Source organism: Pantherophis guttatus, chromosome 1, assembly GCF_059756535.1.
Source record: "Pantherophis guttatus breed Tessera chromosome 1, ASM5975653v1, whole genome shotgun sequence".
Taxonomy (NCBI): Eukaryota; Metazoa; Chordata; class Lepidosauria; order Squamata; family Colubridae; genus Pantherophis; species Pantherophis guttatus.
This window is the reverse complement of record NC_142063.1, coordinates 131,916,453-132,058,992: the sequence shown is the minus strand read 5'-3', so window position 1 is coordinate 132,058,992 and position 142,540 is coordinate 131,916,453. Positions and strand designations below refer to the sequence as shown.

The 142,540-nt window shown below is 37.2% G+C and overlaps 2 protein-coding genes and 1 long non-coding RNA gene across 14 annotated transcripts; 2 read left to right on the top strand and 1 right to left on the bottom strand.

Annotated features, from left to right (window-relative positions):
• Positions 1–19,649: 19,649 nt before the first annotated feature.
• Positions 19,650–60,427, bottom strand: SLC35F5 (solute carrier family 35 member F5). Of its 12 annotated transcripts, XM_087884145.1 has the most exons (19): positions 60,307–60,427; positions 58,777–58,819; positions 50,432–50,504; positions 49,328–49,399; positions 47,378–47,447; positions 45,364–45,630; positions 42,301–42,444; positions 40,293–40,355; positions 39,068–39,149; positions 37,512–37,702; positions 31,759–31,840; positions 30,739–30,826; positions 26,422–26,486; positions 25,933–26,037; positions 25,634–25,793; positions 23,509–23,599; positions 21,361–21,515; positions 20,774–20,865; positions 19,650–20,294 (listed from the first exon to the last, which is right to left on the bottom strand). In XM_087884145.1, the coding sequence occupies exons 6-18, from the start codon at positions 45,586–45,588 to the stop codon at positions 20,781–20,783; spliced, it is 1,536 nt and encodes a 511-aa protein (XP_087740271.1). In that variant the 5' UTR covers positions 45,589–45,630; positions 47,378–47,447; positions 49,328–49,399; positions 50,432–50,504; positions 58,777–58,819; positions 60,307–60,427; the 3' UTR covers positions 19,650–20,294; positions 20,774–20,780. The 12 variants fall into 12 exon arrangements, with proteins under 12 accessions (XP_087740271.1, XP_087740286.1, XP_034279668.1 ...); XM_087884160.1 differs by lacking the exon at positions 40,293–40,355 and having other exon boundaries at positions 47,366–47,447; XM_034423777.3 differs by lacking the exons at positions 58,777–58,819; positions 60,307–60,427 and adding an exon at positions 56,436–56,949 and having other exon boundaries at positions 47,366–47,447.
• A 12,747-nt stretch (positions 60,428–73,174) lies between these two features.
• On the top strand, positions 73,175–74,366 carry LOC132710633 (uncharacterized). Its single transcript, XR_009621313.2, has 3 exons — positions 73,175–73,218; positions 73,609–73,724; positions 74,189–74,366. It is a non-coding gene; the product is annotated as an uncharacterized LOC132710633 (long non-coding RNA).
• An 8,979-nt stretch (positions 74,367–83,345) lies between these two features.
• ACTR3 (actin related protein 3) lies at positions 83,346–120,562 on the top strand. Its single transcript, XM_034423770.3, has 12 exons — positions 83,346–83,711; positions 101,656–101,711; positions 106,548–106,672; positions 107,068–107,178; positions 109,875–109,970; positions 111,428–111,535; positions 112,331–112,474; positions 114,192–114,365; positions 116,083–116,175; positions 117,074–117,199; positions 118,648–118,731; positions 119,411–120,562. Exons 1-12 carry the CDS (start codon positions 83,668–83,670, stop codon positions 119,504–119,506), a joined length of 1,257 nt encoding a protein of 418 aa, XP_034279661.1. The 5' UTR covers positions 83,346–83,667; the 3' UTR covers positions 119,507–120,562.
• The last annotated feature ends 21,978 nt before the right edge of the window (positions 120,563–142,540 follow it).

The window sequence follows — 142,540 nt, the reverse complement described above, 5'->3', positions numbered from 1 at the left end:
TTGTGAGAATAAAGGAAATGCCACCTACTTTCTTCTAGTTATTTTCCCTTAAAGCTATTTACAACTGTTTTTACAAGACAAATCCCATCTCGTTGTCTCTCATTTGTAGCAGTTCAACAATTCTATGTCACCACAGTGGTTTAAATTAATACCAACAATGCATCCTTTTATACTTTAGGCGGTCTAATACTTGAAATGACGTATCCATTTTCCCTTCCTTTATGATGAACTGAACATGGTCCAAAAATAAATCTCCTGTTGTGCAGTGGATCAAGGGGTGAGAGGAATGAAGTGTTTGGATTTTAAAATTATTATGATTGCAAGAACAATTATAGCATCTGCCTTCTATATCGTTTGTAATATTTCCTTGTTCTTTCTGAGTTTAACAGCAATCTCCCAATAGAGTTTTTTTGGGGGGAGGGGCAGAGAGGGGATGTAGATCTTCCTACAAATATCTTTGCCTCGTCTATTCCTATTGTAATGCAATTTGATTTTAATTGTGAAGATCTTGACTAATTAATTGAGAATTATTAGTACTTCAAGATTCTTAGTGAAGCTTAAAAGTGCTAGAACTCCTTGAGACCATCTGGATGGGTGGGTGAGTGAGTCAGACTTGAGTGCTGGCACTTGCTTAAACAAGTTTCTGCAGTTTTGTTAGCAAGATTTTTGGAAGTGGTTTTCCACTGCCTGCTTCCTAAGGCTGAGAGTGACTGGGCCAAGCTCATCCAACTAGCTTTGTACCCAAGTCAGGACTAGGACTCACAGTCTCCTAGTTTTTAACCTGGTGCCTTAACTTCTACATCAAGCTAGTTGAAGCCGAAGGTAATTTATGCTCAAGAGTTTCAGAAACACTCTTTAAAGCACATGGAAGAATAATAGTGAGAAGATGAATTTTGTAAGAAGATGGCAATGGCTGGGTATCGGATGCTCCAATGTTCATAGAAATCAATAAGTCCCTACTACGGTTCTAAAAAGAAAGAAACCTAAAACATACAAGACTTTTTGAAAGGGGGGATGTTATATATAAATCCACTAGTAATGTGCTAATTTCACACCTCTAGCCCATTAATTTCACTGTTATGACCATTTAGGGACGTATAAGAGATAGCCAGCTTCTATTATTTCCATTTTTTATACTATCAGTACATTAGATGTTAATTTAACAGTGACCTAACTTATACCATCACTCATATATTAGATCCTGTGGAGAGAAAGAGCTTTTCTCTGCAGCTTTGTACTCATGGCCTTCGGTCATTGGATGCCCCTCCCAACACAAAGACATGGACACGTAAAACCAGAAATGAACTTAATGTGGAAGAATGGACAAAATGGCAGAGCATGTGAAGAACATTCTAATACAGGTAATCCTCGATTTATGACCACAATTCAATAGCAATAACACTTAGACTTATATACCTCTTCACAGTGCTTCACAGCCCTCTCTAAGCGGTTTACAGAGCCAGCATCTTGCACCCAACTGTCTGGGTTCTCATTTTACCCACCTCGGAAGGATGGAAGGCTGAGTCAACCTTGAGCCGGTGATATTCAAATGCCAAATTGCAGGCAGCCGGCAGTCAGTAGAAGTAGCCTGCAGTGCTGCACTCTAACCACTGCGCCACCTTGGCTGAACCCAACATTTCCATTGCAAAGTGAGATAGTTAAGTGAGTTTTGCCCCATTTTATGACCTGCCACAGTTGTTAAATGAATTACTGCAAGTGTTAAGTTAGTAGTACAGTTGTTAGGTGAATCTGACTCATTCACTGACTTTGCTTGTCAAAGGGTTGCAAAAAGGCGATCGCGTGACCCTGGCAGCCGTCATAAATATGAGCCAGTTGGCAAGCATCTGAATTTTTATCATGTGACCATGGGCATGCTGCAACGGTTGTAAGCGTGAAAAACAGTCATAAGTCACTTTTTTCGGTGCTGTCATAACTTTAAACAGTCACTAAACGAAAAGGTTGTAAGTAGAGGACTATCTGTATGCTACTTTTAAAAAGTCATGGGTTTCCTAATAGCAGAGCAAATGATGTTCAAGAGTGTGTGGTGGTATTCAAGGCTCTAAAAAGACTATGCTATGGTTTGTTTGTGGCCTTTGGTGGTGGTGGGAAGACTTCTTCAATTTCAGTCTGAGATGTAAATTAGCACAACTATTTTTTGTTTCCTAACCTTTTTGACAATCCTCCCCGATGCTGCTATTCAATTAACTGAAAATGAATGGCCGCAGCAATCTTCCACAACCCTCTTCAACATAAATTTTGTTTTCCGCTATGCTTGGTTGTATGGACATCTTGTTCTGACTCCTGCTTCTCTTCACCAAATCCTTCGAATGGTCCTGCAGTCTACAAAACAATTGAACAAATCCTTTCGGTCATAGTGAACATGGAGGTGCAATCCAAAGGTTAGGCCACAGTGCCACTTAACTCTAAAACCACCGTCAAAGACTGAGGAAGCACAGTTTTTGCTAAAACTGGTACTATTTAAGAAAGGCTGAACAGCAGTAACAGAGACACATACCTAGCGCACTGCAGTAGCTCCCTCTGCTGCCCAAAACAAGGGAAACAAAACAAGTGATTTGCTCAAAAATGAGCAATCCTGTCTAGATTTAAAATGAGGTCCTATCTCATTTCATGGAGTTGATTTGCCTATTTTTAAGGTCTCTCTGGTTTTTATGTTCCATGAAAATTTAATCTGTCGTGTGTGTCTAATCAGCCTGGGGGAAAAAAGAAATCTCTTACCTCAAACAAAACAGCATTATTTGACGGTATACCTTTGCATGAAGGGACTGTATGCTGTATGGGGATTTCTTTAAATTGAACAGAAGTGCCTTGTACATGGAAAAAATGGCTTCAGGTTTACTTCTCCTATTCTTAAATTTGCTGTTTGGTAGTAAAATGTTTCTATTTAATGATGGTAAAAATATTTATATTTCAACAAGGAAGGATACAATAAGCATAGCCAAGAGCTGGAAGGGATCATTTATTTTAGTCTTGGCTGGAGCTGAAATCCACACATCTTAAAGTTTTTGAGGTTGAGAAGCACTGAATTTTAGGTTCCTGAGTCCAACTCCCTGCTCAGTGTAGAAATCCAGGTTAAAATGGGCCAGGCACATAGTTGTTCAGTTTTGGCTTAAATAGAAGCGGAATCAATGCGTCTATTGCTGACTTGCTGACCCCTGAACTAGAAACTACTTTTTGCAACTTACGGCAGTGGTGGGATTCAGCTGGTTTGCACTAGTTTAGGTGAACTGGTTGTTAAATTCCGCCCCCCCCAATCAAAGTGGATTCTGGGTGCTGCACTGCAATGGAGAAACGGGCAACGGAGTGGCTGGTATGAGGGAAGGCTGCTTTCCCTCTTTCTTCTCCCTGCTCCTCCTCCTTCCCTCATGCTGGCCATTCCATTTCCTGTTTCTCCATTGTAGAGCAGTGCGCAGGATCAATTGATAGTGGAGGGGTGGTAATTTAACAAGTGGTTTGCCCAGGGTCATGTTGGCCATCGCGGGAGGCTCATCCCACATGTGTGGCGGAGCTGGAGGATGGGCCATGCCTCCCACAACAGCCAACCTGACCATGAGCGAACCAGTTGTTAAATTATTTGGATCCCACCACTGACTTAAGGTCACCTTGAAACAACAGAAAACAGGTCCTGTTTTTCCTCTGTGACACTTGCTCAGGTATTTATTTGATTGGTCTTTTTTTAAAGGGGTTTCAAATCCAGTTCTTTTTAGTTTTAGCTTACCTTTCAGCTTTCAATCCTGTGAACTGATCACCTTCTCTACATCACTTCCAATTTCTCCAAATGTTCCTTAAAACATGTATTTGCCATTTTTTAAACCAGCTGAGTGTGCAGCAGCATAGAGAACTAATGCAAGTGCCAGAGCTAATGATTGACTTGTAAACAATCCAAAACCAGGAATATAAAGCAAGAAGCAAAATGTTCTTTGAGATATGTATATATGTCTTTGTCTGCCTCAGAGAGAAGAAGAGAGCAAGACAGCCAAAGAGAGTATAAATCTGATCGCGTAGTAAAAAACTAAAACAATTAACATGTCCTTGTCATCGTGAACCAAATTATTCTTAGGTTCTTCTCTGAACCCTCCATTAGTTAAAGAAAGGTGGTACTCAACAATCTTCTCGTGTTAAAAGCCAGAGCTATTTTATGATCCAGCCCTTTATTTCAAAGAACCTATATCAAAAAGAATGAAATGAATAAAATAGGTTGGGGGTGTGGACGGAGGAGTGGAAGGATGTAGAAAAAAAGTCCAGTGTGGTTCCCAAGGAGACAAGTGCATTTAGTACCAGATTACAAAATCTATCCTGCTGTTTCCTTGTTTCCAAATATTGTTTCATTCGCAGAGTACTATGATTAGCATGTTACTCTCTGTATGCATGTCTTCATTAAACTACGGAAATTAGAAAATGACATGACATTTTTCCTGTGGGAATTGTTTACCAAGCCTTCCCTCACAAGGATAATATGAACTAGGTTGTATCCTGCATTTGGAGTACAATAATTTAGATTAGTTTTTTCCAAAGTCCAAATAGCTAAAAAGCTACAGATGTTATACCTGGCAGGTGCATGCACTTTTGAACCCTGAATCTAAAAATGAGCCCCATCAATCATAGATTACATATATCAATTGTCTTGATTCTGCATGTGGTTACATTCAGTCAAAATCAAAAATTTGATATTCAGTCAAAACTGGACCAAGTGTAAAGAAGGACAATAAGGTGATAGAGACTAAAAACTCATATGAGAGTTTATAATCATATGAGAGTCATAATCTCATATGAGAGATTAAAGGAACTGAATATATTTGGCCTTGATAAAAGATGGAATAAGGATGGGGGCTGGGGGGGGACTCAAGTAACTGAAGATTTTACTGAATCCTGAAAGGTTTTGAGGCTAAGGTGATATCTCAGATTCCTTAAAGATATTCTGTCTTTTCTGATAAAGGTGGTTTGGTAATAATCCAATTGAAATTTCTTTGAGCTATTTTCACTATACAACTGTATATCCAACACTATCTTCTATTTGGACATGAGGATGATATCAATTCAAGCAAGATCCCAGATTTATAAAATTATAATTATTGGTTTCAAGTCAATCTTTCCTCAGGAATTGCTGGAGCGTTTACCTCTTCCCAATAACTTACTATATGTACCAAAATTTCTAGATGAAGATGATTTAGTTTAATGTAGGTTTTCTACTCAGCCCTTTCTTAGGGGGGGTTGATAGGCCTAAATCCTGTTTGTGCAATGATTTAGACTTTTAGAGCTATAAAAAGATTGCTGTCTGGCTCTTGTTCTCCCCATCTGTCCTCAGCTTTATTCAAATTAACTACAGCAGAATATTTATCTTTAGCCACCTTGTTTCTGAAATGTATTTGGGTTGTTGCTGCTTAAGGTTTTAATTTTTTCTTCTCTAGGATGACCTTAATCAAATGTTATTTTATCAATGAATCTTTGACAATCCTACGTGGGATAGGAAGCCTTATAGGGAAGCAGATTCTGACTCAATGTTAAGAAAACTTCCTAATGACATGGGCAGTTCAACAGTGAAACCAATTATTAAGAAAGTGATCAGTTCCCCTTTGATGAAGCTGTCCAGATAAAAGCTGAACAGTCTTTGAACCCATCAGAAATGCTTTAATCTGGATTCCTGAACTGAGAAAAGGATAGCATAATTAGCAACTTCTTACCGGGTTTATGATAAATATACCCAAGGGTGGGCTTCAAAAATTTTAGCAAAGGGTTCTTGGCCCGGTTGCTGAGTGGGCATGGCCATGGTGTGCATGGCCTAGTTAGCCTCCTGCACCACGGCAGGGGGGGCATTTTTGCCCTCCCTGGGCTCTGGAGGTTTTTTTTTGAGCCTTTGGGAGGGCGAAAATGGCCTCCCCAGGCTCCAGGGGCCCTCTGGAGGCCAGAAATGAGCCCATTTCTAGCCTTCTTGAACTTCCGGTAGGTCCGTTTTTTGCTCTCCCCGAGCCTCTACATGTGCCCTGCACTTACCTGCATCTAATATGGGATGCGTGGGGACTCCTGGGAGGGGAGGGCAGGGTGGATGGGGCCAGCCAGGAGTGGGATTTGGGGTTCTCCAAACTGCACAGAATCTTAGCTAGAGATTCTCCCAAACCCCTGTGAACTCCCAGCACCCCACCCCTGAATATACTCCAACACATTGAACATAAAACTTTGACTTCATTTCATTTCTCTGTGACATGGCATTGGGCTAGCTGAAACTTTGCAAAATGGATTATACCAGAGATTGTAATACTAATAAGGGTTCTGTTGTTTTCTTATTTCAGACATTATTTTGAAGTTTAGTCTTACAATTATTACCGATGTTTGTTTATCACCTTGAAGGGTGGGGAATTATATGAATGCAAATCTTTCCATCTGACCTTGAGTGCAAAATTATCTTTTTTCCAGATCAGCAGTGCAGGAGCGCTGCTCATTTAGTGCAATTAAAATATACAGTAAAATTGTGAGAGATTAGAATTAATAGTGTATATCAGTACCAAGCTGAGAGTTGGATTATGTTTTCAGATTTTCAAAAACATAAAGGATTGGGGAAAATGTCCATTAATATAATGAAAGAGACTATAAAACCCCCGTATTGAGTTGAATGTTTAAGCGCAATGGCAGGTGGCTAGCAATTAATCTTGAGCTCATACTCCTGAACCTAATTGATAAACTCATCATATTATATGAGTCCATCCAACCTAACAAATTAAATCTCAAAGTCAGCATTAATGAAACATCAGTAGGAAGAAACATTCCATGGATAGAAGCTTTTAACATAGATTTCAATAAGATCTGAATAAGACAATTATCTATAAAAAAAAACATAACACAATCCTGTTGTGTTGGAAGAAAATTTAAGGTCAATGGTGTTCACACCCATAAAAATAATGGAACAAAATCTAACATTTAATAAAACACAACCAAATGTTACAAAAGTCTATCAAAAGCTCTCAACTAGAATGTTTTCACATAAAAGAGCAAAAGAATATATTTGTAGTAAAGCAATAAATATTAATAATTTTTATTCTGTTAACTGTGCTGACAGGATAATGGGGAACCTGAAGAAGCTTCTTGGATGAGAAGTGAAGTTTTTCTTCAAAGAAAAAACAAGGAAGTCCAGTTGCCTCCTGAAAAAGCACCTTTGGGACTGTTCTGGAGGGTTAACTCAAACAATATTGTATGGGGCTCAGCCAGGACATGAAGTCTTTACACACTTCCATTTCCTTCTAATGTCAGAAGAATCCTTAATGGAAAGCTATAATTGGCAGATAAAATATCTGATGAAATGGAGTTTAGTCAATTAACATTTATGACTATACAAATTTGTCCTTGGGATGTTGCAGTATCTCTTACCCTGCTGCAATTTTATGGGAACTGACAACATTGGGTAATTTCCTTCTATTTATTGCTACTTCATACTTCCTGTCTTCTTGTCCCATGTGTTGACTTCTGCTTGAGGGTTCCTCAGGCCATCTGCCAGTCCTTTTGTACTCTGTAAAATTCTGCATGCATGGAGGGTGCCATTAAGAACAGAACAACATTTGGCCTATGATTTACCTGCAGCTAACTATATTTCATGTGGAGTGGCATAAAATGGTAAATACAGAGTTTTTGTTCTTTAACCTATTTTTCAAACTTTGTTTCTCAGGTCCATTATCAATATCATCGTCACACATTAACCCATTGCAAGTTATGGATCAGAGTCTACTAATCCAGTGCAGACTGGTAGATTGAAATGTTTCACCTTGTGAGCCAATGACTAAGACTGAGTGAATGGCCCAAAATTACCCTGTAAGCTTCAGTGCCTAAGGGAGGAAAAGAGCCTGAGCCTCCCCACTCCCAGTATGGCAGTTTAACAACTATACCACACTGTGTCTCATATATATGCATGTTGTGTAAGTATGTGAATACATCCACATAAACACTTCCCCACAAAGTGTACATGTTAAATGTGTGTGTGTCTGTCTGTCTCCCTCTCCTGTACATCTAAGCATCCTTTAGTAGTTGTAGTTAATCTTTAATAGTTTTGGATAGATATCATTGGTTTAGGGAAGAGAGTGAAAAACTAGCCCAAAATCACTTAGCTGGCTTCGGTGTCTAAGAGAGGATTAGAACTTGGGTCTCCCACTCCCAGTCTAGGATTTTTAACCACCATATATTAATGGTTCATACTGCTAATATATATACATTAAGTATATCAATTCCATTTCCAATGGCTCCAGTCATAAAAGACAAGGAATCTTATCTCTTTAGGCAAAAGTTGGTATTTACTCATCTTTATAAATACATATCTAAACTTTAGAAGTTTGTTTTTGTTCATTAACTTAAAGGGATATTTGCTGATTGTTGTTCAGAACAGAACTTCCTATTTTGTTATCTTTATAATTTAAAGAATTACTGGCAGCAGGAGGCCATGGAGGAAGGTCAAAATCGGCAAAGTGATGGATGGAGTGTCACAATGCAAGTCCTGATTTTTGTATATGTGAGTTAATATCATATGAATATTCAGATGAGCAAGCATGCATCGCAGAGTTCTGTCTGGTCTTTTGCAGATTTTGATCCTCTCCCCAAGGACACTACTGATTATAGATTGGTAATTATATTTCCTATATAAAGAAGAATCCTGTAACAACTATTTGCTAAAAAGATTCGGCCGAATTTTTTCCTTCAAAAAAACTGGGAAAAGCAACAGTACCATTCTGCACACTCAAAGATAACATAGGATTAAAATACCTAAAATATCACTTTCAGTGGTGGGTTGCCCCCGGTTCGAACCGGTTCGCACGAACCGGTAGTAAAACCGGCAGGAGGCTCCGCCCCCACCCAGGATGTTGTCATCAGCGATCTGTGCATGTGCAGAAGCAAGGTGCATGTGCGATCCCATTGCAAACTGGTAGTAAAGGTAAGTAGAGCCCACCCCTGATCAATTTGCTTTGTATTTCTAATCCTGCCATTCCTGGCTAAATATGGTATTTGAGGGAACCTACCCTGTTCACTGCAATATTGCTGTTATCCTGATGCTTATTGTAGCATTCTGGAAAAATAATCATCTTTGTTGGGATACCTTTGAATTTTTTTCTATTGGAGGGGAGGCAATTCACTTCCTTTGTTTTGTACTAATCTGTCAATTTCTTTATTTATTAAACATTGCTTCCTTGAAATGATTAAAAAAAGCCATTTAGGATTTCTTTTTTCTTTTATAAATACAAAAATTGCACAATGTGAGCACCAGTTTTTGCTAATCACATTCCCTAAAAATGCAAAAAATGTTGAAAAAATGTTGTTTTTCCCCCCAAACTGTGCTAGTTTCCAAACCTTTCATCAATTAGACACCCAGACTTAAAAGTTGGGTTTTTCTTTTGACTCCAGTATTGTTGTTAATGCAAATCATAACAGTTTGCCAATCTCTGGTCTGGGAAAAACCTAGCATCTTAATCAAAAATGCAAACCCAGAGACAGCAGTGTGTATTGTAACCAAGTTTATAGTCTAGGGACATAGTCAAGAGTAAAAATGCATGAATAAAACAAGACAAAATACAGAAGTAGCAATGCACATGAAATAACCTAGCTAGGAATATTTTAAAAAAAAACCCAGCAATAATGGGAAATGAATAAACAATTAGAGGAGCGAGCTCATTTATTCCGCAGTCAGAGAAAAGAAAATTTAAATTATCTTCAACCAAAGTACTTCTGAGATATGTGGGTCAGGAAATACTAGCTCCAAAACCAACAAGATCGCTAAGCTAATTTTTCATACTTCTCAACTCTCATAGTCTAATTTTTTTTAAAAAAGCACAATCTATCCTAAATTTACCTTGTGAATGTTTTGCTAAATTACTGTACTTGCCTTTGTGATTCATTCAAAATAATGAAAAAACCTCCTTCCCCATTTTCACCTAGAGCAGTGTTTCTTAACTCTGACCATTTTAAGATGTGTGGACTTTATTTCCCAGCATTCCTCAGCCAGCAAGACCGGCTAGGGAATTTTCGGAGTTGAAATCCACATATCTTAAAGTTGCCAAGGTTGAGAAACACTGAGTTAGAGGTATGGAATATTAATTTCACGATGCACATCAATTTCAATGCAAATTGAACTCCTCTTGTACAGGTGGAAAGGGTTTTTTCAGTTGGGCATGGGGTTCTTGGATAAGAGAAAATTGAGTGAAGTTCAAGAGTTTGCCAGAAATGTTGGCTTTAGTTGACACAAACGGTATAGAAACTGAGGCTAAATATGCTTCAAGACCTTCAATTGTAGATGCTTCAGATGTGGTGTTCCACAAAGCACTATGAATTATTTGAGGAAGTATATGAACAATGTCTGTTGAAAGAAAACATTGTGCAATCTTTTTCAAGTTTCAAGATATTTGTTTGTAGTAAATGGAGAAATAAGAGCTTGAAATGAGATAAGCTTAAGAATTCAAAACATTTTTGTATGAAAACACAAATGAATCAGTTTGCTGATTTAGTTTTATATAGTTTCTCCCCAATTTCATAATTTCACATATGAAATTGTGAGCCTAATTTGATCTTTAACAAAATGTGTAACCAATAGCTCCCAATATTATGAAGCTAAATGTTGAGGTTAATATTTGGCCTAGAAGACTAACATTCCTTTCGTTCTAAAAAGTTTAGAACAGATACACCAGGTGCAGATCCATATTATTTAACATTATGTCCAGTTATAAATATACTAACACATGCTTAAAAATCTTTTGGGGAGATTTTTTTTTTACTTGTAATGTACTGCTAAAGCATGGTAAAAATAATACTCTGAAAACACATTTTATTGAGCAGATATAAAAGAAATCAGAACACAACAAGTGAAAACCAGGCCTGTCAATGCTTAGTCTAATATGTATTGTTTTAGTATCACTGATGAAATAAACCAAGCATATGTTTGAAACTTTCCTACCCTCAGTTCTGCTACGGAAAAGGCATAGAATCATAGATTTGGAAAGGACCATCAATATGTTTTTATAAAAATAAATAGAATGAGAAAAAATACAACAAGGGTTTACAACATGTAAAAATTGCCTTAAAATTACTAAAATATTAAATGAAACCCTTTATTCCACATTTTGCCCTCTGGAAAAAGAAGAATGATCCTGTGATACGTCAATTGTGGAATATATATATTCAGAAGCCAAAAATCAAATTTGCCTTCTTTGCAACCATATTGTGCTGCAATCAATTTGCAAGCAACAACTGTTCCAAAATTATGATTGTAAGTAATGTTACTTAAACCAGGTACTTAGCATCCTGTAGCTGTGTATTTAATTTCTGTTCTCTAACTGAATAATTTTGCACTCCTCTATGTTAAACTTCATTTGTTTACTTTCAGTCCTTTCATCCAGATTGTCATGATTTTAATTTCTGTTTTATGTAGTAGTATTATTGTCCTATCTCATCCACTTGTGTCTACACATTTACAAAATATTCCCTCCACTTATTAATCCAAAAAAAATAATAAAAATATTGTAGAGGTCCCCAGAGAAACCCTTGTGCGATACCCACTCAAACATCACCAACTTGATGAGGAACACTCTTTAAGAAAGATTAAGAAAGATTAAGAAAGATTTTTCAGCCACTGTAATTGGTGTACTACTGACCCTATCTTAACTAACTTCGTAAACAGCATTTATGGGGTATTATGTTGCTGAATTCAAGTTATATGCTCATAGTATTCCCACTGTCTATTAGATAATTATTTCTTTGGTTTGCCGAAACTTTCTTTTTCTCATTTTTGAGGTCAGCAACATTTACTATGAAGACAAAATTTAGTCAGGAGCTACCATTTAACCATATTTGTCTACCATTCTCAATCAAACAGTAACGTATTAATCATTACTGTGTGCTTGTTTTTACTAGGGAAAACATTTGTACATTTGTAATACGGTTGTTTCAACTATAAGGGCAAGTCCCTATAGTTGCATTGCTGGAATTTCCTTCCATGCCAAAGCCAGTAGGATAGAAAGCCATTCTAAATCTTGCTGCCCTCACAACAGGGCATGTACCTGGAACAGATCTGCATTGTGCTGCTCTTTATAGCTTTAGTGCCAAATTTGCAGATGATATTAAGCTGGCAGGAATAGCTAACACCCTAGAAGATAGGCTCAAGATCCAGATGGATCTTGACAGACTTGAACACGGGACCCTATCTAACAAAATGAAATTCAATTACACTTTGGCAAGAAAAACCAAAAGTACACATATAGACTGGGTGAAACCAGGCTTAATAGCAGTAACTGTGAGAGGGATCTTGGAGTCTTAGTGGACAACCAGTTGAATATGAGCCAGCAGTGTGCAGCGGCAGCCAAAAAAGCCAACGCAATCCTAAACTGCATTAACAGAGGGATACAATCAAGATCAAGTGAGGTACTAATATCACTCTATAAAGCCTTAGTAAGACCGCACCTAGAATACTGCATCCAGTTTTAGTGACCACACTATAAAAAAGATGTCGAGTCTCTAGAAAAAGTGCAGAGAAGAGCAACCAGGATAATTAGGGACTGGAGGCTAAAACATACGCTCAATGGTTGTACTTGGCATGGCTAGTCTAGTGAAGCGAAGGACCAGGGGAGACATGATCCAATTTTTGAGGGGCTGCCACAGAGAGGAAGGGATCAAGCTATTTTCCAAGGCACATGAAGGCCAGACAAGGAATAATGGATGGAAACTGATCAAGGAGAGATTCAACCTAGAAATAAAGAGAAATTTTCTGACAATTAGAACAATCAACTAATGGAATAGCTTGCCTTCAGAAGTTGTGGGAGCTTCATCACTGGAGGCTTTCAAGAAGAGATTGGACTGCCATTTGTCAGAAATGGTGTAGAATGTCCTGCTTGGACGAAGGGTTGGACTAGATGACCTACAAGGTCCCTTTCAACTGTTAATCTAATCAAAACCTGCTATTCCCAGGACTCAGAAAGGCTATAAAAGCCATAACCCAATTAGCAGAGCAAACCAGCTGATTATAAATTATCAAAAATCTAAAGTGCTGGTGTTTTCAAGGAAATCAAAGCAATTTAGTTGAATAATAAATGGAAATAAAATCGAGGTGCTCATTTTAAATATCTGGGAAAAGTTTTCCATTCGCAGGGGACTTGGAAAGCCCATGAGGAATATGTAGCTTCAAAGTCCTCCACAGCTATTAAAAATTGTCTTACTCCAAAGAAGAATTAATGGAATGGAATGAATACCAGCAGCCTTAAAACTGACCAAGGCCAAAACCCTTCTCCAAATTTGATTGGGAGCCCAAATAATAATTTACATTTTATAAAAAGTGAACTTATGCAAGCAAAATTTTAGGGTCCTGTCATGCAATGTGGCAATGGCCTTGGAGACACGAGGAAGGGCTGCAGCTGAGGTAATGATCAGAAAAGAGAAAGCTAAGCCCACAGAAGGAATGGGAGGGTGACAAATGTCCTAGAATGGACCCTCCCTCATTTCTTGGACTGTAAAAGTGATGGCAAAACAGATGTACTTTTAGACTTGCAAAATTCTGTTGATGTAACTTCACAGTAAAGATAGAACTAATTCTCCTGGGTGTGCTTCTTGTCTAAGCTGACAGGTCTTAATATGTAGCCCCAAGGAGTGCAGCCCTCAGGCTTGAGATGGGAATGCCCAAATTAGAAGCAAGGGCACGGAATTTAGTCTTGATAGACTGGAAGCTGATTACACTCTTCCTTATTAGTTGGTTATGCAAATATTTTTTGATGACTACCCATCAACATGGTTATCAGCAGTGAACCAGAAACAGAGGTACTCTGGGCTTGTCATGGATTTGTTCTTAGCTTCTATTTTTGATCAGGTAAGAAAGACAGTTCTCCAAAGACTGAATGGTATCAGGTATCAAAATGAAGTTAGATAAGGTAGCACCTTCTCCTAGGATATAAGAATTCATATACAGAGGCTAAGAGAAGAAAGCAAATACTTAGCCTCTACGGGGAGGGAACATATGGTAAGGATGTGGCTAACTGATGAGGACCAATCAGTCCGAAATAGATCTATATTAGTCTCCCAAAAGGCAGCAAAATGCATGCTTGCTGTCTGAAGAAGCCTAGGATAGTGGATGTGATTTCACTGAGCTAGGGCTCTCTCCCGATGCCCGCCTATATTGACCTACCCTGAAGAGGCCAGTTCCTTGATCCAGCTTCTGCATAGCCAGAGTGGGATGGAAAATGAAATGCCAAGTTTCCTTCAGTTGCCCCAGGTTTCTTTTCAAATTAACTAATCTACTAATTCCCAAATCAAAGTACAAGCATAAATACTGTCTCTTCCTACTGAATGATAAATATAGATAGATAGTTAGATAGTTATAGATGGATGGATGGATGGATGGATGGATGGATGGATGGATGGATGGAGACAGACAGACAAAAGCTAAATAGATATATTGCCCATAATGGACATAGTATTTGGATAGGATCTACAGTAATTAAAACAGAATAGTTGAATGATCCTGTGATCAGTGAATTTGTGGGACAGACAGACAGAGTGGAACCCCCAATAGCAGTGGCATTGTATCCTGACTGCACAATGAACAAAGAAAGGAAACTGCAGAGGAAGCACAATACCTTACACTTTCTATTGTGTGGAGAAATGGGACAAGATGGTTAGTTTTAGAACTGTGTGGTGTTTGCATAAAGAAGCTGTCTGCTTTAGTCTACATGCAACTGCTATTAATGCTATTGATGACCTGTTTAAAATTGAAAGTGAAAGTAGATGTAGTCGAGAGTTGCAGAGAGAGGGGCCCTTTCTCAGGGAAGAAAGTGACAAAGCAGCTTGGAATTTTTGGTCTGCAGGAAGAGCAAAGATGGTAGTTCACAGAGTATATCTAACAGTTATGCAGATAAGTGCTTTAGTCTGGCGAGATTTCTGTCTATAGGCGAGCAGCAATAAAGAAATTACTCTTAAGTAACTCCTCATGTCATTCTTGGTTGTTTGGGCCTGACATAAAAGGAGCTTGGGATCTGGTCTCCACAGCCAAAAGAGGATGAAGGGATGGGGAAAAGTGTCCAGGATCAGAGAGAAAGGGACAATTCACAGAACCAACTGTAGCCACAACATTATTGTCACGGAACACATCCTTTCAAGTCATTTTTTCCCAATTACTGTACCTGCAGGGAGACTCTTAAGGCATGACAATAGGGAAAATTCCTGTCAGATGCACAAGAAAATGTCTTTGAACTGCTCAATATGGATTGCCTTTGAAACCCAGGTGGGGGCCTGGAATCAGTGGGTGGGTCATGCGTACAGTGGCTAAGTGGAGTTTGTCTGAGTGCAGGTTGAGCAAATTCATCTTTCTCAAGCAATTTAATCGTTTTATTGGAGAAAAATCTGTGCCTGTGAATGGTTGCAGTGTTATCAAGAGCCAATTATAATCAGTTTGAAAGGAATCGAAGGCACAGAAGCACTCGCCATGAACCTTCTGTCAGTTTTTTTACACAAAGTAACACCTGTCTATTTCTTTTTAAAGCTTGTGTTTGAAATCTGGAAAAAAAAATACTGTATGAGTAACACACACACACACACACACACACACAGGGAGGGAGGGAGGGAGGGAGGGAGGGGGAGAGAGAGAGAGAGAGAGAGAGAGAGATTCTGAAAAATAGTTGAAATAGACAAAACAAAATACAATCAAAAGGCTTCTTGAATTAAACTTTGTTTTTGGTTTATGCCCAAATGTTCCACTGTATAGGCATTATCAGTCCACCTCAAATAAAGCCATTGGCTTTGATCTTAAAATATCTAGAAGAATTATTCCGTCCACAGGAAGATTCCACTGGCAAAAGAATGGGATAATTTTAATTTCTCCCTTTACCCTAAAATATGCCTAGTGCAATTGCAGAAAGTTTTGGACAGTGGAGACAGTACAACCTTGACAGAAATAGTATTTCTGTTAATAAGCTTATCCAGCAGAGGATTCCTTTGCACTTGAAGCTAATGAATTTTAAGAGTTAAGAGATATCCACTTCCTGGTTTCTAAAATAGGAAGACTGTCTTCAGAGAGACTGTCTTTATGTCTCCAATATTAACTCAGTGTAAATAAATTAAGAATTTCCATCACTAAGAGATGCGACCATAAAGCATGATATCATGTGACCCATCACTTGGCAATGGTACTTGCTGTTATTGTTAACCAAAACCCACTGGTTGTTAAGAGAGGATCCACTCCGATTCAAGCCATTCTCAGCTTGGTCCCTGCCAGCCTTGAACTTCCATAAGGAAAGTCAACAGTCAGCTTCTCTTCAACACTTCACCTCTCTGCCCTTTTGGCCACCTTGCTTCTGCCAGCCTTGCTGCCCTGCACAGTGGTCACCGAGTGAATGTTCATAACTTGAGGACTACCTATAAACATTTCCTCAGAATATAGTGAAAGTACTTCCTGAAAAGATCAACCTTGTTTTGGCACCATCATCTTACATATGTAGAGCATCTTGTACAGATAAATCCTTGACATTCCATCACAATTGGGACCAGAATTTCTGTTGTAAGTTGTGGTTGAAAGTCAAGTTGGACCTGTTTTTACAACAGTATTTACAATGGTAATTAACAGCAATTAAGCAAACCCACCCTTTCCAATGGGAGATTTTTGCTGGATATCAGGAAAAAAAAAGGTCGCAAATTGTAATCACATGCCCACAGGATACTGCAACCAATCACAAATGCAAGCTGGTTGCCACAAGTATCCAAATTACAATCACGTCACCACAGAGGAGGTGCGATGGTCACAAATGCGAGTACAGATCATAAGTCACTTTTTTCCTCCCGGGGTTGGTGTAATTTTGAACCATTGTTAAAAGTGGCAAATTGAGGATTATCTGTATTCAGAAGTTGAACTACAGTAGTAAAAGTCATATAAATGCTGGGTGAGACCTTTTTGCAAGTTGGAGGGCTCTTTGGTATCCATAAAGCCTTTGATTCAAGAGTTCTGCTTGGGAATCACAGGAAATCCATATTTCTGGTTTACTGGTGATAACCATGTTGATCGGTAGTCATCCAAAAGTATCTGATAAATATCCAACTCTGTTATTTCCAGCATTCATTTCCATAATGATATGCAGAATGCTGTGTATCATTGTGTAATGTAAAAGTTATGGTTGATCAAATCAAAGACTCTCCTAACCCAATGTATTATCTTTTCCAGTTCCTTCTGTATCCAGAATATAAAGAAAAAAGCTCCAATAGGCTTTGTGAACCCCCTTGGGCAGGTTCAATGCAATTATCTGTAATACAGGTAATCCTCATTTAACTACTTCTTTAAGCATCTGTTCAATTATGACAGCGATAAAAAAGTAATTTTATGAGCAATCCTCATATTCGCAAATCTGTAAAGTAAAGCAGAGTTGCAGTTTCACTTAGTAACCACTTCACTTAATGACCGTGTTGTCAGTCCCAGTTGTGGCTGCTAAACAAGAATTAGTTTTATGCAAATAAAACTCCATTTACTTTTGCAACTTGTTCCAACTAAATGGACTATACATATTTTCCATTTTAAAACCATTACATTTATTGAAAAAAAAGTTTCTATAGTTAAGGAATACAGGTAGTCCTCGACATACAACAGTTTATTTAGTGATTGTTCAAAGTTACAACAGCACTGAAAAAAGTGGTTTATGACCATTTTTCACACTTATGACATTTGTAGCATCCCCATGATCATGTGATCAAAATTCAGATGCTTGGCAATTGGTTCATACTTATGATCGTTGCTGTGTCCCAAGTTCATGTGATTGCTTTTTGCAACTTATGGACAAGCAAAACCAATGGGGAAGCCAGATTCACTTAACAACTGTATTACTAGTTTTTCAACTGCAGTGATTCACTTAACGACATGTTGTAAAGTGGGACAAAACTCATTTAATGTCTCACTTAACAACAGAAATGTTGGACTCAATTGTGGTCATAATTTGAGCACTACCTGTAGTTTTGTTCTTTCCCTGTTTCAGTCAGCATGCTATAGATAGTCCTCGAGTTATATTTACTGTGTTTCCCTGAAAATAAGACATATCCCAAAAATAAGCCCTAGCTTGATTTTTACATGTGCACCCAATATAAATCCCAAAATAAGCCCTAGTTAAGAGCAACACCTGGTTGCATGTGGTGGGGCGAGACGCACAGTTAAAAAGCAAGGGGGGGATGGGGGGGTTTGAGCTGCTTACCTTTAGACAGTTGCAGTCAGGCCTCACACACTCGGACACCTGCCTCGCCAGCCCACTTCTTCTGCAGCCGCTCGCTGCCGCTCGTGTGAGTCACCCCTGGCCTCCATTTCGCCATCAGAGGCCTTTCTGGAAGCAGCCGCAGAAGAAATGGGCCAGCAACAGGCTCCTGCTGGGTGAGGCTGTCAGTGCCACCGCCGTGAAGTGAGTCAATGGAAAATATCCCTCCCAAAATAAGACCTGGTTCCTTTTTGGTGGAAAAAATATATATAAGACCAGAACTTGTTTTTGGGGAAACACAGTATTTCCAAAAAATAGAATTATAACCAGTCTTCAAAGTTCCAGCCATCATAGCGCACCTGAAGTCATGTGAACAACATTTGGTCTGTTTCAACTCTGCTGACTTCCCATATTCCTTCACCTGCCTTGACATGCAAATAAGCCCTTAGCCGAGGAGCTGTTAGGAATCACCACCAGAAATCCCGGCCATGCCTGAAGAACGATCCCCATAGAAATATCCCCACCTTGCTGCCCAATGGAAGGATAGCCTTCGCCGGTAGTGATGCTTATCAAAGAGGACTTCCAGCCTTGGCTACCACCCTTCCCATAAGGGCACTAGTATCCAGCTGCCTGACTGGCCATACTCCTTCACACCTGCCCATTGCCTCTGCCTGCCTGCACTCCCTGGCGCTCTCCCTTTAGCCCACTTGACTGGAACTCCCACCTTTTTCCACACTGTTACATGAAGCCCTCACTTAATGATCTGAACAGTCCTAAGGTTACAATGGCATCCTGGACAGCCAGGATTGCTGTCGTTAAGCAATGCAGTTTTGTGACATCACAACTGATGACTGCATCATTAGCAATGGAAATTCTGGTTCCAACTACCATCATAATTCGAAGTCACTACCTGTATTTTTTCTTTTTTTGTTAAACTGTTTCCTAAAAGCAATAAAGCAGATTTACAAACTGGCTGGTAAATTCAAAATGTTTCTATCATTAAGTCATGGCATCTTGAAGTATCCAATGTGCAAGAAGAATTAATATGCAAGAACCTGGTTCTAGATTTGGCCTCTTTGCATTGAATCACACAATTTCCAGACATACATCATTAGCCCATATTCCCCAGATGTAAACTGATATATTTTATGAACCGTGGTGGTGAGGTATTGCAGGCCAGTTCTGCTGACTGCCGGTTGACTGCAATTTGGCAGTTCGAACCTCACCAGGCTCAAGGTTGACTCAGTCTTCCATCCTTCCGAGGTCGATAAAATGAGGATCCAGATTGTTGGGGGCAATATGCTGACACTGTAAACTGCTTAGTGTGTGCTATAAAGCACTGTGAAGCAGTATATAAGTCTAAGTGCTATTTCTATTTTGCATTCTACCCAAAAATCTGTTGTTTTCAATGGAATTCAGAATGATTTAATTTGAAAATGTGTAAGAAGTCTATGAAGTGAATAGTAACATATTATGAAGAAATTTATCTACAAAAGTGAGACAGTACTTGTAACTATCTTTGTACATTATTTTTTAAATCTTGAATTTATTATGACATAATAGATATCACAAGGCACCCAAATGATTACCAACGCTTTCATATATATGAAGATATGTATAGTATTGAAAGCCACAATAACTTTTGCAATAATAAAGTTATTCAATAAATTGTTTTTTTTTCATTATTCAAGTAGAGTTTATACATCACAAAGTGATAATTCGTACCTATTACAGGTAAACTGGTGTTTTATCTTTCCATTTGAAAATTTTTACAAAATTATGACTTTTTACAGAAGATGAAAAGTATTTGTAAAAATATCCAGCACTCAACAAAAATATGAATGTTTTCTTTTTTTAAAAGAAAATCATTAGAACAGCATTCTCTTTGATTTGTCAAGTAATTTCACCAGCTGAGTTCTATAAGGCAAGCTGGTTTCGTAAAGGATTGGCATTTCCTCTAACTGGTTAAATACTGGAAACTGAAAAAGAATCTGTATATTTTTAAGTTTCAAAAGAACTGAAACATTTAAAGATTCAGAAGAGGTACTGAAACACGATTCCATAAGGACTTTCCAAGTGATTGTCTCTTCGCTGAGTTTTCATCTTACGCTATTAAAAAAGTGGGAAAATATAGCATTAGTGTTCTTATATCACAGCTTACATTTCTTTGATAGGATATCTATATTAATTAAACTTGTTACTGATGATTAACTGATTCCAAGCATGCAATCATGTACCATCCTACTCAGTATTTTAGTCCATTTTAGTTTTTTAGAACTATGGACTATGAAAATGGAAGACACTTTTTGCTCATATGATTTGACCTGCACCATGGGGATTAATATATTTGGCATGGTTACTTAGCACTGTAATGAGCAATTATTTCTGTTTATTTTTATTTAATTATAAAATTATTTTGTAATAAGATTCTCATCAAGTTAAAGATAATGTTTACGAGTTGTCTAAAATAGAGCTGGGGAGGACTGGCCTTCAGCTAGGCTTGAATTTAGGGGAGAGCCTCATTCTGGTTCAATATATTAGCATGTTTCTCTGTTAGCACAGGATGAAATTAATTTACAATTACGTACCTGTTGTCTAAGAACAACCACATTCTCCATCTTCTTGGGAAACATTATGAACTGCAATGAGACTTTCACATTGTTCGCTTTCTTCAGATGTTCTATAAAACGTTACAGACTTGTGAGGCTTTTAAAATTTATCCATATTATTATGTTATAAAGAACGTAACTATAGCCATGGGATAAATATTACTTTACATTGCCTGTAAGAAATTGTTAAGGACAAACAATACTGAACTTAAACTTCCGTAGCAACTGGGGTAATGTTGAGTTTTAGTTATTCAAGCAGGTTCTTTTGAACAATTGAAATCAGAATTCTCCAGAATGATATCAACAAAAGAATGTTTCTTATAATAACACATACAAATACTATTGAAAATAAATTATAATAATAGGAGATTCAATGTTCAAATATTTAAGTCAAAATAGAAGGAAAGCATATCATTCAGACAATTAAAACCAGATCCTGCAAAGATCTCTACAAATTTCATTTTGAAATTATTTATGGTAAAAATTAAGACATAGTAAAGACATAGTTGAAAAATTAAGAGAAGAAAGATGAAGTGGATAGGAAAGAAGCAAATAAATCAGCCTACCTCTGAATACGATGTTTTCGGCAGATAAATACAAAAACTCTTCTAATTCCCACCATTACTGGATCCCAGTTGTTGTAGTGACATAAAAGTGTTGCAATGAAAAAGGAAAAAAATACAGGGATTGCCCCTGCAAAAAATAACCAAGAAAACTGGACCTGAAATTAAAAGATCAATTTGATATTTTATCAAGAGTAAAAGTAGGTTAATGGAAAGATAAATATCCCATAAATTTGGATCAGGAAAGAGGCATTTGGAGGGCAGTAAGGAGCTGTAGAAAAGGAAAAGGGAATATGAGAGGAACACTTAGCCAGAATCTTAAGTAAATCTTGGTTACAGTAATGTCTACCCAAGGACTTTTAAGCTCCATGACATCAACCTTGGCTATGGTTGATGCTCGTTAGTCACATGCTTCCCACTCCTCATGCCCCATTGTGCATTCATGTTGAATTCACCAAATAATGTTTTTTCTCTGCTTTTTGCAGTTCTATCAGAAGAGGTGAAAGAAAGCATAGAATCATAGGTAGAAGCATATAGTTCTCTGGGGTGTTTCTCTAAACATGATGAAATATGGTATTCATTCAAATGAAATCAAATGCAGAAAAGGATGAGGCTGCTTTCCACAAAGGGGGTCACACTTCTTTGATGGTTCTTCTAAATTAGTTACAAATTTCAAGTTCCTGAAGGAGCTACACAGATCTTTACAGCTAGAAATGTTTGATCTGTTTTGGCAACGGATGAACTTTACAGCTTGGATGAGGAAAGGAAAGTGGTAGAAGAGAATAAAGCTCACAAAATAAAATATTCTCATATTTGGGATGAAAAACATTTCAGGAATGGACACCAGATAAAGTGTGAATCCTTTAATTTAAGAGGCAGAACTGTGTGAGTAACATAGACATCAACCAAGGCTACAGCTGACAGTTAAAACTGACAGTTGCATTAAATGCTAATTTCACACTATATATGAAATATCTCACTTGAGAGTGAAAGTGTCACAGTGAGGACAAATTTTACCAACATTAGAAATAAATATGGAGAACAGATGATATTTCTACTGTTGCTAATAAGATATTTCAGTGATCCAGTTACTGAGGGGCTTTGCTTCTTTTGCTTTCCTAGAACAATGATGCAGAAATTTTCTTTTAAAAAACACATTCCTATCTAATCATAACTTTTATATCAAAAGAACAATCTAAATTCAGTAAAATCCCCCCCTACTCTATAAGTATATTTTAAATTTATGTTCATGATGTAACAATTACTGGCTTAAATGAAACCTAACCGGGTGACTTTGGGCCAGTCACTCACTATCAGCCCAAACCACCTCACAGGGTTGTTGTGGGGAAAATAGGAGGAGGAAGGTGTGTTCACTACCTTGAGTTATTTATATAAATAATAGGCAGGATAAAGATAAAATAAATAGTTAATAAATGAATGAATGGCAGGTTCATATTAGCATACAATTGACTGCAGCTACCATTACATCCTGCCTTATTCTGATTCCTGAAGCAAAACACCACAAGGGGGAGATAACACTCTATTTAGAAAAGTATTTCACTTGGGGAATTTACAATGAACACCATGGACTTCTATTTGAGGCTTTCTGAAAACAGCGGGTTTGTGTTGCAGTGCTTTTGTTGCTTGCAAACAAACACCTGTGCTTTATGAACCGAGAGCCAGTTTGGTGTAGTGGTTAATATGCCAGCCTGGAAAACGGAAGAATGTGAGTTCTAGGCCTCTTTTAAGTATGAAAACCGACTGGGTCACTTTGGGCCAGTCACTCACTCATAACCCAAATCACTTTACAGGGCTGTTGTGGGGAAAATAGGAGGCAGGATTATTAAATATGTTCACTGCTTCAAATTATATATGAAAAGGTGAGATAAAATAATAACAAGAACAACAAGAGCAGCATTAAAAGCTATTGATGGGCAAGCAAATCCTATTATCTACAATTAAATACATTTATTTTTGCAACAGCATTAGAACTCCTTTTTTGTTCATGAAGATTCCACTAGGAATTTTTAAGATTTTCTTAAATTTAAAATATGAGAAGGTGAACTTGGTTTAAAGTTTTAAAAATTTGAATTCTAAAAGTTTCTGTTGGAATTTTCTGTAATATTTACCACTGCCTTCAATTTACATTACCTTTTGCATGCATATGTCAGCAATTATGGACAGAGGTATTGTAAGGCTCAGGGCAAGTGTTCCTATCAGTGATGAGGTAAGAAAGCAGCCCCTGGAAAAATGTTAAAATACAAAGATTTGAGTTTTTTTAAAAATTAGAGGCACAGAAACAAATTTCACAAGTGTATACCAGAGTTTTGCAGAATTTGTAGGTACCCGTACTTTGGCCTAGTTATATTGATTAAACCAAATTATTTAGGAAACTCATAATTTTCCTCTTAATTTATTGATCAGATCTTTCTAGTCCTACCATGTATTTCTTTTATACACCTTTGTGTATCGTATGCTAATTTGCATACATACATACATACATACATACATACATACATACATACATACATATACATACATATATATGTGTGTGTGTGTGTGTGTGTGTGTGTGTGTTTTTCCTCTAGCCAGGTTTTTCCTACGTAACCAAGGTTTTTCTGCAGCCCTAGCTCAGTGGAATCACATCCACTCGATTCTGGGTTTTTTTTCTTTCTGGCAGCCAGCAAGTTCTTGCTGCCAGGTGACTTGCTGGCTGCCAGAAAGAAAAAAAAGCCCAGAATCGAGTGGATGTGATTCCACTGAGCTAGGGCTGCAGAAAAACCTTGGTTACATAGGAAAAACCTGGCTAGAGGAAAAACACACATAAATCCTACGAAGAAGTAAGAAAATAGATATATATAGCTATATTATATATCAGAGCTTAGTGTAACCTGTCAAAGAAGTCAAAGGATAACTACCTCCTCCACTAAGTCTCAAGATTTTCAGATGCAGTTAATGAAGTCTAATGTTAGACATCTAGAATAACTGATTCCAAAAAGCGTACTTGCTATCTGTAACTGCTGCTAACATACACTGCCATGTTTCAATAGAGGACCTCCTCATTTAGGAACCACAATTGAGACCAGCAACTTAGTTGTTAAGTAAAGTGGTTGCTAAGTGAAATCGCAACTTATGCTTATGACCTTATTTCAGCCTTCCTTTGATTTACAGATCTGCAAGGGTCATAAATGAGAGGACTGGCCGCAAAATTATTTTTTTTCAAAACCGTGAGTGGTTGCTAAATGAGGCAGTTGTTAAACAAGAACTCTGTCTATCTGTCTGTCTGTCTATCTGTCTGTCCATTTTTCTCTCTCTCTCTCTTTCTCTATCTCACTCATTTGGCTCTGAAAAATGTCTTTAGACTCAGCCTAATGTATTATGTCAAAGATATATTGCTCTTGTCTTTATAGCAATTCATATACGAAGATTTTCACCATTTACTGATTAAAGGAAAGACTAAGTCATCTACATGCACAGATAGCAACACTTACACAGCCTTATCCTTCAAACGTGAAAATCCATAATTTGATTTTAAGGAATCAATTCAAACTAATTAGAAAATGTTTGTAAGATATGTCTAGACATAATGGTTCTGATTAAAAACTATGCACATGCAGATAGAACTTTGCTCTTTCAATTATAGATAAAGTTCTCCTCTTCTATTGCATTCATCTATAGCCAGTTATTTTTTCCAAGCAAAGAATTGGTAAGAAAGTTGCATCTGCTATTAAACTCATGTAATTTGGCTTCATTTGTGATATCCCTATAGCCTTAGATTTGTTGGGAAATGCACAAATTTCATAATCGTTCACTAGTGTTCTAGGGTCAATCCCAATCATCTGAAATTAATATCCACTATGTCTAGACAAGCAGCATATGTCATATCATGTCACATTTTGTGATGGCTACTAAAATCATTACAATACACTGTGTTAAGCAGAACATTAATATAATTTGATGTGTGAACTCAGCCTTAATGGCTTGTTAACCAAATTATGGCCATAATTTGTGGGTCCAACTCTAAAGGCTTTTTAAAATATGTACGTATCATGATACGTAAAACCACATTCTAGCTTTTAATATTTAATAAGCAACGTTGGTCTGGGGGGATGACAACAGAGGGAATGATGCTTTTCAATGCATGGTATTGTGTCATAATCAATACTTGGTAAAGACAGCAGTTTCTAAAACATACATTATGGAAAAGCAATTTCATTTGGTCCTAAAGTATATAGACTGTTGTTAAGAAACCTAATAATCAAAGCAACAAACATACCACAACCAGAGGAATTCAGACAGAACAGTTCCAACAAGGCCATTAATGACTATGCACATTAGGGTTAATTTATTGGGAAATTCAAAGACCTCAAATCCAGTATAATGAAGTAGGAAGAAGCCTGGCCAAAGCAACAGCAAGTTAAACAAGCCAACAAAACCTGCAGGAACAGAATAAACAAACAGATCACATAACAAAGAGTTAGTCTTACGTCGCAAAGTGTACTTTGCAGAACTTAAATGATCAAGTTCAAGATTCAGTCCTAAATTGAAAAACGGTGTTTTAAAGTTTGTTCTTACCAAAAAACATTGGAATATCGAGCTTATCTTCTCTGTCAACTTTTCGTTTTATCATAACTATATAGATTGCATACAGCATAGCTCCCATCACAGACCACAGAGACCCTGTAAATAAGAAAGCAAGGTATTGCCACTGGATTAATTAAATGTAATCTTTTTGTTTAACAGACTATTAAAGGTGTTCTATTTTTATTCAAATAAATAATTTACACAAAATTAGAAAATTGGTAGGATCCTGCAAATTATTTCACTTTAAAAAACAACAATGAATACTTGTATTCAAAATGAATACTTTTCTATGATATATTTATTTATTCAGAGACATTTTTGCTTCTGAATACTGCTAATAGCATACAAATATTACTATAGATTGAGCTATTAAAATGGACTTAATACCCTTTATGTATTTTTGTCACTTTTTGAATAAAAAATATAAAGCAATATTCATTGATCACTTCAATTTATTGTGAAGAATTAAAAAAAAAATACCTATTGTATCTCTTCCTGCGGATTTCTCAGATCCAGACAAATTCACCATAACAACACCTCCAATGCTATTTTAAAAATAAAGCATTATGTTCCAGTTAATTTAATCAAACAGTTTGTATGGAAAGAGTTAACAATAAAGAGTGTTTAAAAAGGTAAAGGTAAAGGTTCCCCTCGCACATATGTGCTAGTCTTTCCCAACTCTAGGGGGCGGTGCTCATCTCCGTTTTAAAGCCGAAGAGCCAGTGCTGTCCAAAGACGTCTCCATGGTCATGTGGCCGGCATGACTAAACGCCAAAGGTGCACGGAACACTGTTACCCTCCCACCAAAGGTGCTCCATATTTTTCTACTTGCATTTTTTACGTGCTTTTGAACTGCTAGGTTGGCAGAAGCTGGACAAGTAACAGGAGCTCACCCCATTACACGGCACTAGGGATTCGAACCGGTGAACTGTCGACCTTTTGATCGACAAGCTCAGCGACTTAGTCACTGAGCCACCGTGTCCCTAAAAATTGTAAAATTTTAAAAAATTGTAAAATTGTAAAGAGTGTTTACAATTGCCTTAATACCACGTTTTGTTGAATTTCAATTTTAAAGGAAAAAGAACATTTCTTTGCAAGTATAATGACCTGGAGAATTAGAAAGAAATGATTATAGATTAGCAGAAGCCATTCCCAAGTGCATCATGTCAAAACAAGAAAAAGAGGGGTGGGGGGGTTGAGATCAATATTTCCCTATAAATAACAAACTAAGCTTGGGAATAGTCACTTCTCAGGGGGTGAATTCATACACCATTTAAACTAATTATGGCTTATTTGAATAGACCATTAACCCATATACCATAAGTGATAAGCCGTGGTTTACAAACCAAAACAACTATAAATTTAAGAGTTGAAGGTGAGCTTGGTTGCTTTGGTTCTGCTTCCATGTGCCACAGAGGACATGGCATTAGTATTTATATTACATACATAAACCATTACAGGTTTCTTTACCTGCTTTTGGGAGGAAATAAAGTAGAAAATAGAAACCTTATAGAAGTACAATGGGTGCACTTCATTAGTAAGGCTATCACTTTTTTCCATAGTTGATCTATAGGAGAGGTCAAGCACACACAAAGCAAGCTGTGCAAACTTTTGAAGGAGTGTCTCCCTTCCATGAAGGTCCAAAGACCACAGTCCCAACTGGGACCTGCTTTGCAAATGAACATGGCCCTCTCCCTTCTAAAAGCCAAGTTAAAAAAAAAACACCCTACCATATTGCTTCCCTCTGCTCTGCTTTATGGATTTGCCTCACTGCAGTATTTGCAGAGGTGACTCCTCCAGCTTTGAGCAGCCTTTGCAAAGCTGGAAGAGTCATACTGCAAAGAGGAAAATTCCTGGGTCACACACAGAGCCTCACTGAAGCAAACTGCAGAGTCATTTTGCTTCCATGAAGAGAATCACATCATCTGCATGGCAGGAAGCTCTTCACGGAACTTTGCCTAGCCTAATCTAGAATAAAGTATAACAAACATATTTTTCCCTCACCACTTCTGATAGGCACCCATCAGGAGGTTTAGTGCAAATATGGGTGAAACAGAGGAAGATGGAACATTCACGGTTGCGAAGTTTCAAATTCCTGTGTGATTTCAATTTAAGATTTCCTAGAGATTACTGTCCACAATAAATGAATGCCTGGGATGATTTGTGGGAGGGGATAACACTGAACTATGTGAAATTGTGAATGTGTATTTTTTTTTAATTTGATTTATATGCCGCCCTTCTCCAGAGACTCAGGACGGCTTACAATGCGTTAAGCAATAGCCTTCATACTTTTATATACTTATACAAAGTCAGCTTATTGCCCGCACAAACTGGGTCCTTGTTTGCTGCACAAACAAGCCTAGGATTATGCACTCTGCTCTTCTACATTCCTCTTCTGGTGAGATCACATCACTTTTGCTCCCTGGTTCTGGATTCATACCTCATTTTAAATCAAACCAATAATTTAACAGAGCTGAATTGTGGAAAGTAGATCAATGTCTTACAGGTAGCACCAGACTTATGGCCACAACTGAGCCCAAAATTTCCACTGCTAAGCAAGGCAGTTGTTAAGTGAGTTTTGCCCCATTTTATGACCTTCTTTACAGTTGTTAAGCGAATCGCTGAAATTGGTAATTGAATCATGCAGTTATTAAGAGAAACTGGCTTCCCCCATTGACTTTGCTTGTCAGAAGCCAGTTGGGAAGGTTACAAAGGTTGATCACATGACCCTGGGATGCTGAAACCATTGTAAATGCATGCTGGTTGCCAAGTGCCCGAATGTTGTTCACGTGAGCATTGAGGATGCTGCAACAATTGTATGTGTGAAAATCAGTCATAAGTCACTATTTCAGTACCACGGTAACTTCGAACAATCACTAAATGAATGGTTATAAGTCAAGGACTAGCTGTATAGTTTAGCATTATTGAAATTAAGTCACTGTTGCTTGTCCAACAAGACAGTTTTTCACGTTAAACCAAAATTGATAATCAAGATGTGAGATCCTAGCCCAGTGATGGCTAACCTTTTTGCCGTTGCGTGCCAAAAGTGGAGGGAGTGTGGGGGGAGCGGGGGGGAGTCACGTGCACGTGTGCCCACACCCATAATTCAATGCCCTCCTGTGCCCCGCCCCCCACGCATGCGCGCGCAACCTCCCCACCCCGCTGCTCCCCCTGCTTTTGGCACGTGATGGCATGGTGGGCCCGGTAGGCCCGTTTTTTGCCCTCCCCAGGCTCCAGTGGCTTTTTAGGAGCCTGGGGAGGGTGAAAACGGCCTTCTCCACACACATCCGGAGGCCCTCCAGAGGCTGGAAACAACCCATTTCCCAATTTCTGGTGGGCCTGGAAGGCCTGAAAATCTGCTGGCCAGCATGTGCATGTGCGCTGGAGCTGAGCTAGGGCAACGCTTGCGTGCCCACAGATATGGCTCCATGTGCCATCCGTGGCATGCGTGCCATAGGTTCGCCATCACGGTCCTAGCCATTATAGCTTGCTTAAAACAAATGATAAGAGTGATATGCATGAATATGATACTGAACACTTCCAACTAACAAAAATTCACATAGGTATCCAAATCATGGCCTTGTTCGCACGTAGCACCAAGCCATATTGTGATTTACTATTGTGATAGTCCTTGCTTATTGTCTGATCATTCAACAACTGTTCAAATTTATGACGGCACTGAATAAGCTTTACAACAAATCCTTGAAGTGTCCCTATAATTACACAATTGAAATTCAGGCACTTACTATAAAATTTGGCATAGATGGTATGAGTGGTTGGAGAATAGGAAAAATGAAAAAGAGGAATAAAGGAGAGAGAAAGAAATGTTAAAATCAAGGGGGAAAATTGGTAAATTACAACATAAATGACTGAAATGTAGAGGTCAAGTAAAATGTAGATGAAATAAAGAAGATAGATAGCAATATGAAACAAGATAAAGCTAAAATCTGTATAAATAGTAAATATTAAGAAAGGATCACTACGAAAGAGCTGTAAAAAGAGTTTATGTATATAAATGTTGTGTGTTTGTGTGTTTGTTTTAATGTGTTTACAATAAAAATTTAAATTTTAAAAAAAGAAAAGAAATTCAGGCACTTGGCCATTGGTGTGCATTTACAACTATCAGTCTCCCATAGTCATGTGACTGCCATTTGTGATCTTCAAAGCCAGCATCTGACAAGCAAAATCAATGGGGAAGCTGGCAGGAAGACACGGTCATGTGACATCGCTCTTAACAACGGTGGGTGACTTGCTTAACAGCCACAATTGGAACTGACATAAATTGGCATGGTTATGTGATCATTCACTTTACATCCCCATCACTTAGCAATGGAGTTGCCGGTCCCAAATGCGGTCAGTAAGTGAAGATTACTTGTATTTGGTTTTAATTTATGTATTGTATGAATCCAGCCACCATAGTTTATTCCATAAAACATGGTTAGTAAATGTTAAACCAAAGTTTAATATCACATGTGAATTTAATCTTCATTAATGCCACAGAGTTAGCTGATTTAAGAAGGTTCACTTGGTGATATTAATCTAACAAAACTCAGATGGCTCATAATGCAGCTGAGAAATGGCCCCTTTAGTAGGGCAGTGGCAATAGAGAAGCAGTACTTCTAGCACACATTCTGTAAATTACTTTGAATGATTTTTTCATGTAGCTGTATACAACTAGCTGCATCTAAAAATAGTAACAAAATCTCCACTACTAAATTCAACTATCTAGAAGAACGTAAGAAAACTCAAGCATGTTGGGGAGAAGAAAATAGAAGATTAAGGAGTCTATATTCCTACCTTAAAATGACAGCTAACAATTTTGAGAGGGTAAATCTATCTCCACTATTACTTGGAAACACTGCAGCAAGGATTAAGGTAAATAATCCTGTGAAAAGAACAAAAGAATACGCTATTCATGATCAAATAAAAAACGTAAAACTGAAAACATAATAATCAAAAGATAATGGTTTTAATTAATCTTGGGCCTAAATGAAATTAAAAAGTCAAACATATTTTATTGGATTGCTTAGACTTTACAAACATTGTACTATATATAACTTTATTGATTAAAAAAAATACTAGCAGCATTTCTTTAAACAAAGGTAAATATCAGAATCTTTTTTTAAAAAATGGAATATCTCAGATTCATATATATTTGTTGCAAAAAGAAATGAAATGAGGTTAATTTTTATTTAACAAAGCTTTTATTATTTTTATTTATTTATTCATCACATTTACAAATGAATGATGCTGGCTTTTGGAAAAGTATGAAGACTACACTCCTTTAGAATACTTTTTGGAGACTGAGTGACACCTGGAACTGGATTTGATTTGTTAATCAAATAAATGATTTGATTTGTTAATTTGACTTTATTTTGATTTGCTGTTATTGTACTGCTTTGACTTTATTTTGTTATATACCACCAGGAGGTGATTACAGTTTAGCAGCATATAAATCTTACGCTTTGGCAAGATGGGTGACCAATAATATTGCAGAAATTGTAACAATCACACACACGCTAGTTTACTATTACTGCTATCACAATATGGGAATCAAATGCTTAGTAATAATCAGCGTAGCTTTTAAACAATCCCACTGAACAACCCTCTGCTTATTGAACCGGAACTCTTAATAATGACATGTGATACCTGACTCCATAGCTGCCTTTTTTTTCAAAAGAAAAAGAAACCCTTCATCATCATTCTCTCCCTCATTAGAAGTGATACAAAATAGATAACTGTATTTTTCTTAAATATGCAAAGAGGCCATTTGAATGAAGTAGGACAACAGTTTTAGAATATATCTTCGTTTCTTACCAGAGGTTGATGACAGAATGTTAACTATTGCCACTTGAGTGTCTGAAAGTGCCTCTTGATAAGAGAAATTTGCCAAGAACCACTAGAACATGAAACAGTAGATATTAGCATAACATTCAAATTCTTGTTTGAATAACTGCTTTGAAAGTCAGAAAAAAGTCTTGTAAAACATTAAAAAATATTGTTTAAACAATCTATATTTAGAGCATAGCAAGAGCATACACACAAATTGACCTGTATTAAAAAAAAAAAAGGGGGAAGCTGAATTTACTGTAAACTACTATTCTGATCCCAGAAAGAAACCCTACAAGAAAGGTTAACTCTACCTAGTCTGATAGGACTTCTTCCTGTTCCAAGAAGAAAACACTCCTTCAGTCACTTTAGAGCAGGGGTGTCAAACTCGTGGGGTCGCTGCATTGTCATGTGATGTATCATGATTTTTTTTCTCTTTGCTATACCAGGCATGGGCATGGCCAGCATGTGACGCATCCAGCCCGCGGGCTACGAATTTGACAGCCCTGCTTTAGAGCATCGTCTTCAACTGTTTATAATAAACCTTTTTTTAAACTACATAATTCCTGCATTGACACAAGTGTTTGCAACTGACAAGAGGAATGTAGAAATGTAGGAAAGGACAATATCCCTCAGTTATCATACCCTGATAATAAAGAGTACACTGACGAATCTGACTTCTGGCTGATTATACTGATTCCTGTCCCTGATTGCAAAGTGGGAAGGCTGAATCCATCTTTTAAGGTTACGAAGAATAATTTGCGATTAAGCTCCACAGCACTTTCAGTCACCAAAAGCAGAGTGGAGAGCAAAAGGATATACTGCAGCAGTATTCTTAGGGAGGGACAATAAAAATTAAAGCACTTTCTGTAGAACCATGTGACCATCTGCTGAGGCAAACTGGTCTATCTGGTAATGTCTAATGAATGTAGACAATTTCATACATGTAGTTTGCTTACAGGTGTCTATTAGCAGGAGTACTTTGATGGTATAGTTGCAATGCTAGAAGGAAGCTGTTTCTTGCTGGCAGAATATTTCAACATAATGCATTCAACTAACTCCTTCAGTTGACAGTGAATTGTGTAATTCTCATATTGTTTTGTGAGAAAGGAAAAGTTTATTGGCCTCCTGAACCCCAAGGGAGCATTTGAAATATATTATTAGCAATTTTTGACTGATACAGTGCCATCAAGTTGGTGTCAATTCATAGTGACTATACTGGTATAGTCACTTTTCTCCAAGAAGAACTATTCCCAGCTTTTGGAACTCACAATGGTGTACTCAATGCTGTCATAATCAACTCCATCCACTTTACTGCTCTCATCCTCTTCTTCTCTTTTCTTCCGATTTTCCCAGCATTATAGACTTATCAAAGAAAACAATGACATCAATATCCCAATAGAGGATAAACACAGGGTAGGCTTGCATCTCTGAAGAAGTGGGGTATTTGAATGTGGCAAGATAGAGATGCATTTGCTGATCAGAACATGAAGCAAATGCTTGTCTACACAATACATTTGTACCCTTCCACTATAAACTATTGCTTAACACATTGTAAGCCGCCTTGAATCTCCGGAGAAGGGCGGCATATAAAGCAAATAATAATAATAATAATAATAATAATAATAATAATAATAATAATAATAATAATAAATTATTATTATTATTATTATTATTATTATTATTATTAATTATTATTATTATTATTATTATTATAACAACTCCAGAATATCATCATTCAAAAGTGCACCAAATCACTTGGTAGATGCATCTGATTATTAAGATGAATTCCACAGCCAAACCTGAAAAGCTGGAGCTCAGATCTTCCCACTCAATTTCTAGGTATAAATCCAGATAATGAATTGGGACTTGACACATTTGGTGTCCTTTGTATTTCTAGGAAAAGATCTGGCATCCATATACACAGTCCTTTGCTGTGTTTAATGTTTTGTACTTTCTGTGTTCTGTAGGATCCATGAGTGCTTCATTTTCCTCTTCTTGGGAAAAGAATAATAGAAAACATTTGATGACCTTGTGGAATTCAGGTTGCTAGGCCTCTCTTTCTTCCAGCTTTTTTGAAGAGATGTCATGAGCATATTTAATGCTGTGTAAAATTCAACCAGAAAATCACTCACAGGAATGTTGATATTGGCCCATTTGCATGGATATATTGGACCCAACAGAAATCTGTCTTCAGGATCCTAAGCATTACTGACCCTAAAAACTGGTTTGTTTCTCCTTTGAACTATCAGGGTTCACTTCTTATTCCTCTGACATACTGTCTAAAGATTCTCAATTCTTCTGTCACTATCCTAACAATGTTACAACAACACATGTGTTTCTACCGCTACGGCCAGCTTTTTTTTTTTTTTTTTTGGTGTTTTGAGGCTTCTAGCTGCCATGGAGGTCACTGATGCTGGCACTTAGTCCAGGTCCAGCTACCAAAAGATCACCTCTGTAAGCATCTCCTGGTGACATCTTAAATCACTGCAATGGATGCTGCCCAAATCCTTGTTTAATGGGAGGATGGAAGAGGATCACTGCAATTGGGGTTGTCTGGTTCTTCAGGCTCTGTTCCTTATTTCAGTTCCTCTGTTCACAATGCTGCAGGAGTTGGAGAAGGGCTGTCTGTTCCTTGGAGAACTCTTTGCTTGTTTCATTTTCCTAAGTATTCAGTGCCTTACTGTTGTTTGCCTTAAGGAACATGGAGAGATTTTTCATATCATTCCAGAGCTCTGTATTTTCCTGGATGCCATCACTACTGGTATGCTCCCTGCATCTAGCTGGCAGGCCAGTTAGGTACCTGCATGATTATACTGCCATGCAGTCAGTCGCAGTGGTCCTCACTACTTTTTATAGCAGCTTCAAAGAATTTTTTCCTTCCTTCTTCCTTTCTCCATCTGCCACAGATTGAAACTGAGAAGAAAAGCCATTTGCTTCTTCTAGGCATTTGCTAGAAAAATGGATGAGGAATAATGGAAAAGTGGAAAAATGAAAGAGGGCTCTTTTTTTTTAAAACTAGAAGAGGTAGAACAAAGCCTTTTTGATCAACTTCCCCTTTAATTATTTAGAAGGAAAGGATTAGGCAATTATAACACAAACAGAAATATCTGGCTGAGCTTCCCTGCCATGAGTATATCTATTGACACCAGTCTTGGAAACTCTAGTCTCCCTTCCCTTTTGTAACTTTCTTTCAAATGCATTTAAAAAATAATAATAATAGGAAACTAGTACATGATCAATAAAACACCAGCCTCCATCATTGTATCCATTTGCATGTATGCTTATTAGCCCTAAAAGGTCTTAAAGAAAATAGTCATCCTTTGAAAATAATAATGAGGAGCTTCAGCCCATTGCTTTATTTGTTATTATGCTGACCTGCTTAGAAAAAAATGACAAAGGGAAGGAGAATTAGCAATAAAAGAGAATATATGTAGTTTAGGAAGTAATCCTGAACTGAATCCTGGTGCTCAGTTTGGTTGTTTGCTTGCAGATGTTTCATTATCCAACTAGGTAACATCATCAATGCTAGTAAGCGTGGGTTTGCTCCCTCCATATGTCTGTCTGTCTGTCTGTCCGTCCGTCCGTCCGTCCATCCGTCCATCCATCCATCCATTATAGCTTATATAGTATATATTAAGTATTGTTTATATATAGTATATGCTGTATTTCTCTTTAGCCAAGTTCTTCCTACATAAACCAAGATTTTTCTGCAGCCCTAGTTCAGTGAAATCCCAATCTACTAGTTTCTAGGCTTTTTTTCCAGCAGCCAGCAAGCTCCCTGCTGCCCATTGGGAGACTAAGGCAGCAGGGAGCTTGCTGGCTGCTGGAAAAAAAGCCTAGAAACTAGTGGATTGGGATTTCACTGAACTAGGGCTGCAGAAAAATCTTGGTTTACGTAGGAAGAACCTGGCTAAAGAGAAATACACATAAAGACCTACGAAAAGAAAAGAAAACAAATAGTATACGCTGTTTATATACAGTAAAAGCCCCCCCAAAACATCTTATATAAACCAAAAGACCCAGTGGCTCAAGAAGTTAAAACCAGGACTCATCTACAACATACAATAATAGCCACTATGTAGGATAGTCAGACAAAAAATTATCAGAACACATTGATGAACACCAACTAGTAGCCAGAAGATAAGATGAAAACCTCTTAATCTCACAACCCATGGACAGATCCAACTATAGTTTCAACTTGGAAACTGTGAGCATCCTAGACCAACATAAATCCAAAAATATTATAGAATTCCTGGAAACTTGGCATCAAACGAATCAACCCACAATAGATGCATAGAGATAAACTGTGTTTGCACATCATTCAAGAGAGAATAAAAAAAGATAAGAAGGAACCTCTCCAGCTAAAGAGAGATTAAATTAGACAAACAATCATGCAGAAAACAATACCCTAGTCAAGGAAATACCAAGAAGAAAACAACACCCCCACTAACATTGACAGGGCAAGCTACTGTATATGAATAGGGAGCAAACCCCATACACATTAGCACCGCTAAAACCCCATACTCACTAGTCTGCAAGCAAAAAACCAAACTCAGAGAACATTAAGGAGAGGTAATAACTAGGGGGCTAGAAGGGGGTGAAACTACAGAATGGCTAGAAGGGGGTGGCAGGTACCTTTATGCTACATCACTATGTTCTTTTTCTTCCCATTTGTGAATGGGGAAAAATTCCTCCTGCTTCCAGATAGTTTATGAAAATGCTAACAGTATGTATATATAGGGAGACGAATGCCTGTTGCAAAATAATAGTAATTGTAAATATACATCTAGATTAGACAGCTATTTTTTTATTTTTCTGTGAAATGGCCTGATTGTGAAATGCAATCATAAACTGACTGGAACATGAAAATGCCAACTTTCAAATCAGAGAAAATTTATTATGTATTCATACACTGTTCAGTTAAAGTCCAATTAATAGAGTTCAAACCTTTATAACCAATAGGACAAGTTAATCATGGCTAATTTAACAGTAATTAACTTTTTTCCTGGATTAAAGGCACTAAAAGAAGTAATGTAACTGTTGGAAAGCTTAATTTTTCAGGAACTGGAAAAAACCCTCACACGTTCCTTTTTCTAAACTGCCAAACAGATTTTCTGACATCAGAGTGAATTTACAGGCAACTTAAATTTGCAGATATATATCTCAATGCTAGAATATAATTATATGCATTTTGTGATGACTGAAATTAATGGAATGTACGTATATATCAATACCAAATATATTCTAAGATCTAGAAATGAACTACTACCTGACTCAAAATGCCATGTGAGTATTAATGAATCTAGATCAGTTTTGGAAAATTAATCATGGAATTTTGTCACTTTCATACTAGTGGAGGCAAGGAAAATATAACTCCAAGTTTTGATGTCTGATGGATGATAGGAAATTTGAAGCAACAGAATTACAAGTGAATAACAAACAACAAATTAGTTAAAAGTGTTTTTTTGTTTGGGGGAATTACTGCAAGAGGCGGAAAACCATAAAATACAGATATCTTTTCTCACAATGAATAGAAGCTTTTGCTCATTAAAATTGTCAGTTCCATTAAATTGGAACGTTAAACCAATTAGGGAATAAGCCAAAATTATGCAGTTACCTAAATGATATGAACAAGGTTAAACAGTTGATACCCCAAATAATTTGTCTTCTATTAAGCAAATATATCAGAGTTAAAAGACTCAATTTATACCCTGCAACAATTAAAACAGATGACGTACCACAAAGCAAAAGAAAAAGCTGATTTTGGCTACTTGAGGTGCAGTAAGCTTCCCTACAGCTTTTAATATTGAATCCTGCTCTTTAACTGTTGGGTAAGACATACGAGACAGCTTTGCTTCCAGTGCATGACTTGCTGGGAGTTGTCGAATCTCCATGATGTTACTGAATCTTACACGAGGTTTTTTGGGAGCTTTAGGTGGGGAAAAAAATTGTGCAGGTCATTTTGTGTATTAGTCTGGAACAGAAAAACAAGCAAGATACGGTTCCTCCCCATGTTTGAACAGTTTATATCAGCAGCATGAATTAGCTAGTATACAGAAAAGATAACCTGGGACTGCAGATTTTACTCTAAGAGGTTTTGATTTGTACTGATTGCATTTATTTAAAGAACAAGCCAGACTTCCTTAATTTTTAGAGTAACTGATTTGCTTTCCAATAAGAATGTATTTTTCATGAATTTGGTCTTTAAAACCTGATTCATGCATTTAACATTATACCTTTGATTTTAAGTATGGCATGACTTTCACACCATCTTGTGGTTAATTCAACTAAAGGCCTACATAACTAAGTGTACCAAACTGAAAAATGCTGTTTCTGGTTCTAGATTCTTATTTTCTAAAGAAATAGAAGTAGGACAACAAAGCATCTTTTAGCTTCATGTATATATTCAAATTTAATTCCTCTAAGACAGATAAATAAAAATAAACACCAAAGGTATCTAATCCATATTGAAAATGTGCTGTTATTTAATGGCGCTAATGTGTTATGAATGTTTAAATAAACAAAGTATTATTTTGTCAAGTACTTTGTAATAAATAGAAATTGAATTGTAGTTCATAAATATGTATTTTGAATGGCTAGCATTGTAAAATACACTAATCTATAGTATTCTCAGTACAAAGTAATTTTATGCAATATATCCTGAATTCAAACCATTTCAAATTAGAAATGTTTCATTTGAAATCAAGTTATCCTGCATTTGAAAGTATCATTTGCAAGATGCACCACAGATTGTTCTAGAAATGTTTCAACTTCAGATAGTTTTGTATCCAAAATAGTCTGTCAATGCAAACAATTATAAAATGGTGAAAATAGCTCATTTGAATTTTAACCTTTATTTCAATTCAACATGGTTTGATTTTAAATCTTTTACATATTCTAGTCCTAAACAACTCCTGAATTACTGTTTCTTCTTACGATTTCACTAACATTTCATTGAAACTTGAGAAGTTCAATTTAGGAACAATTTTGAATATTTCCTATTTCATGAATGGGACTATCAATCACAATTTCATCATCTGCCTTGTGCAAAAACTAATGTGATTTGACTATTAATAGATTACCTCTATTTTTTTTATTAACGCCATTAATTTATTTTTGAAATTATAAAAGATTTTTCAATTTACATTTACAATATATATATAGGGACACAAAATATTTAACTAAAAGACAAAAGCAATTAACTATGGATTTTCATACTGTACTTCTAGTATTACATGGGGACACAGTGGGTGATATAAAAATATGTTTTTAAAATTCTGAAATATGTACTTACTTTTTTCAGCATCACTGTTAATGCTGCTACTTTTTTCACTTGGCAAATCATGAAACTTTACAGGAACATACAAAGGTTCACTCTGAAATGCAATGTAACCAATTCCCAGTCATGTAACACAGTTATCAAAACAAAATCAAGAGCTTTGGGCGATGTGATGAACAAAAAGGTACTCTATAGAACTAAATAGAATTAAAATCCCACTGCTTAGATCAGCTGTTTATTTGGCATACCCAGAATTTCAAGCACAACCTTCTCATTTCTATAGGAGGCCTTAGGCAATCCACCACCAAGTAGAAAATATAACCTCATGTTCTTCATGTAAATTGATGAAGTTCCCTGTATGCACAGATCCATTTTATGACGGAGCAAACTGACTACCCAATTCTGACATGAATTTATCTTTTTAGAAATAAAAGAAATTTATTTTGTTACAATAACATCAAAATTGGTCCTTAATTATAAAGACACTTGTATTCACATGTGCATAGGCCTCTTAATATACAACGTGACCCTCAAACGTCAATTGGTTTTCCATCCCTGCAAATACAGTCCCTTTCTGGATTTTCAGATGTAGTTCAACAAGAATGTGATAATTAGCATGGATTTCAGTGCAAGACAATCCTAAAACAAACTATCAAAAAAAAAGAAAACAAAACCCTCCCTATTAAATTAATTTTCACTTTGATGGTTTGATGGTGTTGGTTGAGAGAGGTACAGCTAACTATATAAAAACTTCTATTTTGCATTATAAGATGGTATTTTGGCCCATCACATTTTTTCTGCCATTCAATAAAGGCCCTGTAGTCTTCAAGGTTTTTCAGAAGTGATTTGCCATTGACTCCTTCCTAGAGCTGTGATGAAATGACTGGCCCAAAGTCACCCTGCTGCCTTTGTGCCCCGGGTGGAACTAGAACTCAGAAAGTCCCGGTTTCTAGCCTGATGTCTTAACCACTACACACTAACCAAAATAGCTTTATGCAAACAAATGACTGAAGTAATCTTGAACTGTAAGACTTATTTCCCAAAGCCAAATATAAAATGCGCTTGCAAATCAGAAATATTTGTTACTATGGTTCTCTTTATCATGTTTAATCACCTTTTGTTTAAAACTACAAGATATCTTTTTTGGATCTAATTTTATTTTAGTATTAATTTGAAAAAAAAAAAAGAAATGAATAAATATTGCCATATGGCAATACAATGCTTAAATGAGAAAACTTACCAAAGAACTATTCACAGTATTGTCAGTTGTACAAGTGGCAAAATAACTTTCAGCATCTGCAAACTAAGCAGAAATTTGACACCTCAGATTCTATTAATATATATATTAAAAAGTATTTGATTTGATTTTAAAGATTTTAAAAAGTACGTTTAAGTCAGAGAATATTATTATTATCAATATATTTGACTGATATACAGATTGAGGAAAAATGGCCCACTGACAGCCACATTCCAATTCTTCCTCCTTCTTGCTCCTGAACTGCTATCAGTTTCAAAGCCAAAACTTGCCACTGCTTAAAAACTATTCCCAGAGAAGAATAAGAGACGATAAACAGCGTTGCTGCAATAAAACCAAATGTGATCAGGGGCATATGGCAAGTTGACTATAAAAGAAATCAGTATTTTTATGTTTTTCCCAATTATCCAGCTATTGGCAGGAAGCTGAACACTAGTCTAGAAGTCAGCCAAAAATAAACAAACAAAAAGCAGACTATGATGTATTCCTCTTAACACATTTTATTAAATAGTTTAATATTTTTTCCCCAAAATAAATTATCTAAATGGTAGATAATTCAAGCATCAGCATTTACAAGCATCTGAATTTCCCAGATTTGGTTTGCAATTTCCATTAGCAATAATCACTGTCTATGCCATTTGGGAATTATGATCATTGTTGTCCATTCTCCAGCTAGAAACTTAAGTTAAAAATGCTAATCTAAGCACTCAACTTTCCATAATATCATTTGCAATTAATCACAGATCTCAAAAGGGGTATTTGGGAACTATAAACAAGAGCTGAAGAGTCATTCTTAAATCACTGTTAAACTATAAACTACTCTATTATTTAGGTTGTGTGATGCTTTGATTCCAATCTTAAAACAACAACAACGAAGCATCTCTTTAGGGCATCTACACTTTTTCCTCAGGTTCATGCAGTCTCTGCAAAGGGCACTTTTGTGATCCCAGCAAAAGCCACAGCTGCTATATAGAGCTAGAGGCAGAGGCCCATGCATGCTCCAAAGTACCACTAAGAACCAATTTTGTATAGCCTTCTTGATTATCCTCAGCTATTTGACTGCCAGGACACTTCATGGCAAATGATATTCTGAACAAAATACTCATTTATTTAAGATACAAAATAGAGAAACTAAAGAGAAAGTGAAATTTTGCATAAAATTCTATGTAATATATGGAAATCTACGTAGTCTTCTAACTGAGTTCATGAGCTAATAGTTAATCCACCAGCCTAGAATCCCGGAGATGGTGAGTTCTAGTCCCGTTTTAGACATGAAAACCAGCTGGATGACTGTGGGCCAGTCACTCTCTCTCAACCCACCTGTTACAGTTGTTATTGTGGGAAAAATAGGAGGAGGAATGAGCAGTGTGTGTGTTCACCACCTTAAGATATTTATAAAAATAATAAAGATGGACTATAAATAAACAGATGAATATAGTTATAGAGCTCTTCATTTTCATATATAAGCAAGTTCTGTCAAGAATCTAATGTATTTTCTAGCTGTGAGAGTTCAGAGAGAGGAAAACAACTGAATGAATTAGTCAGTTCTTATTTTCTCATGGGATATTGTGAGTAGTACAATGACTGGGTTTACTGCATTTTATCAATAGGAAAACTACAGACATCTTAATAAAGAAATCAACTTTGATAAAATAGTTTTCCTTAAAACAACATTTAATGTGATATCAATGAACTAATAACACTTCAGCTAGAGGCAGAATATCACAAACAATATAAACCGCAGGCTAACTACTGATTTCAAGGACAGAGAGCTTGATGTTCATATCAGTTCCCCTAAGAAACATTACTGCTATTTTTGGTTTATGTAAAGATTCACTTTGAAATGCTAGACTTATGGAAGCATTACTGTACACTCTGAACATTTGGAAGTGAACATTAGTTTATGTAGACTTTTGTCTCTATTTTACACTTTGATCTTGTGTATAAAAAACCCACAATACTGATAAAAGTCAATAAACAGAACAATACTTACAAAGGCTGCATGCCTTCCACGAAACCCACGCGTACACTGTTGCCTCCATGGTTTCCAGATGATGAATCCCAAGAGGTAAAGAACAAACATGGATGTTTTCGCAAACGTACTGAAGAATGGTTTTTTATACATAGTAAAAACATACTGCAGAGGAAAGGGGGGAAAAGCCATCATTCACAAACTCATTAAGCTACATGGACCTTCAAACATGAAAAAGTTATTTAAGAAATACAGCATTCCTGGATTCGTACTCAATCTCAATCAAGACCAGGATTTGTATTAATTACTGCTCTCCATACCATAAATTATTAGCATATTTCTGGACAAGCAAAAATGAACATACTGATTTATTAAAGATTTTAACATATGATGGTATGCATTTTTGCTACTTGCAAATCCTTTGCAAGGTTAGCTGAAATTCCAAAAGAGTGGACAAGCCTGATGGATCACATTTTACGATAGTCTCTTGAAGTAATGAAACATCTTCCAGAACAACTGATGGGACACCAAATTCCTAGTAGATAGATTTGAGAAGAAATGATTGTGGATAACTTGCTTGTCTACATGGTCACTCAGAGTTGACAATGACTTGATGGCACATAATCAATCAATCAATCAATCAAGAGGTAAACGGAAAAATTGCATCTAGCTATCAAAATGTGATATACAGTTGCAAGAAAAAGTATGTGAACCCCTTGGGATTACGTGGAGTTTTGCATGAATTGGTCATAAAATGTGCTCTGAACTTCATCTAAGTCACAACAATAGAAAAACACAGTCTGCTTAAAATAATACTACACAAACATTAGATGTTGCCATGGTTTAATGGAACATAACATGTAAACATTCACAGTGCAGGGAGGAAAAAGTATGTGAGCCCCTAGCCTAATGACTTCTCCAAGAGCTAATTGGAGCCAGGAGTGAGCCAACCTTGACTCCAATCAGTGTGATGATATTGGATGTGTTGCTGACAGCTGTCCTGCCCTTTAAAAACACACACCTGTTTGGGTTTACTGGTTTCAAGAAGCATTGTCTGATGTGAACCATGCCTCGCAGAAAAGAGCTCCCAGAAGACCTACGATCAAGAATTGTAGACTTGCATGAAGCTGGAAAGGGTTACAAAAGTATCTCCAAAAGCCTTGATGTTCATGTGTCCACGGTAAGACAGACTGTCTACAAATGGAGAAAGTTTAGCATTGTTGCTACTCTCCCTAGGCGTGGTTGTCCTATAAAAATGACTGCAAGAGCACAGCGCAGAATGCTTCATAAGGTAAAGAAGAATCCTAGAGTGTCAGCTAAAGACCTACAGAAATCTCTGGCACATGCTAACATTTTTGTTGACCCATCTACAATAAAGAAAACATTAAACAAAAATGGAGTACATGGGAGGACACCACGGAAGAAGCCATTGCTGTCCAAAAAAAATATTGCAGCACGTTTGAAGTTTGCAAAAGAGCACCTGGATGTTCCACAGCACTACTGGCAAAATATACTGTGGACAGATGAAACCAAAATTGAGTTGTTTGGGAAGAACACACAACACTATGTGTGGAGAAAAAAAGGCACAGCACACCAACATCAAAACCTCATCCCCACTGTAAAACATGGCGGAGGGAGCATCATGGTTTGGGGCTGCTTTGCTGCCTCAGGGCCTGGACGGATTGTTGTCATTGATGGGAAAATGAATTCCAGAGTTTATCAAGACATTTTGCAAGAAAACGTACGACCATCTGTCCACCAACTGAAGCTCCGCAGAGGATGGATGATGCAACAGGACAATGACCCAAAGCATACAAGTAATTCAACAAAAAAATGGCTTCAACAGCACAGAATACGCCTTCTGGAGTGGCCCAGTCAGAGTCCTGACCTCAACCCGATTGAAATGCTGTGGCATGACCTTAAGAGAGCGATTCACACCAGACATCCCAAGAATATTGCTACACTGAAACAGTTTTGTGAAGAGGAGTAGTCCAAAATAACTCCAGATCGTTGTGCAGGTCTGATCTGCAACTACAGGAAACGTTTGGTTGAGGTTATTGCTGCCAAAGGAGGGTCAACCAGTTATTAAGTCCAAAGTTTCACATACTTTTTCCTCCCTGCACTGTGAATGTTTACATGTTATGTTCCATTAAACCATGGCAACATCTAATGTTTGTGTATATTATTTTAAGCAGACTGTGTTTTTCTATTGTTGTGACTTAGATGAAGTTCAGAGCACATTTTATGACCAATTCATGCAAAACTCCACGTAATCCCAAAGGGTTCACATACTTTTTCTTGCAACTGTATCTATGTAGTCTTCAACTTACAAACACAATTGAGCCCAACATTTCTGTTGCTAAACAAGGCACTTCTTAAGTAAGTTTTGCTGCATTTTATGACATTTGTTGGCACAGTTAAGTGAATCACTGCAATTGTTAAGTTAGTAACGTCGTTGTTAAGTGAATCTGGCTTTCCCATTGATTCGCTTGGCAGAAAGTCACAAAAGGTGATCAGCTGACCCTAGGACACTGCAACTGTCATAAATATAAGCCAACTGCCACACATCTGAATTTTGACCACGTGACATATGGATACTACAATGGTCATGTCACTTTTATCAGTGTGGTTGTAATTTCGAACGGTCACTACATGAATGGTTGTAAGTCAAGGACTTCCTATATTCACTTGGAATATTTTCCCCATCTTGGAAGGGGTTAGTATAGGTTTTTTTTGGACAGGAGGAACTTACAAAACTTACCATCTATCTAATGGTGGAATGCACTAGTGTCAAAATTACAAAATTATTCTACAAAATGTAACTGGTGCATGATATTTGTTGTATATGTGCATGCTTCAATAAGTTGAAATATTTCAGTGGCGTGTATTTGCTTTTTCACATGACTGTATAATCTAAGGCTAGTTCTAAAACCTTACAAATCCTTTTTTGAGTAATTAGTTTAGCAAACAGTGGCTAACAATGAGATGGGCGGTATTCCATGTAGTCATAAACACTACTAGTTTCACTTAAGTTAAAAAAAAAATTAAGATCACAATATTGTTGCATTATAGCATGATACTTACCGATGTGAGTTCAGAAGAAGCAACCCATATGACATCAACCAGAAGAAGAATGACAATGCCAAGAGCCATTCGCTTACGCTGAGTCAGAGAACTGCTTTGCGGGTTCATCCGATTCATGATAAAAATCCAAACCATTTGTAATTTGTCAAACAAGAGCAGTGACAATGAGTTTTTAAAATGAATTGAAACAGGCTTTATCCTCCAGGAACTGGGTGGAACAGGCATTCAAATATTAAAGTACAGCAAAAATGTAAACCAATGATCAATCTGTATGGTATGAAATAAAAAACACAATTTATCTTATTCCATAAGCAGAATATTAAAATTCCTTTTTCTCCCAACTACTATCTATACTGGCAGAGAAATCCCCAAAATATTGTTTTGTACTAACATTGCTACCATTAGCATCCACTGTTGTTTTCCTGCCTGCTCTGTTTCAGGCAATCCATTTTGGTGGCCCTGATCTCTCTGAACACTCGTAGTACTGTATAAAGATAATGTTTGGTCTGCTACTATGACCTGGGAAAATATAGCTGCCCAAGGGACAGGAGAAGGAGGGAAAGGAGTTGGGTGTGAAGAGACTACATCTGGATGTTTAGTTGTCAGAATTTTTCTGCCAGGCAAGGCTTGTGGAAAACAATAAATAAGTAACATATTTCTACCAGGCAAAGGAAGTAATGAGAAAGAAAAGCAATGAGAAAAAGATAAAAGGAAAGAAAAATCTCTTTGCTCGGTAAAAAGAGAAAAAATAAATAAAAAGATTTAGCAGCTCCTATTGGTAAGGGTTTCTTAGATTAGTGTAGATATGATCATGAAAACATATTAGATTCCAACCCAGTAATAAAGCCAATTATTGCATTTTGATTAATGAAAAAACCTATCCAGCTATGTAGCCTGAGTGAAATGGTTGTTTTGCAGATGTTTCACAAGCTTCTCTGTTTTGTAATAAAAAACAATTAGCTAATAAATTTAAGGGTGCATTGTGATATTTGTTTTTCACTTCCCAATCAGTAAAAATCTCTGTGCCACTGTATTAACATATTTCAATGCTTCAGACCTTAGTTTAATAAATAGTCTTCATGGGGTTATTATGGAATAGTCTTTGTGATAGTCTGAATTTCAGATCTTTGATTAAAGCATGAATAACTGAGGTAAAATCTGATTTCTCTATAAACTCCCGCCCACACTTGACAAAAGATGAAACAGATAGAAAGCACTCCTAAAATGCAAATTGCTGCTTTAAAGACAGTATAAACCTATTCCTTTTATGTCTAGCAAGGGTCTTGTCATGATAAGATTTAATTTGTTCCTCTTCATTCACATAAAGCTAGAACTGAAACCAGTAGTGGTTTGATGATTCAAATATGAAAGGAAAAGAGAAATCAGAGTGCCATCTGCATGTTGATGGCACCAATATTTCTGGATATAACAAACATTATTTGATGCCTTGTCAGAACAGAATACAAATACAAGCCATTTGTGAGCCTCTGTACTAGACAATTGCTAGCACATTTAAGTCTGCGAGACTGAAACACCCTTACAATGTTCAGGCTTGCAGCCCAAACACATTTGTCTTTTTAAGTAGCTGACATACAAATTAAATATGAATAGCGGAAATGTGAAGTATAAAAGGCCTAAACAGGTTATCCTGAATTTAATTGGGGAAAAGGTTAAATACCACACTACTTATGTCTGGATTAAAATTGGAGCACAGAAAATAAAAGAAATACACTGTGTGCATATTTTGAACTGCATCTATTTTCATCTAAACTACTCAATGCTTTTTTTACTTATACTTTATCCCAGGGGTCTCTACACTTGGCTACTTTAAGACTTGTGGACTTCAACTCCCAGAATGCCCCACAGCCAATATGACTGGCTGAGGAATTCTTGGAACTGGAGTCCACAAGACTTAAAAGTTGCCAAATTTGGAGACCCCTGCTTTATTCTAATAGCCTTGTATTTTGGATATGCCAATTATTTCCCATGGTTATTTTCATACCTGTTTTCTAACCTTTTAAGAATAAAATAATGAGTGGACTTCAATGAGCTTCATGGCATCATGTAAAGGTGAAGTGTATCTCCTAAAAAAAAATTAATTAAATAAATAAATAAAGGGCGTCAACTGCCTACAGGATAATAGGCTTTTTCAACTTTCAATCAGATCTTAATCTGCCAATTTTGCAATCCAAGAGTTCCACTTTGAAAACACAGACATGATATGCACAATGCATATGCATACATAGGGCGTGGGGGTGTAATTGAAAAAACGTGTGTTGTGACATCTTGATGCAATTCTGTCTGTTGTGTATTTGCATGCAATGTTCTGATACAGGAAGGGAAGAAATTGTGCTATAAAGGTTTCTTTATTTTGACAAATTGTAACTAGCTGTGGATGCCTATAGTTATGTACAATAGTAATATGATAACAGCCTCCTCCCCAGCTGAATTTGGGTGTTAATCAAAAACTACAGTTTAGATAAAGAGAATAAATATCAACATTAAATATATGATTTCAGACAGAGATATACTGCACTAGAGTATCAACTACAGACACTTGGTATGCAGTAGTTATTAGAAGGTAATCATTTTTTCCTATTTTTCTTTAGAAGCATCCCAAAATGAACATGCTTTCCATGGAAACATGTCAAATTTATAAGGTCAAACTCATAGCTAAAACAAAAGTAACATGGCAGAATTCAAGCCAACTTAAAATTATTTCGTTAACAAACTATCCCTTATGAGTTGTGTATAAAGCAGTATCCTGCATTAGTGCAACCAAGAAAAAAGATGTAAGCTAAGTTTATTAAATTATACTCTGTTGTAATTTGATTATTCTCAGCAGTTTAAAGTCTATATACAATATGATTACAATTAAAATATTTCTCATCTCCCAGAAGTGTGAGACTTCCCTATAAGATCTAGCATGACAAGACAATTCTGGTTACAGCAGGTAATCCTGCATGTATTTCAAAACCCAGCCGTGAAGGGTTTTTTAAATCAATATAAGCAACGTAAATTTTAGTTGGAAACCAATCAACAACTAGCACAGAATAATTCATGCCCCCAATAACTGAGGGCCAGTAAATATTCTGGACTAGTTGTGGTTTTCAAGAGGTCTTTAAGCACATTGCAATACTGTCTAGTGCATTAATTACTATATCCAGGTCCTCTTGTACCAATTGGTAGACTAGCCAAAGCCAGGCAAAAGCTCTTTGAAAGTGGAATCACTGCAAAACAGAGCTGCCAAAACTAAGTCTCATAAGTCCAATAAGATACCATAGATGATGGCGCAGATGTAGTTTTCTTCATTTTGAGATGCTTTAATAATTTTAAAGCAATTATTGAAAATAATAACTACTGTCTCCTTCCAATTTCCCCTTTTACAAAGCTATTCAGGACTCAGAGTATTCAATGTTACAGTATCCCTTTTTCCTTCATTCATCAGTAATATATCACATAAATTTAAACAGCTGCGAACCAATACCATAATTCTTTATAAAAAATTATGTAGATGCCTATTTATTTTCCTCAAGCTAGTTACAACAAAATGCTTTTTGGAGACTGAGTTAAGGTCCTGAAAGTTTGTATGCTGGAATTTAATGAAACATGCAAAACAGGACTAACTGGCTGTGTGTGTTTTCTAAAGAATTATCAGCTACAGTTCTAACTACCCTGCCCAAACAAATCAGCTGGTTCAGTTTCAGTAAGAACATCAACCTAAATGATTTCTTGCTGTCAAAAAATGTACATCATAGGTAACTAATGAACATTTGTAACGCTCAAGTAAAATAGGAAGAATTAATAGTTATTTGGATGAAAAGAGAAACTAATTACTATATGCTCTATTTTTTTAACTATAGAGTTTTACAATTTAATTATTCAAGAAATATTAATACATGAAAAAAGCATATTTATATTTATTTTGTTTTTTATATTAATTATATATGACAGTTTTCCTTACCTTCTAGATTTTTGTAAGTATGACACAGACATATCCGTGGAACATATTTTTATCTACATTCTTGAGCATTTTCTGCAAAAATTCAAGAAGTAAGTAAGTCCTTAGCATTTTCAATCATTTATCAAAGGTTATTATTCTGTCTTTTATTACAATGTATTAGAGTAGATAAATTTAGTATAGATACTGGTAGATACACATTAATAGATGGCTTTCCTATACTTATTCAAACATACAAATATATTTCAGTTGATGACAGTTCCATTTTATAGTAAAAATACATTACTCAAACAATATCACTTTAAAATGAAAATCTTTAACTTCTGCAGAGATTTTTCTTTATTTTCTTCAGATTGTCATAAAACACACTCACCATAAACTATGTTTAACCCTATATCACATATTTACTTTTACAGAATGTAAATGACGCCTTAGGTTTTACCAACTAAAAATAAATGTTAAACTCAAATATTGATAGAGTTGGCCCACAACCTTAAGATTGTGCAGAAATGGACTCAAATTTGCCACTAATCCCTAGTAATTTCATAGAAGTGGAATGTACACAAGTCACTTCCATAGCAACTGGTCAAAACTTCTGAAGCTTCCTGCATATGGTACATTTAAAGAAAACCTCATTAATGTATATTTGGGAAACTAGGCCACTCAATATTGTCTAAAACACATTTGTTTTTCTCAAGTTATAAATTCTCAAGATTAAATCAAGAATGAAAGCCACTTTATTTTACCTTTTAATGAGAAATCCAAGAAAATAAATTTTGTTCAAAGATAAAAATTTAAAGGATTAACCTGAAGAACTAAGTAATAGGTTTGTATTGTATTGTAGAATAGTCGGTGGCAATTCTGTCTTTTTCCTACTGACAGTGGAGACAACATTTATAACTGATGATTATCTTTCTAATTAAGAGGCATACAGATATACAAAAGCACCCATTAGAACACAAACCTTTCATCTGCATTTTATTAAAAGTTTTTAAAAATTCTCACGAGCTGTAAATCTAGTCATAATTGCTCAGATTAAAAATCAGAAAACACAGTGCATTGATTAAGAATGTAATGTTTCTTTAAAAATCACTAATCCATTCTTACCAAGATATTTTGTTGCCATGGTAGTGGCAGGTTTTGCAGTATTGTTTGGTGTAGTTACTTTCAAACGTCTATTCTAAAAAAAGAAGATAAAGACTATTATTTCTGAAATTATCAGTACTCAAATTTAACTTCATTTTAATTTTTAAAATTTTTAATACCTATTACATGCCTCATTATTTTATAGTTGACATTACAATAGTTAAATAAGGTCTTTACGGTATAAATCATCACACAGGTCTATATATACTTGGTCACAGGTAATTCAGAGGATGGTGTGTTACGCTGAAGAGCAACAAGAGTATTTTTACTTACTGCCCAACTTCTAATTATGGTGATATCTCATTCTCCCAAAGCACAACCTTCAGATTCCAGTAGGTAAATATACTACTGTTGAATCAAAATGTTCACTTTTGTAAGCTTGATATGAATATTAAAAAATACTGTTTTATTTCTTCTACACTTTGAGATAACTTAGAAGTGGATTCAAACCTGATACAAAATCACCAAATAGGTTTCACTGCTATCATCATGTTGTTGTGATATACTAGTACCTTTTTTTACAGATGTATGAAACTATTCATACAACAGAAGAAAGCAAAATGTTTTATTAGACACCACATAGCATGTGACACCCCATAGTATGTAGCTTGGAAACTAAGCAAGAACAAATGTATGGTAGTTACTACTTGGAAAAATTTGAAAAACATAAGGGGCACACACTAGGCTTGGGAATTGAAAAAAAAAACACATCCTAGAATAAGGCACTGGCAAACTACAGCGGCAAAGAAAACTACATGATAGCATCTATACTGTATAATCCACAAAAAAGTCAAGCTTAACTCGAAGATGACTTTATTTTTATAATTATAGAGACAGTTGGGGTTACAACTAAACTTAAAAATTGCAGTCAATAAACATTCAAACAATTTTATATCTATTGTCTCATTCTGGAATTTAACAAATGTAATCAAGTTTTGGAAACTGGCTTTGCTTCCAATACCAATAAATAATATATACGTTCTGAATCAAAGAACAATTATTATAGGTATACAGTATGTTTGAATTCCCAGGGAGGGGATTAGATTTGAAGGCTGAATTGTCTGCAATCCATGTTATTTTTTTAATACATCAATAGGACTTCCAATTTACAAACCATTTAACAGCTGCAAAAACAAATGCAAGAAAAAAATTCCTTTCCATGACTGAAATTCTTTGTTATTTCCAATTATTTAAATTGTAGTTTTTAATACATCTGGAAGCATTAGCTGAGAATAAATTGGCTCAGATCTTGGTGTAATTCTATTAGGCAGTTCAATGTCAGGTGAGAATTCTGGATCCTTAATAACTTTGGACTCTTTATCAGGGTCATACTAACCCAGTCTTTCAAATGGCAGAAAAGTGTGTTGACATAACTACACTGCCCTAACAATTCAGTAACAAGGCTGAAACACAAGAAGTACCTTTGAAGCTTTAATGTGGGACAAACTAAGGAGAGCAATTGGTGGATTATCCAGGTAGCTTTTTTCACCCTTTCCCATCATTACTAAAACATGTGAAAATCAATAATTATTTTCCTTACTATATGGTGAAGTAGAGTTGAGTGAATCAGTGAAATGGGGTTGAATGATGGAGTTTTATTATTTTCAAGATGCTCAAATGACAGGTCAATAAACTAGAAGTGCTCTGCACTGTCAGTTGGTTTATTTCTGAACAAAGGTTTGGTGGTCTCCTGGAAGAATGCTAGATACTTTTGCTTAAACACATATCTACCACTCTTCTGGAATAGAACGATTATTTTTGTTCAAAAATATTTGGTTTATATTTCACTGAAAGATTCTACAGAATATTAGAATAACTTTCTTCCACTTCAATCCCTCCCTTGGCTACACCCTATTTGGTTAAAACGGAGAACAATCAAACCTCTTATCAATTCAACCCACATCTCATATATTCCAAATCATTAAAGAAATGGCAGTATCAGCAATGAGCAGCCAAGCCCCACAGCACCTGAAAGTACAGGTAGTCCTCACTTAGTGATGGTATTTAGGACCAGTAACTTAGGATAGCAGCAGTAGTCATTAGGTGAATCCCTTAGGGTCCCAGAATCAGGTGATCACCATTTGTGACTTCCTCCAGGCTTCTCTATTGACTTTGCTGGTTGGAACTGGCAGTGAAGGTCACAAATGGCAATCGTGTGACTGCAAAATGCTGCAACATAATTGTGAATTGGTTGCTAAGTGCCCAAATTATGAGTATATTATAATAACAGTAAGTAAAAGTAATGATAGTAAATCCTCTTGTTCAGCACTGTTATAAGCTCTAATAGCCACTGAATGAGATCTACCTGCATGCAAGATGGCAATGGACTTGGCCATGTGAAGTTTATATTTTTTGTAGAAGCAGCAGAAAACCTATGTATACCAATAAAAATTAGTTGGCAGAAATAGCATTTTTAAAAGACCGATCTCACACTCTTTTTAAGGACTGTTGAACAAGGGTTTTAAGGAAACAGTTCCTGTGTTCTTGCAGAACATCACATTTATTTTAGCAAGGAGCCCATTAAACATATAACAAATGCTTTGAAATTGGCATAAGGCATAATGTTGAAGCTAGATGCCTGCTCTCTCTTTCAGCTCAAGCTAAAATAGCCATTGAATGCAATATCAAGCTACAAGAGAGAAATGCCCACAGCAGCTGCGGAAATCCCAGCCCATAATTGTATTATTACCAACACTGTTAGTGAGCTATTGCAGATCATTCATACAACAAGAGTGCACAACTGTAATCAAGAACTATAAGATTATGAATGTTAGTATTGAAAATAGAGATGTACATAACTATAATCACAATAATCAACAAAAATGTAAATAAGCTAATGTAAGAATAAACTTAGTTAAAGCTTTTTGGTTATATTATTATTGCTATAGTATTGTTGTTGTTGTTATTGTTAATATTTAATATCACTCTTTCTTTGGTCTTTTTTATTTGTAAATGGTATACCCTGACAATGCACTGAATTAATGTTCCTCATCATAGTGGGAAGTATTCTCGGAAAGGACAGGCAAAGAAATTTGGAAGTACATGCCAAGAGTATATATTTCCAACAGGGTCACCAAGGTGTGAGGTTATCCCAGCTGTCTTGCTAAACCAAATGTGCACCTATATTGGGAAACAATGATACAGGAAGATGCTGGAGGTAGATGATCACTTTAACAGTGGCAAAGACATCAATTCACTCTGCACGGGAAAAGGCAATAGTAAACAATCCCTGTACTTTTAGCAAGAAAACTACATCTTTAGTGGTTTTCTTGCTAAAAGAAAGCATAAAATTGATTATACAGTGTTGGATGTTGGGCCCCTCAGGTTAGATGACATGACTGAGGAAGAGCTGAGTTTTAATGGTGTTTATGATTTGTCTAAATTAAAGTCTTTGGGATGTCTATTTCCTGAAGTTGTCATACAGGAAAATACCAAGCTGCAAAGTCAGGATTACACTAGAACACAAAACATAAGATACATGAACCCAGGAAAATTAAACACAAACTTGAAATAAAACAACTACAGATGGACATATAGAAAGTTAATAAAATAAATAAATAAATAAATATAAGGCATCAGTGAATCAAGATAGATTAGGATTGGACAATTTCACTCAGAAGATTATACTGTTTTCTGCTTAGGATACAAAACACAAAGAAGGAACAGCACTGTTTTATAGTTAGGAAGGATGTAGCAAGAAAAATATTTGGCTAAAATGTGATCAATGACTGAATAATACCAGAGTTCATGGACAATATGAATTTCACATGTTAGCAAAATAAGCATAGGATGATCCAAAACAGATTAGAGCCCTACATGGAAAAGAAGATGCCAGATGTTCAAGCTAGGTTTAGAAAAGGCTGAGGAAAACAAGGTATTATTGCTGATGTACCCTGGATAACTCAGAAACCTAAAAAATACCAAGAAATTACTATATGTTCATTGATTATAGAAAGATCTTAGATGGTGTCAATCACATCAAGCTATGGAACATGCTTAGGAAAATAGAAACCTCAAATCAGCTTGTTTTCCTCCTGCAAAACCTATCTACTACATGGATTGGGGAGACAAAGTATGGCTACATAACATGGTGAAACAGACTGACTTCAAGTTAGCAAATGAGAAAAGTCTGCATACTCTTCTCTTGTATACTCAACCTATATGCTCAATATATATTAAGCAAAGATTACTGAAAGAAAATCGGTATGGTTTTACAACTGAAGGAAAAAACATGAATAACTCGTGGCTATTCATGTTAGACTGCGGTGCAGTATGCTGAAGATACTATTGTACTCAGATAGACAAAAAAGCAAAGGATCTGCAAACTTTAGTAACAAAGTCAAGGAGAAAGTGAAAAATGAGATTCAAATTAAACATAAAGAAGATTAAATTAATGACAACAGGTAGAACAACAAGCTTTAGAACTATCAATGAAGCTATGAAAATGGGAAATATCTTCTGCCTTTTAGGATCTTTTACCAGCAGTAAAAGAACAAGCAGCCAAGAAATACACCCTAGACTACCATGTGGTAGAGCAGTCATGAAGGCTTTGGAAAAGATATCCAGATGCTATGATGTGTCTGTACCTACAAAGATCAGAACTGTGCGAGCCATGGTTATTCCCCGTGACACTCTATGGAAGTCAAAGTTGGACTTTGAAAAAGCAGGATAGAAAAAGTATTGATGCTCCTGAAATCTGATATTGACCAATGCTCTGAATACTGTGGGCAGCCAAGTAAACAAACTAATTGAACATGTCAATCCAGAGTTCTCATTCAAAATACAAATGACCAGGTTCAAATTATTCTTCGATTCAGTTAAAGTTTGGCAAGATGTTGTTTAGAATATCTTGGCACTGCACCATGAAGGGTTTTAAAGTTTGAAGCAGTCTGAACTGGGCCCAGAAGCCCAGTGGCAACCCATAGAATTATCAATTTCATATTAATAATAACACTTATTAATTTCAAAATAAGTGTTATCCTAGTTTGCCAGAGTAGTCCAGTCAGGAGTCTAAGCAACTGTAGCTTATCCAAAGGTAGCCCCATAATCAACTGGTGAGAAAGAGTTGCATTATCATCACCAAGACAGCAATAAAAACTGCACCAGCCAGATTTGGGCAAAGGCTTGCCTGATTTCCACTTACTTTTCAAAGCAGGAACCAAGAAGCTAGACAAACTCCCCAAATTAAAACGATCTCTTTAAGAGTTTTCTATATCACTCTGTTAATATTGAGTGGTCACCCAGATTATTGTAGCCTAGATACGGGAGGCTCTATGCAGAGGAACCAAACTTGCAACATGTGCCCCTTTTCCTTCAACCAACATTTTGCAAACTACCTTTTCTTTATTTTCTACTGGTCTAGTTAGCAGATTTTGAGCCTGTCATTCTCCCCAACCCCCCCCCCAACCAAAATAAATAAATAAATAAAAAAATAACCCAGTTTGCCAAAAGTCTGCTGTCCACCTCTGCTTTGACATATTGAACACTAAGAACGAGCTTCGAAACTTCTCCCACCCACACGCTCTTCGCGGCCAAAGAGGAAATACAGATAGACTTTTACACACACCCTAAACACACACACGCACACGGACACGCAAACGTCAAACCAAGCGAGTTTCTGACTCCTCCGCGGGACGGCTTGAAATCTGAAAAGGAGAAATCCAGATCAAGAGAAATCCAGATTATATATATATATATATATATATATATATAAAGTTCTTTTGCTCAGCTCCCTTGAGGTTCGCGGAGCTCGTCCCGCCGCCTTTCCTAACTTGTTCCCCCTTCCACCTTTTTGCTTCAGCCCGGCTGCCACAGCCGCAGCTCCGAAAGCGCTTCCGAGGCGGGCGGCTTTCCTGCCAAAATCCTGGCGGGAGCTTGACAGGAAAGCGGCTGGAAAGAGCTCCAGCGTTCTTCACCCGGGGACCTCAGCAAAATGCACAGCCCACGGTTTGACCCAGCGGAGTACCTCTCCGTCCTGTGCGCCGACTCCCTGGCTCGCCCGCTCGACCGGAGTCCCGTTTCCCAAAGATGGTGGCCAACCCCTCTCCTCTGCCCCGCTCTCGCCGTCCCAGCTGACTCGGCCGAGGACTCGGCTGGTTGCCTGGGCCGAAGTGAATCGACGGCCGAAAGGAGGAGCCACTCGCTCAGGCTGTTCATCGAGTCGCTCGGAGCTCTGTTGGCGGACCTGTATCGGCTTTTCTCCGCCCTCCCCACTCCCCCACCCCTCGGCCGTCTCGAGGCCGTTGGGCGCGTGCTCCCGCCTTGCTTGCTTGGTTGCCTCGCCCGTGGAGAGCAATGGATAGGACGGGGAGAGGCTAGGCGAGGGAGGGAAGGGGTGGCTGGTAGGGGTATACGGGAGGGTAGTAAGGAAGAAGGGGTGGGTGGGGGGGAGAAGCTGTCTTTTGGAGGAATCTTTTCAATAAAAAAAAAAGAGAAAATGAGAGCTACAATGAGAGCTGCCAAAAAAGAAACGCCAACACAGTCCTAGGGTGCATTAACAGAGGGATAGAATCAAGATCACGTGAAGTGTTAATACCATTTTATCATGCCTTGGTAAGGCCACAATTGGAATATTGCATTCAGTTTTGGTTGCCACGATATGTAAACAAAGACGTTGAGACTGCAGAGAAGAGCAACAGAGGATCGGGGAACTGGAGGCTAATACATATAAAGAACGGCTGTTGGAATTGAGTATGTCTAGTTTAATGAAAAGAAGGACTAGGAAAGACATAGCAGTGTTCCTATATTTCAGGGGCTGCCACAAAGAAGAGGGAGTCAAGCTATTTTCCAAAGCACCTAAAGGCAGGACAAGAAACAATGGACGGAAACTATTCAAGGAGAGAAGCAACCTAGAACTAAGAAGAAATTTTCTGACAGTTATAACCATTAATCAGTGGAACAACTTGCCTCCAGAAGTTGTGAATACTCCAACACTGGAAGTTTTTAAGAAGAGATTGGATATTTGTCTGAAATGGTATAGGGTTTCCTGTCTAAGCAGTGGTTTGGATTTGAAGACCTCCAAGGTCCCTTCCAACTCTATTATTCTAGTCTAGTCTAGTCAAGTCTCTATCCATAGGCTGCAAAAATCCGGATAACCACTAGATGGCAGCAGAGATGCACAAGAAGTTCTGTTTTTTGCTGCTGTCTAGATTTTTGCTGGACAGGTTTAGTAGTCCTGCACTAAATAGCTTAGGGCTGCGATCTTATACAGATTACAGTATTGGGACTCCCTTCATTGAAACTGATCAGTTCTTCAGATCAGGGAGCATACGCAGGATCTGGGCTGGAATTCACACAAAGTGCGTGTCAAGTTTCGAGGTCGTCTCAAATAAATTGCATTTCAAACAAAGTCTTTGATGAAAAACTTCCATTTATTAAGCATGACATTCTAACTCCAACTCCATCGCAGCCAACACTGACTTCCTGACCCAAAACCCTCCTTTTCCTTTCCCCACTCCTCTGCACTCATTGGCCATCTTCCAAGTCACTCTACCCCTAATCTACTGCTCCGGCTCAAAGGATTTTCCCCCCTCCCGTCCATCTCCTAGGGGATATTATCTCCAGGGAAAATAAGTAGGTGAAAAGTCAAACGTCCCTTTCCAGATGCCTCCGCTTCTCCTTATGTCAGCACTAGAGTAAATGCAGCTTGAAGTGCTGAAAGCGCAATGCTACAATGGGATTGGCTTAGTGTGTTTCGCACACAGTCGTTGGAAGGCATCTGTATTCATTGTAATTATGAAGTATAAAGGAGCCTTAGGGAGGCTGCACAAAGCTTCAGAAGGATGTTTTGCTTCAATAATATCCTGAATTAACATACCTTTAAATTAGTTTTACAATGCCCCTTAACATTGTACAACTGCCAAGTACAACTGCCAGGTGATTTTTCTCTCTGTCAGATATATTGCTGAAGTCAAGGTGCATTATTGTATATCCACTATTTCCATGACCAATTAAACTGGTTATGATGTCACAAAAAGGAGATTGGGTTGGTTTGGCAAGATTTAACCTGGACAATCCCATGCTGATTCTTGCCAGATTTCTTTCCCAAGTGATCACGAACATCATTTGTCTTACACTGTCTTCTACTATTGCCATTTTTGAAATTGCTTCTAATTGAGCTTTCAATATCTTTTTAGGAACTCTGGCTGTATTAGAATTTCCCCCATTTTGTTTCTTCTGTATGGAATTCCACACTGCATTATTTGCACTGGTTTTCAAGGTACACATTTGAGTACAGTTGTTTTCAGTTTCCTTTAAAATCAACTAATCTAAACTTTGAACCATATCCATCATCTACTAAGGCTTACCTGGTTGGAGTAAAGTCAGGATCTTCCTGTGCCATCTTCTATTCTATGGAAGAGAAAGTTATCAGCAAGGCAGCTAAGTCTTGGAGGAACCCCAATTTGATAAATGTTGGCTTTCAACAGATGTTAAGGAAATAAGTTGGTCTAATCATTTCTTTAAAAGTCTGTTTTCCTATATTATGCAATGAAATAAGATACAATTTGCTGCCACTGGTACTCCTCCATTGTTAAATACATTTTACATGAGCTGTTGCCTACATTCTTAATTTGAAAGAATAATAATAAAAAACCCACAGTAATTTTGCAAAAATTACCAGAACTTTTTAATATTGCTAGTGGGTTGTACTCTATTTCAAGCATTAGAAATTATCAGTCATGGAATTCAAAAGCAATAAAATGAAAAGTTTCAGAAAAAATGTGCACCTTGTGTTTATAAACCTGTGAAGCAATAAGAAATACAATCCATTTCATTTATCATCACTAGAGCTGTCAATTGAGTACAGTATGCATGAAAATAGAAAATATTACGCAAATAATTTGCATAATTTCAAAAGCATCTTAGGTTTAACTCCTGTTGAGGAGACTTCTAAGTTATAAATATTGTGAGTTATTTTGAGAATGGAAAGCCACTTGTAGCCTTCAATAGAATAATAGAATCAAATATTGTAGTTTTAAACATTTTTGAGTTTGAGTTTTCCAATCCCTACCAATTAAAAGTTGTCAGACTTAGTTATTTCTCTTTATTATTTACTTGGTTTATCCTGCATTGATTGATTGATTGAGTGATTGGGTCAATTCAAGGCAGCTTATATACCTAATGCTGCCACTCATATTTTTCCTACAACAACCCTATAAGATTTGATTTCTAGGACATTTTATAAAATATGTATTGTAGTCTAACTTGTTAGAAGAATATCATGGCTAAGAGGAGGGAGGGGGAAAGGATGGCACTTGGAATGTCAGGGATCAGGTGACAAATGCTGGTAAGAGACCCAGAATCATAAAATGAGTGGGTGGGATATGCAGTGCCGATAACTATCAATCTTGGGTGAGGTATACACCAGTGTTGTCCTACTAGCTCCATAAAATCTCTCTTGAGTTTTTCCAGATTTTGTTTTATCTGAAGACCAAAGTACTGAAGCATTCTGTATCCAGGTTTGAAACAAAGTGCATTCTTTGTTTTGTGTGTACTCCAAGTTTTGGGGTTAATCTTAAACTTCTGTTAAGATAGTTAACATCTTGAATAAAAGAATGTAAACAAAAGCGGTACTTTTCACATGTTGAATTTATTTGCACTAGGGGCTTGAAAACACAGGTCAGAATATGTTTTTGAGAAAGCAGTGGAGAAGAAGTTGACAATGTAAATTGAATGAGATTTTGTGATACAGCTTTTAAAAATGAGAGTTTGACCACACTGCTAGGGTTTCTCTTCTTTTTCAAAGGCTAAAGTGAGTCACTGAACAGTTGCATATGTGAGAAACCAAGATTCAGTAGCCAGTTAAGCAGCAAAGAGAGGCAGAGCATATGACTCACCCATCCCATGATTCTCTTCATTAGTAGCTTATGTTTTCCCAGTTTCTGACAGACGACAGACTTTGTTCCCGGTTGAAATTGGAGACAGATGTCATCTTTACCTCCAGAAGATTGTGAAAAGAAAAAGAAAAAATAGAGCTCAAAGCCAAGTTGTGAAATTTACCTTTATTGTTGCATATTTTTTTCTAGGCTAAAGGTCACACTCTGCTTTTGAATACCATGCCGCTCCCGAAACTGGGTGGGCCAGAATCAAAACTGGTTTAAAATTTCACTTCATTTTGAATGCAGTATCATTAGAGTTAATATAGTTGATATCAACCATGCATTTAATGATTTTCCTCATTTATTTCATTACAATTTGGTGAGAACCTCTGGAACACCTGAGGGCATAGACATGTAAAATGCATGGGATGGATGGTGAGAAAACTGTCCTGCATGTTTATATTTGTTTTTACTGCTATATTTAATTGATGTTACCTTTTTTTCTTTAGGGTGGTTTAAAGATTCTTCAAACAAAATGTAAGAATACAGATTAAATGAAAGAATGCACTATGAACTGATGGGGAGAGTCAAGAAGGCCACACTTGTGTTGCAATATCACCCAACCAATGAGATCATGATGATGATGATGATATTATCTATTCAATCATGCCCGACTCTTGGTGATTCTATGGGCTCTGTATCTTCCAATTTTTCACAACTTCTTTAAGTTTTTGTATGCTCTGATTGGTGTCAGCTTTGATGGTGTCCAGCCACCATGTTTTTTGATAGCCTGATTTCCTACCAATGACATAGCATGACATAATTATATTACTGGATCATTGATATGATCTAGTCACAACATACATGATCATTATGACATCTTTGTGATTTGTTGCTGATGCCTCCATGGCCTGAATCAGTTTGCAGCCCTTAGACTTCTAAAAAAATGTGCTGCCCAAGTGCTGTTTTTGGGTACTAAGAGATTAGCCACCACTTCTACTGTTTCCACAAACCAGAGTAGAAGGATTTACACAGCGCTCTAACCAAAACCTATTATGACTGATTTTGCTCTATATGCTGGGGCAGAAGTAAGATAAAATAACCAACGTTTGCTTTTTGTTAATTTGCCGGATGTGGATTTTGGATGAGTTGTCAGTCATCCCCAACAGCAGAAATTATTTTTCTCACAATAATTTGACATCCTGCAAACAGTGGAGATGATCATGTATAATGCCCAATTTTCATCTTCCCTAGAATGAGATATTAAAATGTGATTATGTTGTCTGAAGGAAATGGCTCAGTGAGATAATAACTTTAAGTGGATGGTTTTAGAAGAAACATCCTATAAAGTATAAGATTTGAATTGTCTTTTGGGCTACATTGACTTTTCCTGCCAAAGTGGTTAAGTGAATCACTTCAGTTGTTCAGTGAATAACAACAGTTGTTAGGTCAATCTGACTTCTCCATTGACCCTACAACCATCACAAATACATGGCAGTTGGCAAGGGTCTGAATTTTGACTACATGATCATGAGGTTGCTGCAACAGTCTTAAGTTAAAAAATGATCGTAAGTCACTTTTTTCTGTGCCGTTGTATCTTTGGTCACTAAATGAATTGTAAGTCGAGGGCTGCCTCTGTTTCTGAAATTAAATAAAATTATCAGTATGGCTCATGCATTTTATTAGAAAAAGTTCCATTGGAATGCAAAGAACAAATAAGAAAATGGATACTGTTTAGATTTCCTGAAAGTAATATATAGAGCACTTGTGACCTATTGCAGATCTTAGGAGAAAAAAAAATCTAGTATACAGAAAATATGCTAAGTATTCATCAAAGCACAATTCTTTCATGTATTAGCTCTTTTGCCATAAGAGGTATGATGTAAGGAAGTAATAAATATTTTTTAATTTCCAAAAGATGAGGATAAGGATATATTTTTTCCCCTATCAAAGGCCAGCCATTTAGAATAGATGAACTTCTGCTTGTTTCCATTGATATCCTTGAAAAAAATCAAGGTGTGGTAATTTCTTAATATTTCAGAACAGTCGGGACGGAGGACATAATCTAGTTCGTCTGGCTTTGAGTTATCTTCGAGAAAATTAGTTCCCATCATGAATCTTTTCTGAAAATAGTGTGAGCCTCCTTCTCTTAGTCTATGGACACATTTTGAAGTGCAGCATGACCTGTAGCAACCAGTCCTTATGCATGTTTACTCAAAAAGTAAGTCAAGGTGTGTTCAGCTGCAGTGACTGCACCCTATGAATGAATCTCTCTGATCTCGGAGGGTCTTTTGAGAAATCATGTGTCATGTCCTAAAGTTGCAAATATGTACACACTTATAACAATGAGACTTAACTCTAAGCAAACAGGTAGAATTGTACTGGCTGATCTGTGTTGCAAATACAGGGATATTGATGGAAACACATTGTGTGAAACACTTTGTTTGCCACATTGTGGTCATTCTGAATTTGGATAGCCAGATCTGGTAGCTCTGGCTACCAGAAACAAGGACAAATCTAGCCTCTTATTTTTCACTCTTGACTTTTTGTTTGAATAACTATTATCTCAAGTGGCAGCTATATTCCTGCAGCTAAATAAAAGGGATAGATTACAAGTTTCAAGTACACAACTCAGGAGGAAATACTTTGGTTACTTTGTGACTATTTTTATAGCCGATTCTGACGTTGGCCTTTATTTCTGTACTACTTACAGTAACTAACTAATATTTCTGACATTGATTATTTTCATGTATTCCATAAATACACAAACATTTCAGATATCTTTTCCAGAATTTGTGTTCATATAATTTTTAAGTATCTTTTCCAAGATTTAGAGCAAAAATGCTTCAGCTTACAGAACTCAACCCTATATATAACCTTGCAGTTTAAAAGACATGATACAGAAACAAAAGGAGTAGGGGGAGAAGGCTGGGGGGAGGGGAGAGTCAATTTAGATAGCTTTCAGCATTAAACTGTAGTTATTCACATGACAGCTAGAAACAATTGAGATTGTAAGTGAGAAAGAGCCTATAGCAGTGATGGCTAACCATTTCAGGACCGAATGCCCAAAGCACAATGTGTGGGTGTGCCCCGCACATGTGCCCTGCCCCTGCGCATGTGCATGCAGCCCCTGCACATGTGCATGTGGGTCCCGTGCATGCATACGCCCCCGCATGCCCCCCATCCCGCACATGCACATGCCCCTGCATATGCTTTGCCACCCATGCATGTGTGCGCGGGCCCCCACATGTGCCCCACCCCTCTACACATGCACAGCAGAGACACGATGAGCAGCTGGTTTGTGGGAGGGGCACGCGCATGCGCAGCAGAGCTGAACTGGAGCAATGGCTCGCATGCCTACAGAGAGGGCACACGTGCCATAGGTTCGCCATTATGGGCCTGCAGTATTGTCTTTTCAGTGGTGTTGTTGGAATGATTCTTGCTTCTCATTCCCAGTTGTTCTTCTGAATCTCATTCATGAAAGAATCACATTCATCCCACAAGTTCCTGCAGAATCAATATGTCTGGGGGCACACCTTGTGCTAAGTGACAATGTGGCATTTTTTAGTTTAGCACAAATTCATGAAGCTGCTCTTTAGCTTCATCTTATGCCTGAACCAGACATATTGACTTATTTTTACATTTCTGCCTAACAATATCTGGATCCAGCTGTTGGCACTCATTGCAGCCAGAAAGACTTGACAGACTGAATGCCTGTTTGCAGATCCTAACTTATTTGGATTTTGAGCAGTCCCTGGAGTATTGAGAGAAAGACCAGGCAAAGTTCCCAGGAGTCTTTCCTGGAGAAGATAAAAGGCACACACAAATGTCTAATAAATATCAAAAAGGAATTTATTTTGGATCAATCCAAATTATCAATGCAATTATCAATGACACCTGGATACCAAATCAGCCAAACTGGATTCACCAGCTGAATCAAGAGGTCTCCAAATCAAATCTACTCTCTTTCTCCTCCAATCTTTCTCCTTAGGTAGAGGAGCTGTCTGTCAGTTGTCTGACACCTAAAGGATATTTTACTCCTCTGACAACCTTCATTGTTTCTCTGTCGCATCACCCTTGCCTTGCCAGCTTTTAATTAATAGTTATGGCCGCTGTAATTATTTCTTCCTGCTCTTCATTTCCCTGAAGACTATCGAACACAACAGGAAGTGAATAACAACAGTGGAAGATGGTTTACACACGTGCTTTAGTTGAGCCATTTTCCCCTTGGCTTTCATGTTTTATCTTTCAAATCTGCCTTTCATATTTTTTTAACAGTATATTGTATGTACATGACTGATTATGTAAACATCTCTATAATTACCAGAATTAGTTAGTGATTAACTTTCTTTTCATATTTTACCTTTGCATTTTGTACTTAGGATAAAGTGCTTCTATATTATTATCCTTGCCTACATGTTAATATATTTTGGATAAATCTGAGTAAACCTGCATAAGTTGTTAGTGTCCTTGGCTGCTCTAACCTGGGCCTTGTCAAATAGTATTCCATGACTATAATTTTCTAATAGTAGGCTCTTGTAATCAGAACTCCATGCCATTTAAGTTTCCTTATTTACATTGGCTGGATATATTTCCCACCGGGGTTTTGTAAAAAAAAAAAAAAAAAAAAATTAGCAAGTTCTAAAAACTTGATTAAGAGAGCAATTCAGTCTTCAAAGCCCACTGAGTCTGTTTGCAGAGCCCTTTCAGTCTGTTGCAAACTCTGATAATTTGTAATGATGTATAGTATATCTTCTTTTGTACTTCAGTTGCAATATTAATATTTAAAACCTTTGTTCAATTTTGGACATTTTTTTTCTCCGAGAACCACTGCCTGCATGCAGTTCAGATGGTCTGGGAAAGGAAAGAAGAGGTGAGAAAAATTCCTTCAACTAATATGCATGCGAAAGGATCTTAGGATCTACTTCAACTATTTATAAAGCAAAACATGGTCATGATTTTATTTGAAGAAGAAAAAGTCCATTTTCCCTTAGACTTTCTTTCCATTGGAACGACAAAGCTTTTTGTCAGGATTCAAAAAGGATATAGGCCCATAAAATCTAAATCTAAAGTTTTTTTTTTAATGTTGAAGGAAGTATTTTAAATAAAATATATGGTAGTATTCAGACATGCCCAGTTTTCTGTATGACTCTATATGCTTGTTGTTCAAAAATCATTAATGTTAATCATTAATTGTGATCCCTGCCCAATTTATTGTTCTGAATATGAGATTAAAGATTAAACGAGTTCAATTTTAACTACCTGTATCAAAGGCACAAATCTGTTGTTTGTGAATCTAACATGGCATTCGTTTTGTACAGAAACCCCTTTGCTAAAAACTGAAGCGACTGTGCTTTCCTGCACAAATGTCTGTTCCGAGGAAAAATGTCTATCCTTTATTGATAAATGATAAAATGAATGGATGCTGTTAGTTATTCAGTGCAGGCATGAGTGCTTTGATAAAAACCTCTCTTGCTGATTTTCTGCCTGTAGCGTAAATTCTTAACAACTGGTTTCTCCCTGTGTAAACTAGCAGGGACTTCATCCTTGGGTCTGCTCTATTATCAGTGAACAACTGTTTGCAACTTCACCCAGGAGCGACGAAGCATTTGCTGCAAGCGATCGCAAGATGGCAGTACAGAAGTAAAATCGAAGACTTAGAATAAAGAATAGCTCCGTTTGGGATTAATTACATTTCTTTACATGGGTGAATTTCATGCTTGTCCATAGCAGTCAGGAAAGCTCCTTTTCCTGTACTAATTAGTTATTTCCTAAATGTTTTAAACATTGGACTGCTGTCGGAAGTGAAGGCAACTTTTGACTAATGAAAACAAATATAAATTTATTTATTTATTTATTGGTTCAATTTATATGCCGTCCTTCTCTGGAGACTCAGGGCGGCTTACAATGTGTTAAGCAACAGCCTTCATACTTTTGTATATACCTGCTTAGTAGGGCTTTTGTCCCTCCTAAGCGGTGTTCTTTTTTTTTTAATACAAAGTCAGCTTATTGCCCCCACAATCCGGGTCCTCATTTTACCTACCTCAGAAGGATGGAAGGCTGAGTCAACCTTGAGCCTGGTGAGATTTGAACTCGCAGTAATTGCAGGCAGCTGGCAGCTAAGTGCTATTTAACAGGATTTTAGTCCGCTGTGCCACCAAGGTTATTTATATTAATATTAATATTAAGTACTCCACAGATGGACTTCCAGAGGAATCCTTGAGGCTGCAGTACTAAACATTTTTTAGAAGTGGGTCTCATTGACTATACGATTATACTATAGATGTCCTATTTCTAACCTTTTGACATTATCTGGTGTGGAGAGAATTAATTCAAGTAGATAAAAAAGATGGCAATTCATTTCTTGTTCCTTAAGTTTGTGACCTACTGATCCCAGCATCACTCCCCATTGGTCTTGCTGGCTAATACCACTTGGAATTGTATTTCAGACACTCCACCCCTGAGATCAATATAGGTAGTAGTTCTATTGGTACCACAAAAGAAAAAAATATAATACATAGATAGAATAAATAGAATAAAAGGTGTGTTTAGGACAAGAGTAACAACAGGTATACTCTTGCTTCCTGTGTTGGAACTTTACCTTTGGGCCAGGGAAACATTAGAGATCTGTTTCTTGATTAGGATGCTTCGAGAGATGGTACAAAATATTATTCTGATATTTTATCCCAGTATAGGTAGTCCTTGACTTTCAAGCACAATTGGGACCAGAATTACTGTTGCTAAGCAAGACTGTTAAATGAGTCATGTCCAATTTTATGACCTTCTTTTGCCCTGATTGCTAAGCAAATTGTGGTGGTTAAGTGAATTATGTGGCCATTAAGTGAATCCATCTCCTCCCATTGACTTTGCTTGTCTGAAGCCAGTTGGGAAGATTGCAAATGGCAATCTCATGGCCCCTGCAACTGTTGTAAATATAAAACCAAATTTTGATCATGTGACCATGAGGAGGCTAAGACTTTCCCCTGTTGTGTTGTAACTTTGAATGGTCACTAAATGAATGCCGCAAGTCAAGAACTACTTATGTCTGTTTAATATTGCTGGCGATCTACTCAGGAAGACTTTTGCATTCCTCCACTTAAGCCTTTGCCTTCTTCTGTTTCTGATAGGGAAATTTTTCAAATGGCCAAGAGAACAGCAATTTTTTCCTCCTGATGCTGGATAAGTGGAGAGCATCATTCAATATGTGCTCTGTTGCCATAGCTTTGATGAGATTAGAGGGAAAACATAGATAAAGCTAGGGAATTAAATACAGAACGGTGGAATTCTCTGTTAGCTTCTGCTTCTTAACAGTCAGGTTAATAGCAATAGCAATAGCACTTAGACTTATATACAGCTTCACAGTGCTTTTACAGCCCTATCTAAGTGGTTTACAGAGTCAGCATACTGCCCCCAACAGTCTGGGTCCTCATTTTATTCACCTCAGAAGGATGGAAGGCTGAGTCGACCTTGAGCCAGTGAGACCCGAACTGCCAAACTGCTGGCAGCCAGCAGAAGTAGCCTGCAGTACTGCATTCTAACCACTACGTCACAGCGGCTCTTATTTTTTCTGTGGTCTCTGACAATTGGGAATACATTTTTATACTCTCAATTATAGCACTGGTTTCTTGTTATGCATGTTGTGTTTCTTTTTATTACTATCATTTTAATTTTTTAATTTCGCACTGTCTTTTTACAATCTGCAGTTGCAACAGTAAACTTAGTTCTTACTTAATAGCTACTGTACCTTAAAAAACAAACCAACCAAGATTTATGACCTTTAGTTACCTGAAACACAGTCTCTTCTGATTGCTTCCCCTGATACATGGCAATTTTATATAATTATCTTCATATAATTCCCACACTTGAATAATCAATTTATTTATTCAGATCAATCTGTCACATTGCAAGCAACAAGAATTAAATCTGTTTCCTTGCTTGGTTGTTCAGGAGTTAAAGAATTACACTTTAATAACACTTTAATAAGTAAGTGGGTATAATTATGAGCTTTGATATGACATATTAATATAGCAAATGAAAAAAAATAGCCACTGATGCCAAGCATATTTTTGGGGAAACGTATATAAAACTTACACATTTAAGAATTTTTTTTTTAAAAAATGATATTTTTATGACACCACACATTCTTTAAAAGCATAATAGTAAATTTTTATTCCTGGTGATCACATTCCTCTTCAAGGGTGGTTGTTGTTGTTTTTAAATGTCCCAGTCTAGGGACAACCTTTGGATTTTTTGGTGGTCTCCCACCCAAGTTCTATACCTTTTATGTGTGTGTATCTATTGTTGTTTTAATCAGCTACAGTTAGTTTGAGAGCTAGATTGGTATAGTGATTTAAGGCCCCAGACTAGAAGCCAGAAGAACTTTGAATTCTAACTCTGCCTTGGGTACAAAGCCAGCTGGATGACCTTGAGCCAGTAGGTCTGTCTCAGCCTTAGGAAGAAGAAAGCAAGGGCAAAAACCTCTTCTGAAGCCTTGGCGAGAAAACTGCAGCAACTTGTCCAGATAGTCAATATGAGTCAATACTGACTTGAAGAACCACAAGAAACAAGATTAGTTTAGTGATGCCACAGGCTTAAGTGAGCGGCAGAAGGAAAATTATGAAAGGTATGGAGAGCCATCATACTAAAAGAACATCGTATTAACTAAAATAATTCAAAATTTTTGTCCTGGACTTACTTCGTTCTTGAACTAGTGCCCTTGGCCACATGTAGGACTTAATCCAAAAAAGCCTGCACAATCTGTCTGAAAGAGATCTTAGTAAATTCTTCTCCTTTGCAGCCACCAGTGTTCTGAAGTGATCGACAAGCATCCAGAATACATTTTTGAGGAAGAACAGAGAAGTCCAAGAAACGTCTCCTCCCCGTTCCATTAATAGAAGCTCTCAACTGAATTTGTATCTTCTTCAGACAGAAGAACTTGGCTCCACGTTTAGTAGTGGCAATCAGAATGTGGCAGCCAGATTGTTAACTGGCTGACTGTCAAGAACATTGTTCTAGGCTTTTGAATTTTTTCTGAGAGATTCTAGCTTGCTCCAGAATTCAGTTTATCATCCTGGACTTAGTTTGTTATCTTCCAAGCAGCCTGAAATTAGACAACGGTAGTCAGTGGAGAGATGGCCTTTTCTGTAATAGCATTCTAGTTTATGGACCCTTTTGTCTAGATATATTCACTTATTTGTTTCTTTGCCATCTTTTAGTTTCCAGGCAGACTGAAATTTGTGTTCTTTTGTATTTATATACTTAAAATCATTAACAATATTTTATTATTTTGGGATTATGGGAATCTCAAATAAGGTATGCCTAGCAAATGGCTTGCTAATCTGTGCTTAGATTGAAGTTATGCTATTTGGTAAATCATTAGATGCCATCACTGTTTTAAGAATAGCAGATATGCTGGGGAATGCATTGATGGCAAATCAATTTTACTGGCAAAGACACAGGAGGAAAATGATTGAAAGGGGGTGGGGCCATCATAGCATAGAAACGTACAAGTAAGATCACTTGTATTTAAATCAATCAGAATACAGCTGGAAGGGGCCTTGGAGGTCTTCTAGTCCAGCTCCTTGCTCAAGCAGGAAATCCTATACCATTTCAGACAAGTGACTGTCCAGTCTCTTCTTAAAAACCTCCAGTGATGAAATACCCACAACTTCTGAAGGCACACGGTTCCACTAGTTAATTGTCCTCACTGTTAGGAAGTTTCTTCTCAATTCCAGGTTGCTTTTCTCCTTGATTAGTCTCCATCCATTGTTTCTTGTCCTGCCTCTGGTGCTTTGGAAAATAAATTGACCCCCTCCTCTTTGTGGCAGCCTCTCAAATACTGGAATACTGCTATTCTGTTCCCCTTTGTCCTTCTTTTCTCTAGACTAGCCAAACCCAAATCCTGCAACCGTTTTTCATATGTTTTAGTCTTCAGGCCTTTAATCATCTTAGTTGCTGTTCTTTGCACTTTTTCCAAAGTCTCAACATCTTTTTTGTAATGTGGTGATCAAAACTAGATGCAGCATTCCAGTATTTTCCATTCCTTTCATTAGTATCTACTAAAGCAGCTTTACAAAAATATCAGATTTGGTGTAAATAACTCCTCCTTTCTCAACAATGGGATGGGGAGAATAAAACATGGCTACCCTACTATCCTAATTTTGTTAATGCTACAACACAGCATAGATATAACAGTGCTTCAGAGTCTTGGCAAGAAGATAGTGGTTTGTAAAAGCTTTTATAAGCAGAGGATGTCATTCTTTTCTATTCCATTCATTCATCCCCATCTGACTCTAATAACAGTGGGGCATGCCAGTAGGCTAATGGCCAGCTGTGCTATTTGGGCTGTTGGGAGTCATCCATGACTAGTGTGGTGATATAAGGATATTTTGTCAGTCACGAAAGACCAGGTACACATTGATTTATTTGCTAAAAATCCTATTGCACAAGAATCTTCAGTTAATGGTCAGCATCTCATTACAGTTAATAAGGGTCAGGGATACTTAAGGATGTGTGTGTTGGATTTCATTTACTTGGGCTATGTAAGGATTCTAGGCCAATCCCTTCTTTCACTCCACTACCAGGTTCTGCCATTTCTTCTCCTACATATATGGTGTAATGGGCAGCACATCTGCCATGACTTCCTTGACTCACTTCAGGTATGGATAGCATCCTTCCCCCAGTGTGGACACAGGTTGGTATTTCTGGGAAACTGGGAGTCTGTAGTTTGTCATCTATCTGTCCTTTTTCTGGTTCTGGTTCTGTATTTCTACCATTAGTATTTTCATTCTGGCACCTCATTTTGCGTTTCTGCTTGTATGCTTTTCTGTTGTACCTCCATTCAGTGTCTATTGGACTGATGTATTTCTACTTCTAGTGTTATGCAAGTATAAGATTGTTAACTGCAGTTAGCTGCTGTTATGTTTCATTGGGATTTCTTTAATCTTTGGTGTGATTATAGCCTAAAAGGCAGAGTAAAAATAATGAGAATCAGAAACAAATTTTTCTTTTTTCCAGCATAGATTTAGTTTGAATGGGTATTGTGTTTCAAGTACAGAGATAGCTAGTTCCAGAACAAATATGCCAAAACATATGAAAAATGGTTGCAGGACTTGGATATAGCTCATCTAATAGAAAGAAGGACTAGGGAAGACATGATAGCAGTGTTCCGATATTTGAGAGGCTACCACAAAGAAGAGGAATCAACCTATTTTCCAGAGTACTAGAAGGAAGAACAAGAAGGAATAGATGAAAACTAGTTAAGGAGAGAAGCAACCTAGAAATAAGGAGAAATTTCCTAATTGAGAACAATAAACCTGTGGAATGGCTTACATTCAGAAGTTGTGGGTGCCCCATCACTTTCAAGAAGAGATTGGACAACCATTTGTCTGAAATGGTATAGGGTCTTCTGCTCAAGCAGTGGGTTGGACTAGATGACCTTCAAGACTCTTCCAAAACTGTTATTCTATGTTCTAAACATAACAATATATCTGCTTTGAAGTTCTTTTAGCAACTGTCACAGATTGATAAGGTTGTCTTCAATTAGACCTTTCAGCATATAATAATGGCTTGTTGACTGCAGTTTCATCGAACATCCAGATAGCATCTTTGTCCTTTGGTTACTAATCTATACATTTCTATTTTTTCCTTAGTTCAGATACTTGAAATGTTCAACACCTGAGGCTGCTTGCATATTTATTTTTCATGACTTTTTAAGTATTGGAATTCCGCAATTGCAGAATTCCTGTTTTGGGGCATTGTTCATCTTTCACATTCAGAATTTAAGGAACATTTTTCCTTGCCAGTACAGTAGTGTGTAGCTTCCTTGTAGGTCCAAGTTTTTAAAAAGTTTTGTTCTGCATAGGTAAGATTTTATGCCAAATTCAATTCCCAATGCTTGAATTGGGACAGATTTTCAGCAGCAGTAGAAGACTGGCTGCCTTCTGAGATGGTGTTCAATTTCTCGGTCTAGCTTAAACCCCAAAATTTTCCAATGCTCTCCAATTCAATACTTAACTTGCATGACATTTTGAGATGAGTCAAGGTCTGCTGGGTTACCGGCTACAAATTAGTATGATGTAGTGGGCATCAGACTAGAAACTGAGAGACTGTTAGTTTTAGTCTTGAGTTGGGCACAAAGCCAGCTGGGACCTAGGGTCAATCTCAATCTCTCTCTCTCTCTCTCTCTCTCTCGCTCCCTCTCTCTCCCTCCCTCCCTCCCTCCCTCAACTTTCTCAACAATACGAGGAAGGCAAGAGCCAACCACTTCTGAAATTTCACCAAGAAAATTGTAGAGACTTGTCCAGTCAGTCACCAGTAGGCAACACTTACTCCAAGACTCCTCCTCCCAATAAAAAACCCCAAACAAATCCAGTTTGGAAGAAAGAAAGAAAACAGAATAGCAGCACAATGGGTCTCCAAATCAACTCTGGAAGAACCCTCATATTCCAGAGCAAAGTACATGGAAGTTTTGAGGATATAAAAGGATGAAAGCATTATGTAGAAGCCAAAAATATCAATAACAGGTGCCGCCAATGGTACATGCCAGGGGTCTGCAACCTTAAACACTCAAAGAGCCATTTGGACCTGTTTCCCACAGAAAACACAACACTGGGAGCCATGAAACCCTTCCTGTGCCTGACTATTTCTTGAGCAGCCACAAAACTAGCATATGTAGTTGAATTAAACGTTCTGTTTTCTTCTGAAACTTTTCTTTTCTTGGATTTTTGCGTGCCGATGGGTGTTGCACATTGGTGGTTATGATGCATATTTTGAGTGACAGGAAGCTGCAGCAGAGGGGTAAAAGAGCCACATGCGGCTCCAGAGCCACAGGTTGCTGACCCCTGGTATATGTGATGTCATAATCAACTGTGCTCTGATATTTGATAGTTCTGGAATTACAAAGCATATAACATGATGCTAGATGCCAAGGTAACTTTGTGTAAAACAACCATGCACATTGTCATAATTATCCTTGTGTTGTGGGTCAGGGACTGAACAGACACCAGCTGTGGATTTGCTTGAAATATTTAGGACAGGAATAATTTGTATAAATTGCCCACTGCAGTTGTGAAAGCAGAAAAAATGGAAAATTTATAGCATGATGCAAGGGAAGACACAGGAAATTTTTAAAGAAAGAGATAATAGATATGTAAACTATCCCGTGATGTTATTCTGTCTTCAAATTGTAGGAATCCTGTAATAAGAAAATAAGTTTTAAATAACATTTTTAAAAAAACCTGATACTGAGAATCCAAGCTATGATGACCAGAATTTTGTAATGAAAATTAATCATTTTTCTAAGTTTTTGCTTATTTGCAGTTCCCAAATTGCATTGATACAAGAGACTTTGCTATCAGGTGGCCACTCAGAATCTATAACTTCCATTGAATCTTCAATAATACATTACATTGCAAGATCTGGTTTACTAACTACAGGTAATCCTCGATTTACAAGCACAATTGACCCCAAAATCTCTGTTGCTAAGCAAGACAGTTGTTAAATAAGTTTTGTCCCATTTTATGATCTTTCTTGCGAGTTTTTAAGTGAATCACTGCAGTCATTAAGTTAGCAACACAGTTGTTAAGCGAATCTGGCTTCTCCACTGACTTCACTTGTCAGAAGGTTGCAAAAGGTGATCACAGGACACTGCATCTGCCATAAATATGAGTCAGTTGCCAAATATCCAAATTTTGATCATGTGATCATAGGGATGTTGCAACAGTTGTAAGTGTGAAAAATGGTCATAAATTATTTTTTTTCAGTTCTGTTGTAACTACGAACAGTCATTAAATGAAAGGTTGTAAGGGCTACCTATATCTGACATGCAACAATCAAGCTCCTATGCCATTACTTTAAAGGAGAAATGGACACATTGTGATATGCTAATAATCTCTTGCAGATTTGGAGTAAAGTATTCAAGAATTTCCAGCTTCCAGTTGTTAAGCAAGAGCAATAAAGTATAACTCTAATCCTGTTCTAAATTATGCAGCTGGAATGTTGAATGTGTGGGGTAACAGGATTATTTTCATCTCTGTGCACTCTACTTATTTTGGTACTCAGTAAATTCCTGGCTTCTGGATGATTTCCTTCTGGCTCTGGTTGATGGACCTTGGGATGCTAGTAAAAACAAAATAGATTGTGCAAGTCTGAAATCTGCCTAAACTGGTGTAAAATAACACCAGAAAATGCTTCTTTTTTTCTTCACTAAAAATGTCTCCAAATCTCATATTCCATCATGGACAGAAGGCTTTTGCATAGCAATAGCACTTAGACTTATATATCATTTCACAGTGCTTTATAGCAGTACTTTAAAGCAATTTACAGAATCAGCATATTGAGGCTAACAATCTGGGTCCTCATTTTACTGACTTCGGAAGGATGGAAGGCTGAGTCAACCTTGAGCCAGTCAAGATCAAACTATGGGTAGTCGGCAAAATTAGCCTGCAATTCTGCATTGTAACCACTGCGCCACCATGGCTCAGTTTTTCTGTGTGTGCTTTTTTTGTTTTTCCTGTGGAAAAGATTCCATCATTGAGACGAAAGATTTGTTTAACTATCAACGAGCAAAATTCTTTGTGCATTTACTTGGAGATGCCTTTGGGGTTTAGTATGGTTTATTCCCTTATGAACGTGTTTGCTATGCTCTCCTTTTGTACAGGATATTTGCTGTGGCTTTCTGAGCAAATAAACTATTGCGCCAAAAATGCGCCAAAAATGTGAGCTAGCTATCAGAGCTACAGGAAAATAGTGGGTTGATTACAAGGCTAAGTGGCACAGCATGTAATGTAACTCTGTAATCAGTTTTGAGGACATTTATAAAAGTTGCTCAGTTATACCGCATGCAGACATGGCTCAAGAGCTGCAATTACTTCATAGTCTGCTTTCTTTGAAACATTTGACTCATTTTACTTTTCTTCTGGCTTTGTTGATTATTAGAATCTCACAAACGTTAGGTAAACACACAGCACACCTTTGTGTAAATTGTTGAGTAGGATACAAGAATTGGTCAGGATACAAAGAACTGGTTCACCAAAGGCCTTGCACACTTTGGACTTCCTGTTCTAGGACAGAGGATCCAAGTTGCCAAATATTAGCTGTCTTTTGAATTGAAAAAAGAAATGGGATTTAGATTTAACCTCCTTCCACTCCACCTTCAGCTGCCAAATCCTTGATAAAGAGGTTCAAGCTAACAGATAGGCTGCAATGGCGGCTTAAATTCTCTAGTTATTACAATATCTCATCTTTTTTTCCTCAGAACTCCTTGAAGGAAGAGATTATGAAGATGGTTGCTGACAATTCTGTTATAGAAATGAAAGAGAAATTGTCAACATCAACTTCCTTTAGAATCCAAGTGTTTAAAATTGGAAAGCCATTTGATTATTTATTTTAAGACAATAGCTTAAACTATTGTATTGTTTACATTATTTTGGGCTGGGGGAAGGTTTGAAGATTGGGCTGGGTTAAACAGAAGGGTGAGCAGCAATGGTTCTGTTCAGAAAAGCGCAGTAATAGAAGACAATAAGGAGAAGCCGAGAACTAGGACCTACTGGCATTGCTGCTCAAATCATGATCAACAGTACATCCAAATGCAAAGAAGGGAGTACATGAGCTAAGTTACCTCATGATGCATTTGCTAATAAGCCATTCAGGTAGCTGTGGTTGGTACAAATGTACCGTGTTTCCCTGAAAATAAGACCCTGTCTTATTTTTTTAACCCTGAAATAAGCGCTTGGCCTTATTGCCATGCAGTCAAAAGCCCGATTGGGCTTATTATCAGGGGTTGTCTTATTTTCAGGGAAACAGGGTATATGCACAAGGGGATATCAGTATGGGGAAGGTATCTATCCTCAGTTCCCAAACGGGTGGCTGAAAGACACACGAAGAGGTAAGGCAGAATTTAGCCTAAAAAGTTCTGTTATTTTCATGCTTTTAATCTGCAAAGGAAAGGCACAACCTACTAAGGTGAACAGCAGGGAATAAACAGGCAAATATACTTTAGTATATTTGTATACTTTAATATAGTATATATTTTTTGATATGTGCTTAGATTCAAGAGCTGTTCCACCCATTCCTGTAACAATACCTTGAGATAGGTTGGGTTGAAAAAAAACCTATCAGCCTTGTGAGATAACACACCCAAGGTACACACCCAAGGTACTATATTTTTATTGTAAGGTTGTACTAACAGAATCATACAGTTTGAAAGTGCATTTCTCCCATTACCTTTACAGTCCAAACAATTATAGAAAAATCCTTATGATATGTTTGCCACTGCCTCATTCCTTTTGTGGGCTCAGTTGCTTCTTATCTGACATTGCCTAGCCCAAGGCTCTTCCTCCTCTCTGCTAAGATCATTCACACATTCCATTACAATGACTGGTCCCATATTATCAAGGGAGCTCCCATGGCTGCAGGTGGGTTTTCCTTTTCATCCAACACTTTAACCTCTGCATCACTTTGGCTCTCTACCGAAGGTATAAATTCTGCAATGATGTAAGTCCACCCAGTGCATATACTTTCTTACCTACACTAACCTACACTCAAAGAGGCCATCTATGTCAAAATTCAACAGGGGGGGAGGAATATGACATCATCTATCTCCAGTCTACATACAACACAGTCCTTTCAACAGTTCCAAGAAGGCTCCATACCCATTTGCACCACTCAGGTGATTCTGATGACACAGATAAATCTCCAGGTGGCCTTAACGACTCGCTAAAAGAATGCAAATGACCAGCTATCTGCAAGGAGTATAAATCCTTCCATTCCCCACCATCCAGTCAAAGCTGAAGAAGCTTCTTGGATGAGAAGCAAAAAGTCTTCAAAGAAAAACCAAAAAGTCCAATTGCCTCTTGAAAAAGCACCTTTGGGACAACCATGACCTGGATGACTGAGGATCTCCATAGACATTTACCTATACTAACAGAATAACAGAATTGGAAGGGAACTTGAAGTATTCTGATCCAACCTCCTGCTCAGGCAGGAAGACCTATAACATTTCAGACAAATAGTCGTTCAATTTCTTCTTAAAAACTTCAATTGTTGGTACATTCATAACTTCTGCAGGCAAGTTGTTCTACTGATTAATTGTTCTAACTGTCAGGAAAATTCTTCTTAGTTCTAGGTTGCTTCTCTTCTTGATTAGTTTCCATCCATTGCTTCTTGTTCTACACTCAGGTGCTTTGAAGAATAGCTTGACTCCCTCTTCTTTGTGGCAACCCCTTAGATATTGGAACACTGCTATCTTCTCACTCCTAGTTTTTCTTTTCATTAAACTAGACATATCCAATTTCAGCAACCGTTCTTTGTTTTAACCTCCAATCCCCTAATGCAGAGTTCCCCAAAGTTTCCAGCTTTGTAAACTGGGAGGGGTCCGGAGAGGGGATGGTTCCACACAAGTGCTTGCACGCAGCTCCATTTGTGCAAGGGACATGCATTTGTGTGTTTGCTGCACATGCAAATGGAGCATGCACGCACATGCTCGTCTGCTGCTTGCACAAGTGAGGATGCGCGTGTGCTTGCCAGCCATTTCCATGGCCCAGTTGCAAACCCATCACAGCCCACAGGTTGGGGACTTCTGCCCTAATCATCTTTGTTGCTCTACTCTGCATTCTTTCTAGAATTTCAACATCTTTTTTACATTGTGGTGACCAAAACTAAAATGCAGTATTCCAAGTGTGGTCTTATCAAGGCATTATAAAGTGGTACTAACACTTCACATGATCTTGATTCTAGAAGACACTAGAAGTGCCTTCTGCTCCTGAGAATCCTTCTCCAGCTAATTTGTTTCCTAATTGAACACTTTCAGCTTGCTGAGATCACAGTCTTCAGAATTCCTAAATCCCTTGGCAAAGTCTTAGCAAGGGCTCATGTTGGGTGGGAATTGTAGTCTTAACCCTGTAACAGCCTATTAGATTTGGGAAAGTTCTGTTAGTGGATGGGAGAAAAAAACTGTTGATACCTGCTGCCAAGTTTTCCAACCTTCTCAGGGAGCTGGATCCCCTTCAGCTGAAGCAGAGCCAACAGTAGCAAAACAGGAAGAGTGGTAGCTTTCTGAAAACAAAATCTAGTCAGGCAAAATCCAGAGGGAAAGGAAGGGAAGGAAAAGAAAGACAAGGCTGCTGCTTCGATCAACTGACAAAGCTTCAATGCAGAAGACAAATGGATAGTTAGATAGATAGATGAGAAATTACAATGTTGAACAATGAGGAAAATACAAGATTTAGCAGGATTAAATGCCGGAGAAAATAAATAGATATTCAAGTGATAGGCAAAAGTTTACAAGGCTTGAGAATAGCCAAAATACATCGGGGAAAATGCCAAAATTGCAGCATCTGTGTCAGATTGTTATTCAGTGAATCACTAGTAGAATATACAGAGTCAAGGACTGCCAAATTCTAAGCCGATGATGGCAAATCTATGACACACATGTCAAAGGTAATATGCTAAGACATTTGGTTGACATGACAGTGTTCACCAACACTCAACAACTATTCTTGAAAGCCTGCCCCAATCTTGCTCAATTTGCAGAGGTTGAGCAAAAATGGAGTGTGCTCTCACATGGCCTCTGGACTCTCTGGAAGTTGCATGAGAGGGACATGTTTTCACCTGGCCTCTGGAGCCTAACGGGACACATTTTTGTGTGGTTTTCAGAGGCTGCAGAGGCCATGGAAGAGCAATCTCTAAAGCTGCTTCAAGAACCAAGACTCCGTGCAACCCAGAGCAGCCTCAGAGAAGCCATTGGAGCCTGTTAACAGAAAAAGAACACCACTTGAAAATAAGCAGCGTGTAGCAGATCCTGGGGGGTGCCAGGCTGTGGCAAAAATCACATTGGTTTCAAGGTTCGCTACCTTGGGTCATGGCTTGAGGCGGCCTGTTTCAGTGGCAATGATGGCATTATGACTGAAATCAAGGCACAGGCCTCTTCTACAGGCCTTGTCACTGTCAAGAGCTAGTGTTCAGAATGGTTTAAAGGGAGGAGAGTTAGAGAATTGTTTAGTTGTGAGTGGGGGGGGCATATATCCTCATTTAATGCCTGGAAAGAAAGATGCTATTAGCCTACACTTTGATTATAGAGTATAGGTCTCCCTGACCTGGCCTGGTTGAGCTTTGGACTCTGCTAAAGAGCAGCATAATCTCATATATGTGTGACGGTTTCCCCTTTGCAGGCAGTCATATTCAGAATGCAACTATCAGAGAAAACTAGAGAACTGTATGATTGAGGGCAGGGCCAGAATGTCCACCTCACTGCCTACAATATATTTGTACTGTATTCAATAGTTTAAAGATAAATGTAGGAGCGGTAGATAAGAGAGTCTTGTGAATATATTTAAATTGGTTTTGAAAATCAGCACGTATTAAACAAAACATAGACATTTCTAGGATATTATATTCCTCTTTGGTATAACTGATATGAGAACCAGTTTTGTGTAGTGCTTAAGGCAACAGGCTAGAACAACTCCCGGGCTGTGGCCCACTACCAGGCCATGGCCTACTCAGAATTGGGCAGTGCAAGTGGCTGGCTGGAACGTGTGCATGCAGCTCAATTGCATAAGCAGTGGGTTGGCAGGCACTTGTGCATGTGTGTGCCAGCCCACCATTCATGCAAGGACTGCATGTGTGCAGCCCAGTTCCCCTTCCCCCCCAACAGCTGGGGCACTAAGCCACGAATGTTGGGAACTGCTGGGCTAGAAACTGGGAGACTTGAGTTCTAGTCCCACTTTAGGCAGAAGCTGTACAACTCTAGGTATCTTAAGGCCAGTCAGTTTCTCTCAGTCCTAGGTAGGCCATGGAAAAACCCTTCTGAAAAACTTTGCTAACAAAATTGCAGAGACTTATTTAGGCAAATGTCAGGAGTCAAAATTCATTCTAAGGCACCAAAAACCAAAATAAAAATCCTATATGAAGTAAAAGGTATCAGACAGCATCATGAGGAAATAATCAAATGGAAGAATGGTATAATTGCATTGGAAATCTGTAATGCATTGGAAATCTGTAATGATTAATGCATAGCACTGCTTGGGAAGAAAAATTTGTAAGAAGTTATAGATAGTCCAGAAGTTCACAGTTTTAATAAGAATAGATCTGAATCCATTTGAATTTGAATTCTGCTTGCTCCATCTGGTTTTGGATGCATAAAATACAAGTAGTTGAAAGAAAGATGGCTGGAGCTTTTTTCTACTCCTTGTCCCATCTTGTAATGTCATTTGCCAGAAACTCCTAAGGCTTTTGACATATAATATTAAAATATATTCTTAAATGCCATGGGGTAGAGAAGGAAGAAGGGCTACAGTATAAAAGAATAATAATTAAATTCAGGGATTTTCTTGCGTAAGTGGAGATGCCACTCCATTTGCACTTTGGTTCTAGCAATACACACACACACACAAAATTAATATTTATATTAGAAGCCACATGATAATTACCCATCAAAGGCCTATGATTTGAGATGGAGGAAGACCTATAATTTTAAATAGATTATTTGTTGTCAGTTGAAACAACTGATTCAATATTAGAAGAACATTGCTTCCCAACATTGACCTCAACAGCACTTACACTAATGCAGTTTATGGAAACTGTCCAATAGATATGCTTCATTGGCCCACTGTTTTCCAACATTTAGAGGTCAAAGGTGAAGAAAAAAATATATCTTGTGGCTTGTGAAGAGGTATACAAGCACAGAAAAGCCATTTCAACCGCTGATTGGTCGTTTTTATTTGCAATATATTAGACGTATCAAAAAGTTTTCTAAAATGAAAAGAAACCTTCATATGCTTTACTAGGAAGCATGCATATTAATCTATGTATGTCTAAAGACTGACTTTAGGCACTAGCCCATGTTTACCCACATTATCATTTGTAAAGGCCAGCACTTCTGCTGTAGTACAAGATTTTAAAAAAAATTACCATGCCATTTAATTCACACATTTCTCCTCCTTAGAAACAAGCCTAAATCCCACAGTGGAATGATCTCAAGCCCAAAAGAAGATGCAAAAATCTGTAACCAGTTGTGGGATTCCAGTAATTTAACAACTGGTTCTCTACCCCAATAATTTCTTCCAACAACCAGTTTGCCAAACTGCTCAAAAAGTTAACAACCAGTTCTCCTGAAGTGGTGTGAACTGGCTGAATCCCACCACTGCCTGTAACCAAGTGTGAGAGTGATTGTAACTGCTCAATTGAACCAAAAGTGAATTGTGAGGAAGTAATTGTGAGGAGGTGTTCATGTCAGATAGCACTGGCTCACACAGCAATGATAAACATGAGGCAAATATGGAAAGGAAGGCCATCAGACTGGAAACCAAATGTAGATTAGTCCTGTCTATGGTGTTGCCCGTAGCTACCTATGGCTGTGAAAATTGGACCTTAAAAAAGCAAAATGGGAAGAAAATCGACTTGTTTGAGCTGTGGTGCTGGAGAAGGCTTCTGCGTATTCTTTGGATAGAAAAGGTGACCAACAAGCAAATACCGGAGCGCGTAACACTAGACATGTCACTTAGAAGGAAAAATCATGAAACTGCATCTGACTTACTGTGGCCATGACATGTAGGGAAAAATTGGCAGTAAAAGGAAACCAGGCTGCCTAAGAATATGGTGGCTGACACCATCAAAGTTGACACCACCAGAGCACAAAAAACCTCAAAAGAAGTAGTGCAAGATCGGAAGATGTGAAGAGACCTGGCCCATAGAATCACCAAAAGTTGGAAACAACTGAATGGATAACATCATGTTCAAGCAAGCAAGAAGGTGTCTGTGCCATAAAGGTGATGTTAGTATCATATGCTGAATCACAAATTAGATAACCACATTTTGACTTAATGTGTTATGAGCAACTAACTAGGGTGGTTAGTTTGTGGTTCTGATGGAATCTGGACCAGAAAAATTGAGGTATTGAGTAAACCCTAGAAATGCATTTATGGAAACACAAGTCAGTTTTGTGGTCCTTGGTCCTTGTCTTGGATGATCTGTTCTACCTCTTAATTTCAAATACATACTCAAGATTCATTTATAATCAAGTTTATAAAATGAATGCTCCCTGGCTTTGAAATATATCTTAGAGGAATTGCATTTAGTTTTTCTGCCTCTAGAAGAGCAATCAAGACACATTTCTTTTTGTCATGCTTTTAATGCTGAATCAACTATTCTGATATTTATTTTTTTATATTTACTTTATCGTTTTTTATATTTTTTATTCCATCTTCTTTACAATTGGCAAGTTTCAGTACAGGATTCAGACTAGTATAAATAGTCTGTATAGTATAAATAAAGACTAGTATAAATAGATAATAAATAGCTTGTTTAGGAAAAAATCAAGGCTGCAAGAATTGTTCAATGTGCTAACCCAAATGCAACTGATAGGTAATATAAAAATGTACCTGTAAGTCTTTGTATGTTAAATTATATGACAACAGCTAAATAGCTATTGTACTCAAAAAAACCCACTCAAGAGCCAGATCTAGTTAATCCTTGGATGGAAGGCCACAAGGAAATCTCATGTTTAACTTGGAATGTAAGAAACCCCCCCCCAGATTTAATAATTTTCTAAGAAGAAACTTTATGAGACACCCCATTAATTTTATATATACTTGGTTGAATATGATCGTGGTGCCTCCGCCTTTTCCATCCTTTCACTTGTATCCTGGGCCCTTCAGGGTGAGATGGTTTTAGAGATACTGATAGAAATGCCGGGGCAAGTCGAAAAAGCATCCGACAAAGGACTTCCTTTCGCTCTGAAAGAGGCGTGCAAATTCTGCCTAGTATGCAAGCATTAAGGCTACTGCAGCTCTGCAAAACCACTGCCTTTTAAAAGCCGGGATTCTGATAGCAGCCAGTTAGGAAGGTGGTCAAAGAAAGACGATTCCATCACGTGATTTAAAAAAAAAATGCCGTAAAAATTAAACCACGGCTTCCTAAGATACCGTTTCTGTCACTGAATAAAACGAGGAGGGCGACTCAAGCCAGCGAGCAACCCCGATCCTCCAGCCCCAACAAAGTGAAAGGAGGAGGAGCGCGAGAGCAGCGCCCGCCCGCGTCTCTTTTCCGCCCCCGAACAGTGCGCTTCTCCTAAAGGCCTCTTTTGTTTGACGCGCCCGCCCGCTCGCTCTATCTCTTTCCGCGGCGCCCCTCCCATGCCCGCGTTCAGGGAGGGAGGGAGCGACGGAAGAGGCGGCCATCTTGGGCTCCCTCGCCGGGGCTGTGCGTGTGCGAGCGGCGAGGGGGGGGAGGGAGGGAGGCAGGCAAGCCAAGGCTGGGGTAAAGGGAGTGACTCGCTCCTTTGCGGAAGTGGTGCCTTCACTCCCCCAGAGTGGAAGGAGACGAGAGAGAGGCCCGCGGGGTCGTCGGCACCTTTCCTCAGCGGCGTCTCAAAACCCGTGGAGGATGGCAGGGCGGCTCCCGGCCTGCGTGGTGGACTGTGGCACCGGGTGAGCCCAGAGAGAGAGAGAGAGAGAGAGAGAGAGAGAAAGAGAGAGAGATGAATGGGCGACTGGGCGCGCGGCAGCGGCGGAGGCTGACAGTTGGCTTCCAGCGCCGGAGAGGGCGGGGAAGGGAAGCGGCCGGGCTGCCTCTGCCTTTCATTGGGGCGCGTGGAGCGAGACGGGGCTTCTCTTGCCGTCTCTTCTCTCCCCCCCCCCCTCGCTGGGCATGGCAGGGCTCTCTGCCCCCTCACTTTATCGATGCCATTTGAGGGTGGCAGGTGGGGGGGGGGAAGGAGGAGGAGGAGGAGGAAGGGTATTCCCGACTGCCGGGCCGACTGGCTTCTTCCCGGCAGCTCTTTTTCTGCCTTTCGGCGTCGGCCGTCAAAGGCGAGGTTTTTTTTTTTTTTTTTGTGGGCAGAAGGGGCGAGTCCACGCCCTAAACTGCCCGGGTTCAAACCGGTCCCCTCTTCCACCCCGTTTTCCAATCCTGCGGGAGGCTTCGGCCTTTGCCAGAAGGAAGGCTTGCATTGTCTCCTCCTGATAAAAGTTAACCGGAGGTGGCCAGCGATCTTAATTCATTGTGTGGCTTTGCGAGGATGACAGAGCACCTTCCGCCGCTGGGAAGGAGACCCTTTTGGCCCGCTGAGTCTAGCATTTCCTTTCTCTCTCTCCCCCCCCCCTTCTTGGAGGGAGGAGGGTTGCAAGAGATTGGATTTGGATTTTTGCTGTTGCATCGGTCCAAGGCGTTTTTTCCCTGCATTGCTGTTAGGATGCAATTTTGGAGAAGAACGTCTGCAGCCTTAATTTCGTTTAGGAAATAGCCATTTGGGGGGGGGGGGGGAGGTTTGAAGAAAAAAAAAAAATCAGCGCCAGCCTTTCTCGGGTCAAACTGGCCTGTGTATAATTTTCAACTAAGTTCAGTATACAGGGACGAGGGGAGCCTTCAGATTGGTGGCTTCCTTTTGCAGTGCCATGATTTGTCCATATGTGCCATTTATTCAGCATTACTTCTCTCTGTGTGGGTGGAAAAAAAAAAGTCTGCCCTCTGTTAATGAGCAAGCGCAGAGGAACTTCCTTAGTTTTGTCAAAGGCGCTTCCTCCTTTCAGGCTTTTATACCTTATAAGGCAGTTTTCAGTGACAAACCTGAAACAAATCCTTTTGAGAAACTACTTTTCTTATTTTGTAATTACTAATTAACGTGGAGAAAAGGCGCTCAATGTTGCTATTTTCTAACATGTCCCTCATAGAAAAGAACTTCAATGACATTTCTCTCAGGGAAGAGCAGGCATGGAGGATGGCATTGGAGATTTATCTAGGAAGCAAAGACTTCCTGGTACATAGGTACTTTATGTCCTTCATTACAGTTTCTTAAGGAACTGAGTTGAGGCGACTTCATTTTGTGCTTTCACTTTGCTTCATGCTAATAAAGATGGGTTTCATAGAAAATTCTGCATGCAAGTTGATCATTGCAGCATTAGCTCAATATAATTGCAAGTAAAACACTTCTAACTAATCATTCATCCATCAGCCATAGTTTTCTGTTTAAAAATGGTTAATTACATTAAAAAATATTTTGAGAAATGTGTCATCAAACAACATTCTTTGGAAATTGTGACCTTACCTTTCCATTTGAAAAACAAACCAAAACCTAAACGTATCTATATAAGGAATATGATTACAATAGTTCACTAAAATGGAGCACAGAATATACAGTTGGATGTAAAACTGCACTAAATTACAACTTGTACTGGTTGCTGTTCTGCTGCCTATAGTAACTTACAAGATATGTGTAGGTACATTGCAATTACAGTACAGTGTTCATTGTAATACACTAAAGAACATGTCCTTTTTTTCATACAAAGCTGTTTTTGCATATTGAGAGGCTAACTATACCAATAGGGATCTCTGGTGACATGTTTCATTTATAAATTTGTGCATAAATCAAAATGATGAGAAATAATCAAAAGAGAAAAAGGGATTTAATTTTAGATTCTGCAAAGGGGGCTATCCAATGAATGCACAGTCATTGGTGTGCAAAGCGCAGCATCTTTTAATTAGTAACTATGATTACACAATTACTAAATTGAAATGTGTCAGTGGCCCTGAAAAATCTGGACTCTGAGATCACAAGCTTTAAAACATTAGATCTGAACATTAGAGAATTAGAACTCCAATACATTTTAAGGATGCATCTTTTTTATAATCTCTTAGTATCACTGTGTAGACAGACCCTATCTTTTTCTTGAGGTGATTATATGTGCACATATAAATTTGTGCACGTTTCCACTGTATTCTGCTAGTCTTATATATTGGTCTCAAAATATGAGGGGAATAGGTTGGAATATTAAAGGGAAAAGGCTAGATAGCCTGTTATGCTAATATGTGCAATATGAAAATGTTTTAAAATTGCTTTAGAAAATTTGTCACATATTTATGCCTTATTAACTTTGGATACAGTTATAAATATTTGAATAATTACTAATTTCCACTGTTGGTTAAAATGTTTCATTATAGTATTGTACACTTTTTGCAAATGTGTTACTACATTTATGATTGCTGTAGTTCACAGTTAAAAGTGCAAAGAATTACAACATACGACAACAATTGAGCCCAAAATTTATGTTGCTGAGTGAGAAATTTGTTAAGTGAGTTTTGCTCCATTTTACAACTTTTCTCACCACATTTGTTAAGTGAATCACTGCAGTTCTTACATTAGTAACATGGTTGTTAAGTGATTCTGGTTTCCCCATTGACTTTGCTTGTCAGAAGGTTGCAAAAAAGGATTACATGACTCCGGGACACTGCAACCATATCAATATGAACCAGTTGTCAAACATTCGAATGTAAATCACATGACCATGGGGATGCTGCAATGGTCATAAGTTTGAAAAATGGTCATAAACCATTTTTTCCAGTGCAACTTTGAACTGCCATTAAATGAACTGTTGTAAGTTGAGGACTACTTGTAGTGGCTTCCAGGGCACTTATATTTTGCAGTATTCACTTTATGTCCAAGAGATGTATTGGAGAACAGCAAAACTAAAATACTTCCTATTGCATCAGGAATACATTGAGGTTCCTGAATTAAGTGCATGAGAAGTCTTAAAATGTGAATATTGAAGTAAAACATTAGAATGTGATTGGCTTGAAATGTTGAAGTATAGCTTAATTCAGACATGAAGTTAAATCAGGTTTACTATATGAGTTTAAGTATGGACTAGATGATATTAATCTCATCTGCTTTAATTTGGAATCCTGCTTTAATTTGGAATCCTGCATTGATCAGGAGATTAATGACATAAAAGTCTGCCTCCAATTCTGGGACTGATGACATAAAAGTGCTTCAACTTCCAAGATTCTGGGATTGCAAAATGATGTTTGAATATTTGTGAATGATTTGAATATGTACCTAAAATGTGCTTACTGAATTACATTTAGAGAAAAGTAATATTCCTGAATTTATCATATTTTATAAATTTATTATGTAATCTTTTTCATTTGGATATCGGGATGTATAAATGAATGTTTATTATGGGTTGTTGTTGATTAATATTTTAAATTATTTTTGAGATGAAACATTCTATGTGATATATTACTAAATGTGATTCAGATTGTAGTTGCCTTAAATGAGAAAACGTTGCATGTGCATTTATCAATATATTTTATAAAAATTGTGCACTTGGGTGCTTATGCACAATTCCCACTAATTTTAGTGCTTTTAAATATGCGTGAGCAAGCCCAGAATTATTATACATGATAAAAATAATAGCTGCAGAAAAAATGGAATTAGTAAAAACATGAATCAAAAGTTTTATAAGTTTGTATCTTTACGCCAAGCTGCACAAGTGATGTTGCATTGTATAGTAAAGACCACACTCCAGAAGTAGAAAGGGCAGGAAGACCCCAATGTGGTAAATGGTGTTCAGAAATAAAATAGTGCATAAAGCTAAATTGTAAATTCATCACTAAGGGCTCACTTTTTTCACTCCCGCTGTAGGCCTCAGAACTCTTTCAAGATGTCACAGAAGTGAGTACACCCCCTCACATTATGTAAATATTTAAGTATATCTTTTCATATGACAACACTGAAGAAATGACACTTAGCTACAATATAAAGTAGTGAGTATACAGCTTGTATAACAGTGTAAATGTGCTGTCCCCTCAAAATAATGCAACACACACCAATTAATATCCAAATTGCTGGCAACAAAAGTGAGTACACCCCTAAGTGATAATGTCCAAACGGCGCCCAAGTAGCCGTTTTCCCTCCCTGGTGTCATGTGATGTGTTAATGTTACAGGATATCAGGTGTGAATGGGGAGTAGGTGTGTTAAATTTGGTGTTATCTCCCTATCTCTCTCTCATACTGGTCACTAGAAGTTCAACATTGCACCTCATGGCAATGAACTCTCTGAGGATTTGAAAAAACGAATTGTTGCTCTACATAAAGATGGCCTAGGCTATAAGAAGATTGCCAAGACCCTGAAACTGAGCAGCAGCGTGGTGGCCAAGACCATACAGCAGTTTAACAGGACAGGTTCTGCTGAGAACAGGCCTCGCCATGGTCGACCAAAGAAGTTGAGTGCCTGTGCTCAGCGTCATATCCAGAGGCTGACTTTGGGAAATAGACGTATGAATGCTGCCAGCATTGCTGCAGAGGTTGAATGGGTGGAGGGTCAGCTATCCGTGCTCAGACCATACACTGCATACTGCATCAAATTGGTCTGCAGGGTTGTAGTCACAGAAGGAAGCCTCTTCTAAAGATGATGCACAAGGAAGCCCGCAAACAGTTTGCTGCAGACAAGCAGACTTAGGACATGGATTCCGAGAACCATGTCTTGTGGTCCGATGAGACCAAGATAAACATATTTGGTTCAGATGGTGTCAAGCATGTGTGGTGGAAACCAGGTGAGTACAAAGACAAGTGTGTCTTGCCTATAGTCAAGCGTGGTGGGAATGTCATGGTCTGGGGCTGCATGAGTGCTGCCGGTACTGGGGAGCTACAGTTCATTGAGGGAACCATGAACGCCAACATGTACTGTGACATACTGAAGCAGAGCATGATCCCCTCTTTTCGGAGATTGGGCCGCAGGGCAGTATTCCAACATGATAATGACTCCAAATACACCTCCAAAATGACCACTGTCTTGCTAAAGAAGCTGAGAGTAAAGGTAATGGAGTGGCCAAGCATGTCTCCAAACCTAAACCCTATTGAGCATCTGTGGGGCATCCTGAAATGGAAGGTGGAGGTGCCCAAGGTCTCTAACATCCACCAGCTCCCTGATGTCATGGAGGAGTGGAAGAGGACTCCAGTGGCAAGCAACCTGTGAAGCGCTGATGAACTCTATGCCCAAGAGGGTTAAGACAGTGCTGGAAAATAATGGCCACAAACAATATTGACACTTTGGGTCCCATTTGGACATTATCAGTTAGGGGTATACTCACTTTTGTTGCCAGCAGTTTAGACATTAATGTCTGTGTGTTGTGTTATTTTGAGGGGACAGCACATTTACATTGTTTTACAAGCTGTATACTCACTATATTGTAGCCAAGTGTCATTTCTTCAGTGTTATCACATGAAAAGATATACTTAAATATTTACAAAATGTGAGGGGGTGTACTCACTTCTGTGACATACTGTAAATATTCCACTCATAAAGCTATTCCCAGTAGATAATATAGAATGGTTAAAATAAGATTGAAAGAAAAGTTGAGTGGTTATTTGGGCTTGCTAATAAAACTAATTTTCCCAAGTTTATATTATCAAAAACTGCCTTGGTTTAGGACTTTGGATGATTTTAGGGATATTGTACACAGAAAGGCAAGGAGGACAGAAGACATGAAAGTTCATTGTGTGTCTGGAAAACCATATATTATTTTACGTAGACCAGTGTGCCAATAGCTAGTCAGAAATAGTTTTCCCAGCATTGCTTACTAAGTGCATGAACTAACTGCCTGAACTGTTACAACTAACAATTACTGCAAAAAATGTGCTTTATTTTAGGAAGACACTTAGAACTTGATAGCATACACTACATAGGTCTCCTGCCTAAATTGCTTTTTCTGAACCTTACAGAATGAATAATCTCATGTTGAAAATAGGAAACATACTTCACTGAGTGACTGTGAATTAGTCACTCCTCACCCAGCCTACCTCAGAGTATGGTTATAGGGGAAAATGGAAGAGCATGTGCTTCTATGCTACATTGAGTGTTTGGAGGAAGTTGGGGTATAAAACTAACACACTTATATCCTCTCTTTTATGCAGTACAATAAATTATTTGTTTAGCAGCCCCCCCCCCTTTTAGTGGCTGTAATAGATTATATTTATGTACAGGGATCCCCCCCCCAAATATCAGCCAAATTTATTGCTTCAACGTCTGATTTTTAGAAGGCAGCTAAACATATATTAATTTTGCATACTAATAGAATAGAATGTTATATAATTTGTGGTTAGTGTGTGTGCGTGTATGTATATATGTACGTACCCTAATGCTGTCAAGTTGATACGTTTTAAGAATTTGTAAACTCAATAAATATGCTTAATATTATAAAAGAAAATCATAGCCAATTAATGATAATGTATTTGTAGTATTTTAATGATAGCAATTCAGTGCTGTAAGTACATAATAGTACAATTTTTACATATATCCTGCTTTTCTAAGATTTGTTATTTTCATCATTTTTATCAGATAGCAGTGTTAGAAAGCACAATTCACTATAATCCGGTATCTCCAGATATATTGAAAAAAGATATCCTTGGTGGAGGTTCAAAAAACTCAAGATTGTGGCCCCTGCAGATGTCCTTGATGTTGCGACTATTGCTACATTTATTTCTTTACATCATACCTTTATTATTTATATAAATAACTTAAGACAACAAATATACTTAATACTCCTTCCTCCTTCTATTTTACCCACAACAACAACAACCCTGTGAGGTGGGTTTGGCTAAGAGAGAGTGACTAGCTCAAAGTCTCCCAACTGGTTTTTCAATCTAAGGCAGAACAAGAACTCAATCTAAGGCAGAACTGGGAAAGATTGCATTTGTAATCCATAAATATAAATAGCGATGACTTTAATGATCCTTTAAATATTTTCTTTGCTTAGTAGGTATAATGATAAATATTTATATCCTATTTATCAGGTCAACCTGCAGTAAAGGATAGTTTATTTTATTAACATTATTTAAAATAATCAAACAATGGCTTCCCTAACAAGGGGAAATAGAACTACTTTTTTTGCATCATTAAAGCAGCAATATTTTCAGCTTGCTGGAACAAACCAAAGTGTTTCTGTGCATCCATGCACTTGTAATCAATTAGGAGTACCATTTGAAACAGCTGTAAAAGCCTTTTAAACAATTGCTTTGTCCATATTACTTGTAAACAAATAATAGTTGCCAATCTTCCCCAATATTGATATACTGTGTAGAATTCCTTAATAACTGTTTTAAAAACTGACAATTAGAATGAAGCATTCTGCAGAGTTCATTTGTGAGTTTACATGCCTAATTCAGCAGTAAAATATTCCATGTGATTTCAGATCCGGTACAATGTTACAGGGGCTCCACTTGGTAGTACTTGAATATCTGTAACATACTGCTTTCTGTGAATCTTTTCTTATTTGCTAGCTGTGAATGTGAGAGTTGTAGTCCAGCAAATTGGGAAGATGTTAAAATATGTCAGACTGGACAAAGTCATTCAGATGAAACTTGCACGTATGGAAGTGAATAGGTCTGTTACTTCCTATCACTTGAATTGTTGTTACTTTACAATTGTCTCATTATAGTACTGACAGAGTTGGGCATGCATCATTATATGCACGTTCTCTCCTGTCTTTCTCAGATCCTAATTCCAATGTAATTTCAAAGGCTAAAATATATATTTTGATGCTTTTTAAAAATTATAACACTCTCTCCAGCTCTAATCTCTTCTCCTGTTTCAGTGTCGGCCTGAGTCAACTGAGGCAAGTGAGCTGACTGATTTGAATAGCTCTATGCTAGGATTACCAGATCTGGAATCCAAAAATCCAGAAATCAACCAAATGCCACCTCAGATGCTAGTATGGATCAGTGATAGCCATTGATAAGAAATTTATTGCTTAAGTTTTTAATCTTGAGTGTTTATTAGCCCCTATAAGTATACCTACACTGGGCCATTAGCTAATATGTAAATATTATTTGAAAAGACTAATATTTGTTGCAACAGTAATTATTGAACTGAGTAAGCCAGTCTGTGGTTTGTTGCCTCTATTCCCTCTTCCTCTTTATAAATTAACAAAGGGTTATTTGTTTGCAACCTTGAAGTATCAGTTTCTTCCTCCAACTTCACAGACTTTACAAATGGCAGTTAGAGTTGTTCCTTATTTTAAATCCACATTAGTTTAAGTACTTAACTAAGAAGAAACCTGCAGACCAATATGCACCATCACAGCCAACAATTATTTGAAAAGGTATTTTGATGAATGTTCTAAAGCAAAACCTACTTTTTAATAAATGAAGTAGATATTGCTTGCATTGTTTATATGAATTTCACATTTACCTAAATTAATTTTTAACTGATTTGAGTGATATCACCTTGTCCTATATATGAATAACTTCAGAGCAGGTATTGGTTAGTTACTATTTAGCAAGACTTGAATAATATTTGCATTCTAAACAAATTATTTCTTCAATAACATTCTTAGCTGTAATTTGTCTATTAAATTTTTATTAACTAGCTATATTGGAGAATTTCAGTTTATAATATTAAACCATTAATAATGTGATTAAAAACTATAACAAAAAATAAATGTGAATAGCTACCCTGTTTCCCCCAAAATAAGACATCCCCTGATAATAAGCCCAATTGGGATTTTGAGCGCATGACAATAAGGCCAAGCGCCTATTTCAGAGTTCAAAAAAATATAAGACAGGGTCTTATTTTCAGGGAAACACGGTATATATTATCACTGGTGCCAACCCAAAAATCTAATAACATTTAACTTTTGAGCCCCCAGTGGAAATTTTTGTCTTAAAAACTTTAAAAAAGGGTGAGCACCAACTGGGCCTCTGTGGAAGTGAGCTAATTTCCTGAAGTGCAGTCCATCACAGAGAAGAACTTTTCCCAGGCCTCTGCCATTAGCACCTCTTGAATCTGGGAAACGCCCAATATTCCCTTTTGGGATGAGCACACTGGACAGAAATCAACCAAATGCCAAGAACCAACTGGACAGGTTGGTTCTATTTGGAGGACATGTTCCTGCAGATGTAGGGCTTTTAAGGTTAATAACCACACTTTGAATTACAGCTGAAGTTAATGCTATTCTGCAGAATCGGTGTTATGTGCTTGCAGTTGTTCTCATCTGCTAATGTGAATAGTTTCATCTGTACCAATTAAATTTTCCAAATAGTTGTAGTAGTCTGTTGTGATGCTAGGAGTGTGAATAAACATTACCAGAGCCCCTTGTATGTAGATTTAAAACTGGTAAATCAGACATAGTTGGTTTGCTGATTAACAATCACGTTATTGATCATTGAAATTAAATGACTTAGTGGCTAGGAAAACAAGTTTAAAACATCACAATAGGAAGAAGATCAACATTAAAAAAGTGATGGTGAATTCAGACATCTGCTTTCTAGATCCATGCTTCTGCTGGCTAACTAAAGCTGCCTGGTGGTGATGGGAGGTCAGGGTTCTAACAGCGGAATCCCTCCTTGAGTGAGGAAGTTGTTCTTCTACCTCTTCACCCTCTGGTTCACCCTCTGCTCAAGAAATTACAATTGGACCTTACCATACTGGGCAATTTTTAGTACTATGCAACCTCCTCCTCCTGTACTGTGGTTACAGTACAGCCTCGGGACCCAGGATAAAATAGATTAATTGGACCCCTTTCAGTTAGGATTCAGGCCTGAGTATAGGTCAGAAATGACTTTGGTTCATTTTCAGTAACCTCTTCAGGAGACAGGTTTGGGGATCTGCATCCATGCTTGACCTTTTGATGGCCTAGGTACCATTGGTCATTATATCCCTCTGGATTGGCTCAGAGAGTTGGGGGTAGGTGGCACAGAGTTGTACTGGTTCATCTCTTTCCTCAATTCCAGTTGATGCTAATTAGGCAGATATCTCACCTTGGCCCCCAGTATGTGGAATGCTGCAGGTTTTTTGCTCTCTGGTGCAAAATACAGTGGCATGGACAGTTATATATACAGCTAGAATGACACATATTACACCGATGCTCTGTGAGCTGCATTAATTAGTTGCTAGTTTGCTTCCAGGTTCAATTAAATATGCTGTTTTGACCCTTAATGACCTTTATTATTGGGGTTGGATTATTTGAGGGACAGTCTTTTCCTAGTTACTTCTGCCCATTCCATGAGGTGGATCCCATCTGCTAAAGAACTACACCTGGTGAGACCCAGGATGTAAAGCTTTTCTGCCAAGGCCCCTGCCCTGTGGAACATTATCTCCCCCAGGGTGAAATTGGCTCCATCTTTTGGAAGTTCCTCAAAAACTCTGCAGCATCACTTGAACATCATCAGCATTAGCAGATCAGTCAGGTGCAAAAGGCAGCTTTGCTTGTAACACCTTACATTAGGGGTGTTAAACACAAGGTCCGGGGGCTGGATCCAGCCTGAAGAGTGCTTAGATCTGGCCAGCAGAGACACCCTGGAAACAGCAAAGGACCAGCCCGCGATGCCTGCAGACCACAGGCAGCCTTTCCAAGCTCCATTTTCGCTGGCAGAAGGTTGCAGGAAGCCAAACCAGCTGAAAACGGAGCTCTGGAGCCTGTTTTTGCTGGCAGAGCGTTCAGGCCACCACAGGTGCCCCCGACACAAGTGACATCGAGCTGGCCATGCCTACCCTGGCCACACCCACCCTGGCTCCCCGAGGTCAAATACAACCCTTATGTGGCCCTCAATGAAATTGAGTTTGATACCCTTGGCTTACATCCTTACTTGGAAAGTGTTACAAGCAAAGCTTATCCTTTTAATACTATCAAGCAACTGTATGTGCTTCTCCCAGATCCTTAGCAATGATTCAATAGGTGGATAAAAATATCAAATCCAGTCCAAACATTTGGCTGACTGTCAAACCATAATAATGTTTTTAATTGTAGATTATTTTTTTGAAAAAATACTTTATGGTCTTTATTGTACCTGGCCCAGAATCACAGTTTGTGAGATGGGTGGCATATAAATATGATAAAAATAACAGTTCAAAACAAACATGGACTGATTAGAATAACTGTTCAGTCCATGATAAGAGGTCATCTGTTATGCATTGCAGGTCAGGCCAGAAATGCTGTGGAACTCCTGACTCAAAGTTTAAAGGCAGTGAAAGTCTGGATGGAACAAGTTGGAGCTGAGTTTCAAGTCTAACAAGCAGTGTTGCTATTTCTCCAGGATACACCTTCTCAGTAGAAGTACCATTTTTGAGAAATAGTCTCGCTGTAGCATCAAGCTGGCCCTCCCTAATCACATTTAGAAAGATGCTGAAAACAGAATTATTCTATCTATCCCTGTAGTCTCGTGTTTGTTAAAAAGTGGGAAAGAAAAGAACAATTCCTAATAGCATAGTAGCTATTTAATTATTCAGTGTGTTTCCTCTGTATTGAATTGGAAACAATTGGAATATTTTATCCTTTCCTCGCAGTGTAGCCTGATTCAGTTCTTTAATTTAAAAATCTAGGAAGGTAAAAGGAACTTTTTATCTGATCCTGCAAAATGGCATTGGAATGCTCTAGTTTCAAATACTGAATCAGATATAACAATTTACTCTGTGTAACCTAAGTTGTATATTACTTACTCAGAAAATATGAGAATATAATATATTGCCAATAACAGATTTCCAAGATAATTAAGATTAGTGTTTGTTATTAAATTGGAAATTAAAGATGTCCCATGATAATTCTTCAAAGAATTGTATATCTTCTTTTTCATGATTTAAAATAATGCATTGAGATAAAAAAATCCTTAAATATTTTTGATTCAATGCACCTTTTTCTTTGAAAAAAATCTAGATCTATGTATTGTTGAGTATCATTACTTCTCCTGTTGTTCTTGTCCATTAGTTTCTTGCACAATATAATTTGATATCCATCTTATTCTGAATGAGAAATTACTGTTTAAAATGAATTTTAGATCTTTGAACAATAAAGTAGTATAAGAGCAAACAGGCTTGGTATTAGGTGTCCTCAGTGTCTGCCAATAACCATGTTTATTTTCATGATTCATTCTTCTACATTTTTGCTAGAGTAGCTATGAATATTTTTAGATATGCTGAACTGTGCAGTATAGACTTTACTGGAAATACGTATAACATTTTTCTTCTAATCCTTAAAATACTTTGCAGAAAATAATTTCCTTCACAAGATACTAAATTTTATATAGTGAATAGTATTGTTTTAGTTTTCCAAACTTATCATTTCTGGGTGTTGAAGTATTGCTTGACTTATGTTTCTTTATTGGAACTTCTTTCGCACTAATAGTCTGATCTTGAGAGTCTTTCTTTAAAGTAACTCCTGATTAGTTTAGTAGTAGTATGGTATCCTGCAAATGAGCAAGTGTAGAACTAAATACTAAATTTCCAGTTTCTTAGGGTATTTCAAAATTTACTAGCACATGTAATCCTTGGTTAACAATTGTTCTATTTAGCAACCATTCAAAATTTAAGATGGCTGGAAAAATAATTTTATGACCAGTCCTCATACTTATAACTCTTGCAGCATCTCAGCAATCATGTGATTGCGATTTGCAAGCTTTTCAACCAGTGTGTGTTTATGTACTGTTGAAGCATCTTGAAGTAATGATTGCAATTTGGAAGCTTCACAGCTGGCTTTTGACAAGCCAAGTTAATAGAGAACCTGGCAAGTCACAGTCATGTGATGCCTCCCTAAACTGTGGGTGATTTGCTTAATAGCCATACTGGGACTGATGTTAAGTCCGGCATGATAAGTGATGTTCCATTTAATGACCGTGTCACTTGGCAATGGAATTGCTGTTCCCAATTGTGGCAGTTAAGTTAGGACTACCTGTACTTTCCAGCATAAGATTTCTCATCTTAATCTTTACAGATAACCTTCTTGTGATCAAAATTTGGGTGCTTGGCAGGTTGCCCATGTTTATGATCTCTGTGCAGTTCAACTGCCCCTCCCTCATCTTTGCCCTTTTGGCAACCCTAATTTTTACCACCTTTGCCTACCCCTGCTGTCTTTTTCCTTCTACTGCTGATGAGGTACACCTGGCCTCTTGTGATCTCTATGCCAGACATACTTCATCAGTAGCAGGAAAAAGAGGATTGGGAAGGTTCCTTCCCCCTTCCTTCCTTCCTTCCTTCCTTCCTTCCTTCCTTCCTTCCTTCCTTCCTTCCTAGTGGCTTCAAATTAGCAGTACATCAATAATAAAACAGATACCATGTTTCCCTGAAAATAAGACCCTGTCTTATATATTTTTTTGAACCCTGAAATAAGCCTTTGGCCTTATTGCCATGCGCTCAAAAGCCTGATTGGGCTTATTATTAGGGATGTCTTATTTTGGGGAAAACAGGGTAGATGATGGTAGGTAGGTAGGTAGGTAGGTAGGTAGGTAGGTAGGTAGGTAGGTAGATAGATAGATAGATAGATAGATAGATAGATAGATAGATAGATAGATAGATAGATACACACACACATATATATCCATTTGTGTACACACACACACACACACACACACACAATAAAAACCTGGCACCAAAGTGAAGATTTCATATGCAGTCTTCTTATCCACCTCACCATATCCCATACCTGGGGGAGAAAGCCAGGTCTTTTCCAAAGTTTAGGAGCGTAGAACCCTGCCAAACTTCAAGAATTGTGTAAATAAGTCTTGGGACTATGTCTATTCACCGGTTTTATTTTCTAACATCTTTGGGGAACTCAAAGACATTCTCTTAAATAGAGATGATAGCAAAACTTGGTTATTTGGTTTCTGGGATGCCAGCTTCGCAATCAATATTTTAAAATAAGCTTTAAAAAAAAAATATGAGCAGGGATCCTGTCAAGCACTAAGAGTGCCCATAGTTACCATAGAAACATATTGCCTGTTTCTCTCATATATAGTTCACAAATTAGCTTTTTAGGTAAAGATATAATAGTATTGTACTTACGTAGCATCATTATATGAATGACTAAAGACTACATGACATACAAATAATAACCCTAACCGTCTTTTATGACTGATCTTTAAAAATGTCAGGTACAGGAAAAAAGAGGAGGTGGCAAATTATTCAGATCCAACATACATATACTTCATTGAATGCCAGATGGTGAGAGCAAATTGGATTCTGAAAAATAACAAGTAGAAAGGCATTTTAAAAATCTCCATGAAAATCTCCTGCTTTTAATTAGGGAATATGGCCCATATGAGAACAAAGAGCAATCAATGGTGCAGCTATTGCAAAGGGAAAAGATGTGATATTTACAGAGAAAGGTGAAAGTTGATGCAGAGAACAAAGACAGAGGACAGATGAACTGTTGAATACATATGGATGGGCAACAAAGATTTGTTAGGTTGTGCAGTACTAAATGTGACTGAATCCATGTAGTGGCTAGTATACAGTAGTGGCTAAAATTGTGGAAACCTTTTGGGAAAATGTATTTTTGAGGTTTGATGTCTAATAACACCACTTTTTTTGGAGTAGTACCATAAGATTATATATCAATGGAAAGATAATTTAACCAAGAATATAATGCAACAAAGGTTGTTCAATTATCTGTATTCCATGAAAAGATATAGCCAAATAACCAGAAAAAGGAAGCACAACTTGCTTAGGTTGATATCAGGTAGCTTTCCTTCATCTGATTGTAACCAGTGAGCATGAATGTTTAGAGAGACAATCAAGTGTCATCTTGTTTTAGCAATGAGCCAATCAGATCACAGTAGGATTCAGTTATTGATGTCATGTATTGAAGTTGAGAGGAGGACATTTGTCAGTGTGTTATGTGATCACTATCAAGTTGGTTGGGGTTTTTTGTGTTCTTTCATTTAGTGAACTTGTAAAACGTAATAAAATTAAAGTAATGATGCAAAGAGTTGTCGCCCAGAAGGTGATGTAAAATAGTATTATTAAGTGAACAAGGTTAAAGAAATTAGAAGAAAAATTGGTGGAAATGTGGCATTTCTAAGTTTTTGAAGAGGTATAAGGAGACTCAGTCACTACAAAACCACACTGGTAAAAGCAGGAAAAGGTGCACAACAGCAAGTGATGATAGAAGAATTAAGAGACTGTGCCTACGTGACAGAAGAAAATCATCTGGGTGTATACAAGATGAAATGGCACAATGCAAATGTGGAGTGCAAGGACTGTTCAGTGCAGACCGTAGGATTTTGGCCTAAAATCTAGAATTCCACAAAAAAGCCACTTTTATCTCTCAAACAAAGGTTGAAAAGCATTACATTCTTGATTAAATTACCTTTCCATTTGATATATAATTTTATGGTACTACTCCCCCCCCCTAAAAAAAGTGGTGTTATTTGCCATCAAACCTCAAAAATACACTTTTCCCAAAAGGTTTCCACAATTTTGGCCACTACTGTAGTAAGGTACATTGCTTATGGACACACGTTGAGAATTTTTGGCTTTATTACTAACACTGTGTTAAATATCCTGGAAACAGTTATTTAAATTTCCAGCCTCTCAGCAAAATATGGTATTTGTTTATTGCATTTATAGTCTAACTTTTCTTTGGGAATTCAAAGAAAAGACACAAAGGCACAAAGAGAGAGCTTCTCTCATTTTATCACTACATCAAGAACTCTGTGAGGAAACTTGAGTTAAGCAATTGACCCATATTTATTTCACAAACTCCATAGTTAAATGGGAAGTTTCACTCGAACAGCATTTAATAATGACAGGAGACGATGAGGCTGTAACTGAAACACTTGATTTCAGTAGTGGAATAATGATTCCTCTATTTCTTAGGGGGGGGGGTAAGATATTTGTCTTTTTTTTTTTCCTTAACAGACTGTTAATGTGGGGCTAGAAATATAAAACCAGCCATGTCTCAAGACACATTTATTTATTTATTTGCAGGACTTACAAGCGAATCATATGATTTTTAAGTGAATTTGGCTTCCCCCATTGACTTCATTAGTTTGAAGCCCCTGGAAAGGTAGAAATGGCGATAAGTGACAACCCCCCCCCAGTGTGCTGCAATCAAAAATGGTGATCATGTGACCGTGGGGACGCTCCACAGTCATAAATGCAAGGACCATTTGTAAGTCAGTTTTTTCAGCACTGTTGTAATTTCAAATGGTCACTTAAAAAACTCCCTGTATGTGGTTGCCTATTTCATATGATGACTCACAATAATTCATAAGGGAGTGGTTTTAATTACAGGCAGTCCTCAACTTACAACAGTTCATTTAGTGACCGTTCAAAGTTACAACAGCACTGAAAAAAATTACTTGTGACCATTTTTCACATTTACGACTACTGTAGCATCCCAATGGTCACATGATCAAAATTCAGGTGCTTGGCAACTGGTTCATATTTATGATGGCTGTAGGTCCTAAGGTCATGTGATCAATTTTTGCAACCTCCTGACAAGCAAAGTCAATATGGAAGACAGGTTCATTTAACAACCATGTTACAAACTTAACAAATGCAATGATTCACTTAACATCTGTGGCAAGAAAAGATGTAAAATGGGGCAAAATCACTTGACAAATGTTTCAATTAGCAACATAATTTTTTGGTTCAATCGAGGACTACCTGTATATGGCCCATTAGACTAGTGTATTCTAAATGGAAAAGCTTTTTAAAAACTTGATTGTTCAGTTGCAGTGAAGCTTTAAACATGGTTGAGTGGGTGTGCCTTACTACGTCTGTATCTGGCTGCCACATTTCACAAGGAGTTCTTTTAACAGCTACAGTCAGTGTCAATTCTGTAAGGCAGCTTAGCAACCATAGCTATCTTGGTTCTCTAATTCTAATAAATAAATTATTCAGCAGCAAAATAGTCCCAATGATTATATAAAGTCAGAAATGTGGGAGATATATAAATGTTCCCTTATTGGAATAGATATAGCCCAAGTCCAAGAAAAAGTTTCAAAGAAAGGGTCTCAGGTGTTGCTGCCCAAGATGATACCACATCTGTCACAAATTAGCCTCCCAGATAGAAAAGTATTTAATAACCTTTTAGACTAGCTTTCCACCAGAGCCCATTTTAACAACTAGATTCTATGATAAGGTATGGAAGATTCCAATTCAGGGCTGTGGAGTCGGGAGATAAATGTTCCGACTCCGACTCCTCAGTTTGTTGTATTTCCGACTCCGACTTCAGGTACCCAAAATTTCCTCCGACTCCTCGACTCAGACTCCACAGCACTGGATTCCATAGAGTTCTGATTAAAAAAAGACTATGAATAGTGCACTAGCTGTTAAGACATATCTTGCTTTGATTGCAAACTCTATTCACTCAACAAAACTGAAAATTTCTTGCAGGAAATAAACCTGCATATCCCTAGCAAGATAGCATTTTTATATCAAAGACCATTTTGAAGAGAATAGACTATTTAGAAGAGATTGGGATCGACTGGAAGGGTGACAGTTTATTATGAATATGCCCTACTATTTTCTCTATTGTTTTAATAGGGTTTTTGTTGTTGTTATGGTCAGATAATTAATCAGTACAAGGTGTTCAGTATATCTTAGCATTGTCACTTGAAACAAAAATATTACCTTGTGCTGCCTGACTTATGGGCAGTTATATGGACTTCTACCCAGTTCTTATAGGTATTGTTTTGGCAAATATATAGTTGGCATCAGCATTAGCCTTTTCAGATTTAGGCTAATGACTCTCAGTGAGGGGACTGTGTCTCTGATTAATATTTTTATACATCAATATTTGATCATGTGACTTTGATTTGTAAATACTGCAGTTTTGCTGATCATTTTTAAAGTAGCTTGTTTATGTTGCTTTGTCTTACAGGTATACCAAACTGGGATATGCTGGTAATACAGAGCCACAGTTCATCATTCCTTCATGTAAGTGTTTTGGGGTACACTGTTGTATTAAAGGATGTAACTGCATTTGTCACTTGATTTAGCTCACAGTTTTAAGAATATTCATACTTTTGAAATTCCCTTTAAATGAGGTTTTATACTGTACATGATAGATTTTTTTGAAACCACTTTGAATGTGTTTTCAGATTACTAGAAAAACCTGAAAAAATATGTAATGGCATTAGTATTGAGTTCATTTAGGCCCCCTTTTGCTATTTTATCAAACTATGTCTTTTAGCTAAAGTTATTCTGATTAGGATATAGAGCAAAACTAACTATCTGTTGGAAATTTTTATCCTTTCTGGTAGTTTGGCACTGGTTGAATGATTAGTTGAGTCTTGATGGAGCAGAACAATTCATTTCACTGACTAATAAATAGAAGCACGTGTGATTAGAACAAAAGATGATTAAATGAGAAAGTTTTATCAATTGTCAGGAGAATTGCAATCTTGGCTCTTCTACTGAACCAGGATTTTATCATTCCCCTTTCCTTTTTTTGGTGCTTGAGTATTCTGGATTAGTAACAGCATTATTCTACTGTGGGAACCAGCTGGTATTAAATTGCTGCTTTGGTTTGCCTTGTCTGCATAGCTGTTTATCTTTGGAAGCCTTTCCTGGTTTTTCCTTTTTAAATGCCATGTGGAATTTGGATGTATTCTGGGGAGAACTGCTAAGAAACATTAACAATAAATATTCTGGAGGTATTCTCTCTTTTCTTTCTCTCCAGGGAAGAACAGATTATATCTACCTTTTGCACTACTATTCTAAAGAGATGTGCCATCAGTTGATGAAATTAAATGTGGGGATTTTTTGGTTCTTGAAGACAAATTCAGGAATAATTATACTAATTGCCATTGCTTATTTCATTCTGTCATTCAGAATACAACTAATCAACATTTTGCTCCTTCAGCATTCTCAGACTGTCAATGAAATGATAACTTCATTCCGTGCTCACGTGGCATTCCTTATTCAATATTTCCTTAATTTCCCCTATAAATACACTACTAATAATTATGAGCTTAAAGAGATGCCATTCTATGTAGTTTTTCATAACAGTTTAGTTTAACCTATCCCTGGTTATTAAACATGCCAAAATAAATTACAAAAAATACAGTGAACAAATGTATGAGAAGCAAGAGAAGGGGCTATGTCATGCCATTGTTTGATGGATAAATAATATTTTCCTTGGTAGCAATAGCAATGGCACTTAGACTTTTATACTGCTTTACAGTACTTTACAGCCCTCTCTAAGCGGTTTACAGAGTTAGCATATTGCCCCCAACAATTTGGCTCCTCATTTTACCTCATTTTATCAGAAGGATGGAAGGCTGAGTCAAACTTGAACCTGGTGAGATTCTAACTGCCAAATAGCAGGCAGCCGGCAGTCACAGAAGTAGTATCCAGTACTACACTCTAACCACTGTGTCACCATGGCTCATGATGATGAGTTGATGGTGAGTTGAAATAGTTAAATGCTGAAAGAAGTCAGAATGTGGCCACTGGTGAATAAGAGAGAAGAAACAGTATGCTGAAGTAAAAGATACAGGGATTCAAAAGGTTAAATTGAACATAGACCATCCCAAAATAAATCAGAAAACAAAAGAAAAAGAAAAAGAAAGTGAGAATTGAACAGGATCAGTGCTACCACAAACTGCAGGATGTTTGAAAATGAGAACTGGAGTGATTATGGGTAATGACTGCCTGGTTGAACCCCTTAACAAGCTCTTATATTATCCTAAATTTATTTTATTTTGATTTATTGTATTTTATTATTTTATTTTAAATATTTACATAGCCATCCAGCTTACATCAAACTCTGAAATGATGAAAAAGCATACTTGGCCTAAAAATGTCGTTATGGGATAAGGATTCTTGCAATATTTTGTGGCAGACTCTACGGTGTCTAGAGAGTCATTTATTGTGATGCTTTAATTTGAATACTTGAAGTGGGCAGAGGGTTTTGTTCCATGGCCCTTTTGTCTCCATGATTCATTGTAACATTTTACTAACCATATCATTTATCATAAGTGTCTTAAGTAATGCCTTGCATACATAGCATAGCAAGTGGCAAGCTCAAATCCACTTTTACTCATTTTATTAAATCTAAACATGTTTGGATTAAGTTGATATGGGATTTCAAGAGTCTTTCCCCTTCCAATAACTGGGATGTTGGAAAAAAATACACTGGAAAAAGGCAGTAACAAATCACTTCCATATTGCCTGTGAGTCAGAATGACTATCTTTATGCAATCACCAGGTAAAGCTGCATTTAGGTTATATATTTTACAGCAGAAACAACACATTAGTTAACAAGAAATTTAAAAGTTTCTAGAATATTTTTTGGAAAATACGTTATAGCCTGTTTTCTTTGTTATTATCATATTATCAATTATCTTTCCTTAATATATGGCATTTCAATGTCATTGAAAATGCTAATTTATGTTTTATTCACCACACTGACCATTTATAGATTATAAAGTCATCAACAATATATGTAGTCTTTTGTATATTTTACTTATTTTAATAAGCTTCCTTTACATTTTTACTAATTATCTTTAAGAGGTTGGAGTAATGACTTAATCATTAAAAGTACTTAAAATATCATATTTGTTTCAGGGCTTTTTAAAATTCTCATGCAGCATAAATCCAAGGCAGTCATTTTATATTGCATGAATAATTCCTGTCTTTAAACACCATGGTAACCTTTTTTTTTTATAAAAAAATATCCAGATATAATTTTCAGTTCATAGTGTCAGATGTGTTGTTTTTTTCAGTGCTATCTTTCTTTTTTAATATTTTAACTAGCCAAAGAACTTGCATGATTTAGCAGCCAGATTTTATATTTTATATATGATACCTTGTTATTTCTGTAATCTAGAATCAGACAAATAGACAAGTGTCATTAGTAGTGCACTTGAGAAATAAAATCTGATAATGTATTTCAGCATTGGTGAAGGGCCAGGAAGGGAGGGGGGGAGGAAGGAACACAGGGATTATAATCAATTCAGGCAGTCTGTCCTTCCATAGATTTATAATTTATCAAGTGTTGTGATAATTTGATTATTTCTGTTATTTTATTATTATTTCTAATATATTGTTATTTCTATTCTCTGTCCATTCAGAATATTATTTATTATTTACATGTTTTAAAGAAGAGTGTTAATGGTCTGGGTTAAAGATGAAAGTTTTGTCTGGTTATAGTGATCAATTGATTATATACCATCAGGTTGTCAATTCTCAGTGATCTCTTTTCTAAAAACTGCTTCAGTACTTTTTGATTTATAATTATGCATTTTTACGCATATTTAGAATGTAAAGTGAACATTTTGACAAACAGAGCTTGGATAATAAATATTTGCTATACAAAAGAAAGTTAAGAAATAAGAAGAAAGCTCCATGAAACAATATTCCAAGAATTTATTATAAAATAACTGGTATTATATAAACGTCATGAGGCTGTATTTCTGGTATAATGCCTTGTGCTTGGCATAAAAAATTATAATTCTACTTCATTTATATATCTGAAGCACTGTTCTGTCCCCGTCCGCCCACACACACAAACAGCCAGCCAGGGGTTAAAGAAGTACTCACACAAGGTTTGTTATCAGGAACTTGGCAGCAATAGATAATTGTCTGCCAAGTGCTTTACTACAAGAAGAGGGAATGTTCCTCCACCAGATAACACCAACGAATACACACAGTTTTCAAAACAGTCCAGCTCAAACATGAAACCTTCAGCAGATTTGGCGTTGTACAAAGTGACTAGCCAGAAGTTAGCTTTGTCCGTCACAGAGTCTAAATGGCCACCACACTCTCTTATATAGCCTGTGGGGTGTGGTCCAGTGACTCAGCTTAATCCCTGGCACGCCGCCTCATCTGCTGCAAACGTTTATCTCGCCTTCGTTGGCGTGGATCCAGGAATGACTTATCACCCCCATCGCTGTCATCGGAGACACCTGGCTCCTGGTCAATCTCCTCTCCCTCAGCAGACACCTGAGGCATTGCCAGAGAGGAGGGGCCTGGAGAGGGAGGCCTGGCCGGCTCCTCTCCTTCATGTTCGGAGCCTTCTTCCTCCGATAAGATAGGCTCGGAGGACGGAACCACAACAAGCACATTATATTTAAGCCCTTTTTATTGAATTGGAAATAGTGAAATTACAATTTGAATGTTTAATATAGAAAACCAGATTTGTACTTTGGCTTTATCTCTTAAAGTCCATTGCCACTAATGGCAAACATGGTGGTATTCAGCTGGTTCGGACTGGTTTGGGCAAACCAGTAGTGGTGACCTGTGGTGCCCACCCACCTGCCCCGGCACTATGATGTCCTATTTAGCCATGTTTTCTAAGCCATGCGCATGCGTGCAAGCCGCGCACAAAAGCAAAGCGTACGTGCGGAAGGCATTTTCGGTCTACGGCGAACCGGTGGTAAAATTATGTAAAACCCACCTCTGGTTTGTCTGTATTGTTGGTTCTAGTACTTCTGTGCAGAATGCTATTATCTCTCAACTCTGCTTGATTCAGGCAAACATTTAACACTCTACCCATATCTATGAGCTCTGTAAAAAAAATTTGTACTTTTAAAAAAATAACACTCAGATTTAACGGACATTTGCATTAACACCCCCCCCCCCAAATTCTAGTGATGCTTTAAGTAGAAGGTTGACTTGTATTTGAATTTTATTTTTTCTAGAAAACTGGATAAACATATCAACAGTAATATCCTTCAGAGTAATAAGTCTTTGTAGAAGAATAAATGTTTTATTAAAAATTAAGGGTATAATTCTATCTGTAATTTGCTCTTATTTTCTGTAACAAAGGTATTGCCATTAAGGAATCGGCCAAAGTTGTCGATCAGGCACAAAGAAGGGTTATGAAAGGTGTGGATGACTTAGACTTCTTTATCGGGGATGAAGCAATAGAAAAACCCACATATGCAACAAAGGTATTAAAATAAAAAGTGGCATTTTTTCTCTTTTTTAAGCAAAGAAAGAAAGATTGTCTTAACTTTCAGGGATGAATAATAATTTGAACTTAATTTTCCTCATACAAATTAATGCTTTATTTACTGTATCATATAATTTATTATAAACAGCAGTATGTTAATATTTCAGGTTAAGATAAAGTTTTAAGATGCTTACCAGTATATTTTAAAACAAGTTATGATAATTGATTTAATTTAAAAAGAGCAGTATCATGTAAAAATATAAACTCTATACTTAACAGTACAAATAAGCCAGAGCAAAGTTAAAGGCCGCCTTCTATATTTATTCATATTTATGTGATTCTACCATAAGTTTAAATTTAGTATTCTTTTAACAATGTGCACATTTTAAACAGTGGCCCATTCGCCATGGCATAGTTGAAGATTGGGACTTGATGGAGAGATTTATGGAACAAGTTATCTTTAAATATTTAAGGGCAGAACCTGAAGACCATTATTTTCTTTTGGTGAGTATAAAATCCGATTTGAAGTAATCAGGATACTGATTACTCAAAGTAGAACAAATCCTTTAATTTGTAAAAACAAGTGTAATAGATAATTGAGCACAGACTGAAAAGTATTACCTCTGATATAAATTACAGCACAACAAAATGGTATATAATACAAAATTACATTGTAATAAAAATTAAAAAATGTGGTGCAGCAAAGTAAAATAAGGTAGGCTCACAGTTTAAGCCCTGGGGGCATAGTGACTAGAATGCAGTATTGCAGGCAAACTGCGCACAGCCTGGAGTTCGATCCTAATGGGGCTCAAAGTTTCCTCAGCCTTCCATCCTTCTGAGGTTGGTAAAATGAGGACCCATATTGTTTGGGGCAATATGCTGACATTATAAACTGCCCAGAGAGTGCTGAAAATACTGTGTTTCCCCTAAAATAAGACTCACCCCAAAAAGAAGCATTATTATTATTATTATTATTATTATTATTATTATTATTATTATTCATATTTCTATGCCGCCCATTCTCCGAGGACTCTGGGCAGCTTACACCAAAGACAGTATACTAAATAGCATATTGCCCCCAACAATCTGGGTCCTCATTTTATCCATCTCGGAAGGATGGAAGGCTGAGTCAACCTTGAGCCGGTGAGATTTGATCCGCTGATCTGCTGAACTAGCAGTCAGCTGAAGTAGCTGCAGTACTGCACTCTAACCACTGCGCCACCTCGGCTCTCGGCTATCACAGTGATAGATAACCTTTTTGCCATCGCGTGCGGGGGCGGGGTGTTGCTCGCGCATGTGCCCACACCCATAGTTCTATGCACCCCGCCCCCCCTGCACATGCATGCAATCCTCCCGCTCCCCCCGCTTTTGGCACACGGTGGGCCCGGTAGGCCCATTTTTTGCTCTTCCCCAGGCTCCAGAGCCTTTCTAGGAGGCTGGGGAGGGTGAAAACGGCCTTCCCCACCACCCGGAAGCCCTCTGGAGCCTGGAAACGGCCTTTTTCCTGATTTTCAGTGGGCCCAAAAGGCCTGAAAATCAGCTGGTGCGCGCATGCATGCATGCCAAAGCTGAGCTCGCGTGCCCACTGATATGGCTCCGCGTGCCACAGGTTCGCCATTATGACCCTATCATGTTTTTGAATGCATGCACTTAAATTAAGCCCTACCTCCAAAATTAGCACTAATTAAGACCCCGCCCACCCTGGGGTGCAGAGGGTGGGGGAAGGTAAAAATTAAGCTAGGGTGGGAATGGAGGGATAGACTGCTCTCCTTACCAGGCCTCGCACACCCCAACACCTGCCTTGCCTTCTTCTGCAGCCACATTTTCTGCATCCCCACTTCTGCAGTTACTTGCCCCTCCTTGCACACATCGCCCCCCAACTCCGTTTCACTGTAAGAGCCTTCTGGAAACCCCTGTGTAGCTGAGAAACTTGCTCTGGATTGATGTGTGTGGCACCCCCTGGCTTCCGTTTTGCCTTCAGATGTCTTCCGGAAAGCCCTCTACATCCGATAACAGAGCTCCGGATTAATCCGGATTAAATGGAGGCCGGGGGCGATGCATACAAGCAGCATCAAGCAGCCGCAGAAGTGGGCGGGCAGCTGCCTCCTGCGGGTGGGTCTGTTGGTGCCGTGGCGGTGAGATGAGTCAATAATTAGAAAAGAAGCCCTAGAATTTTTTTCGGGGGTCAAAAGAAAATAAGATGTCTTATTTTCAGGGAAACATGGTATGTCTTATTGCTATAACACTGGGAACACATAAAAAACAAACTCATAAAACAGATACCAAGTGAATAATTCTTTGGGGGAAATAATTATCTGGGGAAACTGTTTCTAAAGGTATCTATTATTAAGACATATATAATCATAAATTTTAACAAACAAAGCCAGTTCAGAGAGCTTCCCTTTGATGGATTTATTGAAGCAGAAGTTTGGTAGGTAATTTGTCAAGGATGCATTCCTTCTTTAATCAGAGAATTTGGATTCTTTCTATTTAGGAGGCAGATGGACTCCGTAGCCCAATTGTTCCCTTCCATATCTATAATTATAGCAATTATTGTGACAATAACCAACCTAAAGTACTCCTCTAAAATGCTTCTGCATTTTATAGCTTTAAAATCTTGAAATAATATTTGTAGTTTCTGAAACCAGATCACAGAAGAAAGTCGGAATTTACCTAGTATTTAATGGCTGTAAGGCTATTATAATAAAATACATAATTGCAGTATATGAAAAAATACGTAAAATTGCTGACTTCATTTAGCTCACTAAAGAATTCTTCAGGAGCAGTCTTGATTTTTAAGACAAAATGTTCATGAAATTATGTAAGATGTATTGTCTCGCTATTAAATCTTTTCCTCACTCACTGACATTAACAAAGTTTCCAATTTGTATGTAATTCCTTAGCAGAATTAAGAGAGTTAACAGAGTTCTTCTGTTGTTTGAGAAAGTAATGTCGGGGAATAATGGGACAACAGTGTTCTGTATTTACAGGCACTACTTTCTTTTTATGAGGGAAAAATAAGCATACTTAGGAAGTTACAGTTCTTTCAGTAAGAAATCAGTTCATCTGTGGTGTTGGATATATTAGATCCTGTAAAGCTATCAAAACAAGTAAAATGAAGGATAATTATTCAGGTAAAAATATTACATGGCCTACAGAAAGTAGATTAGATTGAGCTGAATAGTTTTTTTTCTTCACAGACTGAACCTCCTCTAAATACTCCAGAAAACAGGGAATATACTGCTGAAATCATGTTTGAATCCTTCAATGTTCCTGGGCTTTACATTGCTGTTCAGGTGAGATGTAGAGTTCTGATTTTATTAAGTAATAGTCCTTAAGAAACTATGTGGATTCTACATCAATTGCCCTAGAATTAGCCTGTTCTGCATCAGCTGCACTTAGAACTTTTCTTCTGACCTAAATGATAATGGTAATTTTATGAGAACTTCTTTCGTGCTATGTCCCAACTAGCCCACTGGACAGACAATGAGATCACCCAATTTGAGGTGAGAGGCCTTTTGCATGAAACTCACACATTTGGAAATGTTCTAAATATGTTCTGAAGTATAATATAAAGTTTTGTAAAGTCTAGGTTTGTAAATGACTAAAACGCACTCCTTTATCTTCTTTGTTTTCTTCTGACTGTTAATTTGGGATACATAAATCACTGTTCCTAGTATGGGACATCTAGTCCTGTCTTTTACCTTTTGTTGGATAGCATGCTTAACTAAACAATGAACACTAGTGATGCTGCTTGGGAGGGGTGGCTAATAGTTTCTGTACAAAATGCACTAACTGCCTCTTATGATTAGGTGTGATGTGGAAATACTACCAATGTGCAAATCACACTAATGTAGAATTTCATAAAGTAATACAAATTAACTTTCTATCAAATTGAGGTAAGAGCAAAATCATCTCATAAAGTATAGTTTGTCTTTGTTTTATGTGATCTATAATTGTCTGTGAACTCTGCTTCTTGGAGGAAAGAATGATCATTAGCACAGCAATTGCTATGTAAGTTGTCAATCAGAATTTCACTTCTGCCTACTCTCAGGATATAGAGCACTTTAATAAGTGTTTATTGGATGAAAGAGCAGCATGGTGCCTATAGTTTTATTATTTCTATACTTAACTCTTCTATAGTGTGTCCATGGTTTGCTACCACAGTATTTCTTTTGATAGGATTTATTTTTTGTTTAACATTTACAAGACATTTGGCATTGCTTTGCAGTTGAAGATAATTTTTATTTTAAGTCATAATTCTGACTTATTAACATTTCTTATCAATATTTATTGACTATGTATATTACACTTCTTAACAAAGGATAATCTTAACACAGTATTGTATTGAGTTCTTATACCTGAACTCATCATATTTGCAATCACTTTATGCCAGAAAGATAACATGAAAAAGAATATTGTATTTTCAGCCAGTCTGAAATTAATGTAGCTTCAGTGGGATAGTGCTGCTTTCCATCAATACTTTACCTACTGAGATTGTCTCAATGCTTGAGTGTGAATTTAAGAAGAGTTCTATTTTTCTTTTCTGTAGTGCTGCTGCAATTGTTTAAAATTTAACAAACTATATTTGTTCTTATATGTTCTTTGTTTTCTTTTTCACTTTATTCTTGTAATGTGTATAATTTTCTTGGGCTATGTAATGCAGTATAAATATATTGTATGATTTTGTCTCATGTAGTATTCATTTTCTGGAGATTATGAAACACTTATGCTCATACTGTTTCTTTGGTAGGCTGTCCTTGCTTTAGCTGCATCTTGGACATCAAGACAAGTAGGAGAACGAACACTGACTGGAACGGTTATAGATAGCGGGGATGGTGTCACTCATGTCATTCCTGTGGTAAGATATAATTACAGTTTCGTTTATTAAAGTACAGTTCCTAATACTGTAATTATTATGGAAAGCACAATCTTTTGTTTTCAGCCTTCCCCCTATGAGTTCAGAGCTATGTAACTATCCCCTACAAATTACAAAATGCAAAATTTTAACACTTTTATTATTTTTAACTAGTATTAAGAAATACATTTTCTTAGTTTGCAAACTATAAGGCACTTAAACAGCCTGTTTATTTTATTTTAAAATATTTCAGTGATAGTTAACCTGTTGTCTTCAAGATATTTCATTAACAATTCCTAAAATTCCATACTTGTGGCTGATAGAAATTAAGTCTAAAACATGAGAAAGACACCATTTGGTATACCTGTTGAAAAGCTATGGTCTTCAAAAATTTCATGATATAGAAAATGCTAATCCTGAAATACTTGTTTTGGTGTTCTCACTCTTGAGAAAGTTATATTAGATATTATTATTAGATTGTGCTGTAGGATGCCTTGAAAGTTATATAAATAGAAAGGCAGGGTACAAATGCATTATTGAAATGCCCTACAGGTGATCTGTAGCCCTATGAAATGCAAGTCTTGCTACTTTTATTAACTCTGAACATAAGTTAGGGAGTGAGGGGAAGGATTATTAGATGAGCAGAATTTTATCTTTTCATCTGCTTAGTGTGACATCATCAGAATTGGTTCTGATGAGGTACAGTGTCAAGTACATTCCTGCCCAGCAATGCACCAGTGGGAAGAAGATCAAAGGTAGTCTTTATGATTGTTACTGAGGACATTCTTTTATTTCTAGGCTGAAGGTTATGTAATTGGTAGCTGTATCAAACATATTCCAATAGCCGGACGAGATATAACTTACTTTATTCAGCAACTGCTAAGAGAACGAGAAGTAGGAATCCCTCCAGAGCAATCATTGGAAACTGCTAAAGCAGTCAAGGTAATATATTTGGTTAATGTAAATGGATATATCAGCAATATTTTTAATGAAATATTTATTTATTAAGACCCAAATGCAAATAGATATATTAAAATGCAAACCCTGACTTTGCATATGTATATTCTGTGCCATCCAGCAGCCTTCACAGCAAACTGGAATGAAGCCCAAAAATGACAATCCACTCTACAATTATGCACTTGCGTCAAGATTTTGTGATGCACCAGAAATGGCACAGTCCTTATTTATTTGGATTACTTAACATTTTCAAGGCATTTACATTCCCTGTAGCAAGATTCCCTTCATGCTTGGGTATACTACAACTTTCTAACTAGAGCTGCCTTTGAAGAGTGGAAATTTTAATAGGTTCAGTATCTTCATCCAAAATGATATTCACTCTTTGTACAATCCTCGGTTACAAGAATTTGAGTTCAACTCTGTATTGTAAGTCAATAATTGCTTTACATCATTAAGTTAATTTTAATTACCGTATTTTTTGGAGTATAAGATACATCTTTTTCCCCCCTAAAAGAGGCTGAAAATTTGGATGCATCTTATACTCCGAATATAGCTTTTTTGAAGCTTTTTTCAGCCCTAATGAGGTGCTAGCGAGGCGCTAGAGAGTGAAGCGATCTTCCCCACTTTGCCTGCTCCCTTGACTCTCCACTGTGCTTTAATGAGGCGCTAGTGAGTGAAGCGATCTCCATGCTTTGCTCCGACTCTCAGCTGTTCTTTAGAAGCTTTTTTTCAGCCCTAACTAGGCTTCACTTGGCTAGCGCCTAGTTAGGGCTGAAAAAAAACTTCTATAGAACAGCTGAAAGTTGGAGCAAAGCATGGAGATCGCTTGTTAACGCACAGCGGAGAGTCGAAAAGCCTGCTTTTCTCATTGCTGCTTCCTCTCAGCTGTGCCTTAGAAGCTGTTTTTTATCCCCAAGCAGGGGATAAAAAACCAGCAAACTAATGTGCTGAAGCTGACCAGACTAAGGACGCTAGCCAGATGAATACCTGGTAGACAGATTTTTTTTTCTTATTTTCCTCCCCAAAAACTAAGCTGATACTCCAGTGCATCTTATACTCTGAAAAATACGGTACTTGTCAAGTCTGATAGATTTTATGGCTAATCCATGAATAAATGTAAAATAGTTAATATTAGGAACGGAAAGGGTAATTAGCCAGCAACTTATTTTTTCTTCTATATGTTATAATTTAAATAGATTTCTGGTTTTACATTGCGAAGACCTATCATTCCTTTTCTGGCTGTTCTTTGTCTATATTTCCCCACAAACACATCTATTATTATTGATAGGTATTTGGTTATACAATTGTACAGAATGTTACTATAGCAACAATATGTATGATTGGATTTTTTCCATTACTATCTTGCTGCTGAAAGAATTAAAACTGTTCAGGCTCTCTGGATTCTATACATTTTGTTAGCAAGGCATAAAATGTATCTATACTAAGAATCCAAGTACTAATTATCTAAACATAGGTGATTAATATTAGTTTTTGATATCCTCCCATTTATGCCATTTGTATAATGCCCACAGTCACTTTACCGGTAGCTGAGATGGGCAAAGTAGAAATTTGATAAATAAATAAGTACTAGTCTGTATCATATTTTTCAAGGAAACATTTAGTCCTGTTATATCTAAAAAAGATCAGATAAAAAGCTTGGATATTTAGTCATTTTAATAAATGTGTGTTCTTGTTTTTCCAGGAACGTTTTAGTTATGTCTGTCCAGACTTAGTGAAAGAATTTAATAAATATGATGTAGATGGTACCAAGTGGATTAAACAATATACTGGAATCAATGCTATCTCAAAGAAAGAATTTACCATTGATGTTGGCTATGAAAGATTCTTAGGGCCAGAAATCTTCTTTCATCCTGAGGTAAATTGAAGCATATTATATGTGTGTGTGTGAATTCTTCCTAAATAATATTTGAAGTAAAAGAGGGGATGGTTGTTACATTTTAAACCTACACCAGTGGTGTATCTCTCTTCCTACTGTGAATTGTTTTAATTATATCACCAGTGTAGTTTTTATGTTGAGCTGTAAGGTTAAATGTTTCTCCCAGCTGATGCCATTTTTTTATATTGAACTGCTTGATTCATTGCTTAGCATTTGAGATGTGTAGGTGGACTCTGAATTGTTCAGCATAAGATAACAGCAGGCAAAATAGAAAGAGGAAAGTGATCAGAGGACACATTCTGGCTTTCAGTGGGCTGAATCTGGCCTTTACAAGTGCGCTTTTTCTCTCAGAACAAATGTTTCTATTCTGTTTTCCCTCTGCAGTTCTGTGTGGCCCTGCGATCCACCTCTGTGTGCATGATTAAGCACATCCCTTTATCTGTATTATGAAGCTGGAGTATTTTGCTTTAAATCATAATGATACTGTTAGTCACTTTTGATGTGGTATGATTGAAGGGCTGAATTGCATCCTCCTAGATCAAGATAAGTTTATCTGAAGTGTTACATGTTTGAAAGAAAAACCCTACCTCTACATTTATATATATCTTAAGAGATGGGTAACTGGATACTTTAGAGCTATATTGACCTAAAGTTTCCACAAGTGCTGAAAATTGGTGGCATGGTTTCCATTATTTAGAGGTAAGAAAACAATCTAGTATAAGCTCTAAAATTCCTTAACAGAGCTTTTAAAAAAGCTGAGGGAAATGCTCAAATTTTAGCAATAGCAATAGCACTTAACTTATATACTGCTTCATAGTGCTTTATAGCGCTCTGTAAGCGGTTTACAGAATCAGCATATTGCCCCCAACAATTTGGGTCCTCATTTTACTGATCTCGGAAGGATGGAAGGATGAGTCAACCTTGAGCTGGTCAGGATCAAACTCCAGACTGTGGGCAGAATTTGTCTGCAATACTGCATTCTAACCACTGCGCCACCACAGCTCAGGGTATTTTCCCTCATAACCCAAAGCTATTCCTGCAGAAAAGTTGGTCCTATCTATTTTATATCACTACCTCACTACAATGGTCTTAGACATATACAGACATGTTAGATACAGTCACAAAAAGCTTTTCCAAGCCTATTATAACAGAAAACAAGGCTGAAGTTGTGGATGTTTGTTTTCCTTCACTTTTCTAACTTCACTTTCCTTTTAATTAGAAATAATTCTTCCTTAAATCATGCCATTTTTAATATAAAACGCCTAGCCAAATCACAATTTCTTTTCATACATTGCTTCCCATTTAATTTTGGGTTAATTATCTCTAGTTGTTAAATTTATTCCATCTTTCTTCTAGTTTATTTTCTTGAGGATGCTAGAACAATCTATACTAATCATTCCATTCTATTTTTAAAAAAATATGTGGGATTGTTCAAGGCACCAGGCTAGAAACCAGGAGACTGTGAGTTCAAGGTCTGCTTTAGGAATGAAAATTGTCTGGGTGACTTTGGGCTAGTCATTTTCTATCAGATCACTCTTCCAGGGTGGTGGTTGTAGAGAAAACAGAAGGCAGGAGTATTAGATATGTTCACCATCCTAAAAGAGACAGAAACTTAGCAAGGTAAAAATACAACAACAACAACAACAACAACAACAACAACAATAATAATAATAGGAATACCTACTTCTGTTTTCAGTTTGCTAATCCAGACTTCACACAGCCCATCTCAGAAGTAGTAGATGAAGTTATTCAGAACTGTCCTATTGATGTTAGACGTCCACTGTATAAGGTTAGTCAAATGAGAGAAGGTAAGAAAGTATGGATGTAAAAAGATGTTGCTAGATGCAAAGCATCTATTTTTTTCTATTTCTAAGAATCTCCCTCTCTTTTAGATAAAAGCAGAGTTTTTAAAAAGTCTTAATATAGATAACTAAAAATAATATTTGAAAGCATGGGGGTTATATTTATCATAAATATAGATATAGATATAAATGTTGGGATATTAACAATTGAGCTTGATATTAACTGGTTCTGCTTATTGCTTTACTTGTACTGTCTTCCACTATGTCTGATGGAATTTGTACATGATTTGATGTAGTACAACTTTATTGATGTGAGGAATTAACATTTTAGTCATAGTTAAACGTAGACAAACTGCTGAAATCAGTTGTCATGTGATCAGCAGGCCAGTCTAGTTTGTGAAACTTAAAAGGAGTTTTTGTGATCTCCTCTAGATTCTGACCTTCCCAGAATAAATGTCTCCTTGGAGACCTTTGCACAGGAATCCCCTGGGCCTTGAGGATAACTGTGCTAGCCAGCTTGGAAATGCTTTCTGTCAACAGAAGGTCATTTTATCTCATCTGAATTCTCTCAGCTGCTGCCTGACTTTTAAGATTTGCTTTTGTTCTGTAAAATTAAATTTTGTTGATTGGTGAAAGCATATTTGAGCAACACTATTCTCCCTTTTTAAGATTGCTCAACGCATTACTTAAAAGATACAACTTTGCCTTCTATGTAGGAAATAAAGTCTGTGAACAGGTCACATGTATAGAAATTGCAGCTGTTTTTCTGTCTTTTATGACTGGTTAGAAATGTCATTATTACCACTATTCCTAATTCCAGAAGTGAATATCTCAGTTTCACTGCTGCATAAATGATTTGATTTTGTTTGTGCAATTTTAATTCAGAATATTGTCCTTTCTGGAGGCTCAACAATGTTCAGGGATTTTGGACGGCGTTTGCAGCGGGACTTGAAAAGGACTGTGGATGCTAGACTGAAACTCAGTGAAGAACTGAGTGGTGGCAGACTGAAGGTTTGTTTCCTAGACAATAGAATGCATTGATGTAGTTGGCAGGTACTCTGATTTAAATGCTTGCTTGGAATGGAAACCTTTAACAACGTCCTTATAGTACTGAATAGTAGTATTAATCTGATTTTCCTTGTTATCTTCATAACTTTTTTTATTGCTGTAGAAAGTACTCAGATCTGTGCTTTTGAAATGAACAGTTGCGATGAAGTGGTGATCTTTACCACCTAATGCAGGCAGCTGAGTACTTGGTGTTTCAGAAATTCATAGGCAATTGATCTATTAGTCACCTCATGCTTTGGGTACTTCATCTTCTCTCTGCACCTTTTCCTGTTGGCTCAGTTTCATTTTACCTCATTATTTGATAGTGTTTACATTTTATTCATTATTATTTTATTTAATTATTGTATTTTTTATTGGCCCTACAATATCTCTGATGGATAATGTATATCCGAAAACATGAAAAGCAGATACTAAAAGCATATTCGTTTTAGTATTATTCAGCAATTGCAATTAAATATTGCTTGAGCCTGAAAGTATTAGTGAGGTAATATTGGCAATAACCAGCTATGGAGTTATAGACCCTCTAGGCTTGGTGAGGCAACAGACCATTTAATTCATCTATCTCAAAGAAAGTTTTCATTCTCTATTATGAAAGAAGTTGCCATAGAAGCTTCAGTACTATCCCCTACAAAGCAAGTATCAGAAATGATTTAATAAGGTTAATTTGAAGCATCTCAATTTTGCAAATTTGTAATGGCCTGCTCTATACATTTTGAAAGTGTTTAAAGTTTGAAAACCAGCTGCAAATACACTGAACCTACCTGCTTACCTGCTGAAAATGCCCTTTCAAGGTTCAGATAGTTCAAATTGAAATATTTGGCACATCTCTAATTTTGAGAATCTTTTTCTTGTTTAAAAATTCATTTTGGTCTTTACTAACACGTACTAAATTAGATTTTATTTTGTTTCAGCTCTGGATGTTGCTCTGACTCAAGCAGCATATTAGGAATAGCCAGTATTTAGTTGAATAGTATTTTCTAAATAAACAGTGATTACAATAAAAAATGTGATGAGCTTAAAAGAGATTTATTAGAATTTAAGAAACACATTGCTATTATATTATTTTTATAAATTGTTATAAATGAATTTAATAAAGGTGACTTGGTACTTTCCTAAACTTTAACTGCTAAATTATTTTTACTACTTTTACCATGGAAATGCAGTGGAATTAAAACAAATATTAAATAAAACTAAATAAAAATTGAGTTAAAGTTATGTAAATATATTCTCAATAGAAGTGATGGTACAGTCGTAACTGTGTTTTATTCCTTGGAATAATGTTAAAGTATTTATTTTTATACAAGGTAATATTGCAATATAGTAAATTTTGTATAAGTGGACTTGTACATTTTTTGGAATTAATCTTATACTGATTTTGTTTTCCATTATAGCCAAAACCTATTGATGTACAAGTTATTACTCATCATATGCAAAGATACGCTGTTTGGTTTGGAGGATCAATGCTGGCTTCCACAGTAAGTTTACAAAAATGGAAAAGGAATCTGAAGAGATGGTTCACTATAACAGTTATTGCAATATTACAATAGGTAATAGGCATTACAATAAATGTTGTAAAAATATTCAGAAAGAACTTTCTTTAATATTTCTTTGATTGGGAACTGCCCAGAGTATCTTTATCTCTTCCTGGTCCAGATGATATTCTGAAATTTTAGAATAGGGATAGATAGCACTTTTATCTAGGATAAGCTATAAGACTTATGAGTTTATAGAAGGTTACATTATTTGGCTTTAAGCCTTTTCAAGCAGGGAAAAACACGGAAATCTTTGAGTAGTTCATGACTTTTAATAGGAGTAGTGAGTGCCTCAAACCATTTGAGATGACTTCCTGAGAATACAGGAAAAGACTTTAAAACTTCAGGTCCTTCTACTCTGGAGTTCCAGGCACCTAGCCTTCAAATGTACAATAAAAACTGAACACAATATTCAAGAACACCAATTTACTGCTTATATCTTCATTTCAAAAATTGGAAACATTTATTTTTATAGGTAACAGCATCATTTGTGATAACGTTAATACAATAATCTTTCTTACGGAATTTTTTGGTCCTTTTACAAAATGTTTATTTTAATAAATATAAAATTGCAATATGATCCAGTGCATTAATTAAATTTCTCTTTTGTCTTCTTTTTCAGCCTGAGTTCTACCAAGTATGCCACACCAAAAAAGATTATGAAGAAATTGGTCCTAGCATCTGTCGTCACAACCCAGTTTTTGGAGTTATGTCTTAAATCTGACATTTAATGATTGAGTTTAGCGAGGCAAGGAAATGGTCTTTCTCAGTGCTTGTTTGTCTGGATGGTCGGTATTAAGATAAGAAACGTGACTTGAAAATAAGAAAAAAAAAAAAAAGACCAAACACAATTAAACAGGAATATTTTAATAACTGTCTCAACATGCTGATATAGTGGGAAGCCAAAACAATTCAAAGTGTTTTTTTCTTTTGACTAAATATTTGAAGCTGTGCATAAACAAAACAAAAGGAGTTGGTCTTTGTTCTTTTTGTGCCCTAATATTTTGTATATTAATGGAATATCCAAGATTTGATGGTTTGTAGATAGTCAGCTCTATAATTCTTCTATTGTACTCTTAATTGTGTACAATGCAAGAGCCTGTTTATATTTCCTACTTTTTTATACATTGAGAAAAAAAATATCAGTGATTGAAAGTAATGTTAATATTTGACAAGAAAAAACACCAGTGACCAATTGGAGGGGAATGTGAAAATTAATAATGCCCACATGGAGTTTCATCATGTAAATCTCTAATAATGTCAAAATATGACCAATCTTCCACTTGCATTCCATACATAATGCAACTTGGCAAATGCTTTTGGACCTGAGGGACTAGAATCTTGGATTAAGTGATGCCTGCTAGTGCTTTCTGATTATTCGGTGCATTTTCATTCTATTTCTTGCTTGGGGAAGGGGCGGGAAAGTAAAGGCAAGACTGTTGGACAAGTATTGCAGTTCTGTAGTGTCATTTCTAATTGCAACCAAATATTCCGATTATGAAAATGGGTGTATTCCACCATTCCAATAAAGACACAACATTCTTTTTTAATATTCATGTGAGGCCTTTCAATTTCGTTGTTTAATCATTTGTGAAGGTCCTTCTAATCTGCAATTACAGTTTCTCACTCCCTAATTTGGAAAAGATGAGAGGGGATACATGTATGCAAGTGGTGTGTTATCTATTTAATAGCATAATGCAGTTTTAGAAGCGTAATTCTAATTAAATATATGTTTTTCATGAGATTTTGGTAAATAAAGCTGTTGCATTCCTGGCGTCTTGTGTCACAGATTTGATACTGTAACTCAAGAGAAACAAGTATAAGAACTATATAAACATGGTATGTTTAGTCAGAAGCAGACCTGGTGGGGCTGAATATCAAATATGTAGAGTACGTAAAAATGGAAGTATTGCTGCGTTTAACTGAATGTCATGACAAAGTTCTCCTTGACTGGAAGCTTTGAACAGAGAAAGTTTCTGATCATTCAGAATTATAGTTAAATTTCCATCTTAAACTTTTGGGTAAGTGTGCGGTGGTCATAACCGAAGACTGGGATTTAAAGTGCATCCTGGCGGTGATCCATCTTTACAAATATTGAATGTCTGAACAAAATTATAACCAAGTATGACACCTGAATCTAGAATAATGTTAGATATGCTCACACAAGCATAATAAGCTTGCTATGAACTAGGGTTTATTAAGAGCTTACAAATCTCAAAATCTAAGTTTTTTAAAAATAGTTTTTATTGAAGTTTAAAAATGCAGAGATAAAAAAACTAATGCAAAATAAGAAAAAATAAAACAAGAACAAAAAAGTGCAGAGACAAAAATGGGAAGGGAAGGAAGAAAAAAAAATAATCCAAATTTGGATGTCCCATGAAACTGTGCCCATAGTGGTTGGTTTACCTGCTGATGTGAAAAAAAGAGTAAAGCAGAAATTGGAAGCTGCATATAAATGACTTCATTCACAAGTCAGGATTCCTTATGTCTTATTGTAACACTTGTCTCATAAAGAATAGGGTTTTCTTCATAGTATCACAGACTGAACTATATGTAGCCTGAAGTGAAGTATCATATACAATACCAAGATTTATTTTGTGGTTTTCCTCGTGGAACCTAGGATAGCAAATTGTCATAGATTTTTGCCAGAAGATACCTTTTGGTATCTAACTCTGATTATCAAATAAACTCACCAGAAAGAAGTTGTTGTGCTTCTGTGTATTTAAGATTCAATTATATTTTTTTTCAGTGAGTTTAGTTTAAAAATTAAGGATATTTATATAAAATCTTGATTTTAAGGCCAGTTATGGGGAAGGGATGTCCATTAAATGTATGTTTACATAAGTGATATATGTATGTCAGTTGTATGATTATGGAAGTAATATAATTACATAATTTGCATAATGATGCAGATTAAATTGCATCAGTTACATAATTATGAAACGACATAAATAATGTTACTTGTGTGAACTGCTTACAATGAACATTGGGGGGGCTAAGATATGACTTGACTTTGCATCTGAAGTTGGCTGAACAAGGATTCATAAAACCTTGCATCAAACTGAATAATGATTTACTTAACATCTGGAGAAACAGTACTTTACTTCAGGAGCTGCCAGCTCTTGATTCTGAAAAAGTCAGTGGTGTTACACATCAATCCTAATTAGATTTGCACAGAAGTAAATTCTATGTTACACCATAATTCAGTAGGACTCATGTGGAATTCTTTGTGGTCAAGTTTGCCCTCTTGGTCTTCAAGTAAATAGTCTTGTTTATTTTTGCATTGTAGAGATAATGCTAAAACCTGTTCCTCATCTCCAGTTCTTCAAACCTTGTGTTATAATCTTGGTTTGTAAAACAGTTCTTTTTAGGTACCAGCTGATACGATTAGTTGGTAGTAACCTGTGTTTATAGCAATTAAAATTATTTAAATGCTTACTACAGAAATAAAAAGAATCAAATAAGGTTTTTTATCTTGATAACTTCTATCAGTCCATCCTGTGTGTGTTAATAAGTTAATGGCAAGAATTTACTTACTCTAAGTAACTTGTAAAGGAACTGGATAATTACTTGTTTTTTGTAGCAACTGGAATGCATTAAATTAACTTTTTAAAAAAAAAATCAAAATTTTAATGAAATATTACTTATAAATGAAAGCCTCTGTTCAGTACCTTAATAAATTCATTGTAAGGAAAATGTATGGATTTTCTATTTAAAATGAAATTTGTTGAATTATATGAAAATCCTTTGTAATAATAATAAAGAATTGGCATTACCAAAAAATTGTGAAAGACAATTTTGAAAATAATATATTGCATGTAACTGCTAAATATTAGAATACATATATAATGTGTACTGTTCTAATCTTTAATAAAAGCTTTTGCTGTCTTCTAGAAAGCTGACAGCAGAGAAAATTCTGCACAAAATATTAGTTCTTATCTCCTAAACTTCAGTATTTAAAATATAACCTTTGTCAGTTTGCATCTGGAGAGCTTAAAATAGTGTATTTTTTATTTTATGCAGAATTGTAATACTAGGATTTTTCTTTTGGTGTAGCTACATAGACTTTTTCCCATGACACTATTTCATAGAGAGGACTAATTTATAGGTTTGAAATAGGCTGGGTATGTGATGATCATGAAACAAATTGGTATCAATTCCAGTGTAATTTTGGGCTTCCAAGACTCCTTGAGTGCAGAGCCTTCAAATCTAGGATAGGTGTTTTCTAGGCAACTTGAATCCATATATAAAGTTAAAATATTCCCCACCCATCGCTATGATTGTGCTTTCCAATATTAATATGCCTAGGCAAAAATTTTAGGGAAAATGTCATGGTTAGATCTTTTGAAGTGTCAACAAGGGTTGTTGGTTTTTTTGAGCAGTGCTTTTCATTGCCATTCTAACTTGACTGTTCAATAGTCAAATCATTGGGGGGAGGAAATAGATTTCCAAATTATGGCCCTCTACTTTTACTGTCTTACAAAATAGATAAGGAACCATCATAATGCAACAGCCTAGATTCCTTTAGTGATTGTCCTGTTGAGATTCATCACTGACCTTGTAATGCAGCTCGAAACCTTGACAGCTAGGTAAACTTCTATTATGATATTATTTATTTAATGTGATACACTGAGGCTACTTTAACAAGGAATATGTTGATTTCCCCTCAGTTCAGCCATACCATATTTCAAAATCCGTTTTAAGAACGTTTAAGAGAAATTCTGAAACATTTATGTTAATTTTGGAAGCTATTTTTAAACTCTGGGAATTAGGGAATGAGATCTAGAGACTTTGCATTGCCAGACGTGGCCCCCAAATCACTAAATAAACCATTCTGGTTCAGATTATGTGTAGCGTCTATTTTTGAATATCATGTAGGGAGATCTTGTTCTTCATCTGTCTGTTTTTCTACCTCTGTTACCAGTTGGATATATAAACAAAAAGATGCATGCATATGAAAGTGTCCTTAGTACTGAAAACAAATTCCTATTTAAAATGTTCTTTTGATAGCACCTAGCCTGCAGTTTGTAAGCCCAAAACAAATAATTAAAAAGTATAATTTGTTTATTTGACTATAATAATGCCCCCCTTTTATTTTTTAAAAGTAGTCACGTTGCACTGGAATTTAATATATGTTAATACTGTATTGTATATACACATGCAGGTATGCTTACCATTTTAAACTTTATATATTTATTCAATAGCAGAAATGTGTTAATTGCCTTTTAGGTAGCTATTGAAAATGAAATTCAAAGATATACATTGAAATAATATTATTAAATTATAATAATTAACAACATGATAAGAGTCCTGATACAGAACTCCACAAGTCTTTTTATGTTGTATGTTCAAAATCACCTTCAGTGTCTATAAGAAATACAGCATTTCTAAATGAAAACTGTATTCTAAAGTCTTTACAACACTTTATTAGAAAAAAAATTAAATCTATGCTGATCTTCTTTGGAACCAATAATACTGATCTTTATGCTAGCTACATTCAATATTCCTCATTTCAGCATTATTATAAAATAACTTCTGACTGAAGTAGCAGATAAAAATCAGTAGTTATTAAATCAGAAGTAGTGATTTCGATCAGTCTTTGGAGCCAATCTTCTGCTTATGCTTGGAATATTATGCACTTCTACAATGTATATTTTCCAATATCTGCTCTGAACTTTATAATGAAACTGGAATCAGAATACAGCTGTCTATTATAGTGACAACCACAATAAGCCTCTTAAAGCATGCTTCCAACATAAGGCTAGAGAATGCAGAACTCCAGTCAATCCAAGTTAATGATACTTGTAGAAAATGATTATTAGTCCCAAATTTTTAGACTGTACATATCTTCAAAGCTATTCCTTATATCAATAGCACCAACCATCTGATAAATGTTGGCTGACATTTTAACAGCTCACAAAGAAACTGAATACGTCTTCCATCTCTGAAGAGGCTTAATATGTTGGAAAAAAGTAGAAGCCAATGCTCTATAATTAGAAGTATGAATAATTTATTAAACATCTTGGCACTACAGCACTTATATGTTAATTTTTATCCTGATAGAAATCCTAAATGTAGATACCATCAAGTGGTAAATATGTTAGCTCCCCATTTAACTTCAGATAGTCTTTGACGTACAAGTTTGTTTAGTGACCGTTCAAAGTTGCAACGGCACTGAAAAAAAGGGACTTATGACCATTTTTCACACTTATGACCATGGCAGCATCCCCATGTTCACATGATTTACATTCAGACGCTTGGATACTGACTCACTTTTATGACGGTCGCTGTGTCCTGTGATCCCCTTTTGCAACTTGACAAGTAAAGTTAATGGGGAAGCCAGATTCATTTAACAACGGTTTACTAATTTAACAACTGCAGTGATTCACTTAACAAAAGTTGTAAAATGGGGCAAAACTTAATTGACAAATTTCTCTCAGCAACATAAATTTTGGGCTCAATTGTCGTAAATTGAGGATTACCTGTAATTGGGGAGCAAGCGTATTAACGAGAGAAGAGAAGAAGATTCCATTTCTTAGGGCAGTTTTCTGTTTGCCTTGTCATTTGATCAGCTATACAATCTGGATTTTAAATAAGCGTAAACAGAATTGTGAGACACTCATTTTACTTTTTTTCTAAAAAAATATTTACTTAAGTTCATAATTTGGTTTATTGTTCACTTTTGGGACTGACCCTTTGGCTTCCTCTCTCAACTGCATTTTATGTCTTAATTTGCTTTTCTGTACAACTTTTAAGATACTGTGTAAAAAGCTCTTTTGTTGTTCCAAACCTAAGTTGCCTATCTTAACAATAAAAGTATAATGTATAATTCTGGAATACAAGTCAATGCGATCTAATGTGTGCATAGCTGTTTTTTTCTCTTTTAATTATTATTTTACACATAATCCAGCTAATCACATATGCATGAGTCATGCTTTTTAGAAAAGAAATACATGCGCACAAAGCGCTCCAGAATACTGTAATTGCTCATTGAGAAAAAAATGAAAACTTTAATCTTATGATTTATTTAAACCTCTGGACACAATGTTTATTCCACTCCACTTAAAGAGATCCTTGAAGAGTTAGCTCTTTCCTCAGCCGATAGGATGATATGCCTGCCCATTGTTGAGGCTGAGTTGTGAACAATACGATAGTTTTCTTTCCCCAATATGGCTATTTTGTTCCTGTTTTAATTGTTAACTAATTAATAAAGGTTTGTTTTTAATCTTTATTAGCCACCCAGAGTTGAATATGAATTGGGAAGCCATAGAAATGAGAGGGAGGGAGAGGGGGAGAGATTTATATATTATTTAACCAAGACTGTTAATGCTCTTGTACCACAGACCGGCAGGGTCAATTCAAAATGCTATCCTTCATTCCCCAGTTCACTGATAACATAAATTTTTAATCTGGCCTGAACTTCCCATTTTCATGGGATGACATTTCCCCTTTTCTCTTCTCCATAGCACATATAAGTGTACCTACCTTTGTCAGATCAATTCTATACTTACTTTCTTTTTTCCTCCCAAAGTCCAGATGTTGAAACCATTCAACACAAAAAGTTACTTTAGTCTTTGGCCACCTTGGTTGCCTATTGATGTCCAATTTCCAATTCTAGCCAATCTTTCTGATGGTGAGCAATAGGCAATACACAATTTTTTATTCACCACAATTCTAAGTTTTCCTTCCTGATCAATTGCTGCATGCCAGATGAGATTTCTTCAGAGTAGATTGCCAGAATTTTACCTTTCTTTGCTTTGAAGTGTGTGCATCAATTCCCAATCCCACAATCTAGAGCAGGGGTATCAAACTGGATTTCTTCGAGGGCCAGACCATCATTGTAGTTTGCGGGGGGGGGATTGGCGGGGGGGACAGATGCCTCCAGCACCCTGCTAGCCAAAATGGGGTGCATCCGCGTGCTGCCCCCCTACACCTCATTTTCACCCTCCATAGCCTCCTGCAGCACTCTGCCAGCTGTTTGGGGGGCCATTTTTGGGCCATTTTTCAGCCCATTTTCCAGGATCATTTCTGGGATTGTTTTGGGGCCTGTTTTTGGCCAGCAGAGTTCTGCAGGAGGCCATGGAGGCTGAAAACGAGGCGCGGCAGGAGGGGCCGTACACATCCCGCTTCAGCCACCAGAGGCACTGTGGGCTGGTCCTTTGATATTTTCAGGACAGACCCGCTGGTCGGATTTAAGCACCCCACGGGATGCATCTGGCCCGCAGGACTTGAGATTGACACCCCTGATCAAGAGAGATTCTTTGAGTTTTTTGTTTGGACTAGTCTTGTTAAGGTGTCATCAATAAAGTTGGCCACTCTGCTTAATTGTTAGATGTTTATGAACAACTTAAAACATGCTGATGCCCACATTCTTTTCTGCTGTACTTAATGTGCATCTTTCTCTACCTGTTCTTCAATGAATGATTCATAAGAGATGGGAAATTTGTGAGCTGCAGCTAGAAGAATTTTTGATAATTTCATCCTGCTAAAACTGGCTTCAGGGTGAATGCGCTATGGGGATCAGGATGGGAGGCAGATGATTGATGGTTGGCTTTTACCTCAGCATTTTTCAATGCCATCAAATGTGGTGTCCTGCTGAATCTTTAGAGAGAACTGGGAAGAGATTCTACTGCTTTTCTCAGATAGATTTCAGACTACCGTGCTTCCCCGAAAATAAGACCCTGTCTTATATATATATTTTTAACCCCAAAATAAATGCTTGGCCTTATTTTCGGGGAGGTCTTATTATTTGGAGGTGCATGGAACAAGATGGGGCTCCACTTGCCATCTTACCTGATTTCCAGCTCCGCGTTTAAATATTTTCGGGGAGGGCTTATTTTCGGAGGGAGGCTTATTTTAGCGCACGCGCTCAAAAGCCCGATTGGGCTTATTATCAGAGGATGTCTTATTTTCGGGGAAACAGGATGTGAAAAAAATCTTTAAAAAAAAAGAAAGTCGGGGCTCTTGTGTATCTCCAGCGCTTTTCAATATCTATATGAAAATGCTGGAACCTCATAATATTTATAGCCATTTTTCTGAAATCTCCACTGGATGGTATACTTTTCATATATGTCTGCTTGGTCTTAGTTGTGAGTTAAAGAATGAATGATTCTTTCCTTGTGAGAATCACAGTTCCAGAGAAGTAGAATTTTATGATGATTATTTCCCAGAAGATGATTATATATGATTTGTGGTGTTTTAGGATCCAAATCTCTCTGGTTCCTTTGACAGAAGCAACAATCAAGACTGCTTTGTGTTAGTTTGAGACACCAGCCACATCTCTTTCTGGAAAAAAATTTCTTTAATACAGTACGTGGGCCATTCATCTCTTAAGTTTCACTAGTATAATGAATTCTTTGTGGAGCTCTTGTGTATTTAGAGTGGAAAATTTGGTTGGTACAGAACTAGGCAGATAACAGGAATAACTGATAAAAACTGGCAACTTCTTTTCTGAGTAAAATACAAAATACTGGTTTTTCCATTTAAAACCACATATGCTTGGATCTATGTTACTTGAGTAATTTCTCTTTCCACTGTATATGCCAAACCTGCCTATTCATGAGATCACTGGATGAAAGTCAGTTAAATTTGCTGTGACTCTTCTTGTGATTCTTCATGTTTGGAACTGAACATCCTCTATAGTTGTCTCAGTTCTTTGGAGTGCCTTCCCTGTTGAAACTGATGTGGGCTGAGTTTCAAAAAGGTCTCAAACTCATCTCTCTTTGCTTGACAATTTTTTATTAGTTTATCAAAGTATAAAATTCAAAGAGAAATGAAATGAAAAATAATGAGAAAGTAAGGAAGGAAAAAGGGAAGAGGAAAACCTAACTAGGGTAAAAAGGGAAAGGGAAAAAAAGCATCAAAACTCCAACACTTTTTAACACAGTGGAATAAGGTAATGACATACAGCATCAGCTTCTTACTTTTGCACAATAATACGTCCTCGCCATTTCTATAACAACAAACCTATCTAATTCAGTAAAACCCCAAATCAAAGTTTCATTTTTTCCCACCTCCAGTCCAGAAGCGGTTTCCAAGTACAGGTGAAACACGAAAAATTAGAATATCGTGCAAAAGTTCATTTATTTCAGTAATGCAATATAAAAGGTGAAACTAATATATGAGATAGACTCATTACATGCAAAGCGAGATAGTTCAAGCCTTGATTTGTCATAATCTTGATGATTATGGCTTACAGCTCATGAAAACCCCAAATTTCACAATCTCAGAAAATTAGAATATTACATGAAATCAATAAAACAAGGATTGTACATAGAACAATATCAGACCTCTGAAAAGTATAAGCATGCATATGTAGTCAACACTTGGTTTGGGCATCAATTACTGCCTCAATGCGGTGTGGCATGGATGCTATCAGCCTGTGGCACTGCTGAAGTGTTATGGAACCCCAGGATGCTTCAATAGCGGCCTTCAGCTCTTCTGCATTGTTCGGTCTCATGTCTCTCATCTTTTTCTTGGCAATGCCCCATAGATTCTCTATGGGGTTCAGGTCAGGCGAGTTTGCTGGTCAATCAAGCACAGTAATCCCATGGTCATTGAACCAGGTTTTGGTACTTCTGGCAGTGTGGGCAGGTGCCAAGTCCTGCTGGAAAATGAAGTCAGTATCCCCATAAAGCTCGTCTGTGGAAGGAAGCATGAAGTGCTCCAAAATCTCCTGATAGACGGCTGCGTTGACCCTGGACTTAATGAAGCACAGTGGACCAACACCAGCAGATGACATGGCTCCCCAAATCAACACAGACTGTGGAAACTTCACACTGGACTTCAAGCATCTTGCAGTGTGTGCCTCTCCACTCTTCCTCTAGACTCTGGGTCCTTGGTTTCCAAATGAGATGCTCTCATCAGAAAAGAGGACTTTGGACCACTGAGCAACAGATCAGTTCTTTTTGTCTTTAGCCCAGGTAAGACGCTTCTGAGGTAGTTTGTTGTTCAGGAGTGGCTTGACAAGAGGAATACGACATTTGAAGCCCATGTCCAGGATCCATCTCTGTGGTGGCTCTTGATGCACTGACTCCAGCCTCAGTCCACTCATTGTGAAAGTCCCCAACACTTTTGAATGGCCTTTTGTTGACAATCCTCTCCAGGCTGCGGTCATCCCTGCTGCTTGTGCACCTTTTTCTTCCACACTTTTCCTTTCCACATAACTTTCTATTAATGTGCTTTGATACAGCACTTTGGGAACATCCAACTTCTTTTGCAATTACCTTTTGAGGCTTTCCCTCCTTATGGAGGGTGTCAATGAGGGTTTTCTGCACAACTGTCAGGTCAGCAGTCTTTCCCACGATTGTGATTCCTACTGAACCAGACTGAGAAACCATTTAAAGGCTCAGGAACCCTTTGCAGGTGTTATGGCTTAATTAGCTGATTAGAGTGGGACACTTTGGGCCTAGAATATTGAACCTTTTCACAATATTCTAATTTTCTGAGATTGTGAATTTGGGGTTTTCATGAGCTGTAAGCCATAATCATCAAGATTATGATAAATCAAGGCTTGAACTATCTCGCTTTGCATGTAATGAGTCTATCTCATATATTAGTTTCACCTTTTAAGTTGCATAACTGAAATAAATGAACTTTTGCAAGATATACTAATTTTTCGAGTTTCACCTGTAGAAATGAAGTTGGTTGTATTTTTTTCTTTAATTAAAACAGCCAATGTAGCCATGTCTCCTAACTCCCATCAGCTTTTGCAGCCAATCATCCATTGTGGGAATTAAGGTATTTTTCCACTTCAACTGCCATCTTTGTAAATGCTTTTTATTGCTTGTAAGTTCCTTTTTTAAGCTACTATCTTTGTTTTCAATGAATTATCATAAAACACACTAAGAAACTTAAGTAATCATCATAAAGTTGAATAAATAAATTAATCATAAGACTAAATTGTGCCATAACTGTTAAGTTTGCTCTAGCACAGGCGTCCCCAACCCTGTAGTGGGCCGTGGCCTATTGGCCACTGGGTTGCATGAGTAGTTGGCCAGTGTGCACGCTTGTGAATGTGCATGCACACTCACCCATTCATGCTGGTGTTGCCCCGAGCATCACACGTGCAGAGCACATTTGTGTCGTGTACGTACTTACGGCCCCATTCGTGCACACATGTGCACGTGTAAAGGCACCTGTATCTCCCTTCGGGCTGCCAACCCAGAAAAGTTGGGATACTCTGCTCTAGCATCTATAAACAGAAAGTTTAACATTTTCAAAACTAGAAAACATATATGTGGTGATATGTTTAATGTTTGGCCAACATTTTTAGAATCTGCTTAAAGACATGTTCTAAGTGGCCCAGGTCAAATTTCATCGGCAACAAAACTCAGATAAGGAGAGGTTCCTGCTGGGAGGGTGTCTTTCCAGTAGGTCTTATGATGAAGGTAATCAAGGACAAGCAGTTTGGTGAAGGGAAAAATGCTCCTTCTGATAACATCTAATTTTAAAATCAAGTCCAAAACTTCATTGGTAATCAGAGCCATCGTTACAATACAGATCTTGCATTGTTCTTCTGGGATTGTATGGCCACATTCTGCATCAGGAGTTTTTGAAATTGGTTTTAAAACTGGTATTACTAGAGTAAAGATGCAGAAAAGAATTTTCTCAGTAAAAGAATGGATAGCTGGCAGCATACAAAACAGGATTTCTACTTGAAGGAGTCCAAGAGGCCACCATATACCTATGCACATACAATACAAGCAATGGTGGGATTCAAGTAATTTAACAACCGGTTCACTGCCCTAATGATTTCTTCCAACAACCAGTTTGCCAAACTGCTCAGAAAGTTAACAACCGGTTCTCCCGAAGTGGTGCGAAGTGGCTGAATCCCACCACTGAGTAGAAACACTGTTCCATTATGTAACCACATTTTTTGTTTGTTTTCTCTAATATCAGATCATCAGCTATGCGGAAGCACTGATAAAACAGAAGGGGGCTTTATTTCATAAGGCTGCTTTAAAAAAAAAACTATTGATTTAAAACTGCTTTCTGTAATTAAACATTGAGCAAATTGCTGGGAATTTGTGCCTTGGACATTATATCCCTTCCTGTTTTAATTGGGGTCATTTCAGAAGGATTATATTTTCTAAATATTTAAACTAAGGATTCACTTATATAAATGTTAAAATCTTGAAGAAATTATCCAGAATCGAACACAAGTGGCATGTCAGGAGGAGGAATGAATAACTTAGCATGAGCTATTTAAATATAGCACTGGAAAGTATTACAAAAGCAGCATGTTCTGGAATAATAATTAGTTTCAAGAGCTAATACACAGACTCCAGCTTTTCAGCTATGCCTTTTAAAATACAGCATTTAACTATTACAGTCCTAAAATAGCACTCACAATATTTTGGAATAGATTAGATCTTTTTCAAGAGGCAATTGGACTTTCTGGTTTTTCTTTGAAAACATTTCAAGATGTCTCTTGAAAAAGCACCTTTGGGACAACCATGACCTGGATGACTAAGAATCTCCATAGACATCTACAGTAGGTCTTTATACGTTGTGGCCATCATAGATACTGTACCTTAGTAGTAAGATGCAAACTTATCAGCAGTTTTAACCAGTGTCATCATCAGGTTGTGCCTGAACTAACATCATTAGTCATTGCAAGCCACCTGGAGTAACATCAGTCATCTCTGGTCATCACAAAATGGTGTCATCAGTTGCCACCTGGTTGCGCTAGTAAGTGGTGTATATAACTATTTCACCCAGATATTCATAACTCCTCCCTCAAAGTGATACTCATAAACCTCTCCTCCCTCACAGGTTACAGAACTCAACAATTTGAATGACAGGAGGTTTAGTATCTTCCTGGAATGGAACTTTTATTACAAGCTAAGCCAATCTAATAATTTTTTAAAATTATGAGCAAAATAATGGAGGTAAAATAAAGTCAGGTTTATGATTCTGTGAAGGTGTGATTGTGACATCTATTAAAAAAGGGAGAAGGAGGGACAGGTAGGATGAATTTACCAGCTTGTCTGGACTTGTTATACAGTAATACACTATTCTATACAGGCGTTGAGTTATTGATATTGTCACTATGGTTCAAAATTCCTGCATGCTTTTGAAAAATAATATGGTAGACTCTGATGATGATTTATCTGATGTAAAATGATCAGTGGTGAACTCTTCTCTGTGGGATGGTCTCCAGGCCATCCAGAATCTAATGGCTTATTACTACAGACCAAATGTGGAGATGACCACTACGTCATACATCAAGGTCACTCTGGATGCATTGAACATACCTGATATAAGTTTGCTTATATTTTCTAACAGCTGTTGAATGCTGTCACAATTACCCTCTTTCTCTACATAGCAATTTCAAATGCCCATCCAACATATTCCAGCTATGTGGATACTGTCCTACTGTCCACAAGTCCTACTTCCCACGAGCCTGGAAAGGCCAGATATCTTGCTAGTTGAGTAGTAAAATTATAACTTTTATTTCAGGGGAAAGCTGTTGCTGATACATTGCTGGGAAGGGTGATATAAAACCCTGCCTTCAGTCATCTTAACCAAAACGATGAATTTCTCTAATTAGATGGTCCTTTAACTAGAATCTTTCCATGTTTCCCACGTCCTCCTTTTTGGATCACTTTTTTCAGTTCAAAAGACGTTGGGAATCTTTATGAACTCTTAGAGTAAAAAGACCCTTTAATAGGATTTTTGCCATAATCTTTTACCACCCATTCTTCCTTCTTTCAAATTTTTCGATGATGAATATTTTATCCGTATAGGTTTGTTCGTACCCCTTTTCAAACTTGCCTTTCAGTCTGGATTCCCTAAATGATCTCCCACCTTAACATATTTTAAAGTCTTTTTAACATTTCCTCATACGGCTATATCCATATCTCCCTCTTGAAAGATAAATTTACAATATTAGGAGCAGTATGGATGCTACAGTGGGAAGGGCTATTGTACCACTGAAGAATAACAGGTAAAATATCTTCCTAACAATGGTTGTTTCAGATTTTATTTTTCAGGGTATGATTAAACTTTTATATAATGGCTGATTGAGTCTCATTATGGGTGACAAAATGATGAATGACATAATGCTTTAAAAGGTTCTTTAGAGGAATCTATGGAGATTCTCAGTCATCCAGGTCAAGGGTGTTTTTTTCAAGAGGCAACTGGACTTTCTGGTTTTTCTTTGATGATGTTTTGCTTCTCATCCAAGAAGCTTCAGAGCTGAAGGAGCTTCTTGATTGAGAAGCGAAACGTCTTGAAAGAAAACCAGATAGTTCAGTTGTCTCTTGAAAAAGCACCTTTGGGTTCTTCAGAGGAATATTTAATAACTCTTTACTGGCTTCTCTCTTTATCTTTTGTAATGCCTGTACTGTTTCAAAGATATTCTGGAAGGCTGCAGCTACCTCATGTCCCACCTTATGGAATAAGATGGAGGTCCAGGCATATTTGCATGCTAAAGACTGTTAGGATAAACTTTTTTCCATGGTTTTCCCTAGAAAATATGGAAACATCTATAGATCAGCCTATCATTGCTGATCAAAGTTAACACCACTGTCCTATTTTCAGAAAAGTTAATTTTTGCAGGTTTATAAAGGGTATAAGCATCTTGCCCTGAAGGTCATGTCTTGACTTGCTTTGAGGATTGGCTTTTGACATGTTTCCTTTTCTCCTAAAAAAGGGAATTCACATTGCCATAATTCCCTGCACAACCAGATTAGTTTATTTATGTCAGAAGCATCACAATTAAATGTCAGGCATACTATATGATATAATGTTTAAAACATAAAATACAAGATTAAAATATGTACAAATTAAAGAACATCTTGCCTAGAAACACAACCAGGTGTATAATAAACATTCCTTAGAATACTTTGATATTTCATTCTTCCAAAACACCGCTGACAAATCACACATTTTCCTTTAACATATGATTTTATTGGTAATTCAAAGTTCAGAGTGGCATATCTATGCCATTGGAAAAAATATCCCTCATCACCACTAGAAAATAAAGTGTCAGAACATGCTATTTTACAGACGGTATCCTACAAATCATGCCCACAATCACAAGCAAATACATCTTCAGTTGAATTGCAACTCTTTAATAGACAATATTACATTATATAATATTATTAAAATATAAATTATAGGGATGCGGTGGCTCAGTGGCTAAGACACTGAGCTTGTCTATCGAAAGGTTGGCAGTTGAGTGGTTTGAATCCCTAGTGCCGCGTAACGGGGTAAGCTCCCGTTACTTGTCCCAGCTTCTGCCAACATAGCAGTTCGAAAGCATGTAAAAAATGCAAGTAAAAAAATAGGGACCACCTTTGGTGGGAAGGTAACAGTGTTCCATGTGCCTTTGGCATTTAGTCATGTCGGCCACATGACCATGGAGACGTCTTCGGACAGTGCTGGCTCTTCAGCTTTGAAACGAGATGAGCTAGAGTCGGGAACGACTAGTGCATATATGCGAGGGGAACCTTTACCTTTTTAAATAGACAATAGCAAATAGAACCTGTCCCTAACCTGATCTTCCAACAATCTTACAGTGTAATTGTATTCATTCGCTTTGCTGTTTTCCATTTTTCCCAGTATTAGAATCTTCTCCAGAAAGCTTGGCTTTTTCCTAATGTGTATGAAGAATGATAATTTTGAATGAAGCCTGGTCATTTTTGTCTCTCGTAGCAACTCTGGATTGATTTGTTTGATCATCTTTTTCTTTTTCTTTTTTTTTTAAATTTGATTTATTTGCCGCCCTTCTCCGGAGACTCAGGGCGGTTTACAATGCGTTAAGCAATAGCCTTCATACTTTTTGTATATTTATACAAAGTCAGTTTATTGCCCCCACAATCCGGGTCCTCATTTTAGCTACCTTAGAAAGGATGGAAGGCTGAGTCAACCTTGAGCCTGGTGAGATTTGACCTTGCAGTAATTGCAGGCAGCTGATGTTAATAACAGTGCTTTAGTCTGCTGCGCTACCAGGGCTCTCTTGGCTACCATAGGATTTTTTGCCAACACCAAATTCAAGAACATCAATACTACTCCTGTCCTGCTTCTTCAAAGTCCAACTTTCACTTCCATAGAACGTCACCAGGAATACCATGATTTACAGGATTCTGATCTTTGTAGATATAGACACATCACAGCATCTGAATATCATTTCCAAGATCTTCATGACCGCTCTATCAAGTGCTAGTCTCTGATGTATTTCTTGACAGCTTGTTCCTTTGTTGCTAATAGTTATCCTTAAAAGGCAGAAGCTATCCACCACTTCGATATTTTCATTGTCAATTCTAAAGCTGATTGACCTACTTGTTGTGACCTACATCTCACTCATATTTAATTAGAGACCTGGTTTTTTTCCACAATACTCCTTGACCTTTATTACCAGACCTTGTAGATCCTTTTGCATTTTTGTCTAATAGTGTAGGGCCATCATCATAGACTACTAAGTGTAAAAGAATGGTCAAAAGTCACTTTTTTTTTAGCGCTATTGTAACTTCAAACTAAATGAATGGTTGTATGTCAAGGACTACCTGTATTGCATACAGGTTTCTGGGTGTACAAAAGACTTCAGGAGGAAGCAGAAAGCTATCAGCCTACTTTGCGAAGCTTGACAGGTCTGTGATTAGAACACTGATTAAAAATTACACTAATCAATCAAGGTTAACTCAGGATCTTAGCTAACATTTATCCAATGGGTTGGCAATAGCCTCAAGCTATTTTCATTGATCATTCTGGTTGAGCTGATAGGGATCAAAGTATAAAACATTCAAAAGATACTAGATTGCTGACTTTGGAGAATGTGCTGAATCAAAACTCTTTCCTGCCCTATAGCAGGAATAAACAACCATTGGCTCTCCAGCCTTAGTAATGTGGTGAGGCTGAATATATACTGCTCAAAAAAATAAAGGGAACACAAGCAGAAGACATCCAAGATCTGAATGAATGAAATAGCCTTATTAAATACTTTGTTCTTTACATACAATAGTTTATACACTGCTCAAACAACTAAAGGGCACACAAAACTACTGTATGTAACGAACAAAGTATTTAATAAGGCTATTTCATTCATTCAGATCTCGGATGTCTTCTGCTTGTGTTCCCTTTATTTTTTTGAGCAGTGTATTTATAATATACCTACCATTCTTTTCTGTCAAATGTATAATGTATTGAAAATGTTAACCATGATTTGTTGTTGTTAGTTGCAAAGTCGTGTCCGACCCATCATGACCCCGTGGACAACGTTTCTCCAGGCCTTCTTGTCCTCTACCATCCTCTGGAGTCCATTTAAGCTCACGGCGACTGCTTCAGTGACTCCATCCAGCCACCTCATTCTCTGTCGTCCCCTTCTTCTTTTGTCCTCAATATTTCCCAGCATTAGGCTCTTCTCCAGTGAGACTAGAACCATGATCTAGTCAAAGCAAATTTTGAAATATGATTTCAGTTGTAAATATCTACTTCTTTGATTTAAATCACAATTACTAAATTTTGAAATAAATCCATTCTTCATACAAGGCAGGAAAACTGATGTCTAACAATTATTGCCTACTCTGAGTAATTAAGTCTTTTTTTACTCTAATTAATTAACTAATTGACTTTTAATAACTTTGCTAATTTTACAGCTAATTGTGTAGTCAACTAGTATCCATGTTCTATTTTACCACCACAATTCTTCTTTATTAGATGTTTTAACCCCATTTTCAGAAGGACTTAGGCTAGAAAGAAGGCCTGTTTAAGAATTTTAGACAGAGAGAGACATTTAAGTTTTTAATGCATGTTCCTATTGACTCCAAGAGATTTTCTTCAACAGTTTGAATCCTATTTATAGTAATTTTCTGTGGATTAATCAGTAACTGTAAAAAACCATAGAAGAAACAATTTAACAAATACCAGAATAGATGTTCCTAAAAAATTCCACTTTACATTAAGAACAGAAGTAGAAAATAAACTTGTAATATAATAAGTTCAAAATGTACCAAATCTGTTGAAATATGAATATTCAATTACTTTTTTTAGGAGTTCCTTTTGGCCTGTCATTAGTACTGCCAGTTGTTGACTAGTTTGCAACAATGTTTTAAAAAACTGCATTTCTATATCAAGGGAATTTACATTTGACACATTTCAGTAAACAGAAATCTAATTCTTGTGCCTATGTTTTTATAGTTATCGTGTTTTTATTAACTCAGCAAGCCAAATATGAGAAGCCTCCAGTCAGGTCTGGATTAAGACCAACTGATACTTAAGCACAGCCCAACAATGGCATCCCCCAAACTCTCAAGCCATAAGATGGAAACAGTTGTGATATCTGACAACATCTTCTAAACTTCTAAACCAAACTTCTAAACTTTATGTACTGTAGGAAAAAAAAGAGTCAACATTGCAGATTAAAGATGAACATGACAAATAAGGACAATTACATAAAATTTGTGTAAAGCTGAGTATACAGGAAAAGAGTGAAAGGCATGACAGGTCTGTGGTGTTTCTTTCCCTTGCTGCCCTAAGCATTTTATTTATTTATTTATTTTATTTTATTTTATTTCTATACCGCCCTTCTCCTGCGGGACTCAGGGCAGTGTACAGCCAAGATAAAACAAAGCATATAAAATTTAAAAACAGTTTAAAAAACAATTAAATAATTTCGGCCCAAAATTTAAAACAACTCAATTAAAACCGAATTCAATTAAAACTGAGAGGATGGGATCAAGCCAGCCCGGCTAGATGGAATAAGTGTGTTTTCAGGGCCCGACAAAAAGTCCGGAGGTCGTGCGTATCTCAGGGGGTAGGTCATTCCAGAGGGCAGGTGCTGCCACAGAGAAGGCTTTCCCCTTGGGGGTCACCAGCCGGCACTGTCTGGCCGATGGCATCCTGAGGAGGCCCTCTCTGTGCGAGCGAACCGGTCAGTGGGAGGCTATTGGCGGCAGAAGGCGGTCTCACAGATACCCCGGCCCTAAGCCATGGAGCGCTTTAAAGGTGGTCACCAACACCTTGAAGTGCACCCGGAAGACCACAGGAAGCCAGTGCAGCTCGCGCAGGAGAGGTGTCATATGTGAGCGCCCCGTCGCTCCCATAATCCCCCGCGCAGCCACATTCTGGACTAACTGCAGCCTCCGGGTGCACCCCAAGGGGAGCCCCATGTAGAGAGCATTACAGTAGTCCAGGCGGGAAGTGACGAGTGCTTGAGTGACCGTGCGTAGGGAGTCCCGATCCAGAAAGGGGCGCAACTGGCGTATCAGGCGAACCTGATAAAAAGCCCCCCTGGCCACGGCCGTCATGTGCTCTTCTAAAGACAGACGTGCATCCAGGAGGACGCCTAAGTTGCAAGCATATGCTTATTTTGTTGTTGTTCAGTCTCTTAGTTATGTCCCACTCTTTGTGATACCATGGACCATAGCATACCAGGCCCCCCTGTCCTCCACTGTCTCCTGTAGTTTGCCCAATTTCATATTCATTGTATCAATGACACTATCTAACCATTTCATCCTCTGCCGTCCCCTTCTCCTTTTGCCTTCAATCTTTCCCAACATCAAAGTCTTTTCCAAGGAGTGCTCTAGCCCCACAGTGTTTTACAGCCCTCTCTAAGCGGTTTACAGAGTCAGCATATTGTGCCCAACAATCTGGGTCCTTATTTTATCGACTTCAGAAGGATGGAAGTTGAGTCAACCCTGAGCCAGCCAGGATTGAACTCCTGGTTGTGGGCAGAGTTTGCCTGCAATACTGCATTCGAACCACTGTGGCGCCATGGCTCCTGTGATGGACTTTTGCTATAGTTTTCATGCTTTTACCTTCTATTAGTCACTGGTAGAATAGAAATAAAGATAAACAATTACATGGCTGAACATAAAATCCCAATATAATAATAATAATAATAATAATAATAATAATAATAATAATAATAATAATAATAATAATAATAATAATTTTATTTCTATACCGCCCTACTCCCGAAGGACTCAGGGCGGTGTACAGCCAGTTTAAAAACACAAGACACAACAATAATTAAAAATTAAAATAATTAAATAAATTTGGCTGATTTAAAACTCTAAAAATTAAAATACCCCAATTTAAAATTATTATATTGACAGCCTAATATAGCATATTAGACGTTGGCCATGCATCTCAATGGACACCTCCCATCTTCACAATCTCAGCTCTCTTTACTTTTTGTATTCTTTCAACTAAATGAGAGACAGTACCACACAGAACTTGCTGTGGTATTCAGCATCCTCTTTATTTTCAAGAATGCTTCTAGACTCCATGCATTTTTTGAAAATGAAACTGTTAAATGGATGCAACCCAGAGCTTTGTTTGACAGTGTGGCAGTTGCCTAGAATTATTATTTTTTTTAAAAAAAACTGCATTACAGGTAGTCCTCAACTTACGACCATAATTGAGCCCAACTTTTATGCTGCTAAGTGAGATAATTGTTAAGTGAGTTTTGCCCCATTTTACAACCTTTCTTGCCACTGTTGTTAAGGGAATCACTGCATTTGTTATGTTAGTAACCTGGTTGTTAGTGAATCTGGCTTCCCCATTGACTTCGCTGGTCAGAACATCGCAAAAGCTGATCACATGACTCAGGGACACTGCAATTATCATAAATATGAACCACTTGCCAAGCGTATGAATTTTGATCACATGATCATGGGGATGCCACAACGATTAGGAGTATGAAAACAGTCATAAATCACTTTTTTCAGGGCTGTTGTAACTTTGAGCAGTCACTAAGCAAACTGTTGTAAATCAAGGACTACCTATAATCACTTGGAGGCAGCACGTGACTAGTTGCATCCTTATTAGCTATCATTGGATATACATAGACAAATCTTATTTTATAGAGTTCCTTTACCAGGAATTAAATTCAAGGATTTTTACACTTTAGATGACTGACTATATATAGGACATTTGCTTTAGGAAATATTGAGATGCTGATACTCACCAGTGTTGCAAGAATTGATATATAAAATAAATCAGAATGGTGAGAGCCAGTTTGATGTAGTGGTTAAGGATCAGACTAGAAACCAGGAAAACGTGAGTTCTAGTTCCACTTTACATACAAAGTCAGCTGGATGACTTTGGACCAGCTCCCCTTCTCAGCCCTTGGAAAGAAACAATGGCAAATCATTTCTGAAAAACCCTGTCAACAAAACTGCACAAACCTGTCCAGGTAATCCCTGAGAACTGGATATGATTGAATGGAAGAAAAAAAAATATCAGAATGGTATATACCCAACTACCTTTCCTTACAATCATAGTTCTAGTCCATTTTGTGGCCAATCATTTGGAAAGGACGGCATAAGGGAATGGCAAATATTGTCCCCCATTATCTAAGTAAACTATATTAAAAAGGCAGCTCAATCTTACCTTTAAAAAAAGCAGAAGAGAAAATCCTACTGTATTCTTTGCTTGAGGGAGAGCCAACAGCTTCCATAGGAGAAGTTCAAATGCATTTTTATATTTTGGGCAGACAATTAACAATTAAAGTAATGGGCCGGATTATTGCTCTGGGGCATGATCACCCCAGTTTGTGTAATGCATGTGTAAACATGGCCCAGGTCACGGCTGAATTAAATAAATCGTTAAGTTAAATTAAATTGTGTTAATGTAAGCTAAAGCTATTAGTTAGATTGAGCCACAGACCTCTGTTCGTACGTTCTGAAAAAAGCTTCATCTCAAGTATTTCAATAATCTTGACAATGAGGCTACAAGATGGGCAATTCTCTTATATCTGAAACACCAGAACAAGGCAATTAATCACATGAATTTCTGTGTAATTGATATCTGTATCATTCCATGCTAATTACGTTAGGGAAACTAGCACACACACACACACACACACACACACACACACAATTAAAAAAAGGAAAATCGGGCTCTACCTGTCAAAAGTTAAAAGGCATTCCTCATTAGCATAACCTAATTTGTAGCATCCTACAGCACTTCAATTTGCAGCAGGTAGACACAACTCTTTACACAGCATGAAGTAGCTGAATTCTTTCCACAGACTGCTTCAAGTTATTTATGAAATATGAACTCTAATGGAAATATTGTTTCAGAAACAAATTTGTTATTGGTCTCCAGTGTGAGTTTCTATATTGTTAGAGAAGTACTTTGTACCACGGTTATCCATGTTCATAAATATCTGATATCTTAGGCAGGAAATGTATCTAATACTTCTTCCTCCTCCTATTTTTCCCACAACAACAACTCTGTAAGGTGAGTTGGGTTGAGACAGAATGACCGGCCCAAAGTCAGCCAGCCAGCTTTCATGCCTATGGCAAGACTAAAACTCACAGTTGTACAGTTTCTAGCCTGGAGATTTCAAGGCAGCCAACAAAGTACGCCTGCCATCTATCAACAACCCTGCAAGGTAGAACTAAAAGAGGTTGAATTGATCCAGAACCACCCAATAAACTCTCATGGCTAAAGATGTATGTGAATCAGGGTTTTCCGGCTCCTAATTAAACCCCTTTGCCATTATATCATACCGGATCTCATATTAATATATAAATATAAATCATATATTTATGACAGTTTGAAGACTTTCTCATTGATATAAATAAACACACACACATGTTTGTTTGTTTGTTTATTTAACTTTGACTAAATCACTAGGAATGCCATGACTTTTTAATAATTCATTGACAGTTGATTTCCTGATCACATTCTCAACTATAAATTAACTTCTATGAATATATTGCTGGGTACCCTTGAAATATGCTATTCTACAAGTACTGCTAGAGCTATTTCCCATACGTTGTATTTGCTGGGGCTG

Bases quoted from the DNA above. Each gene is read 5' to 3' on its own strand.
- SLC35F5 (XM_087884145.1), bottom strand. From the start codon at position 45,588: ATGCCTGTTCCACCCAGTTCCTGGAGGATAAAGCCTGTTTCAATTCAT. The intron at 39,150-40,292 runs GTAAGTTTTCTC...ATTGCATTTCAG, and splicing joins ATACTGTGAATAGTTCTTTG to AGTGAACCTTTGTATGTTCC. The intron at 26,487-30,738 runs GTAGGAATATAG...TTTTTAAAATAG, and splicing joins TTGTTAGCTGTCATTTTAAG to CATTGGAGGTGTTGTTATGG.
- ACTR3 (XM_034423770.3), top strand. From the start codon at position 83,668: ATGGCAGGGCGGCTCCCGGCCTGCGTGGTGGACTGTGGCACCGG. The intron at 109,971-111,427 runs GTGAGATGTAGA...TTTCTTTGGTAG, and splicing joins GGCTTTACATTGCTGTTCAG to GCTGTCCTTGCTTTAGCTGC. The intron at 112,475-114,191 runs GTAATATATTTG...TTGTTTTTCCAG, and splicing joins AAACTGCTAAAGCAGTCAAG to GAACGTTTTAGTTATGTCTG.